Genomic DNA, 144,179 nt, shown 5'->3' on the forward strand with positions numbered 1-144,179 from the left:
TCCTCTGGTTTTAGCCTCTTGTTTATGTCATCACAGCTAGTGATTAAGGGCTTAACTCTTTAATTTTTGGCTTGTTGCTTCAATCAGCTATGCTATCACCTTAAAGCACAGTTCTCCCAGCTGAGCTGAGCACCTCCTGACAAAAGTAATGACAGTTTTCAGTTTTCCCTTCCTGAAGCACCACTAAGAAGCCCAGCCCTCAAACCCCTGACCACATTGAGCAAGTATGGCTTGTGCTTGAAATACAAAATGAGTTTTAACAAATTTGCTCCAAAATATTTTATTCATATAAGTTTTATATAAAAAAAACAAAATAGAAGTTATGTGTTACACTGAATAACACATTGAAAGCATGTGTATGGTTGTGGTTTCTAATTTCTCTATAAAATCAACCAGCCATGATGGAATAAAGAGAAAGAGTAAATATATTCATAATTTTTTGGTACACTTCCAAGTACAAAAAGCATCATGGTAATTTTTAAGTGCAAAGAAAGCTCATATTAAAATAGACTTTAAAAATTACAAATAAAAATCTGTACATCAAGGATACTTTTAAGGCCTTTCCGTGTGCATGGCACTCTGTTGGACGACAAGAGGAACTGCGAAGAGAAGAGCCATGGCATCAGGTGTTGCAGGTCTGGCCCATTTCAGCCTGCAGGACCATCTCCTCTTTTCTCAAGGGGAAAGTATCAATCAGGTTGAAGAGGGCCACAGGCATCACCAGGGAGACATAGCGCTCCTTGTCCATGCCATGCTTATCCACTAGCACCGTACTGAAGGAATAGAGTGGGATTCGCAGCAACAACCTACGGCAAAGAGAAGATTGTCAAACCTGGTTCTCAAGGGTCCCGTTGGACCAGCCAGCGCCCTATAGTGACACGGTATGCAGCATAAAGGCTTAATACCATGAAGGACTTACCCATCTAAAGACTCTTGCTACTCAAAAGATGGTGCTTGGACTGACAGCCATCACATGGGACGTTGTTAGAAATGGAGAATCCCATGCTCCACCCCAACCCTACTGAATTAGAATCTGCATTATTAGCAAGATGCCTAGATGACTGATATGCACACGTAAGGTTGGGTAGCACTACTTTAAATTTTTTAATGTTTATTTTTGAGCGAGTATGTGAGGGAGAGGCAGAGAGAGAGGGAGACACAGACTCTGAAACAGGTTACAGGTTCTGAGCTGTCAGTATAGAGCCTGACGTGGAGCTCAAAACCATGACCTGCGAGATCATGACCTGAGCCAAAGTTGGACGCTTAACCGCCTGAGCCACCCAGGCACCTCAGATAGCATTGCTTTATGGTGGTCAGGAAGATACTAGGCCTGCATTGGTGCTCTATGCCAATAGCTGCTACAAGGTATGTCCAATAATGCTAACATTTCTTTTGCCTTAAATTGGAGTCAACTGAAATTTACAGACTAGGATTGCATAACCACGTACATACTAGAACTAGGTCAATGGTTAATAGGAGTGATTTGACCTTTTAGGGAATATTTGGCTATGTATGAACACATTTTTTGTTACAGTGGAGTGGTGCTTGTGGCTTCTAGTGAGTAGAGGCCAGGGATGCTGCTTAATATACTACAACCCACAGGAAAGTATCTTCCGACAAAGAATTATCCAGTTCCAACGATCAATAGTACTGAGGTTGAGAAACCCTGGACTGGGTGAAGCTGACTGAAATAAGTTTCTAAACACTGTAGTTCTGGCCCATTCTGGCTTATTCAGTAGCCAGCTCAGGACTGCAGTTAGAGGAGATTAAATGTGGTCTATACCCCAGGTATATTAATTTGGTTAACTATACTTTCTTTGTACCTCAAAGTCTGATGTTTTTTTTCTACTCTACCACACTAGAATTTATACTGGGTAAGTTATTTTTATATCAACAGAAACATGTTTAGATGAAAGAAGTCAGAGAAAGCAAACAAGCTGGTAAACTGAGCCCACTGATAAAATTGAGAAGACGGTGGGCTTATTTTATTTTTTAATTTAGTTATCTAGAGATTCTGTGTAAGGTAGAATACACACTGCCATCTGTATGTAAAGTGAAATACTTTTCCTCACACAAAAGGATCAAGGGAAAAATATTCACTACTCAAAATCCAAACTGATTACGGTTTCTTCTGCCTTTTAAGAGGGAGTTTCAGGGAAGATGAGGACAATTTATATTTTATCTCAGTGGGAAGCTAAACTGCTAATCCACTGCTAGTGACTAGAAATAAAAGACATTAAAATATCTCCATCAGGTCTCCTGAGGTAGTAAGATGACTGAGAAATGCATTAATGAGTGTTTGTAGACCATGAAGTGAATCAAAATGGAGAGAGAAACTGCTGTGCATCTTCAAAAGAGGAATATTTAGTGTTTTTCTGGGGGAGGGGAGAGGGATTACCTATGGCAGAGGGGTCCCAGAAAACAACAGTAGAAAAGAAAATAGGTTTGGAGGGAGAAAAAGGCCAAGCAATGTTGTGGCTGCAACCGGTGGGAAAGGGCAACCAATGAGGAATTGGAACATTTGATGTTATAGTGCTGAGGCTAGGATGGAAATCTCCCATGATGCCACCATCTGCGACCACACACATTCCTCACGTGAGCCTTGTGCCTTGATAGAGCATAAAGGAAAAGAAAAAACTACCATGGGAAGAAATGAGTGTTCAGGTCAGCAGGCTATCAACAGTCACTAGAACATGTCCCACCATGGCCAAGAGACCACAGAAATCTTGGAGATGGATGTCGGGACACCCCACAGGTTGAGGGGTGGTGCCAGCAGTGTGTTGGAGTTACATGAATGCCTGTCATCAGATTGGAACGAGCTCTTCCTGAAGAATACTGTAGAAAACTCTTTAGAGTGGGATGTGGGATAATGTGGGATGTTCCAGTTCAAGATGGCAGTGGAAGAAGATTCTGAACCCACCTCTTCCCATGGACACAACAAATTTACAACTTCGTCTGGAACAATTTCCTCTGGGGGAAAAAAAACCTGAAACCAAGCAGTGCAACTCAGCATTTCAGGAAATGAGAACAAAGCCACATCCAAGTGGGGAAGTAAAAGCTGAGACACACTCTCACCAAAAAATTCACACACCTAGCAGTGACCCCAAATCGGGAGGGAACTGAAAACCTGGAGCTTCTCCTTGAGGATCAAAGTGTTCCCACCCCACTTGCGGAACCCTATCTTTTGAGACCTGCACCTGAGAGAGTCCCCTAAATGTCTAGTTTTGAAAACCAACAGGGCTGAAACCCCTGAGACCTATAGGTCTGTGGTAAATTGAGAAATGGTTTTTATAGGACTCATGTGCAAACTCACCCCACGGTGCAGCCCAAAAGCAGCCATCTGAAAAGCACCCAGACATCAGGTGGAAGAGGCTCCTTGAGAGAGACAGCACGCATGCACGCACACATGAGCAGGGGAGGGGCAGAGAGGGGAGAGAGAGAATCCCAAGCAGGCTCTGTGCTGCCGGCACACAGCCCGACGCAGGGCTCAATCTCACAAACTGCAAGATCATGACCTGAACCGAGATCAGGAGTCGGACACTTAACCAACTTAGCCACCAGGTGCTCCTCCTTTGGTAATTTTTAAGTGTGTGACTGAGGGGCAGGGGCCTGAGGGATACTCTCCAGGGACAGAGGCTGGTGGGTGCCATTTTCACACTATACCTCTGTGTTGCTAAAGCCAGTGGCAGTCATCTCTTTTTCATTTTTGGCCCGTGGGCTACTTCTTCACACTCTTGCCAGCGGGTGCCATCTTTGTGTTATCCTGCCTTCTATAACTGGTGGGCATGGTCACTCTCTCTCCACCTTTCTCTCTCCCTCTGTCCCTCTCCATCCATTTCTTTCTCCCTGGCTTGCACACTCAAGCTCTCTCGCTCCCAATCTGTTCCTGATGCTGTCCCTCCCTCCAGCTCTATCCACCTCTTGCTCCCCAGCTCTCACACACACTGTCTCTGTCATACTCATCCTCTCTCCATCTGTCCTTTGTGCACTCTCATTTTCCATTTCTCTCTCCCTTTCCCTCTCCTCTGTGTGTGTGTCCATCTCTTGCTTTGTCTCTCTGGGTGTGTCTGTTTCTCCTTTTCTCCAACCCCCCTCTCTCTCTCTGCCACCCTTTCTCTATGTGGGTGGGTCTTTCTATCTCTGTATCTCTCTCTCTCTCCCTTTGTGTGTCTCAGTCTTCCTCTGTCCCAGCTTCCCCTTCTCTTCCTTTCTCTCCCGTCTCTTCTTCCCTCTACCTCTCTCTACATCCCTCTTATTCCCATCTCTGTTCTTGTCTCTCTCTGTCCATCTTGGTCTGTGTCTCCCTCTACCCTCTGTCTGCCAATGTCTCTCTTTCTGCATCTCTCTCTGTATTTGTGTGTCACCTTGTGTGTCTTTCTCCTTTGCTCATTTCTCCTCTCTCTACTCCCACCTCCCTCTCTCCATTTCCTCTTTCCCGCTAACCATCTCCTCATTACTCTCTGTCTCTCCCTCTATGTGTGTGTCTCCTTTGCTCTGTCCCCCTCCATCTCCGTTTGTCTTTTTATCCCTTTTTCAGTGAGTACCATCTTTTACACTCCCCCTCTGCTTCACTCAAGCTGGAGGACACGATCTTCACACTTTCCGTCTGCCTCCCTACAGCTCACTAGTATGTTAAAGAAAGGAGCTTATACCTTATCTGGCTCCCTAATACTTGCTGCTGCTGCTGCTGGGACACTTCTACATCATCTGGCTCTTCGGCCAGTGTTGCTTACACCTGTATAGGACAGCAACCAACAGGAAAAACTTCTTAAACAGCAGCCACCATCAGGAGACAGCAAGAAGATCAGACCCAGGAGTTCAATCTTCCTGTGAAAGAGGCCTCTTAGCTTATCATCATAGCTACAGCATGAGGGAAAGGCTTCTAATTAAATACACATCTACGGACTGACTGTGAACCTTTCAGAGACCTTGGAGGGGAGACGCTATTTTTGTACTCTCCCTCTGCTGCTCTCCAGAGTGCTAGCATCTATTGCAGGGGAGCTCATATATGTCTGGTGCCCCTGTTTTTATATCTAGTACCATGGTTTTCACAGATGCCACCCAAAGGATACCACTTGATCACCTGGCTCAGTGGCCAAAAGGACTTGCACTCCTGGGTGCCACAAGACTAACAATCAAGAAGGCAGTTCTTGGCAGTCTATCACCTCTGGGGCACTGTGCAGATTACAACAGACCCCATCTTTCTGTGAAAAATCCCCACTTGCTTATCCTGGAGCTTCATCCTAAGGGGCAGGCTTTAGATTTAGAACACATCTAGGAACCTCCAAAGGGGCTCTCAGGAAACATACACCGAGGGATGCCATCTTTGTGCTCTTCCTTTGTCTCACTACAGCTCACCAGTATGTCCCAGAGAAGAGCTTATACAGTGCCTGAGGCCCCAATTTTTGTGGCTGATGCCCAGAGAACACCTCCCAATCACCTACTGGTGGCCAGTGGAGCTAACACTTTACAGTCCCACAGCACTATCTATCCATCCATCCACCCATCTATCATTTGCATACTTAACAGCTGCTGATTGAAAGTCTGGCTTCCAATGAGCCTGAATGTAAGTGCTGAGATTCTCATCTTTCATACACTGACACATATTGACACACTCTCAAATATTGGAAATGATTGAAAATAAAATGGCCTGCTTAGAGGATCAGAAAGGTTTGAGAGACAACCAAAAGCTAGGGCATGGGTGACCAATAAGGATCATCTCCTACATGAGACCACTCTTTCAACATTGAGAAAGGTGGATGTTTCATCTAACGCAACAGAATATGTTCCGAACAAAATAGTAAGATCAAACCTCAGAAAATAAACAATGAAATGGAGAAAAGTAATTTATCCGATAAAGAGTTCAACGTAATGATCATAAAAATGTTTACCAAACTTGGAAAAAGAATGGTTTAGTATCATGAGAATTTCAAAAAGGTTAAAAAAAATATAAGAAAGTACCAAACAGAAATCACAGAACTGAAGAATTCAATAACTGAATTGAAAGATACTTAAGAGGACTTCAACAACAAACTAGATGAAGCAGAAGATATAATAACCAGTGAACTCAAAGACAGGGAAGAAGAATTTACCCATTCAGAAAATCAAAAGGAAAAAAGAATTTTAAACAATGAAGATAGCTTAAAGGACATATGGAAAAATATCAAGCAGACTTTCATATATAACATGGTCCCATTATTCACATGCGAGGGGTCCCAGAAGGAGAAGAGAGAGGGAGAGACTGAAAACTTCTCCAACATGAGGAATAAATAGACATCCAGATCAAGGAGAATTCTAAATAAGAAACCAGAGACCTATACCAAAACACATTATAATGAAATGCCAAAGACAAGGAGATGACCCTAAAAGCAACAAGAGAAAAGCTTGTTACATACATGGAAACCCCCATAAGACTATCAGCATGTATTTGCAGAAGAAACTTTGCAAGCCAAAGGGAGGGGCATGATACATTCAAAGTGTTGAAAGAAAAAAGCTTCCAAACAAGAATACTCTGTTCAACAAAATTATTCAGAAGTGAGGGAGATAGTTTTCCAGACAAGAGTTCATCACCACTAAAACAGCCTTACAAGAAATGGTAAAGGGACTATGCTGAAAAGAATGGGCACGAGTTACTAACAAGACCACATATGAAAGTATACATTTCATCGGTAGAGGGAAATATATAGCAAAGGTAGTGGATTCATCACATAAAGCTAGTATAAAGGTTAAAATACAAAAGTTGTAAAAATAACTACAATAGGTTAAGGGATACACAAGATAAAAAAGATAGAGTTGTGACATCAAAAACATAAAATGTATCCTTTGGGTAAATGCCTAGTAGTGCACGTGCTGGATCAGAGGGTAGTTCGAGTTTTAACTTTTTGAGGAACCTCCATCCTGTTTTCCACAGTGGTGGCACCAGTTTGCATCCCCATCAACAGTGCATGAGGGTTCCCCTCTCTCCACATCCTCACCAACTCATGTTGTTTCTTGTGTTGATTTCAGCCACTCTGACAGGGGTGAGGGTGGTATCTCATTGTAGTTTTGATTTGTACTTCCCTGATGACCAGTTATGTTGAGCATCTTTTCATGTGTCTGTTGGCCATCTATATGTCTTTTTGGAAAAATGTTCGTGTCTTCTGACCATTTTAAAATTCAACTATTGGTTTTTTGGGTGTTGAGTTGTAGAAGTTCTTTATATATTTTGGATACTAACACTGTATCAGATATGTCATTTGCAAATATCTTCTCCCCTTCCATAGGTTGCCTTTCAGTTTTGTTGATTGTTTCCTTTGCTGTGCAGAAGCCTTTTATTTGAATGAAGTCCCAATAGTTTATTTTTGTTTTTGTTTCCCTTGCCTCAGGAGACCTATGTGGAAGGCAGTTGCTATGGCTGATGTCAGAGGTTACTGCCCGTGTTCTCTAGTATGGTTATGGTTTCATGTCTCTCATTTAAGTCTTTAATTCATTTTGGGTTTATTTTTGTGTATGGTGTAAGAAAGTGGTCCACTTTTATTCTTTTGCATGTTGCTGTCCGGTTTTCCCAACACCATTTGTTGAAGAGACTTTTTCCCACTGGATATTCCTTCCTGCTTTGTCCATGATTAATTGACCATAGAGTTGTGGGTTCCTTTCTGTTCCGTTGTTCTATGTGTCTATATTTGTGCCAGTATGATACTGTTTTTATCACTACAGCTTTGTAATAGATCTTGAAGCCTGGAATTCTGATGTCTCCAGCTTTACTTTTCTTTTTCAAGGTTGCTTTGGCTATTTGTGGTCTTTTGTGGTTCCATACGGATTTTAGGATTGTTTGTTGTAGCTCTGAAAAATGCTGGTGGTATTTTGATAGGGATTGCATGAAACATGTAGATTGTTTGGATAATATAGACATTTTAACAGTATTTGTTCTTCCAGTCCATGAGCATGGAATGTCTTTCCATTTCTTTGTGTCTTCTTCAATTTCTTTCATCAGTGTTTTATAGTTTTCAGAGTACAGGCCTTACACCTCCTTTGTTAGCTTTATTCCTAGGTGTCTTATGGCTTTTGGTGCAATTGTAAATGAGTTTTATTAATTTCTCTTTCCGCTGCTTCATTATTGGTGTACAGAAATAGGCTTCTGTACACTGATTTGGTATCCTGTGCCTTTACTGAATTTATCAGTTCTAGCAGTTTTTTGATAAAGACTTTTGAGCTTTCAACATATAGTATAATGTCATCTGCAAATAGTGGAAGTTTTACTTCTTCCTTATCTATTTGGAGGTCTTTTATTTCTTTCTGTCGTATGATGGCTGTGCTGTGGCTAGGATTTCCAGTACTATGGTGAACAAAAGTGGTGAGAGTGGACATCCTTGTCTCATTCCTGCTCTTTAAGGAAAAGCTCTGTTTTTCCCTATTAAGGATGATGTTCACTGTGGGGTTTTCACAGATGGCCTTCACGATACTGAGGTATGTTCCTTCTAAACCTACCTTGTTGAGGGTTTTTATCATGAATGGACATCGTACTTTGTCAAATGGTTTTTCTACATCTATTGAAATGATCGTATGGTTCTTATCCTTTCTCTTTTTTTTTTTAATTTTTTTTTTCAACGTTTATTTATTTTTTGGGACAGAGAGAGACAGAGCATGAACGGGGGAGGGGCAGAGAGAGAGGGAGACACAGAATTGGAAACAGGCTCCAGGCTCCGAGCCATCAGCCCAGAGCCTGACGCGGGGCTCGAACTCACGGACCGCGAGATCGTGACCTGGCTGAAGTCGGACGCTTAACCGACTGCGCCACCCAGGCGCCCCTCTTATCCTTTCTCTTATTGATATGATGTATCACATTGCGAATATTGAACATTCTTTGCAACCCAGGATTAAATCTCACTTGACTGTGGTGAATGATTTTTTAAAATGTATTGTTGGATTTGGTTTACTAGTATTCTGAGGATTTTTGTATCTATGTTCATCAGAGATATTGGCCTGTAGTCATCTTTTTTGTGGTGTGTGTATCTGGTTTAGGTATCAGGGTAATGCTGGCCTCATAGAACGAATGTGGAAGTTTTCCTTCCTTTTCTGTTTTTTTGGAATAGTTTGAGAACAATAGGTATTAACTCTTCTTTAAATGTCTGTGGCTCACTGGGGCACCTAGGTGGCTCTGTCGGTTAAGCGTCTGACTTTGACTCAGGTCATGGTCCCACAGCTCATGGGTTAGGGCCCTGTGTCAGGCTCTGTGCTGACAGCTCAGAGCCTGGAGCCTGCTTCAGATTCTGTGTCTCCCTGTCTCTCTGCCCCTCCCCCATTATCTCTCAAGAATAAACAGAAATGAATGAATGAATGAATGTTTGTGGCTCAGTTGGTTAAGCATCTGACTCTTGGTTTGAGCTCAGGTCATGATCTCATGGTTTGGAAGTTTGAGCCCCACAGTTGGGCTCTGCACTGACACTGTGGGGCTGCTTGGGATGCTCTCTCTCTCTCTGCTCCTCCCCTGCTTGTATTCTCTCTCTCACTCACCCAAAATAAATAAAAATAAAAATAAATGTTTGGTAGAATTCACCTGTGAAGCTATGTGGCCCTGGACTTTTTATTTGTTGGGAGTTATTTGATTATGGACTCAACTTCCTTGCTGGTAATCCGTCTGTTCAAGTTTTCTATTTCTTCCTGTTCGTCCAATTTGTTGGCATAGAGTTTTTCATACTATTCTAACTGTATTTCTATGGTGTTGGTTGTTATTTCTCTTTTATCATGTGTGATTTTCTTTGAGTCCTTTCCCTTTTTTCCTTAATAAGTCTGGCTAGAGGTTTATCAATTTAATTTTTTTCAAAAAACCAGCTCCAGGTTTCATTGATGTGTTTAGTTTTTATATCACCTATTTCTGGTCTAATCTTTATTATTTCCTTCCTTCTGCTGGTTTGGGGGTTTTGTTTGTTCTTTTTCTAGCTCCATTAGGTGTAAGGTTATGTTGTTTGAGATTTTTTTGCTTATTGATGTAGGTCTGTATTGCTATACATTTCCCTTTTAGAACTGCTTTTGCTGCATCCCAAAGGTTTTGAACCATTGTGTTTTCATTTGTTTCCATGTATATTTTGTTTCTTTAATTTCCTGGTTGATGCATTCATTGTTTAGTAGTATGTAAATTAAACCTCCATATATTTGTGGTCTTTCCAGAATTTTTTTTTTTTTTGTGGCTGATTTCTAGTTTCCTAGCATTGTGGTGACAAAAGATGCATGGTAGGACTACCTTTTTGAATTCGTAGAAGCTTGTTTTGTGACCTACTATGTGATCTATTCTAGAGAATGTTTCATGTGATGAGTGCCCTATTTTCTTCATATAATACTTTATGTGTTAGTTTGTTCTCTAGAAAAAAAAAAAATTCCATTTATCAACAACAAAATGCCCTGAGACAGAACGAATGAAAATATACTAAAACTTGTAAGAAAAAAATCTGAAATAAACAACCTAACCTTACACCTCATCCAGAAAAAGAACAGGAGAAGCCCTAAATAATGTTCACAGTCAAAATAAATACAAAGGACTAAAAGGACAGGGAAGATGAAAGAAGAGCTTGCTTTTTGACCAAAACCAACAATCTTGATAAACCTTTAGCTAGACTCACCAAGGAAAAGGGGACTCAAACAGAAATGCAAGAGGAGACAGAAAATCATAGACTAGTATGAACAATTATACACTAACAAATTAGATAATCTGGAAAAATATATAAAACCCTAGAAACACATAACCTTCCCAAACTAAATCATGAAGAAATAGCAAATCTGAACACATCAATTTCTCAGTAAGGAGATACTCATAATCAAAAAACCTCCCACCAAACGTAAGACCATGTCCATATAGCTCCACTGGAGCATTATACCAAACATTCCAAATTTAATAACAGTCCTTCTCAAACTGTTCGTAAAAATACACAAGGAGGGAACTCTCCCAAGCTAATTTTATGAGGCCACAATTTCCTTGATACCAAAACCAGATGAAAAAAATCCTCAACAAAACATCAGAGGGCTGAATTCATTAATACATCAAATGGATCATTCACCTATCCAGTAATGTTTATTTGCAGGGATGCAAGGATGGTTCAACCTATGTTAATCAACGTGATTCACCACATCTGCAAAATGGGTGGTAAAAATGATATGCTCATCAAAAGATGCAGAAAAACCATTTGCAAAATTCAATATCATTTATGATGAAAACTCACAACAAAGTATGCTTCCTCTATACATACCTCAATATAATACAGGCCATATATGACAAGCCCACATCTATCATCATACATGATGTTGAAAAGCTGAAGGTTTTTCTAATAAGATCAGGAACAAGAGAAGGATGCCCACTCTTACCAGTATTTTCAACACAGTATTAGAAATCCTACCCACAGAAATTAGGAAAGAAAAATAAAAGGCATCCATTAAAACTGTCACTACTTGCAGAGAACATATTATATATAGAAATACAAAATCCTAAAGATTCCACCAAAAAAACTGTTAGAATAACAGTGAATTAAGTAATGCTACAGGACACAAAATCAAGATACAAACACTAATGATGAAATATCAGAAAATTAAGAAAACACTTTCACAATTGCATGAAAATAAAATTCCTAGGAATAAATTTGAGGTGAAAAACCAGAACACTGAAATCTATATGACATTGATGAATGAAACTGAAGACACACAAAAATGGAAAGATAGTCCATGCTCATGAATTGGGATATTGTTAAAATGCCCAAGCTACCCAAAGCAATCTACAGATTCAATGCAATCCGTATCAAAATCCCAACTATATAATTATAGAATATAAAAACCTTAAATTTGTATAGAAGCACAAAAGATGCTAAATGGCCAAAACAATTTTGAGAAATAACAAACCAGGAGGTATCATGCTCCTTGATTTCAAACTATGTTGCAAAACTACGGTAATCGAAACAGTATTATACTGGCATAAAATGAGACACATAGATCAACAGAACAGAATAGGGTGCCCAGAAATAAATCCATACATATATGGTCAATTAATTTATGACAAAAGAACCAAGAGTTTACAATGGGGACGGGACAATTTCGTCAATCACTGTACACAAAAATAAACTAAAAATGGATGAAAGACTTGAATGTAACACCTGAAACTATAAAACTCCTGGAAGAATAGATAGTAAGTTTATTATCACTGTGATGATTTTTTTGGATTTGACACCAAAATTAAAGGTAACAACAGCAAAAATAAACCAGTGGGAGTACATCAAATAAAAAAGTTTCTGTATAGCCAAGTAAATTATCAACAAAATGAAAAACAACCTACTAAATTGGAGAAAATATTTGCAACTACTCACATGTGATAAGAGGTTAATATCCAAAACATATAAAGAACTCCTACAACTCAATACCAAAACAAACACAAAATTTAAAAATGGACAGAAGAACTGCATAGACATTTTTCCACAGAAGACATAAGGATGGCCATCACACACACAAAAAGATGCTCAACATCACTAATCAGCAGGGAAATGGAAATCAAAACTACAGTCAAATATCACCTCATGCCTGTTAGAATGGCTATTATCAGAAATACAAAAAGTAAGTATTGGTGAAGATATGGAGAAAAGGGAACACTGGTCACTGTTGGTGACATTGTAAATTGGTGCAGCCACTTTGGAAGACAGTATGGATGTCCCTCAAAAAATTAAGAGCTATATGATTGATCAATTCCGCTTTTGGGTATTTATCTGAAGAAAATTAAAAAAAAAGCTAACTTGAAAACCTATATGCACCCTCATCTTTAGCATTATTTACAACAGCCAAGAGATGGAAACAATCTAAGAGTCCATTGATGGATGAATGGATAAAGAAAATATGGCACACACACATACACACGAATATTATTCAGCCATAAAAAGAATGAAATGTTGCCATTTGTGAAAATATGGATGAACCTTATGGACATTATCCTAAGTGAAATAAATCAGAGGACAAATACCATATTGTGTCACTTACATGCAGAATCTAAAACAACAGATAACAACAACAAAAAAACCCCAAACTCATAGATACAAAAACTTATTCTTGGTTGTCAGAGGGCAGGGGGTTAGGGGTGGGTAGAATGTGTGAAGGGGGTCAAAGGGTAGAAACCTATAGATATAAAATAAATCATGGGTCTTAATGAGGGTTTGTGGAAGGGAGCAGGGGCCATGGGCTACATGGGTGACGGGCATTAAGGAGGGCACTTGTTGGGATGAGCACTGGGTGTTGTATATGTGATGAATCACTGGGTTCTACTGAAATCAATACTCCCCTATATGTTAACTAATTTGAATCTAAAAATCTTGGAAGGAAAAAAGAAACTCTGACTTAAGGTTTAATAAGTTATTTAAAGTCTCTGAGTTCATAAAAGATAAAAAAAAGTCATAGGGATTAATTAATATACAGCATGGTGGTTATAGTTAATAATACTGTATTACATATTTGACAGTAGTTAAAAGTATTAAAGTTTCTCTTCATAAGGAAAAAATGTAACTATGTATGGTGACTGATGTTAAATAGACTTAGTTTAGCATGATGATCATTTTGCAATATATACAAATATTGAATCATTAGGTTGTATACTTTAATAGTGTTAATTCTAGCTGAAAAACAACATGGAAATAAAAATCATGGAATTCCTGGTCCCTGTCACCCTTGCAATTGCTGGAAAGTTACTCTAGGGAACATGAATTTGCTCGTACCTTCATCTCTAAAAAAACATGAGCGCAAGGAAGCCGGAAGGTGGTATCTTTACAACACCAGGCACTGCTGATGCCCTTTATTGTTTTATCATGGCCTCAGTGCTATTTGAAAATAGTATTCTAACCATACAGGAGAATTTTTAGATTCTCCAGTCATTCTGCCTCTCCTTTTCTTTCACGCTTCCCATTCTTTGCCTAAATTGGCTCTTTTCATCTGCACTAGACTCTGGGGTGGAATTCAAAGGGAAGAAGATAAAACATCCATCTGTGAACTCCCTTATTCCTCACCGATAGGTCTGATAAAGGGGACATGTAGCCTGACACTGAATCCCTTAGACAATGCATGTGATGGATCATCTCTGTGTGACATTGACCCGGACTATCTTCTGGCTACACAATAATGACTGACCCTCCTTTTACAGGCTGCTTTGCAAAATTTCCATTTCAAAGCTGTGTGAAGCCTTTGGTAAAATGCTAGGCCAGTCGTTCTCACAGTGTGATCCTCAGATGAGCAGCTTCAACAACAGGGGAACAGGAGCAGGAACTTACTAGAAATGCAAATTCTCAGGCCCCATCCTATACTGAATCACACGCTCTGGGGCTGGGGCCCTGCGTTCTATGTTATAACAGTGCTCCGGGGGATCCTAGGGCAGGTTAAAGTTTGAGAACCACTGTGTAATTCATGTATGTAACTTCTTTGTTGCTCAAATCATCCTCAGCCTGAAGGGGTCTCGAGTAGCCCCAACATATACAACCTGAATGATAAGAGTTTTTTTCTTGAATCAGAGTTTTCTTTTCTTCAAATTGCAATAGTTTAAAATCACATCACATAAATATTTTATCAAGATTCCCTCTCTATAGATCTGCAATCCAAAGAGAAACATGTTGCAAATTCTGTGACAAGTTTTTTAAAAAAATCTTTAACACAGGGTACGGACAGGTAGTTCTAAATTACCAACAGCTTCAAACACCTACTTTGGGAATTTTTCAGATGTCGACATAATCTCGAGTTGTGCTGTTTTCAACTTGAAATATAACTGTAAATACACTCTTAGAGGCCACTCTTGCTCCTGGAAATAGTAAACCTGTTTCAGTTTAGAGTCATTGCCTCCACTTACCTCCACTATGGTGCCAGGCACTGTTGTGGAGATCTGGTACTGACCTCAAAGTGTTACACTCTAGAGAGGTGCTACTGAATGTAGCCAGACATCACATATATATATATATATATATATATATATATATGTATATATATACATATATATACATACACACACACACACACATATACACACATATACATACAATGTGTATACACACACACACCCACATACACACATTTATGCTTGTGAGTATACCCAGCCTTCTCCTTCTTTCAGCCAACTAAAAATAATTCAGTTATCCTCATTTCTTTTTGCATCCCTCACCCTCTGAGTTTTTTACCTTGGTATGGTATGGATGGGGCACTCTTTTTGGGTGAAGAAGTATAAATCAGAGATGGGGTGGGGGTCAAAAGGCAGATGGAAAATATGCAAATTAAACAATCTATTGTGTCAATCTATAATATCACTGGCTAAGGGCATAGTTCTAGCATATAATTTCTCAAGGAATTTCTGTGAACCTCTTTGAACATCTGTGATGGGGCTCATCGAGTCCTCTTTCATTTTCTTCTTCCTGGGAACACAGAAAGACTGCGTTTCCCAGCCTGCTTTGAAGTTGGGTTGCAATCACGTGACGAGTTTTGGCCAATGGACTTGGCAAGAGCAATTTCAGGCTTCCAACATGAAGCGTGAAAGAGTGGTGAGGTTCGTTTTTACTCTCCTCCCCCTTTGCGGAAACCCGGAAGTCATGTGTTCCAAATGATGCTACAAGATGGTGGAGCCACCATCAGCCTGGGACCCTGAATGTAAAGAGCAGCGATTATAGACTATAAACAAAGCACCCTCCCTTGCGTTGTGAGAAAAAGGATGGGTGAGGAAGCAAGATTTTGGGTTTTCTTTAGCCCAATTATCCTTTTCAGAGTGGTCAAGAGATGCAAGTAAAAATTGGAGACTGTTCTGAAATTACCTTTCGGCTGTTGAATTCTGCTTTTTGTAACACACCATTACACAGAGCCTGGGCACCATGATTCTAGCTTTGTAAGTATTACCAAAATAAAATCTAGCTGTTAAAATGGGGGTATGGGCAAGTGCCTGGAAGCATGGAGGGAAAAGAGAAGAAGCCTGGAAAGGTTAATTGGATGCCTGCTTTCCTAATAACACAAAGGATTGCATAGGTCCGTTTTTTCAGGCTCTTCCCTTTCCATCCCACCCCCCCACCCCCCAAGCAGAAAGAAAAACAATACAAAGACACCTGGTTAAAAGGGACAAGAAGAGAACACTGGAAATTACCCATGGCATGATATATTTGGACAAGCAGCACTATGCCAATTAGCATGGTTATAGAGCTCTCAGACTAAAAGCAATTAAACACTGAAGGTTACTTGGAATCAATACCAAATAGCAAGAAATCAGGGAACCTGATCTAAAAAAAGTACCTTCATAGGGGATACAATTTAAGGAGAGAACTTCCGCCTACCTGAGCTGCAGAGCTAGGGCTGGAGGCATAATCTTTGCTCCTATCCTGCCGATGAGGGTCGGGAACACACCTACCAGCTCGACCACGGTGATGTGTCGAAGATCCAGGCCACACTGTGCTTGCTGGAAAAAAAACCCAACAGGAAAGGCATGAGCAAACTCAAGAAAGAGACTCCCATGTCAAACTACAGACTGACAGAACCAGCACCGCTCTGTTTTGGGAAGTTGATTTGCCTACTCCAGTGGTCTTGAAAACAGGTGAGAAATGTTGGTTCAACTAGTGGTTACAAAACCTATAAATACTCTCCTAGAGAAATCATTCAGAAATGGCTTGGCCATAAGATTTTGAAAATGTAAGCAAGATGGCAATCTGCGTATTTCCAGGTGGGGTGTGAATTTGCATGAGCCTAACATCCCAGGAAGTATCCAAAACCAGCCCCAGAGAATTCTTATTTGTATTTTCAAGGACAGAAGAATACTTCCAGAGTCCCCTTATCTGCCTTGCTCCCCCCACCATCCATTCCCTTGCCCTAAACTCCTCATGCCCAAACACAGAAAGAAAACACACAGTAATAAAAGGTTTCAATCTTCATCTGGTGCCCTAGTTTTTACATCTAGTGACCTGATTTTTATGTCTGCTTCTCATAGGACACCCTTGGATCACTGGATTCTAGAGGTGGAGGGTAAGGGGTGGGGGCTTGCATTCCTGGGTCCCAAGGAACCATAACAATTGGAGAGATGGTTACTGGTGAACCACACCTCCTACAGCACAGGACAGATGGCAGACTGAAAGACACCTGTGGCCTTTCTGAGAAAAAGAACCAACTGCTTGTCCAGGAGGTTTGGCCTAAAGGGCAGGCTTCTGGTTTGGCATCTAAGGGCCTACATCGGAGGCCCTAGAGAGGGACTCTCAGGGAATGGACACTAGTGGGTGCAATCTTTGTGCTCTCCCTCTGCCTCATTCCACCTCACTGGGATCTTCCGGAAAGGAGCTTATTCCCTTGTCTGGTAACCTGACTTTTATGGCTGCTGCCGGGGCAAACCTCTATAACACCCAGCTGTGGTGTCTAGTGAGGCTCGCACTAGCAGTCCCACAGGACCAGAGCCAAAGGAGAGAGGGTTCTTAAACAGCCAGCACCCCCAGGGCACAGCAAGAGGTAACAGATCCAGGAGCTCAGTCATTCTGTGGAAGAGGCCTGTGCGTTTATGATCATAGCTGCAGCCTGAAGGGTGGGCTTCCAAATAAATATACCTCTAAGGGCAGACTGTCAACCTTTCCAGAGAACTTGGAGGGCAGGCCCTGTCTCTTCACGCTCTCCCTCTCCCACATTCCAGAGTGACAGCATCTCTTGGAGTAGAGCTCTGTAAGTATGCAGTGCCCCAGTTCTCATGTTGGTGCCCTGGTTTTTATCGCTGCTACTCACAGGATGCCCCTTGATGGCCTGGCTCTGGTGGCTGGGAAGGCTTACATTCCTGGGTCCTAGGGAACTGTGACAATCAGTTCTTGGCAGGTTATTGCCCCCAGGGCACTTCACGGACAGTAGACTCAAGTACAACCCCAGGATTTCTATGAAAGAAGCCCATCTGTCTGGGATCTTTGGCTAAAGGGGTAGATTCAGGTTTGGCACACATCTAGAGCCCTAAAGGGATGCTCTAGAACATAGGCCAGTACACACCATCTTTGCGCTCTCACGTGCGCCCCCCCCCCTTTCTCTCTCTTGGTTTTCTCTGCTATGCCCAGGCAGGGGAACTCCTTGCCCCACTCACTATGGATGAAGGCTCACAGCCACTCCTGAACAGAAAGCCTGTTTGGGAAACTTTGGGAGTTGCCATAAGTGAACCCTCCTAGTCTTGCCCAGGCAGGAGCATGAGTCATGGCCCCACCAGCTATGGAGTATGGCTTCTACCCCCGTCTAATAGGGAAGATTGGTAAGAATGCCAGGACACTACATAACCCAGCAACTCCAGAGCTGGGAGGTGGATGGTAAGAGCCGATTGTCCCCAGAACACACACAGTAGCCCTGTTCAGCCATGGAGCTTGAAGCTTGCGTCGGCTTGAGTCAAGACCAAAAATAAAGAGCATTAGTAGCCGCAGAGCTGCTGTTCCCACTGCACCCAAGCAGGGAAACTAGTGCATAGCCCACTGATTTGTAGCCCCACTTATTGCTGAATACAGTCTTCAGACTGCCCAACCAGGGAACCTTACCGCAGCTTAAGGGATGCTGCATAGCCTAGTTAACAACCCTGCTTAGAGTGGCACTTGAACAGAGAGCGCTGCCCCTGGCTTTCCCTGTCTACAGAGCAAAACTGGTAGCCTCACCTGACTGCGATATTCAGTACACACTCTTTTCTGATTCAGGTCCACAGTGAGTTGTGCAAGCCCTGGGTTCTGTCCTGTTGCCCCACCAGAACAGCGAAGATAACTCATAGTCCCCCACTACTGCCGAGTATAGTATCTGGTCCTAACTAATAAGCCTGACCAGGGATTCCAAGCAATGGTGAAGTCCATCCTACAGCTTCACTTGGACAGGGAACCAAGCCAGCAGACTTTTCCCAATATTCTCAGCAGTGGCGCACACACCCCACCCCCAACCACTGACCCTAGAACTCGAACAGTTGCCTTGCCCCAAAATGGACCCTAACAACAGGCCCCACCTGCCCAAGGACATTATCAGCAGACATGTCCAAAAAACCAAAACTGGGCTTATTGCTAAGGAATGGTCTCAGCCACAGTGAACCTGCAAAGTCTGGAAGAGAACAGTTACTTAAATGTATAGATCCCAACATAAGAAATCAAGGATTGTGAAGAACCACCAAAGGAAACCAATAAAGGACACCACCAAAGGGAACTAAGAAAACTCTAATAACTGATCCTAAGGATATGGAAATCTATGAACTGTCAGAGAATTCAGAATAATTTTCTGAAAGTGTAGTGAACTACAAGAATGCCCAGGACATGATGGCTTCACGGGTGAAGCTTTAAAGAAGAATTAAAACCAATCCTTCTCAGACTCTTCCAAAAAACTGAAAAGGAAGGAATACTTCCAATTTCATTTTATTAGGCCACCATTACTCTGATACCAAAGCCAGAAAAAGATACTACCAGAAAACTACAGACCAACATCCCTGATGAATACAAATGCAAAAATTTTCAATAAAATATTATCAAACTAAATTAAGCAGCACATTGGAAGCATAATTAGGACAGCAATGCATGAACAAGGTAAGAATTCAACAAAGATCAAGTGGGATTTATTCCTGAGATGCAAGAATTTTCAACTTATGTGAATCAACCAATGTAATACATCAGATGAAAAGAAGAAAGTCAATAGATGCAGAAAAATGACTGGATAAAATTTAACATCTGCTCATGATAAAAACTCTTAACAAATTAGGTATAGAATGAATGTACCACAACATAATAAAGCCCAAATCTGATTTCATACCAAATGGTTAAATGTTGAAAGCTTTTTTCCTGATAACAAAGAAAACAAAGGTGCCTGTTCTCACTACTCCTATTCAACTGGTACTGGAAGAACTTACTAGAGCTATCAGGCAATAGAAAGAAAGAAAAGGCATCAGAATTGGAAAGGAAGTAAAATTTTCTCTGTTTGAAGGTGACATGACTTTATATATAAGAAATCCTAAAGATTCCACCAGAAAAATGTTAGATATAATCAATGTAATCAATAAAGTTACAATATAGAAAATTAACTTAGAAAATTAGCAGCATTTCCATAAACTAACAATGAATTATCTGAAAAAGAACTAAAACAACCCCATTTACAATAGCATCAAAAACAGTAAAACACGTAGGAATAAATAACCAAGGAGGTAAAAGATCTCTACTCAGAACTTATTTTCATCAAGGCAATGATGAAAGAAATAAAACACAATTAAATGTTTAAATGTGCATACTACCAAAAGCCATCTATAGATTCAATGCAATCACTATCAAAATTGCAATGGCATTGTTTTAACAGAAGTAGAAAAAAAATCCTAAAACTTCTATAGAATCACAAAAGACCCCAAATATCCAAAGCAATCCTGAGAAAGAGGAACAAAGTGGGAAGTATTAACACTTCTTGATTTCAAGCTATACTACAAAGCAGCTGCAGAATCAAAACAGGATGGTTCTGCTATAAAAACAGACATGTAGGGGCACCTGGGTGGCTCAGTCGGTTGGGTGTCTGACTTCAGCTCAGGTCATGATCTCACAGCTCCTGGGTTTGAGCCCTGCATCAGGCTGTGTGCTGATGGCTCGTGGCCTGGTGCCTGCTTTGGATTCTGTGTCTCCTTCTCTCTCTGCCTCTCCCCTGCTCATACTATCTCTCTCTCTCTCTCTCTCTCTCTCTCTCTCTCCCCCCCCCCAAAAAGAAATAAACCTTAAAAAATTAAAAAAAAAATTAAAAACAGACATGTAGATCAATGAAACAGACTCAAGTGCCCAGAAGTAAACCCAAGTATATATAGTCAACTAATATTTGACAAGGGATGCAAGAATACTCAATGGAGAAAAGACAGTCTCATCAATAAATGGTGCTGGGGAAAACTTGAATATTCATATGTAAAAGAATGAAATTAGACCCTTATCTTATACCACTTGCAAAAATTAACTTGGCATGGATTAAAGACTCAAACATAAGACCTGAAACCATGAAATTCCTAGAAGGAAAATTAAGGAAAAGGCTCCTTGACATGGATCTTGGCATTGACTTTTTGGATATGCACTTAAAGCACAAGCAACAGAATAAAAAACAAGTAGGACTGCGTCAGACTAAAAAGCTTCTGCACAGCAATAGAAACAATTAAAAAGGAAAAGACAATCTACAGACTGGGAAAAATATTTGTAAGCCATATACCTAAGGGGTTACAATCCAACATATATAAAGAACTCCTACTACTCAGTAGCAAAACCAAACCAAAACAAGTCAAAAAACCCACAATCTCATCAAAAATGGGAAATATTTGAATAGAAATTTCTACAAAAAAGACACATGAAAGGTCAAAAAGTACATGAAAAGGTGCTCAACATCAGTAATTATCAGGGAAATTCAAATCCAAACCATAATGAGATATCCTCACTCCTGTTAGAATGCCATAACAAATCCTGGTATGATGTGAAGAAAAGAGAATCCTTGTACACTGTTGGGAATATAAATTGGTGCAGTCACCATGGAAAATAGTATGGAGATTACCCCCCAAATTAAAAATAGAACCTCCATATGATACAGCAATCCTACTTCTAGATATTTATCCAAAGAAAACAAAAACACTAACTCGAAAGGTGTTCAGTGCAGAATTATTCACAGTAGCCAAGATACAGAAACAACCTCAATGTCCACTGGTGGATGAATGGATAAACAAAATGGGAGATACACAGACAATGAAAGATTACTCGGCCAAAAAGAATGAAACCTTCCCATTTGCAACACCACAAATGGACCCTGAATAATCTAGGGCATTGTCCTAGATAAAATAGAGAAAGATAAATACCGTACAATCTGATTTCTATGTGAAATGCAAAAAAAAAAAAAAAAAAAGAAAGAAAGAAAGAAAAAGAAAGAAAAAAGAAAACTGATAGAAAAATCTATTATCAAATTCAAATTTGTGGTTATCAGGGGTGAGAGTTGGGGGGAGGGGGAATTGGAGAAACGTGGTCAAAAGGTGGAAATTTCCAGTTACAAGATAAATACATGCTAGAAATGTAACCTGCAACATGATAAGTATAGTCAGCACTTGCTGTACGATATATAATAAAGTTGTTGAGAGTAAAACCTAAGCATTCAAATCACAAGGAAAAATTTTTTCTTTTTTTGCTTTCCATTCTATTATATATTTATTTAATTTATACTGAGAGAGTGAGCATGCATGAGCAGGGGAGGGGGGAGAAGGGTGGGGGCAGAGAGAGGGAGGGAGGGAGGGAGAGAGAGAGAGAGAGAGAGAGAATGAGAATCTCAAGCAGGCTCCACGATCACCACATACCCTGACGCAGGGGTCCATTCCACATCCCTGGGATCATGACCTGAGCTGAAATCAAGAGTCGGGATGCTCTACTGACTGAGCCACTCACTCAACCCTCCATTTTTTATTCATGAGCTGATGGAGGCTAACTAAACTTACTGTGGTGGTCATTTCACAATATATGTAAGTCAAACGATTTTGCTGTACATCTTAAACTCATACAAGGATGTAGGTCAATTATATGTAACTATAACTAGGGGAAAAAGATCCAGAGAAAAGAGAATGTGACATTGGCATACAGTGGATTCTCAAGGAGTAAATTAAATTTAAAACACTCAATGAAATGATGGAGATATGTAATTTACCTTATAAGCAGTTCAAAGTAATAGTCATAAAGGTGCTTACTGAACTTGGGAGAAGAATGAATGAACACAGTGAGAACTTCAACCCACAGCTAAAAAATAGAATACAAAATTAGAGAAGTGCTAAAGAATACGCTAAATGAACCGAAAGACACATCAGAGTGGTTCAATAACAGACTAGATGCAGAAGGATCAGGGAGCTCACACACAAAGCAGTGGGACACAATTACAGCAATAAAAACAAAAACGAATGGAAATAGTGAACATAGCTTAACTCACTTGTGGGACGTCAATTGGAGAAACATTCACCTTGAAGGAGTCCTGGAAGTGAGAAGAGAAACAGAAAGGGGCAGAAAACTTATTGATGAACTAATGGCTAACAACTTCTCTAACCCAAGTAAGGAAGCAGACAATTATCCAGATATAGGAAGCACAGAGAGTCTAAGAGAAACCCAAAGAGACCCACATATCAAGACACAGCATAATTAAAAATTCAAATGTTAAAGTCAAGGAGAGACTCTTAAGGCAGGAAAAGAAAAACATCTTGTTAAGTGCAAGGGAGTCCCCAAGAGCCCCCTTCAGATTTTTCAGCAGAAACTTTTCAGGACAGAGGGAGTGGCAAAACACATTCCAAGTGCTGAAGGAAAAAAAAAAAAACAACTTCCAACCAAGAATACTCTACCCAGTAAAAGTTTTCATGCAGAATTTAAAGAGAGAGAAAGATTTTTACAGATGAACAAAAGTTAAAGAGCTCATCATCACTAAACTGGCCTTAAAAAAACTATTAAAGGGGACTTCTTTGAGTTGAAATGAAAGGGCACTAATTCATAACAAAAAAAAAAACATATAAAAGACTCACTGGTAAAAATAAATATATAGTAAAGGTAGTGGATTGATCACATAAAGCTAGTATCAAAGTTAAGAGTACTAAAAATAACTTTAACTGCAATAATTAGTTAAGGGATACATAAGATAAAAAGATGTGCATTATGACATCAAAAACATAAAATGAAGGAAAGAGAGAAGAAATGCAGAGCTTTAGAATGGATTCAAACTTAAGGTCTAATCGCCTTAAAATAGACTCTTAAAAGTTATGTGTAAGCCTCATGGTAGCCACAAAGCAAAAACCTATGGTAGAAACATAATATAATGAGGGGCGCCTGGGTGGCTCAGTCGGTTAAGCGGCCCACTTCGGCTCAGGTCGTGATCTCGCAGTCCGTGAGTTCAAGCCCCACGTCGGGCTCTGTGTGGACAGCTCAGAGCCTGGAGCCTGTTTCAGATTCTGTGTCTCCCTCTCCCTGACCCTCCCCGGTTCATGCTCTGTCTCTCTCTGTTTGAAGAATAAATAAAGGTTAAAAAAAATTTTTTTTTAAAGAAACATAATGAGAAAGGAATCTAAGCATACTACTAAAGTCATCAAACTACAAATAAAAGAGCGAGAGATGAAGTAAGGAAACCCAGGTAGTACAAAATAGCCAGAAATTTGGGCGCCTGGGTGGCTCAGTTGATTAAGCGTCCAGCTTTGGCTCAGGTCATGATCTCATCATGGTGTGTGAGTTTGAACTCCACATCCAGCTCTATGCTGACAGTGCAGAGCCTGCGTCAGATCCTCTGTCTCCATCTCTCTCTCTGCCCCTCCCAGCTCATGCTCTCCTCTCTCTTTAAAAATATTTTAAAAAACATAGCCATAAATTAAGAAAATGACAACAAGTACATATCTGTCAATAACGACTTTCAAGGTAAATGTATTAAGTTCTCCCATCAGGGGCACCTGTGTGGCTCAGTCAGTTGAGCATCTGACTTCGGCTCAGGTCATGATCTCACGGTTTGTGAGTTCAAGCCCCGTGTGAGGCTCTGTGCTGACAGCTCAGAGCCTGGAGCCTGCTTCAGAGTCTGTGTCTCCCTCTCTGCTCCTCCCCTGCTCACACTCTGTCTCTCTCACTCTCAAAAATAAACATTAAAAAAAATAAAAACAATTCTCCCATCAGAAGACATAAAGTAGCTGAATGTATGTATATATAAAAAAACAAGGGGTGTCTGGGTGGCTAAGTTGGTTAAGTGTCCAATTTTGGCTGAGGTCATGATCTCACAGTTCGTGAGTTCAAGCCCCGTGTCAGGCTCTGTGCTGATAGTCCAGAGCCTGGAGCCTGCTTCGGATTCTGTGTCTCCTCTCTCTCTGCCCCTACCCCACTCATGCTTGCTCGCTCTCTCAAAGACAAACATTAAAAAATTTTTTAAAAAAGAAAAAACAACCAAGACTCATATATATGCTTCCTATAAGACACTCGCTTCAGATGTAAGGACACACACAGACTGAAAGTAAACGGTTAAGAAAACATACTCCTTACAAATGGTAACCAAAAGAGAGCTGGGGTAACTATAGTTACATCAGACAAAACCGACTTTAAAACAAAGACTCTAATAAGAGACAAAGAAGGGTATCATACAGTGAACACAATGATAAAGGGATCAATCCAACAAAAGGATATAACATTTGTGAACCTTTATGGACACAACATAGAAGCAACTAAATATATAAACCAAATGTTAACACACCTGAAGAGACAAACAGCAGTACAATAATAGGACACTTGTTTTTAAAATTTTTAAGGATTTTTTATTTATTTTTGAGAGAGTGAGCAAGCACACAAGCAGGGGAGGGGCAGAGAGAGAAAGAAGGAGACACCGAATCCAAAGCAGGCTCCAGGCTCTGAGCTGTCAGCAAAGAGCCTGACACGGGGCTCGAACCCACCAACCATGAGATGATGACCTGAGCCAAAGTTAGATGCTCAACCAACTGAGCCACCCAGGTGCCCCTGGTAATAGGACACTTTAATACTCCACTTACAACAATGCATAGATCATCCAGAGAGAAAATTAATAAGGAGCCACTGGCCTTAAACTACATGTTAGATCAGATGGACTTAACAGATATATATAGAACATTCCATACAAAAGCAACTGAATACATTCTTCTCAAGGACACATGGAACATTCTGCAGGATAGATCATATGTTAGGCCATAAAACATTTAATGCATTTAAGAAGACTGAAATCGTATCAAATATTTTTTCAGACCACAGTGGTATGAAACTAGAAATCAATTATAAGAACTGGAAAATTCACAAATATTGAAGATTAAACAGTAGGCCACTGAACAAGCAATGGTCAGCAAGTCAAAAGAGCAATCTGAAAAAATACCCTGAGACAAATGAAAATGGAAATACAATGTACCAGAAACTATGTGATGCAGCTAAAAGCAGTCCTCTCAGAGAAGTCCAGAGTGATAAATGCCTATCTCAAGAAGCAAGAAAATGCTCAATAAAACAACCTAACTTTACACCTGTAGGATCTAGAAAAAGGAAAAGCCCAAAATTAGAAGAAAAGAAATGAAATAGAGACTAAAAAGCCAATACAAAAGATCAATGAATATAAGAGTTGGTTCCTTGAAGATAAAATTCGCAAACCGTTAGCTAGACTCACAAAGAAAAAAAGAGGACTCAAAATGAGAAATCAAAGAGGAAACATTACAACTGATAACACAGATATACAAAGGATAATAAGAGGATACTCTGAATAATTACACATCGAGAATCTTGACAACCTAGAAGAGATGGATAAATTCCTAGAGTCATACAACCTTCTACGATTGAATCATGAAGAAATAGAAAATCTAAAGAGACCTATTACTTAGTAAGGATACTGAATTGTTAATCAAAAACCTCCCAACAAACCAAAGACCAGGACCACACAGTTTCACTTGTGAATTCTCCCCAAAACTCAAGGAAAATACAAATCCTTCTCAAGTGCTTCCAAAACAACAACAACAACAACAAAAAACAGAAGAGCAAGTGTTCTGTATAGAAGTTGTTTATGTGACTTGGCATCCATTTCTGCCCAGAGCTGCACATATACAATCACGGGGGCTTAATTGGCTTGTACTCCATATCTGGCCTCGGGATCAGAACTGGCTCTTCTGTTCCTGATGCCAGGAGGGATTAATGTGCCTCATCTTCCTCCTTGAGTCAGACCAGGCTGGCCTCCTGGAATGGATCGGGGAGGGAAGAGGTATATGCAGATTCCCAGACTCCTAAGATTGTGAGGTATGATAAGAGAAACAGAAAAACAAAAAACAAAAAACAAAACCCAGCTCGCTCGGGACTGTGCTTGGACAAACTTAACGACTAACCATAAATGACACACAGGTAGTGTATATATTGCCCTGGCAGGAAGAGCTGGTTGGAAGTCTCACCTGAGGGGAGGACGCTTCACCCAGGACCGTCAGCTGGGACTCCAGTCAGCCCTGTTCAGCAGGGCTTCCCCAGCCAGAAGGTTGGATGTTGTAAGTACCTGATTCGATATGTTAAGCCTTCTTTGTTCTTCTCTGTACCTCTCTCCCTCTTTAAGTTTACTATAATTGTTTATTTCCTTACATTCCTTTTCCCTTATAATTAACAAATTCTTCCTCTACAAAACTGGAAGAGCAGCTATCATGAATTCCGATTATTTAGAACAGGAGGGAACATTTCTAAACTTATTTTATGAGGCTAGCATTTCCCTTATACCAAAATCAGATAAGGCCACCATAGGAAAAAAATTACAGGCCAATATCCCTGATGAACATAGATTCAAAAATCCTCATCAAAACATTAGCGAACCTATAATGTATTGTATTTCAACAATACATTAAAAGAATCATATGCCAACATCAAGTGGCATTTATTTCAGAGATGCAAAGATGGTTCAACATCTGCCAATCAATGTGATATGTTAACAAAATGAAGGATAAAAATTACATGATCCTCTCAATAGATACAGAGAAAGCATTTGACAAAATTCAATATCCATTTAGGATAAAAACTCTCAGCAGAGTGGTTATAGGGGAAACAAATAAAATAGTAAATGCCACATATGACAAGCCTACATTGAACATCACACTCAATCGTGAAAAGCTGAGAGCTTTTCCTCTAAGATCAGGAACAAGACAAGGATGCCCGTTCTCACCACTTTCATTCAACATAGTACTCGAAGTCCTTCCCAGAGCAATTAGACAAGAAAAAGAAATAAAAGCCACCCAAATTAGAAAGGAAGTAAAACTTACTATTTGCAGATGACACATATGGAAAATCCTAGACTCCACCAAAATACTGTTAGAACTAATAAATGAATTCAGTAAAGTTAAAGGATATAAAATCAACATACAAAAATCTTTTGCCTTTTTGTACACTAATAGCAAACTATCAGAGAGAGAAATTAAGAAAACGATCCCAACTGTTTTCCAAGGAATAAATTTAACCAAGGAAGTTAAAACCTGTACACTGAAAACCATAAGACATTGATGAAAGAAACTGAAAAAGACACACAAATAGAAATATATTCCATCTTCAAGAACTGGAAGAATTAATACTGTTAACATGTCCATACTATCCAAAGCAATCTGCAGATTCAGTGAAATCTCTATCAGAATTCAAAAGCCATTTTTCATAGAAATATATCAAACGATGCTAACATTTGTACAAAATTACAAAAGATCCTGAAAACCGAAAGCAATTTTGAGAACCAAGCTGGAGGCATCACGATTCCTGGTTTTAAACTATATTACAAGGCTATAGTAAACAAAACAGTATGGTATTGGCATAAAAACACATAGATCAATGGAACAGAACTCATACATATATGGTCTAATTTATGACAAAGGAACCAAGAGTATAAAATAGGGAAAGGAAAGGATGGTCTCTTCAATAAATGGTCTTGGAAAAACTGGACTACTATCTTATACCATATACAAAAATAAAATCAATTGGGTTAAACACTTAATGTAAAACCTGAAACCATAAATATCTTAGGGCTAAAAAAAAAGGCAATAAGCTCCTTGACATAGGTTTTGGTGATAATAGTCTGAATCTGACATCAAAAGAAAGGCAAAAGGTTTTCAGGAAGATGGCAGAATAGGAGGATCCTAGGCTCACCGCATCCCATGTATATACCTAGATAACACCTAGATCAGTGAAAATAACCAGGAAATGACCCAGAGACTGGCACAACAGGCTCTCCACAGCTAAATATAGGAAAGAGGCCACAGCAAAGAGGCTAGGAAGGGTAGAGATGCAATCAGGAGACAAACTGACTGGTGGGACTGTCCATGGGAAGGAGGAATGCTGTGGGTGTGGAAAGGGGAGAGTAACAGACCCCACAACAGGTACTCCAGGCATGGGGGACCAGCACTGGGAAGATGAGTCCCCAGAATATTTGGTTTGAAAAGCACAGGGGTCAACTCTGTGAATCCGTATAGTGGGGCTCAACACATGGAACATTGAAACAGTGGAGCCTGGGTGGCTCAGTTGGTTAAGCTTCTGACTTCGGCTCAGGTCATGATCTTGAGGTTCATGAGTTAGAGTTTGAGTCCTGCATCGGGCTTTGTGCTGACAGCTCAGAACCTGGAGCCTGCTTCAGATTCTGTGTCTCCCTACTTCTGCCCCTCCCCCCAACTCTCTCTCTCAAGAATAACATTAAAAAAATTTTTTTTAAAAGGCAGCGCAACAAAAAGCCCTGCTGAGATACAGCAGAAAAGCAGCAGTTTGAAAAATGCCTGGGGTATACAGGGAAAAGATGAATGTTTCCTAAGCTCAGCGCATGTGCTGGAGGGGCAGGGATTTTTGACAGACTTCTCCAAGACCAAAAGAGTTGGAGGGCCCCATTTCCCACCCAAGCCCTCCAGGCCAGATACACCAACACCTGCAGGAACCAGTGCAGCACTAACACTCTTCATCTATCTTGCTATCTTGCCCTGGCACCTTGCTGGCACTGTGCAACTCCCTTCTGCCCCGATATTCTCCTGTGGCCCCACCCCCTCCAACACACCCTTAGCAGGAGTCCATCCAAAGTGGTGCCCCAAGTACAGCAGTGTGCAAGCAACCCCGACAGGGGCAAGCACCATGTCAAAGTGTCTCCTGCCCCAGGGAGAGGGGAAGAAAACCCCACACACCAGTTTAACTTCAGCCCCAGCAGTAGGCTGGGAGCAGACATCTTGTCTGACTACAGGCACCGCCCACCAATGAAAACTTCTCAGGGTACAACACAGAGAGAGCACCCTGCAGTTCGGTGCTCCTGCAGTTCTGGCAAATGTCTGGTCTGACCCAACTCAGGTCCAAGGCAGCCCTGGACTGGCTCACTAAAAACACAGGGACCGAGTCCTGTCCACAAAGGACAAACAGGTTCTGGTGAACACGGTACATTGCACTGCAGGGCACTAAAGGAAGAGAAGGAAATATATCCCACTTTTGTAACACATAGAGAGGCAAAATGAGGAGACAGTGGAATATGTCCTAAACGAAAGAACAGGAAAACAAAAGCATAGCAAGAGCACTAAAATAAATGGAGAGAAGTATTATGTCTGACAGAGAATTTAGAGTAATGGTCATAAAGATACTCACCTGGACTTGAAAAAGGAGTGGAGAACCTCAGTGAGACCCTCAATAAAGAGAGAGAAAACATAAAAAAGAACCAATCAGAGATGAACTTAACTGGAACTAACGATATTCTATATGGAATAAATAGTAGACTAGAGGAATCAGAAGAGCAGATCATCAACCTGGAGGACACAGTAATGAAAAGCAATCAAGCTGAACAGAATAGAGAAAAAAGAACAGTAAAAAACGAAAATAGATTAAGGGAACTCAGTTACATCATCAAGCATAATAACATTTGCATTACAGGGATTCCAGAGAAAGAGGAGAGAGAAAAGGGGGCAGAAAAATTATTTGAAAGAATAATAGCTGAAAACATCCTGAATCTGGGAAAGGCAACAGAATCCAGGTCCAGGAGGCACAGAGAACCCCCAGCAAAATCAACCCAAGAAAGTCCACAACAAGAAACAGAGTAATTAAAATGACAAAAAGCAGCAAAAACAGTTACACACAAGGGAAACCCCATAAGGTTATCAGCTGATTTTTTAGCAGAATGCTTGCAGGCCAGAAGGGAGTGGCACAATATATTCAAAGTGCTAAAAGTGGAAAACCTACAACCAAGAATGCTCTGTCCAGCAAGGCTATCATTCAGCATAGAAGGAGAGATAAAGAGGTTCCTGGACAAACAAAAGTTAAAGGAATTCGTCACCACCAAACTAGCCTTACAAGAAATGTTAAAGGGGATTCTTTGAGTGGAAAAAGGAAAGACCATAATCAAGAATAAGAAAAGTATGAAGCAAAAAAGTAGTAAAAATAATTATATCTATAAAAATCAGTCAAAGGGGGCACCTGGGTGGCTCAGTCGGTTAAGCGTCTGACTCTTGGTTTCAGCTCAGGTCATGATCTCACAGTTCATGAGTTTGAGCCCTGCATCGGGCTCTGTACTGACAGTGTGGAGCCTGCTTGGGATTCTCTCTGTCCCTTTCTCTCTGTCCTGCTGCTCTGTGTCTCTCTCAAAAAATAAATTTAAAAAATTTGTTTAAATCAGTCAAGGGATTCACAAAATAAAAGGATGTAAACTTTGACATCACATACCTAAACCTGGGAGCAGAGAAGAGTAAAAATTTAGTGATTTTAGAATGGTCTCAAACTCAAACATCAACTTAAGATGCATGGAGGTTACATATAAACCCAAAGTAACCACAATTAAAAAAAACAGTACTACATATGCAAAAATAAAGGGAAAGGAATCCCAGTCTATCACTAAAGAAAGCCAACTTATGAGAAAAGAGAACAAGGGAAGAAACAGAAGAAAGACAAAAACAACCATGAAACAAGTAACAAAATGGCATAAGTACAAATGTATCAATAACAACTTTGAATGTAAATTGACTAAACACTCTAATCAAAAGAGATGTATGGTGATGGAATGGATAAAAAAAAAAAAAAACAAGACCCAGCTATATGCTGCCTACAAGAGACTCACTTCAGACCTAAAGACACATGCATATTTTTTTTAAATTTTTTCTTAACATTTATTTATTTTTGAGACAAAGAGAGAGCATGAACAGGGGAGGGTCAGAGAAAGAGGGAGACACAGAATCTGAAACAGGCTCCAGGCTCTAAGCTGTCAGCACAGAGCCCGACACGGGGCTCGAACCCACGGACCGCGAGATCATGACCTGAGCCGAAGTCGGACACTTAACCGACTGAGCCACCCAGGCGCCCCGACACATGCATATTCAAAGTGAAGGGATAGAGGGCCCCTGGGTGGCTCAGTCAGTTAAGCAACTGACTCTTGATTTTGGCTCAGGTCATGATCTCATGGTTCGTGAGTTCGAGCCCCACATCAGGCTCTGTGCTGACAGCGTGGAGCCTGCTTGGGATTCTCTCTCTCTCTCTCTCTCTCTCTCTCTCTCTCTCTCAAAAATATATAAACTTTAAAAAAAAGAAAGTGAAAGGATGAAGAAATATTGATCATGCAGATGGAAGTGAAAAGAAAGCCATGGTATCAATACTTGTATCAGACAAAATAGACATAAAAACAAAGACTGTAACAAGAGACAAAGATGGGAACTATGTAATTATAAATGGGGAGAAGCCAACAAGAAGATATAACTGTAAATATTTATGCACCCAACATGAAAGCACTCAAATACATAAAGCAGCTAATAGGAAACATAAGGGAAGTAACCAATAGGAATACAATAATGGTAGGGGGCTTTCACATCTCATTACATCAATGGCCAATTCAATCAAACAGAAAATCAACAAGACAATAGTGGCTTTAAATGACACATTGGACCAGATGAATTTAACAGATATATTCAGAACTTTATATCCCGAAACAGGAGAATACACATTCTTTTCAAGTGCACATGGAACATTCTCCAGAACAGATCTCATGTTTGGCCACAACAAAGTGTCACAAATTCAAAAAGATTGAGGTCATACCATGCATCTTTTCTGACCACAACATTATTAAACTTGAAATCAACTATAAGAAAAGAAAGAATCTGGAAAGAAACAAATACATGGAGGTTAAATGACATGCTACTAAACAATGAATGGCTCAAGGAAGAAATCAAAGAGGAAATCACAATATAAATGGTGACAAATGAAAATGAAAACACAATGGTCCAAAGTCTTTGTGATGCAGCAAAAGCCATTCCAACAGGGAAGTTTATTAGCAATACAGGCTTACCTCAAGAAGCATGAAAAATCTCAAACAACCTAATCTTACAGAAAAAAAAAAACACCCAAAGGAGTGGGTGGAACCAGAAAAAAACCCACCCAAAACCAGTAGAAGGAAGGAAATAATAAAGATTGGAGCAGAAATAAATGAAATACAACCTAAAAAACCCCCAACAGAACAGATCAATGAAACCAGAAGCTCATTTCTTGAGAAGATTAACAAAATTTATAAACCTTTAGCCAGACTAATCAAAAAAAGAAAAAAAGAGAGCACTCAAAAGCAAAAATCATGGAGGAGAAATAACAAACAACACCACAGAAAAACAAATAATTATTAAGAGAATGTTGTGGAAAACTATATGCCAACAAATTGGATAGCCTAGAAGAAATGGATACATTCCTAGAAACATGTAACCTCCTAAAACTGAATCAAGAAGAAATAGAAAATTAGAACAGCCTGATTACCAGCAATGAAATTGAATCAGTAATCAAAAAACTCCCAAGAAACAAGTCCAGAACCAGTTGGCTTCACAGTTGAATCCTATCAAACATTTAAAGAAGAGTTAATACATATTCTTCTCAAAATATTCCAAAAAATAAAAGCGGTGGGAAAGCTTCCAAATTCATTCTATGAGGACAGCATTACCCTGATACCTAAACCGGATAAAGACACCACAAAAGAAGAACTATAGGCCAATATCTTTGATGAACATAGATGCAAAAATTCTCAACGGAGTATTAGCAAACCAAAATCCAAAGATACACTAAAAAAATTATTCACCATGATCAAGTGGGATTTATTTCTGCAATGCAAAGATGGCTCAATATTCACAAATCAATATGATACATCAATAAGAGAAAGGATAAAAACCATATGATTATCTCCACAGATCAAGAAAAAGCATTTTGACAAAGTACAACATCCATTCATGATAAAAACCTTCAACAAAGTAGGTTTAGAGGGAACATACTTCAACATTATACAGGCCATATATGAAAATACTGTTTTTCTGTAGTCTAATATTTTTTTAAGTAGGCTTCAAGCCTTCAGCATAGAGTCCAATGTGGGGCTTGAACTCATGACCGTGAGATCAAGACCTAAGATGAGATCAAGAGTTGGATGCTTAATCGACTGAGTCCCCCAGGTGCTCCTGGGCCATATATGAAAAACCCACAGCTAACATCATCGTCAATGGTGAAAAACTGAGAGCTTTTGCCTTAAGATGAGGAGTAAGAGGGGGTGCCTAGGTGGTTCAGTCGGTTAAGTGTCCAACTTCAGCTCAGGTCATGATCTCGGGGTCCGTGAGTTCAAGCCCCGTGTCGGGCTCTGTGCTGACAGCTCAGAGACTGGAGCCTGCTTCCGATTCTGTGTCTCCTTCTCTCTCTGCCCCTCCCCAGCTCATGCTGTATCTCTCTCTCTCTCTCTCAAAATAAATAAACATTAAAAAAAATTTTTTTTTAAAGATCAGGAATAAGAGAAGTATGTCCACTATCACCACTTTTATTCAACATATACTACTGGAAGTCCTAGCCACAGCAATCAGACAACAAAAAGAAATAAAAGACATCCAAAATTCTCACTATTTGCAGATGACATGATACTATATATAGAAAATCCCAGGGGCATCTAGGTGGCTCAGTCAGTTGAGCATCTGACTTTAGCTCAGGTCATGATCTCATGGTTCGTGGGTTTGAGCCCCGCATCGGGCTCTGTGCTGACAGCTCAGAGCCTAAAGCCTGGAGCCTGCTTCGGATTCTGTGTCTCCTTCTCCCTCTGCCCCTCTCCCGCTCACGCTCTGTCTCTCTCAAAAATAAATAAACATTAAAAAAGAGGCAGAGAAAGAAAAGCAAGTTCCAATCCTCTAAATTGGCCCTTGGCAAGAGCTTCAGGAATGTGGCCCTCAACCATGTGCCCGGAGGTCACATCAGGAACAGCAATGGCAATAGGGAACATGAAAGTAATGTAAGATGAATCTGGCTAAATGGGGAAAGAAAATTTAAACTCCTGAGTCATTACAACACCAAGCATTTTACTACAATACCACTGCACTGAAACAACTCTCTATAAGGTAACAGAATTGGTAAAAAGTATAAAAATACATAGATTTATTACTGTAACTGAACCACCTATCTCAATCAAACCTTTCCTTGAAAGCTCTGGTTAAAATGCCAATGTAAATATGTCATGGGGGTCACACATGAGGACCTTGATACCAAATATCTTGTCCAACCGAGACAGGCAAACTGAAGGACTCTATAAAAATCTGCTTTTTGCTCCTCTTCCTGCTTCCATTCTTGCTATTCTCGCACCCCCGCTTTACACATATGTTATAATGCAAACAGTGTATGTCCTCCTCCTAAGGGACAAGAAATTAATGACTTCTTTCAAACAGATAACATTTAAGGAAGGACCAGGTGAGAACGACCAGAGGAAGCCATCACAGGCATATTCCAGACCACCAGTGCTAGATATCTCGACGCCAAGATCTCCTGGCTCCAAAGACTAACACCTGGGCCCTCGTCTTTGTTCTGACCGGTTCCTGGATGCCTGAGAGGGCACGTGCACCAGACCATGATCCTCAGTATAAGCCCCAGACCCGGAACAAAGATGGGACACTCTCTCCTTTCCTTTCTGAGTCTCCCAGACGCTCTGTACCTACACGCTTTCTATACCTTCAGTAAACTTCACTTTCACCTCCTGCTGGCTCCTACTTAATTTCTCTCTTGTGTGCAGACTGGGACCTGATTGGCTGGTCCTAAGGGACGCCCTCTCTGGGTCCTTGGACCCTACCTGCTGGCATCACAACTATTTCATCAGTAATTTAGCAAGTATCCGAAAGGATGAGATAGACTCAGACAGGGGTCAGCAAACAGTTTTTGGTAAAGGGCCAGATAGTAAATATTTTGGGCTTCACGGGGCTGGATGGTCTCCGTCCTAACTACACAGCTATGCCACTGGAGTGCAAAAGCAGCCACAGGCAATGCACAAATGAATGAGGGTGGTGGCGTTCCAATCAAATTTCACTCGCAAAAGCCATAGTTTGCCAACGTAGAGGAAAAGCAAGTTGTCTGGCTTATTCATTTTTCTATGAAACTAAGGAGTCAGGAAATGTATGCTTATGTAATGTAGCCTGCAAGGCCAGCTTCCCACACAGTGGAGCCGTGTAGGCTGGTGATCCCTGAGAGCAAGTCCCTAGCTGGGACAAAAGGTTACAAAGATGGAAGTAAGGTGGTAGGGACTGGGAATAAAGATGTAATGAGTTGAGTTCCTGTCAAAGGAGCCTAAAACATTTTGCACGATTCTTCAGAGTTTACACGAAGCCCTAAAAGTACACGGGGGAAAAGGAAGAAAGACTTATCATTATCATTGCATTAATACTGATATGAGACGTAAAGTTGTAGCTTTTGATTAAACCAAGATTGTTTGAAATAGTCTTATTCACTGTAATAGATGAAATTAAAAAACAAAAACAGAACGAAATATGGCCCTTTGTAGCAACGTGGATGGGACTGGAGAGTGTGATGCTAAGTGAAATAAGCCATACAGAGAAAGACAGATACCATATGGTTTCACTCTTATGTGGATCCTGAGAAACTTAACAGGAACCCATGGGGGAGGGGAAGGAAAAAAAAAAAAAAAGAGGTTAGAGTGGGAGAGAGCCAAAGCATAAGAGACTGTTAAAAACTGAGAACAAACTGAGGGTTGATGGGGGGTGGGAGGGAGGGGAGGGTGGGTGATGGGTATTGAGGAGGGCACCTTTTGGGATGAGCACTGGGTGTTGTATGGAAACCAAGTTGACAATAAATTTCATATATTGAAAAAAAATAAAAAAAATAAAATGCAAAAAAACAAAAACGTGAAGCACCATTGTCCATGACCCAGCATAACATTCTGCCTCCTTAGCTTTCAGTCAGGTTGGCCATTCTTGTTGCATAGCAGCTTCTGGACAACATCTAGCAAGATCTACTTCTATCCTTTTCTGTTTCTGGTTTTTGGTTTGTTTGTTTGTTTGTTTTCAGAAGACCCTGCTTGCCTCATTTTGTAGCTACAAAATTTACATCATGGAGAAAGGCACATTTCTAGAAAAGTGTACCTCAAACTTTCAGTTGCTTAGGAATCACCTGGTGGTCTTGTTAAAATGTAGATTAGACCCAGCAGGTCTGCGATGGGGGAGAATTTGTATCTCTAACAAGCTCCCAAGCGATGCAGATGCTGCTGGTCCACAGACCACACTTTGAGAACCACGGTTCTTAAAGAGAGCCATCATTCTCTGAGGAACTCTAAGAGACTTGGGGAAGCTCCCTGGAGCAGGATCTGGGGCCTGAGGGCTCCTGGACTCCCCTCATTCCTTTTGGGCAAACAACTGAATGATGACCTCCAGCATAGGCATATCCTGGACAGGTTCAACAAAGACAACTATTCTGGATGGCAGGTGAATGAGGCTTACTAGCGAAGACAAACCCTATTAGTTGGAAAACAAGTGGGTTAGCTCTGTGAGTCCAGGTTAAGCAGGTTATGCCCCAGACCCAGAAATGAATGGAGATAGCTCGAAAGTGCCAGTTCCTGAAGTTCGTGGTAACTAGATGAGGCACTGAATCTGGCCTTTGCTTTTAATGAAATCATAGCCCTTCCTGTGAGAGGTCTCCCCCTCACCTTTGCCCTGCTGCAAGGACTCACCTGCAGCATTCCCAACTGCAGCCTGTATAGAAGGTTCCGGGCTGTGGGTGTGGACACAATGAGGAGTCTCCTTTTCTCATAAAACTGGTCCAGAAGTGCCGCTGCTGTTCTGACACCCACGTTGACATTCATGGCTGGAATGAGAAATGGCCAGATGCGTGAGAAAGCCTCTGCTTGTCCTGGCTCAACCTAGCCTGTGATAACCTACAGAAGTGTATGCATCAAGAAGTAAACCCCAAGATAAAATTTCACCTGTAAGTGGTTCATGTGGGAGATGGTCCCAAGAAGCACGGGGTTGGGGAATGGGGAAGTATATCAGTTTTTTTCTTACAGCTATCCCAGAGCACCATAATTGTAGGGGCTTAACCTACCAAATTCCCCTCCAGTCCTGGCAATCAGGAGTTTAAAATCAGTTTCACTGGGCTAAAGTCAAAGGGTTGCCAGGCCTGCATTCCCCCCAGTGCTCTAGGGAAGAACCTGTAACCTTGCCTTTCCCAGCATCTAGAGGCCACCTTCATTTCCAGGCCACCTTCATTTCCAGGCTCATGGCCGTTCTTGCATCTTGGAAGTCAGCAGCGTGCTATCTTCACCTCTCTCTCCTCTCCACCTTCTGCTTCCATCATTTTCTCTGCCTCCCCCTTATAAGGACCCTTGTGACTACATTGGGCCCACCTGGAAAATCCAAGCTACCCTCCCCATCTCAAAATCCTTGATTACCTCTGCAAAGTCCCCTTTATATTCACAGGTCCTAGGTAATATATTTGGGTAATATATTATTCAGGTAATAGATGCAGGTAATATATTATTACAGGTCATATAGTCACAGGTTCTAGGGATTAGGCTGTGGAACATCTTTGGAGGATGGGCATTACTCTCCCTGCCTCAGGAAGTTATTTGTACCTTAACGTATGAAACTGAAGAACACTGGGCATTTAGCTGATGGTCTACATGTGTCTCTCTCTCACCCAACTCTGAATGGCTGGGGTTTAAAAGGAAGCATAAAGATGAGAAAGTACCAGGAAATGCGGGGTGGGGGGCGGAGAAGTGGAGTATATAAATAAAAGATATGCCCAGAATCTTCTGGCTAGTCCAAATTTCACACCATTATCATTACCCAGCCCAATCTGTGTTCCTTGGTAATAAGAGCGGACATGCATTGAGCCCTTACCCTGTGACAGGCACTGCTCTAGTCCACTGTTCAATGGATGGCCTCATTTACTCCTTACGACAACTCAAGTAGTAGGTAAGGTATGGTCTTCCTCATTTGACCTGAGGAGGAAACATCCTGAATGCCCACGGTCTGTGTGACTTTCAAGCCAGTGCTGCAAAGCAGGCATTATACTGTCCATACGCAGTAGTATCCTGGCTTTGCCAAAAAAGACCCTCACATTTGTAGAAGGGAAGGCTAAGGGTACCTAAAGCGGACTTTGCTAATTTGCAAAGTCACTAATGGCGGGCCCTGGGTTCCCACCTCCAGCTTCTTCCTTAGAGGGCATGAGAGAGAAATCAGGAGATGGACAGAGGCAAAGGAGGAAGGTGGATGAGATGAGCTGCCCCAGATTCAGGGACCATTTTCCCTCCTCAGATAAAGAGGGATGGCGCTGAACCTTTCAAAGTGTACAGAATGAAGTCCTGGCTCCCTGTACTGGAATCCAGAACCCAAGGGTCTTCGGGTTCTGCCGCTGGCTGGGTAGAGGGCTGTACTCATACCTGCACAGGTGGGCTCCGTGCCAGACCAGGCCAGGTTGGACTGACAGACTCGGGCAGGACTACCCTGTAGCTCATAGCCACCGATGCAGGAGAACTCACAGGTGGCCCCGTAATTATCGCCATCGCTGGAGCACTTCATGTAACCGTTCTCTGGGGCGTTGAGTTTGCCACAGCGGCGGACTGTAGGGACACAAGGCCAGAGGAGGCTCAGTGCTGAGCTACCCTCCACAGAGTAACCAGGGAAGGCAGCAGTCTTGCAGTCAAGCTTCTCTACTGGCCTGTGAATGAGTGAGGGGGCACATATGACTATCTGGCCAGTGGGTGGGCCTTGGAATGTTTACCATTCATACCAATGAGACCACTGAGATCAACTGGTTTAGTCCCTGTGCTATACATGAGGAGGTTGAACCCAAAAGAATAAAGAATAAAGATGGTTAGGAATTAGCTGCCCAAGCCATGAGGCATAAAATAAATCTTAAAAATATTTTTTTCAGGGAGAACAAAGGTTCTGGAACACCAAGAACATGGACTCCTGATGGCCCAAGCTAGGGGGCTCCTAACCTCCTTTATAGAAGGACTTAGAGGCTTTAGCTGGTCACTCAAGCCCGGGGATGAAAAAGTTATCAAAATAAGATTCTTCTGGGACAGCCAGCTGTGGGCTCATGCAAGACTGGCTTACTGCTCCCTCAGACCTCATAAATAATCTGCCAGCACTGAACCTCATCCAGAGTTGTATTCTGAAATTCAGCCATTAAGATGGCCCACTTCCCCTAGCCTCATCATCAGAGGCTAATCCAAAGCTGGCAAGTATCTCCATGGCAGCAGGAGTTCATAAAGGGTTCTTGCTTGAGGGCCTACTTCCCTTTGCTCCTGTGAAGAGAGGAAAAAGCCAATAAGCAGTATTCTTACCTCTTACTTTAACTCGAAATTTGCAAACGCCCTTGTTCTCAGCTCTGTCATAGACTGTGTACTGGATCTTGTGGTCTCCTTCTGGAAAATTTGAGCCTGGTGGGAGGCCTTTTAGAATAACACTTAAAGAAGGGGGAAAAAAACAGAAACACCAAAGATGATCATTAAGGGCCTAACAACAACTAGGCCATTGTGGGCCTAAGGATCAATGATGATCATTACGGGCACGTGTTCAGCACCCACTCTGCCCTGGATGTGGAGATACTGAGGGAGAGCCATTAGGCCAATCTGACTAGAACAAAGATTTCTTGAAGAACGGAACTTCCTGAGCTTTATTCTGCTTTGGAAGAACAGTTTGACACCAGAACAAGGAAGTCGCCAATTCCTGGCAAATTTAGATTCATTTTTCTCACTGGGAGGTAGAACAGATGATGGGGCATGCTGAGAACCCAGGGCGCAAGTCTTCTTCCAGGCCCACCTTTGTTCCAGGGGGACCCTTAATTGCCTCACTCTGGAGAGGGTGAGGGAATTTTCTGTGAGGAAAATCATTTGAGAGTATAGTCCAAGTAGTCATTGGAAATTTGGGCCTGCAGGGGGGTGCTAGAATTGTCTCTTTTTTTGCTGTCTGGCCTAGTGGAGAGCTTTCCTGAGCAAAAGGCAACTTTATTGTGATTCCTTGATTATCCCGGTGTAGTAATAATAATAGGTTCTTTGTACTTAACATAAACCTTATATACATATTTTAGGCACAGTTCCAGGCATTTTACACATATTAAACCTCACAACAACCTTATGAGATAGGTATTATTATCTCCATTTCACAGATGAGGAAACTGAGGCATCAAAAGTTTAGGGAACTCACCCAAGATCACATAACTAGGGCAACTGTAGTAGCTTTCTTCTTGGCCGAGGAGAATACCAATAAGTGCGGCATGATCACATGCCAGGTTGGTTGGTTTTCCAACACATGGTTCATTGGCCTTCTCTCTACAGTTCTCAGCAATGATGAGAATATTTGCTAATAATGAATATGTGAAATTATCATTGTCACCACTGAAGAGAGCCTCCCAGAGAGGTGGACAGGGTGTCTGTTCATAAGATATGAACTGAAGGGTCTTAGGAAAGTACCAGAAATCCCACCATTAGAAATGTGTCACTTTGGGTCTTAGATGCTCAAAGGTCCTCAGGAAGCACAATTCAAATACACATAAACCTGAGAGCAGGGCGCCTGGGTAGCTCAGTGAGTTAAGCATCTGACTCTTGATTTCAGCTCAAGCCATGATCTCACGGTTCCTGGGATCAAGCCCCACATCAGGCTCTATGCTGACAGTGCGGAGCCTGCTTGGGATTCTCTCTCTGGCCCTCCCCGTGTGTTCTCTCTCGTTCTCTCTCGTTCTCTCTCTCTCTCTCTCTCTCAATAAACATTTAAAAAAACCTGAGAGGAATCATACTTCAAATATGAGTGGCCGCTAACCTCTTGGAGACTCTATTTCATCTGCGACATGAAAATAACCATCACCAGGAGTCAATAAGTGAATTCACAGGAAACACTTGTTTCCGAGCTTAGGGGTGAAGACTGAACATCTTCCCAGTAGATGTTCTCTCATTGCCCATAATTGCTTAAGATATTTCCTCTTGCGCAGTGAGCCTGATAGGATTCTAGCAAGGCTTTCCCCGCCGTGTAGCTCATAAGGCAGTAAGTCAGAGGTATCCTTTGTCTGCAGATGGAAACTCAAGTAGGGAGGTCTGACAGGGCCGTGAACTTTAAGGCACAGATGTGAACATGCTGACATGAAGTAGTGGCATCCAGGGAACAAGGCCAATCAGACAGCTGCAGGGGGACAGGCCCAGGTGCTAGACTAGAACAACATGTAGCTGAACTTTCCCAAAGGGAACCATACATTTGAAAAAGCATTCTGGATGTATGTCAAACTATTACTACAGTTGGTCCCGGTGAATGGGGTTGGGGTGGGGAAGAAAGCTGAAGACCCTTCCTCTGGTTTTATAAACTTCTTCTGTAAGTCTTTAATGTAGTCACAAGTTGATTTTTATTTTTTTTAATGTTTGAAAATTAATTATTTAGAGAGAGACACAGAAAGAAAGTCAGAGGAGGCAGAGAGAGGGAGAGAGAGAGAATCCCAAGCAGGATCTGCACTCTCAATGTGGAGCCCAACGGAGGGCTCAAACTCACAAAGTGTGAGATCGTGACCTGAGCCGAAACCAAGAGTTGGATGCTTAACCGACTGAGCTGCCCAGGTGCCTCTATTTTTTACTTTTTTTTAAGTTCATTTATTTTTGAGAGATAGAGCACAGAGAGGAGCAGAGGGAGAGGGATACAGAGAATCCCAAGCAGGTTCTGCACTGTCAGCACAGGGCCCGACGGCGGGCTCTATCTCAAGAACGTGAGATCATGACCTGAGCTGAAATCAAGAGTCGGATGCTCAAATGACTAAGCCATCCACGCTCCCCATTGTGGTCACAAGTTTAAAAAAATTTAACTAGAAGTCAAAGTTTTGAAAGGAGCAGTTACCAAAAACCAAGGGATAGAAAGTTCTGCACTAAACCATACTCACAGAGCACAAGGGGAGGGGGGCAGCGTCTGGCTCTACCTGGGACACACGGAGGCTTATCAGGGAGGCGGGTGATGGCTTAGTGAGGCCTAAGGGCTTCAGTAGGAGCCCCGTGGGCAGGCAACGGGGGTGATTTTATCCCAGAGTTAACCAGCTAGCGTCGTCTTTCTCCTCCCATCCCTCTTCTTCCCTTCTTCCCTTTCCTTTGACGAATATTTACCGAGTACCAACTCTGTGCTAGGCCTGTTTCTGGGCTTTAGGGATATGGCAGTAAACATGGTATCGTGGAGACAGGCGATAAACAAATACATAAGCAAAATATACAGTATGGCAGGTGCTGAAGACGACTACGGAGAAAAATAGCGCATGAATGAGGAATTGCTAAACGAGTGCTCTGAAAGCATAAATGGACCAGCAGAGATACACTTCCCCACTCTGGGCAGTAAACGTCTCTCATAAAAGAAGCAACATCCTTCCCACTGCCAAAGGTGCACTTACTCAGTTAGAATGCCATCTGCCGTGTCTCTGCCCTCCGGCGTCTCCCAGGACACCCGGACCGTCAGCTTATTGGGTTCAGCAATGCGTTCCTTCACACTTGGGCACTTGATTCTAGGAGGTTCTATATCTGAAAACAGAACCACAGTATAGTCACCATCACGAAGAAATATCTTGTCGGCTTGGGCTGCAACAACCAGCATTTGACCTGCTGGTAGATCCACGTGCTCCCCATTTTCAAAGAGTCTGTTCACCCCTCTGTATTTCTCTTCCCTCCATTCATCTTGCCTCTTCTCTCCTGCTGAGCTTTGAAGATTGCTTGAGAACTCACAGGGCCAGACCCGCAATCAACTGGCCTTGCAAGGTGTCTTCTAGCATAATTTATTAGCTATGGCAACTTCTCCCCACGCTTCCAGACTCTGCTTACTGACTTCACAACATTGCAGCCACCCAGCTAGAACTCATTCAGCCATAGGGAGTCCCTCCTGCTTTAAGGACAGCATGACAACATCAGAAGGGGCACCTTAGCTGTCTTCTAGTTCAATGCAATTCAAGGCAACACATCTCTAGTGAGCGACTGCCTTACTCAAGGCACCATTCCAACTGCTAGGTTTAGGGATGCACAAAGGCAAGGGAATTACGTGCTTCTCAAGAGTTTACAGTCTACTGGGGGGATTATTGTCACCATACATAAAATAGGACACGAGGTAGAAAATGGTACCGCCCCCGGTGAGGCAGAAGCAAATGGTACAGAGGCTTAAAGAAACGACCCAATGCTCTATTTTACAAGTGTGGAAACTGAGGTTTAGAGAGCTTAAGTGATTTATTTAAGGCCAGGCATGTAAACAGTGATAGTGTGAATTATAACTGAAGTCCAAGCACTTACTCCTAGAACAAGCTCTCTCTCCTCTGGCTAAGTCCACTCCCCACTCAATAGCTTACAACAAACAATGGTCTGCACTGTGCTCTCCAACTACCACTGGACGACACCCATGGTTTTGTGTTTCGGGAAAGCAGTTTTTTACCTTGCCTCTGGCCCTCCAAAGGCCTCCCGAATTTGCCCAGGTAGTTTCTCTACCTGGGAACAGAATTTCTGCTCCCTCAGTATCAAGGATGGGTTGATAATGAGGGTTAGAAATAAATGAGATGTCAATCCTCACTGGGTTGGGTTTCATTTTGTCGTAGCTAAAGTGAAATCACAAGAAGGGGGAATTCAAACTTTCGAAAATTCCATTTGATGATTCTGAACAGGTAGAGAAGATATTTAAAGACAGCCTGGCAAGTTACAACATTTAGATGTGCATTGCTTTAGACATCAACTGATAATTATTTAAATGCCACTATGCTACAACCTGAATGAAAATTAAATGTCATTTCATTCTGAGTCAGAAACATCCTTGAGAGACTAAAGCACCACGTAAAGTCTTCATATGCTTTCTCTTGTCTTTTTTTTTAATGTTTATTTATTTTTGAGAGAGAGACAGAGAGACAGAGCATGAGCAGGGGAGGAGCAGGGAGAGGGAGACACAGAATCTGAAGCCGGCTCCAGGCTCTGAGCTGTCAGCACAAAGCCCGACGCGGGGTTTGAATCCACGAACCTTGAGATCATGATCTGAGCCGAAGTCGGATGCTCAACTGACTGAGCCACCCAGGCATCCCTCCTTCTATGTCTTTTCTAATAACTTCTCATTTTATTTAGGGCAAGAAGTTATGAATAACTTGGTAAACAACTTCGCCTTCGGCTATGCAAATTCATATGCCTCCCATGTCATGCTTCAATGGAGTGTGAATTTACAAACCTTAATACGCTAATCCTAAATTGAATAATTACCATATTTTACTGCGTCTAAGTTACAATCAATTTTGAGATGCATCCCAATTTCAGGGATATTAAAATGTAAACAAATATGCTTCCTAAAATTGATAAAGTATATACATGTTCTGATAAAATGGAAGCTGCTTTAAATGCATTTGAGGTGCCTATTTTCATTTGCTAAGTTTTTAAAAATAATCCTTTTAACTTCTGTTATGATAGATGATAGAAGACATACATTTATAATTGAGATGAACATTTCACAGCTTTGGGGGAATCACAAAGATGAGTATACAGTACCTGCCCCCTGCTGGTCAAATCTAGCTGGCAATCTCATCCTAGAAAGTATGTATTTTTTTTAGGGGCACTTGGGTGGCTCAGTCGGCTGAGCGGCCAACTTCAGCTCAGATCATGATCTCCCAGTTCATGAGTTTGAGCCCCACAATGGGCTCTGTGCTGACGGCTCAGAGCCTGGAACCTGCTTCGGATTCTGTGTCTCCCTCTCTCTGCCCCTCCCCTGCTCATGCTCGCTCTCTCTCTGTCTCTCAAAAATAAACATTAAAAAATTTTTTTTAATAAATAAAAAAGTATATATATTTTTTGTTAATTTAAAGCAAAAAAGGATGGGCTGAGAAAAGGAGATAGATTTCAATGCAAAATTGTACGGTGTTTCCTTATTTTCTTGGGGTGACATTGTCAGAGTGAAGAGATACATTTAGCCTCTGTGTCATGGAAAGTAAACATCTGGAAGACACGCTGGGTTTTCTGTATTTAACCATTCGTACCGCCATTGTGAGCAAATGTGCTCTAAATTAGATTATCTGGGTGAAGGCTCTCAGAGCTTCCCAGAGCCAGCTTATGTCCGGGCTAACAGTGATTAGCTGAAACTGGCCTAGTTTTTCAGAAGCAGTGCTCTTCCAAACTAGAAACAAGAAAAAAATCAATCATTAAAAATAACAGCGAATGTTTACGGAACCAACTTACCTGCCCACCCCATGCATTATGTCACTGACTTCTCACGGCCACCCACCAGACTGAGTATTGTTGTTAACATCCCCATTTATATACCAGGAAGTATTTCCTCTCTTGTGGAATTTCTCCACGGTCTGGGATTTTCAGACATGATCACATATTTTTTAATTATCTTAATAAGCCAAACACGTCTGGGTGTCTGCCAGCTGCTGACCCGGTAAGTTTCCTCCCAACACGTACATTCTTTTGGGGTCGCCTGGTACAGCTTCGCCATCGATCCCTGAAGAGCAGATTCTGCTGCACCCTCAAGCATGCTGCCCTCATATTCAGCTGAGGAGACCAGCTAGCCTGCCTTTCAGCAGATGTTCCAGAAACCTAAGCCTGTAATTACACAGCCATGGCCCTCATTGGTTTCTAGAAGCGATCATAAATTTCCATGAATGAACACAGTTACTGTAGAAACATAATTGCAATTCCCTGTTGAGTCAGGATGACCGCAGAGCCAGTTACTGTGTGGAAGCCCTAAAACTTCTGGGAGAACCCAGGCCATGCACAGGAGACATCTGACCAACTGTTCCCCTTCTCAGGGCTCTAGCTGCCCCTCTGCATATAAAATATCAGAAACAAATATATTTCACTGTATCACCTACTATTTATTGGGGAAGCTTGGGAATCCTTAACACATCTAACCAGGTAGGTGGTGGAAATAAGAAAGAGGTTCAAAAGGACAGTGTCCTGGCCAGCAGGTCACTTTTTTCCAAGAGGGAAAAAAAAAACCCTTTTAAACTGAGGCTATAAAGTAACTGCATCCTCAAATGTTTCCTTAAATAGTGTTTCCCACCGGATAGCCATGTTTGAAGATGGCATATGATTGATTAACAGGCGCTTCAGAGCATGGCAATACCTTTATCAGACACTGCGGGACCTGAGGTGGAGTCCCCTCTCTCTGCCTCATTCTAAGGCAAGATGATAGTCTTAACCCAAGTAAAAGGTTGCCACGGCTCCTCACAGAAACAGACTCTTCACTGTCCCTTTCCCGACTTCCTACATACAAATTGGCTCTCTACCTGCTGCTTCTCCCACCATGAAGTTTATTTATTTATTTATTTATTGGGGGGGACAGCAAGAGGGGGAGAGATAGAGAATCCCAAGCAGGCTCTGAGATGTCGCTGTCAGTGCAGAGCCCCATGTGGGGCTCCATCCCAGGAACTGTGAGATGGTGACCTGTGCCAAAATCAAGAGTCAGGCGCTTAACAGACTGAAGCACCGAGGCGCCCCACTTCTCTCACCTCTTTTATCCCCTGATCTTTCACACCAACTTCCTCTCACTCTGTACAGTGTGGCTGGGACTGGTTAGTTACCTACTCTCTGATCCCCTTTTTTGTAGTCAAAGGAGTCTGCCTGGGCCTTTGGCCTTCAAGAAGAAAGACTACATTTCCCAGCCTCCTTTGAAGTTAGGCGTGGTCATGTGATGGGCTCCACCAATGGGCTGTGAGGAAAAGTGACCTGTGCAACTTCTGGGTTGTGCTTTTAAAAAGGGTGGGAAGAGCGCACCTTTCCCTTTTTCCTCCCTCCTCTACCCTGGTTTGAATGTGGATATATGGTGGGGGAGCTATAGCAGCCATCTTAGACCGAAGAACAAGTGAGGAGGAGTTGGGCCTCAGATACTGCCCAAGGCTGCTTAAGCATAAACGTTTATAGGAGAATAGAACCTGTATCTCATTTAAAGCATTATGATTTTGGGGCGCCTGGGTGGCGCAGTCGGTTAAGCGTCCGACTTCAGCCAGGTCACGATCTCGCGGTCCGTGAGTTCGAGCCCCGCGTCGGGCTCTGGGCTGATGGCTCAGAGCCTGGAGCCTGTTTCCGATTCTGCGTCTCCCTCTCTCTCTGCCCCTCCCCCGTTCATGCTCTGTCTCTCTCTGTCCCAAAAATAAATAAACGTTGAAAAAAAAATTAAAAAAAAAAAATAAATAAAGCATTATGATTTTAGCTTTGTTAATAGTGGCCGAACAGGTACATAAGCAATCACACCTGTTTTTTTTCAAACTTCTTCATCTTGTATGGCATCTTCCAAGATGTATTTAATTAATGATTTCTAAGCACTTTTTTTTCAAACAAAGAATATTGTGGTGAATTTCTGGCAAAGATGGCTACTCATAATCCCCTTATATATATTCAGCACCTCCTACCAAGAGGTAGAGTCTATTTCCCCTCCCTCTGAATCTACACCAGCCTTGTGACTCACTTTGACTAAGAGAATGTAAGGGAAGTAAATCTATGCCAGTCCCAAGTCTGGGCCCTTAACAGAGTCTGGCACCTTCTACTTTTGCTATCTTGGGAACCAGCTGCCATCTAAGGGTCTAATTATCTGACTGGAGAGGCCATGTGGAGAGGACAAGAAATTATGAAGAGAGAGAGACAGACAGACACACTCAGCCAAACCCCAGCCAGCACAGCCAACTGAGGTTCCAAACACGTGAGTGAAGCCATCTTGGATCCTTTGTCCCCAGTCACCTCAGCTATTACAATGTCAAACAGAGATGAGCTGTCTCCACTGAGTCCTGCCCAAATCCCCAACCCAAACAACCAGAAGCAATAACATGGTCGTTTGAAGCCACTGAATTTTGGGTTGTCCGTTGTGCAGGAATAGATTACTGATACAAATATAAAACAGTTTGAGGCTGGTGACAGAGGAAGGAAGTGGCCACTACATGGGGCACAGGAAAAGAGTAATTCCAAAAGGCAGAACAAACCTGGACTCTGTAAACTTGCCCAACTGTTTGCTTCCCCCAGCTTTAGTATAATATAATCCTTGTGGATGTGTCTCAGAGGTGGTTCTGTTTTTCTGCTATCATATAAAGTATCAGAAAATTTTCCCCAGTGGACGCAAGAGGCAAGAAATGGAGGCAGTGAATTCCACAATTAAAAGTCACCATCTTCAGGGCACTTGGGTGGCTCAGTTGGTTGGGCGTCCGACTTCGGCTCAGGTCATGATCTCACAGCTCTTGGGTTCGAGCTCTGCATCGGGCTCTGTGCTGACAGCTCAGAGCCCGGGGAGTCTGCTTCAGATTCTGTGTCTCCCTCTCTCTCTGCTCCTCCCCTGTTCGCTCACTCTCTCTCTCTCTCTCTCAAAAATAAACAAACATTAAAATTTTTTTTTTAATTTACAAAAAAGTCACCATCTTCACCAGAAAGATGCCCAACTGAAAATTCATTGGTGATATGTTTATATTATACAAGGTCACTACGAGTTTACCTGTTGAGGCCAGGTAAAATGTGGATCAGTATCTCAATCCAACGAGTCGTTTCAAAGCTAAACTAGCTTCCTGAAGGTTTGCCAAAGGATGTGTGCTTGTCAACCCAGGAAAAATGTAGCATAATTTAAGATCACTGATAACGATGCACCGACACATTTATTCTTAGCCCCATAATGTGTGTATCTTCAACTGAATCTCTGGAAGTAAGGCAGGGCAGTGCATCGAATGTCCCTGTGGGTCAGTGGGTAAGCCCAGCTGTCAGAGAGCTGAGAAGCCACAAAAGCAATCCATCAATGTGCGTATCTGAAATCTCAGAGATGATATTTTATTCCAGAATTTCGTGTGTGCTAAGTCTCAATCTATTCTACTCTGCGGGAAATACAAAAGAAGCAGAGAGCAATTCCAAAAATCAAGTTGGTTTGTACACTGTCCTTTGTTAAAACAACTAAATGGGGGCTCTCTGCATGTCAAAAGGTATCGGCTGGGTCTTCATTATCAGTGATTTTTAATTTTCTTTAATGTTTATCTCTTCCTCTTTTTGCCCAGGGAAAAGCGTTGGTCTCAGGGAGAAGTCACACATCAACTCAAAATCTGGCATCTAGATGAGGGCTTGCTTGTAATTTTAACTGTCCATTGTTCTATCTAAATGCCAATGTAACCAAAAATAACTAAAAACGGAAAGAAAGAAAAAAAATCCCCTAAAAACAATAGTTGTTTAATTCCAAGGTTTTTTTTTTCATATATCTATGTATCTAGATATAGATATAGATCAATGGAAGTTGTGGCTCTTTAGTTTAACCCTCCTGCAATTGCAGCAGGATTTTTCTCCTGCATTGACTTCTTTCTCTCCATATCTGTTTTGGAAATAACCATGGACTTGAGTCCACTGCCAGAGTGCGGTCTGCCTAAGAGAATTAATTTTAACTCATGGTACTTTCAAATTAGCCAGACCACAGAACTGACCACCTCAGAGTCAAAAGCATGGCCAGTGTTCTCTCCTCCCTCCAGGTCTGGAGGAGAGCTGGGACCATTTTCTCAGCACTCAGCAAAGCTCCAGCCAAGACGCGCTGCTGGAAGTTGTGCGGAAATTTGGGAACTACTCAGCCACCATGGGTCAGCATCTAAAATAGGCTGAGGCTCTGAGCTATGCTCAAGGACCCTCTACACATGAACAAAGTTATTAAGCTAATTTAATACATTTAAAGCCAACAGAGTCCATGACATCCCTGGAGTAAAAGTCACTGGGGACAAACTCCAGCTTCTCTGTCACCAAAATTAACGAAAGAAGTGCCTGCTGGCTTTGTCTGTTTGTCTCTTTTTCCTGGGAGCTCTATGCTCTACTGTGGCTCACTGGTCCCCTTTTCGCCTCTCCCACCTCATTGTATGCACAATATCCCTTCCCCGCCCAGTATGCCTGAACCTTGCCCTGGAAAACTCTAAGATAGATTCCCTGCAACTGGGGTTCATTTCTTAGTCCTTTCTCTCTCCCTCTGGGAAGGTTTCAGCCCCATCTGGTCCAGCTTAAGCCATGCCTGTTGCTTTTTGAGAACAATCAGCATTTTCTTTCCATTGTTGCACACGATCTGGACACCTGAACAGTGTGATCCCTAGAGAACTCATCGCCAATGCTTGCTTAGCAGAAAGATTTTCAAACATCTCCTTTCCTCCCATCACCTCCGTCCTTTCCGACATGACGGAGGAGAGATTTAAAATTTGGGTGGCTGTTCTGAAGAGCTAGCTTGCACAGAGCAAGTCACAGGGGAGATACTGAAAACAACACCTGTGAGAGGTCCTGCTGACTCGACCGCCTGGCCTTAGGTCATGTCCTTCAAGAGGTGTGTGTCCTCGGCACCACTCTACCTACATTGGTTGACCAGGACTGCTCTGCCATTTTCTCACCGAGAACTACTGTGACTCAGGGGGAGAAGTCCAAACCCTTGGAGAAAAGTTGCTGAACCAAATATCCCGTTGCTACTCAGTTTTTCTGTAATCTCCCTTTTACCACCTGGACTGAAGGTCTCCAAATTCTATCTCCCAGACTCTTTTTGCCTGCTGGGTGCCAGGTAAGTTTGCAAACAGGAGGCACCTGTCAGAGAACAGAAGGCAAGAAGAAGGTGGAGCTTCAGGGAGGGTTTCCTGGACTCCTGAACTATCGGCAGGAGTGTGGGCTCCTGATTTCACCCTCATCGACGATGGCGTCAGTTCCAGAAATGTCAGCAATAAGGCCAGGCTTATGAACTTTGGGTGACAACACCATGGCACCATTTGCTCCTCCAGCTCTTTTTATATTTTTTAACCAATTCCCTGTGTTAAAGTCTCCTCCATTTGAAATACCTAGCATGGTTTCTGTTTTCCCAATTACTGACCAATATGAACTCCTACCTAAAACATAGAAAAAGAGAAGCCTAGAATCAATCTGAGTCTGTTATCTGGGTTTATTTGGACCTGTTGCTCTCGGCAAATGGATACAAGGTATGGTCCAGGCTGTGACTCTGACCTAGAAGGGTTCATATCACATCTTGGGCAAGATCCCTCGGCTATAGCTCAGTACCCACAGAACTGAAGAGCGAGAATGGCTGCCAGGGAAGACCACGGACAGAGGTGCCGTCCTGAAGACAGCCCTGGGACTGAGGCCAGAGTTGTTACTGTTATATTTCTGCCCCCAGAGGGTAGCATCCAATTTCAGACTTGCTCCTGAAGTATATGCCCCAGACAATGAACAGTCAGGAACGAGTCCTTGGCATAAGGCACATTCGCAGACTGAGCTGACCAGTTCTCCGGAGGACGGGCAGATACCAACAAGGGAGGAGCCAAGCACCTATGGCAGTTGCTTTAGCACGTCAGTGCCAGAGGTATCTCTGGATCCAGGAACTTTGGGCCTGAGAGCCTGGAGACACAGGCTTGGCTCTATACAACCTTGTTTATGTCAGGTGACCTCTCAGGCCTCATCTGTAGAATAGGGGAAGGGACTAGAATATTCTGTAAGGGTGGGTCCTGGCAGCTCTAATGGTTCATGAGTAAATGATCCTCTGGGAGAGTGGTTCTCAACCACTTGGAGGGAGCTTTGGAAAAATACCAGGGCCCCAGTGATTCAGATTTAAATAGAAGCCAGAGTTGAAAAACCACTGTCCCAGAGCAGTCTGCCTCGGTATTTAAAGGGCACAGGAGGGGCGCCTGGGTGGCGCAGTCGGTTAAGTGTCCGACTTCAGCCAGGTCACGATCTCGCGGTCCATGGGTTCGAGCCCCGCGTCGGGCTCTGGGCTGATGGCTCAGAGCCTGGAGCCTGTTTCCGATTCTGTGTCTCCCTCTCTCTCTGCCCTTCCCCCATTCATGCTCTGTCTCTCTCTGTCCCCAAAATAAATAAATGTTGAAAACAAAATTTTTTTAAAATAAAGGGCACAGGAATCCCCTGGGGATCTTATTCACGTGTGGATTTTCATCTGCCAGGTGTGGGATGGGTCACAAAATTCTACATTTCTAACAAGCTTCCTGCTGGTGCTAACACTGCTGGTCCAAGGGCACTATTTCTGGCATAAAGGTATTAAAGTTCTTCCCATATTTGATTTTTTTTAATGTTTATTAATTTTTGAGAGAGAGAGAGAGAGAGAGAGAGAGAGAGAGACAGTGCGAGAGAGGGAGGAGCACAGAGAGAGGGAGCCACAGAATCCGAAGCAGGCTCGAGACTCCGAGCTGTCAGCACAGAGCCCGATGTGGGGCTCGAACGGGTGAACCACGAGATCATGACCTGAGCCAATGTCAGACACTTAACCGACTGAGCCACCCAGGCGCCCCCCCCAAGTTTGATATTCTTAAGGCAGATTCTCAAACTTCAGAGCATGAGAATCCCCTGGAGGGCGTAAGAAAATGCCAACTGCTAGACCCCCACCCCAGATCTGCTGAATTAGAATCTGCATTTTCACCAAGGTTTCCAGGTGATTCCAATGCACTTTAAAGTTTGAGAAGTACTGCCTTACATCAGGGGCTCTCTTTCAGCCCTTCAGAATGCCCCGGGGGCTCCTTAAAGTGCAAAGCACTGGGCCCCACTCCCAGAGCCTCTGATTCAGCAGATCTGGGGCAATGCCAAGAGTTTGCCTTTCTAAAGAATTCCCAAGTGCTTCTGTAGCTCCCAGGGGCACACCTTAAGAACCATTGCTCAACAAACCCAGAGTCAGGTAACATTTCCAAATCCCAGCTTAGCAAAGGGAGTGCCTGCTGACTGACCATCCCATCGCAGTCTACAACAAATGAACTCCGTCTGTCAGCTCAAAGACACACAGATGTTCTCTGTGGGACTGTCCTGCAAACGTCAACCACTCTGCTCAGTGCTTTAGGGCAGATCCCTGGACTGAAGCAGCACCCCTGACAGCCTGCCGCGGCCTCAGGAGCAAGCCAAGAAAGAGAGGCATTAGATGCAAGCCCCTGGCGGTGAAGTGGGCTCTAGGATAGAGCCTGAGGTTAGGTCTGGGCTAAGCCACAGGACTAGGGATGAAGAGAGCTTCTGGAAGCAAAGCTGGGTACTTATGCTTTACATTCGGGGTGCTAATGCTTCCTGTAAAATCCACTGTAGGAACCCACCCAAAGTATGCGCTCCTTGAAGATGGGTATTTTCTTACCGACACAGGAGGCTGGGCGGCCGCTCCAGGCCTTGTTGTCCATGCACGTGACCGTCCGCTCCCCTTTCAACGTGTATCCTGGTGAGCAGTAGTACTCACACCGGGAGTTAAAGTAGGCACCATCGACGCACTTAAACCCTCCATTCGCTGGCATGGCCAGAACGGGGCACCGCTTTTCTGAAAAAGAGAAAACCAGACACTCAGCATTTCTTAGTTTTTGTCCATAGAGTTTGAGCCCAGAAACTCTGAAAACACAGAGTGCAAAGCCAATTTAAAGATCACAGATAGAGTGGGTCAGTCAGTTAAGTGTCCGACTTCAGCTCAGTTCATGATCTCACTGTGAGTTCAAGTCCTGCATCGGGCTCTGTGCTGACAGCTCGGAGCCTAGAGCCTGCTTCAAATTCTGTGTCTCCCTCTCTCTCTGCTCCTCTCCCACTCATACTCTATCTCTCTCTGTCTCTCAAAAATAAATAAATGTTAAAAAAAATTAAAAAGAAGATCACAGATAGAGGGGCGCCTGGGTGGCTCAGTGCGTTAAGCATCCATCCAACTTTGGTTCACGAGTTCAACCCCTGCGTCTGGCTCTGTGCTGATGGCTCGGAGCCTGGAGCCTGCTTCGGATTCTGCGTCTCCCTCTCTTTCTCTCTGCCCCTCTCCCACTTGGGCTCTGTCTCTGTCTCTCTCTCTCTCAAAGATAAATAAACATAATACAATTTTTAAAAGATCATGGCTAGAACCAGAGAAACCATGGGTGGCTGCTTGTTACAAGGAAGGGGCACACAGTTTCATATCAGACTGGCTTGGATTGGCATCCTAGCTAAGCCAGTGTTTCAGGTCGGGTTCCTCAGAAGCAGACCCTGAGGCATGGATTTGTGTGCAAGTGATTTAGTGAGAAAGTTCTCCCAAGGGAGACCAGCGAGGGGCGGAGAAGGTAGGACAGGGGAAGGAAGGAGGCCAGGCAAGATGGGATCTCAGGCAAAGTCAGCCTTGGCCTGCCCCCCCCCCCCAGGGGAGATCTGGAGCAGAGTGACACCGGGGTTTGTCCTGTCTCCACACAAGGAAGTTGGGCACCCATAATCCTTTACCAGTCAGTACTGGGCAGCTCCAGGCCTACTGGGGATGCCCTCCCTGTCAGAACAAAGAGAACAGCCCTCGGAAGGAACACAGTCTCCTCTCTTCCTCTGAAGAAGATCTAACATGCAAGTCAGAAGCTGGGGGATGGACACCCAGAATTGGGAAAACAGGACCCAAGGATATCCGGGCGAAGCACCAAAAATGTCCACTATGTATACAGTCACCCTGTCACATGGTCTGCATAGGCGGGGTCATATGGCTGCAGCCCGGAACCTCAGTTTCCCCAATGATAAAGTTAAGGTACTGGCACCCATGTCATTGGCCTCAATGCAAAAACTGGACATATGTCAAACGCCCAGCATACAACAGGTGCTCAATTAATGGTGGCTGTTTTGAATAACAATGGCACCTGAAATGTGCTTCAACAATGCTGTACCTCTGGCAGTTGCCTGAATGTGATGTGACTTCTCCTCCAGCTAAAAGTGAGCCCCTGAAACGCTCTGCCCATCTTCTTTCTCCCCTGAGGCACGGTCCCTTTCCTGGAATAGCATTCTTCAGTAACTTTTCCGGGCCGGCCTCCGTCAGCTCTGCCCTCTGGGTGAACACTTCTTGTCTCCAGGAACACAAGTCCATGACTTCGCACCTGGTACGTTCTGTACGATTTGCACCCCTGCTCTGCTCTCCAATGCTATTCTGTGAGACCCTTGATGGCAGAGCCTGCATGTGTCTTATTTGTTTCGAGATCCCCAACACCTTTTCAGGGTCTAGCACATATTGAAACAAAACCTGTCTGCGGAGCAAACCTCTGTTCTCTCCCCCTTTCTTGAACAGCTGATCACACTGTGGTGTCTGAAAGGTGTTCTCTCCCTTCCACCAAATCTCGCAAACCCACTGGCATCTGCTCACAAGGTCAGTTTTTCTCATTAGAGACCACATAACATTCGGTAAAGAGAAAAAAGCTCTAATCTCATCTCAGAGCAAAAGAACCTTGGTGCTGACGGGCCCCAAAAACCCACCCCACCGGGGCCAAGCTACTCACGCTTGCAGATGACCTTGTCGGACCAGCGCCTGTTTGACTGGCAGATGAGCTGGGAAGAACCATGCAGCTCATAGCCCTTCCGGCAGCGAATGTCGCACCTGGTTCCCAGGGCTGTTTTGTAGTATCCTCCTTGAGGGGCCCTGCAGTACACATCCCCATACTTCACCTTGATGGGGGAGCACCATGGGGTGTCTGCAGGTCGCAGAAACAAAGGAGGGGAGAAATAGGAAATGACATCTTTAGAAAATGTGTCTCCTCATTCTCAAAGTCCCTGGCTGACTGCACTCTATATTTTGGAATCTCTTAAGGAGTCGTTTAAGGTTGTCTCTGGGTGGGGAGGTTACGATCACAGGACTAGGTGTCAGACTTATCTGTCTATGCATCCGAGTTCCTCCATTACTAACTGTGTGATCTTGGACAAGTTACTGAACCTCTCTGAGTCAATACCAATACCTCTGTCCCAGGGCTCTTTTAAGGATAAAAAAAAAATAATGCATATCAAACACCTAGCACAGTGCCTAGCACATAGCAAATATTCAATACATGCTTGTTCTTGTTGGCATTTCCCTTGAGGAGATAACATAATTCTTCTTTTGAAGGCATTTGATATCATTGTAAACCCTAACCCCAACCATCCATACATAGTGGCAAGGAAGTCCATAATTGGTTAGGTTTTTTTTCCCCAAATCTGCATGCATATTCTCTGTAAAAACTCATAATACTATTTTAACTCATGTGAACAAAGCTGCAATTTCCAAGGTTTTACCACAGGAGATAATTTTGGCTTAAAGTCACAGAACAATCGCTTCCCATAGGGAAGCAACTCCCCTTTTCAGACGTCCCCGGTTAGGCCCCATTCAGGTAAGAAAGTGTCACAAATGGTAAAGTTCCCAAATGGCAAAATTCTGGCGTGTTTTGATTTTTGTCTAGTAGTTGCCCGGAGCACAGCTAGGAGAACGCTGACAAATCTGAGCCTCTCCCCTGTGCCTTTGGAAGGTACTTGCTGAAAGCCATAAAATTGTTAGGGCAAGGCTGGCTCATTGGCGGGGAAGTTCCCACAGTGCCCACCTCACAATCTACCACGAGTGGAGCCTGCCTCGCTCCCAATGCCTCCGAGGGGAGCCCCCTCCCCACAGCTGCCAGGCTCCTCTGCACCTGGGCTGTCCGTGAGTGGGGTGCGTGCGCCATCATGTGGCCAAGGAGGACACCTTGTCTGACTTCCCAAGGAATTTTCTGAGGATGTGTTTCTGACTGCTTCTCAGCCGTGAAGACCAAGTCATGTCCAGGGCTTGTGCACAGACTGTTTTGGGTTTTTTTTTTTCTTTTGTGCTTTCAGAACTTCTTTGGCTAATACTTTCATCATATAATGTTTTTGCAGACAGCTGCCACGTGGGTCCTACAGTCAGGAGTCAAGCAAGTATTTCCCGGACTTTCTGGGTAAAAGTCATGTCCTGCAGGCTTGGCCTGAGGCTGATTAAGTTCGACCATGCGGACGCACGGACACAGGCCTCCAGGAGCTTACATCAGGCCTACGGACCTTCCTTGAACAAAGTTTCCTCTTAACACACATTGTATGTGTGAACATTTTTTTTCATTTTTATTTTGTTAAGTTTTTGTTTGTTTATTTATTTATTTGGGGGGGGGGCAGGGAAAGGAAAGAGTCCCAAGCAGGCTCCATGCTGTCAGCACAGAGCCCAATGTGGGGCTCAAACTCACGAAACCATGAGATCATGACCCGAACCGAAACCAAGAGTCAGATGCTCAACCAACTGAGCTACTCAGGTGCCCCATGTGCTAGCATTTTTAACTAAGAATAATCTGGACCCTGAAGTAAAGTACAAAACAGCATACATGTCTCCATTATTGTCTTCTAGGTATGAAAGAATTCTTGAACCAATTTTAAATGCCTTGGTCCTTTCTTCAGTGATGGCTCCAGGAAAGCCAGGAAACCAGGAGATTTCACGATCACAGGTATTGATATTTCTTCTGTGATCAAATGATCTTAAGATAAACTCTGGAAAAATCCATACATAGATGCCTACCACTCAAATAAAACTGAGATTTGGAACCTACCGGCTTCTGTGACTACTAGACGTGAGGTCTGCCTATCTGTCTCTCTCCCTCCCTCCTTCCCTCTCTCTGCCTTTCTTTTCCAACTCCAATAGGAAAGATCACCTACAAGGAAATTCCCAAATGCTCTTGCTGTTTTGTCTCAAAGAAGCACTTTTTACAGTTTGTCAGAGGATTTCCATGGTCACTAAAAAAGATCTTAAAAACGACCTGTTGTTTTACCTCTTTATCATCTTCCCCACCCCTTCTCAACTCCTTCACTGCCTCGTTTCCTTTTAGTTTCCCTGTCTGTCCTGTTCTCCTTCTAGACTGCATTGCTTCTGCGCTCCCCATCTCCAGCCTCCTCCTCTTGCCGACTGGGCCCCTTTCCTGCCTTATTTTCTGCCATCTCACACGCCAAACTGTGGAAGCCTGAGAACTGGCCTCCAGGGAGAGAAAGTGAAGCCCGCATTGGGGGTGGGGGAAGGGTGGTGAGGGAGAAGTGAATATGGAGGACACAGAGGGAGAGGAGGAAAACGTACTGAACTAGTCAAGTGTGGGGGGTGTAATACCAGGCAAGGACAGGAGCCCCAGGCATACATTCTAATTCCATCCTCTCCCAGCAACCCTGGACAATTCACTAAACTTTTCAGGGAATCAGATTCCTCAACTCTAAGCCACAGGAGTGGATTAAATTATTTTCAAAGTCCCATCTAGCTTTGAAGCTGTAGGCTTCAAACTCTGCCTTACTCCTTTCCGATCCCCTGCCCATGCCCGCCTCCTTACTCCTTCTTCTGCCTGCTGAGTGGTCTCTCCTAACCCTTCCAGCTGAAGGCAAAGCCTTTGTGCATTCTGGCTCCCGATCACAACCCCACTGATGTAAAAATGGGAAGAGTGTCCAATTCTTAACTTGTTTTTCACTCAAATTGTTGAACACACACCTTCCAGCTTCTGGACTTCTTTTTCAGGAGGGACACGATTTTTGAGGAAGCTAATGTGAAAGCAGCATACCTTCCCTTTAGCACGCATGTTACGGTCGGCTTTGCCACAAATGTACCCAGGACAAGTATTTAAGGCTGGCAGGTACGGTAGAGGATGACCAGGGTATACATACATCACAAATTCACATATTTCAATACAATATTTTCAATGCGATTCCTTTCTGTCCCCTGTTCTGAGTCCTCAAATCCTCCTAGAAGTGCTGGCTACACATCAAAAGCTGCGCTGTTGTCAACATGTGGGGAAAAAAATCTTGTTTTCATTTATTCGCAGAAGGAATGTTTTTGGGTCATTTTCCAAGAAATCTTCTAAGGAAGATACTGTGACAGTTTCACAGCTCTGCCATAATCATAATTAAAATGTTAGCGACTGACTTGAACTTGAAGTGCACAAAAGCACTAGGAGTTAGAGTGAACTAGCAAGATGTTTAACACAGAGGTTTAGTGAAACAAAGCCCTTACGCTGCTTCAATTAAGACGGGGTTTATTTAGGGAGAACTCTAAATCAGTTATTCAGGAAAGCTTTTTCAGTCCCCCCTTGGCCAAAGCGGTAAGCCTCCCAGTTACCTGGAGTTTCTAGGATAGACAATGTCTTAGAGCAGATGAGTGAGAAGCCAATCTCTGGACACAGAGCTTCAAACATCTGGATTTCACACCTGAATGCAATGTTGGCTAGCTGAAGGACTCTGGGCAACTCACCTGCCCTCTCTAATCTGTGGTTCCTTCATCTATGAATAAGGAATAACAAGATTATCTCAACATGCCCTCCCCCTTCCCTCCATTCATGTGACTGCGCGATGGCATTCCAAGCAAGAGAATCAAAAGCAACGCTTGCCACATTCTGGGAACCCAATAAATGTCGTTTACATTTTCCTTTCTTCCTTCTTTTACTTTAACTCAAAGCACTTATTGAGTATATACTCTGTGCCGGACACTGTGCAGGGGCCTGGTTAATAATGGTTTGCCTCTAAAGTGTTATGACTTGAAAAAAAAAACAAAAACTGGGGTGCCCGGCCTGGCTCAGTCAGAAGAGCATGTGACTCTTGATCTCGGGGTTGTGAGTTTGAGTCCCAAGTTGGGAGTAGAAATTACTAAAATAAACCTGCCAATAAAAACAATTTCCTAAGACATATTTATTCTTAAACACTCATATTTTAGCCATCTAAATATATTGGCACATATTTTAGCCATCTGGTCTACCTTGCACAATTGCAGTGCCATGAGGGGAGGATGAACACTGGGAACGATGAGCTGAGGGCACTGGGCAACTCTACTGCACAAGGGAAGGATCACATGTGCACATATGTGTTTTAGGAAGATTTTTCAAGAAGGGACTCAAGGAAAAAACATTTTTTTAAACCCTCAGTTAATTAAGAAGTGTTAGGAATTGGAATATCTCCTTACCCCAAACACCTAATTAACAAGTTTGTCCTTTGTTTGATTGGTTAGTTCCTGAGGCAATTCATATATGAGCTGTGCATAGGAATGAGTATCTGCATTCACAAATCATAAGAAAACGTGGAATGTGGTGGGAAACACAACTGGACAGACACTGGTCATTATATTAGACTGTTCACTCATGTGAAAAACAACCGAAGGACTGGCCGGTACTACCCTGATTCTCTTACAACTTGGACATATCGCGACAGAGCAGGGCAGTGTCCTCTTGCCAGCCTGTGGGCACATTTCTTGGGCAAAAGTTCCGCAACAGAACTTTATTAACCAATTTTTCTTCACATCATCCCTCCACTGAAAAAGGAAGCAGCTTCAGAGAGAAATCACCTAAATGTACCTTCCCTTTTCCCAGGGCTCCCTAAGCTTCAGAGAAATGACTCACCAGTAGAAATATTTGTGGACATACTTACCTGAGCCTGCTCTGAAGTTTCTTGATTAGGCTTTTTATACCTGGTGGGGGGTGGATTGCTGGAAATGTGTAGATGGAGTTCTTTATCATTAGAATAAAGTTTCATCTGGCAACACACTCTACTTATCATTTCGGGAGCCAAGCTGGACTCAGAAAGAGCACAGTGAAATGAGCTTATGAAAATCAAGTTTTCCCATTCCCCATTCATCTCAGTACATTAGCAGCACGGGGTCCAGATTCAACCTTAGGTGGTTTACTCTGGACCATTCTGGCTGTAATGTACGAATCAGGCAGAATTCACGGCTTGATTTTCACGTTCATCAGCTAGAGCTTGGCTTTGCAGAAGTAAGGACAGTAAAGAAATTTACGAGAATAAAATGACCACCGCGGTGCTGAAGGACAGCACTTCAGAGAATTCCAAATGCTTTTTCTTTCTTTTGTTTCTCTTCATTTTGTTTTTAAATGGGAGCATATGCTTATTAATTTTTAAATACATTTTTTTTCCCCGACAGGTCATTTGAACTTTAATGCATTGTCTGGTCACTTTATTATAGTCTGCTCTGCAGGGCAAAAAGGAAAGTTTTCCTGGCATCAGCAGGTCCCCATTAGCACAAAAGCAAAGCATTCACCTTTATATCTAGCGTGTGAATACCCGACTTCATCGTCTTCTAGCGGTGAGTCTCCAGATCCTACAATAAAAAAGAACAGAAACTGCAGCAAGGAGAGCCACATGATATGGACGAATATTTTGAAGCACTGCTTTGGCAACAGTCATGCAAGAGGGGCTTATTAGAACGCAGAGCCAAGAGTGAAAGCTTCGGTGGCCATTCACGAAGGGACAGGGGCACCTCTCAGAGTGAACCTGGCTGGGCTGAGATTGCCAGAGCCAATCAAAACGAACCTCCGTCTGCTTTGGAATCACCACAAGCCAACTGGAATTCTGGACTCAGGACAGAAAGTCAACTTCACTCTGAGAAGACGCCAATGTATATGAATCTCATGCCAGGGGAGACGCAGTAAAATGTGTGTGACTCAGACATGGCCTACGGTTTCTCCGGCAGTCAAAGAAAACCCAGGAGAACCGAGTGTTTGTGGTACCTGAAAATCAGTCCATCTTGTAAATGAATTTGGGTGGAGGATAAGGAGGCAAATCAAATGTCTAATCTTAATGACAAAAGAAATGCAAAGCTACTTTGATATTTTTGTAGGAAAAGAGGGCCGAAGTCAACAATCTGGATGTTTATTTGGAGCCTCTCACCCAGGCATCACTAAAGTAAAGTTTCTTGATGAGTCTTGCTACCCTTGAAAACCACAGCCTTAGAGGGAAAGTCTGTATTCAATTTTAAAATTTAAACTCATTTAGCAGTTGGAACCAAATCATTTTTAGAATATCCAATACTGAATTCCAGTAAGTGGTACAATCTTAATCTTTAAATTGGTATCAGGGCCCAAACTTCAAAACCTTAATCTTAAATTTACATACCTTTCCCTTTAGACTTCCTGGTCTGATCACTGACCATGGAGTTAGCACCATCATGGTCACACATTTACCTAGAGGGACAAGGGCAAGGGCAAGCACACTCTCTATCATGAGGCTTTTCAAATCCCCACACAGGATAAGTGAATGAGTCATGGTCCCTGCTCTAGTTATATTCTGGATGAGAGAGAGCATGGAAATTGAAAGTGGGAAGGTGATGAAGGCTGGACCATGTCCATTTGAAAAAAGCCCCTACTCCCCACCTAGGGAAGCCCAGTTCTGTGTCTCTCTTTGCTCCAGGTTTCTGGCCACTCAAACAGGTACAAAGTTACGTAAACTATTCCTCACTCAATAGCAAAAAGTGAACGTGAAGACCAGTATTGCCCTTCAGGAAAGCAATCTAGCTACCTGAATCAAAAGCCTATGTTCAAACCCCTTTATCGAGTCATCCCACTTCTGGGAATCTATCCCAAGGAAATAATATTAAATATAGGAAAAAAAATTTGCACACAAAGATTTCTTTGCAACGTCACTTATAATAGCAGAAGACTATAAACAGACCAAATAGTCAATATCATGGTTAAATAAACCATAGCATATTCATTGGATTATACTATAATGGGTCCATTGAAAATAATGTTTATAAAAAGATACAACAGCATGGGAAAAGGTTATAACATTAAGTAAACAATGTGCTATGGCAAAGTTATACAAATGGTGTGATTTATACCAATGTAAAACAACCAAATTCAAAATAAACAATGCTTAGAAGACCTTATGCTAATTGGATGTTTTTCTTCTTTCCTGTCTAAATTTTCTACTATAAACATGTATTACTTTCACAATGGAAAATAAACTTTATTATGCATAGAATTCAGAGAAGCTTAGCTTCCAAAATACATTTTGAATATATTAGAAATGTTTAAGAATCTGCTGTCCCTCTCCTCCCACCCTGCCCCCATTTCTCTCCACATTCAGAGTTGAACTGGATTCCTCAAAGAATTGCTGGATTCTTCAGGTCCACATGGCATAGCTCATATTAAGTGTCAAGAGATCTATTTCATATTAAGAGCACTTCTTCTTCCCCCAAGTTAGCCTGGTCTCCATATCATCTACCTGGGCAGTAAGAGGCTGTGGACTTATATTCCTGGTTCAAAGCAAAGAAGGCAACTGTCACAGGTTGGGTTCTCTGGGAAGTGGCTTGTGAGATGGCGTATAGTGCACAGGAGGTCTATTAGGGATCAACCCCTGTGAAGGGACTAAGAAGGAAACAGGTTTGGACAGAGGGACAAGTCGAGCTTTGATGTCAGCCCAAGGACACCCTCTCAGGTTGGGTATAAATGGCTGAGCCTTTATATTCCTGCCTCCATCAGCCATAGGATATGGCCCACGTTGGAAGGACATGACCACGGGCAAAGCACTCCCAACAGCTGAGGCAGTCTCTGAAGGGGTTGAAAGCTAATGGCTGACCAAGGCCAGCATTGCCTCCAGCTGAGACCACTGGCCCTTCCTTGAAGGAAGATCTGGTCAGGGCAATCCATGACCACCACAACACTTGCTCATTGACAAATAACTTGAGATATGTAAGTGCATGGTGGGGGAGGACACTCCATAGAGAAGGGAAGAGGTTGAGACCTACTGGAGAGGCAGGTGACCCTGGGGTGCACAGTCCCATTTTGCCAGTAGATCAGCATTTTAAGACACATTCGCCACATATTGTTTATTAGAGGGAAAATTAAACATGTGACAATAGGGGAATGAGCAACCAAGTTATCCTCTATCAACAAGCTATTATATACCCACTAATCAAGTTTGCAATAGGGAAATGTGTATGAAATACAGCCAAGGAAAAAAGCAAACACTGCAAACTATATACAGAATGAAGCATAAAACTGAATATACACACACATATACATATAATACTGACCCATGTAGGTCAAATTTGGAATATGATAAGGTAGGAGGACTAATCAGTGGGGGAAAAGGTCAATAAATATGCTAGGATTAAATGGATATGCATATGAAGAAAAAAATGAGTCCCATCTTGCACCACACCAAAAAAACATTTCCAGCGAGGTTATAGGCCTAAATTTGAAAGCCAAAAATGGGAGAAAAAAATGCTGAATATCTGCATGATCATGAGGTAAGGAAAGACTATTAAACAAAACTTACAAACAATAACCTATAAAGGAAAATCCTGCTACGCTTCACCACACTAAAATGTAAAAATTCTGGGGATGTCTGGGTGGCTCAGTCGGTTAAGTGTACGACTTCGGCTTAGGTCATTATCTCATGGTTCATGGGTTTGAGCCCCATTCCGGGTTCTGTGCTGACAGTTCAGAGCCTGGAGGCTGCTTCAGATTCTGTATCTCCCTCTCTCTCTCTCCGCCTTTCCCCTGCTTGTGCGCTCTCTCTCTCTCGCTCTCTCTCTCTCAAAAATAAATAAGCTTAAAAAATAAAATAAAATAAAATAAAATAAAATAAAATAAAATAAAATAAAATAAAATAAAATAAAATGTAAAAATTTGGTGTAATAAGAGACACATGAACAAAGTTTAAAGACAAGTCCCAGACTTGGAGAAAATATTTGCAATGCATATAATACAGAATTACTATCCAGGATATATGAAGAAAACAGTCCAATGGAAAGAAATGACAAATATGAACAAGTACTCCTGAATTTAAAGCAAATGGGACAAAATGTTACTAGGAAAGACTCCTGAACCTCACTAGTGATCAGGACAATATATATCAAGATACCAATTCACACCATCAGATTGGCACAAATTTAACTGGCAAGAATGTGTTGATACGGGAAGTCTCAAGTTCTTTTTTTTAAATATTTATTTTTGAGAGAAAGAGAGACAGAGAGACAGAGTGTGAGTGGAGGAGGGGCAGAGAGAGAGGAAGACATAGAATCTGAAGCAGGCTCCAGGCCCTGAGCTGTCTGCACAGAGCCTGACACGGGGTTCGAACCCATCAACCTACCGAGCCACCCAGGCACACTGGGAACTCTCAAGTTCCGCTGGTGGAGTACAACTGGTACCACTAGGGTGAAGAGAAGCTTTGCACTGCGTTTGAAACTAACCCTTCAAATCAGCCATTCCACGTCTAGACATGTGCCTCAGGAAAAAGAAAAGAGAAAACCTTGATAATGAGCTGAAAGGAGACAGAGATGGTTCACATGACCACCCTGAACACAGCGCTCTCCCTGGCAGGGGTAAAGCAACCATTTTCTTTTCTTCATTTGTTTCTTTGGATGGCCGGCTCAAACCCAAAGTCAAGCATTCTCACTACTGCTTTTACTTAAATTAGAGACTGCAAGGCAGACATTTCAGATTATCTCAATTCAGAATCCTGGCAGAGGTTACCTTTATTAGCATCTTGATTAGCAGCTCACTTACATTGGTCCATCCCCCTCCGCCTAGATCCCAACCCACCATTATCTGTCTCCCTAGCACTGACAGGCGGCAAACAGCAAGTGGATTTTGCATACTGCAATTACAAGTACGCCAGGGAAGAGGGAGCCCCGCAAAAGCAAGAAGGATCTGTGTTCGCCAAAGGCTGCTGACTGTCAGCCTGTCAGCCATTCTCCTCTTTCTTCTTGCTAAAAGACCCCCAGGTTGTGTTCAGCAGCAGTGTGCCCGTCCCCAGGAGATGAACTATAATGGCTGTAAGTCAGGAATTCCCCTTTGCCAACGACCGTTCCAAGGGTAGGCAAGAAACCCAGTATTGGCCAATGGCAAGTAAAAAGAAGTCTGATTTGGGGGGATGGGGCATATGGGAAAGATTTTCTCCTTGATAAAAGAGAGAACCGCACAAGTAGAAAACTCTTTTGCCCTCTTTTCTCTCCTCCTGTTTTGGAAGCTATTGTGTAAGGATGACTGCCTAAAGCTGTGGCAGCCATTTTGCAACCATGAGGTAAGATGTGGCGACTCCTAAAGATTTTCAGCTGAGGATGAAAGAGTGGAAGGATAACAAGAATCTGGGGTCTGTAATGACCTTATTGGGCTACTAAATCAACTTAGACATCTTCCCTCCATACTTCCTGTTAGGTCAGTAATAAACGTCCTTTCAATTTAAGGTTCTATGAGTAGCATTGTTTAGTACTCGCAGCTGAGTGCATCCAAACTGAAGGGAAAATTTACTGCCTATTACCGATAGGGGATAAAAGAAGTGGAAAGAAAATAAATGGATATTAGACATCCCTCTCCAAAAGTGTCCAGTTTATATTCAGCCTAAATGCATACATCAATTTCTATAAAAAATAATGACCAGTCTACAAAATGAACATACTGAACAATACGATAGGACGGACCAAAGATGAACATGTTGTTCAGCGGCTTTTACTTCTAGAGTTTAATAAGCAGAAGAGATTCATACATATTGGGGATGTTCCATAGGGTTACAATGAAAAGAAAGGAAGGAAGAAACAGACAGAGGGTGGGGAGGAGAGAAGGAGGCTCTCTAACACATTCTTCGTTCTTTAGGAAAGTCTATTCCTTTAGAATTCTGGTTAACTGAGGTTTTATTATGACAACCATTAATCAGTCCTCATATGGTTCAGATTACCACTCTTTGGAAAGAATGCTTCAGGGCTTCTTCCACACAAATACAAATTCTACATTGGCTCAGAAATCAGAAACTCGGTGCCATGAAGGATTCTGTCCCTCAGCCATACCTGGAGCCAATTCCATTTATAATTCTGCTCTCCTTGCAGAAACTTCATCTAATTCAACAGATTTCCAAAGAAATAGCCACTTTTCTCCCTCACAGTTCAAATAAGGGTCTTCCTGGTCTACTGAATCCCATGCTATCATTCTGAATGTCCCATGTATTACTGAGGCACCAAATCACCCTTAAGACATATCTGTTATGTGTATTAGAGTTACAACAGGACTTTAGATTTTATTTATTTTTATTTATTTATTTTGAGAGAGCATGCTCGTACTCTTGTGTGAGTAGGGGAGAGACAGAAAGAGAGGGAGAGAGAAAAACCCAAGCAGGCCCCGCACTGTCAGCTCAGAGCCCCATGTGGGGCTCAATCTCATGAACCCAGGAGATCACAACCTGAGCCGAAATCAGGAGTCGGACAATGAACTGAGCCACCCAGAGGTTCCAGGGATTTAGATTTTAGAAGGCTAGTAGAATGTTCCTTCTACCACCCTAAAAGTTTTCTCGTGGTTGTGGGGGGGGGAGCATTTGAGACTAATAAAAATATAGCCAATTTGCTAAAACTATATACTTCTTTATTGATTGTGATACATGATCCAAATTGACAGATTTGCTGGTTCTATGTTATATTTTTAATTTTTAGTTCAAAGGGTTGGGTTTATGTTTCAGTTATTTTGAAGACAGCTCTGCATTCTTAATGTCTGTAGGAAATTTTTGTTTTTCCCCATCATCATTATTCTAAATATACTCTTACTATTATCAGAAGTCATCATATTAAATAGCAAACTGCATCATCAATTTTATACTGAAAGTCAGTAGCAAAATAAAATTCACTTTACAGTAGAGATCCTTAATCCAAGTCCCTGGCCTTCTAGAGAATCAATGGAAGGGCTTTGTGGGGGGTAGTCCATGAACCCTCTGTAATCAGACATGCCTTTTGGTACATGAATACACACATTCCTGGGGGAAAAGTTGCTAACTTTCAGCTTTTAGTAAGGGTCCATGATCCAAAAGATATGAAGAACCACAGTTTTATGGCATTCTTTACTATAAAGCATATCAGAATGTTTACTGAAGCATGCAGTATCTCCTTTAGTATGGAAGAAGAGAGATAAATACATTTAAACCAGAGATAAATGCTTATCTTTATTAGATCGTATTGTTTTTCCCCTAGATTTTGATGTTGAAGGAAACCTTCTGCAATGATGGAAATGTTTTATATCTCTGCTGTCTGATAGGGTAGCCACTAGCCATATGTGGTCATTAACCACTTGAAATATATGGCTAGTACAACTGGGGAACAGAGTGCTTTTAAATTCAAATAGCCACATGTGGCTGGTAGTGACCACATTAGGCAGCATAGGTCTCGACTTAATATTCTATGGAGGGGCGCCTGGTTGGCTCAGTTGGAAGAGCATGCAACTCCTGATCTTGGGGTCTTGGATTCGAGCCCCACATTGGGTGTAGAGGTTACTTAAAATAAGTAAAGAAATAAACTTAAAAAATACTCTGTGGAGACAGATTATATCTCTAAAGAGCTCAGCTGTGAGAACCATGTCTAATATGCCTTGTATACCTAGTATATGACTCAGAATTGGTAGAGAAAAATCCCCTTAAGTTTCTTATGACACATAAATCATGTGTTCTTATGCTTATGTGTCTGGAATGGTTTTATCCTACTCGGTACAGCTTCGGTACATAAATTTGAAATGTGACAATGCTGGAGAGATCTGGATGTTTAGACAAAGGTATTTTGTACCATTGGAAGCCAGAGGGTATTTATTTGTGGGAGCCAGACGATTTAGTGCTACCAAATGATTTGCCAAAGGGGCTACAATGCAGCCGCAATAAAGTGAAAAGGACATTTGGATGGCTTATGAACAAAGATCAAATCCAGGGCATTGCCAGGAAAACAGAGGCTAAAGACAAAGCCAAAGATATGACTGTCAAATCCTTTGTTAAATCAAGGTGGTGCCTCAGTATCTTCAATCATACAATAGGTCCCTGAAAGAGAATGAGAATGTGTCTCATAGATCCTTTCAACCAAACAGCAGAAGAGAGTTTATATCTATAAAATCTGTGGCTATGGTTTTGTCTCATGAAGTGAATTCCAAGAAGATTCACAGAAGACCCACAATGTTCTTAATGAATTCTATATGCAGAAATATCCCCGGCATGACGGAGAAGACAGAAATATTACAGAATGAGGAAAGGTCTTTGAACTCCCAGAACTGTCCTGTCAGGAAGCAGGCTCACAGAACTGCTTGGCTGTCAACAGGTGTGATCTTTCATAAAAATAAAATAAAATAAAATAAAATAAAATAAAATAAAATAAAATAAAATAAAATAAAATAAAGTAAAGTAAAGTAAAGTAAAGTAAAGTAAAGTAAAGTAAAGTAAAGTAAAGTAAAATAAAATAAAATAAAATAGTGCTCAGAGATTGGAATCAAGAGGGCAGAGAATCATAAGGAATTCTTTTCAGGGGCGCCTGAGTGGCTCAGTTGGTTGAGTGTCTGACTCTTGATTTTGGCTCAGGTCATGATCCCAGGGTTGTGGGATTGAGCCCCGTGTCAGGCTCCATGCTGAGTGTAGAGCCTACTTGGGATTTTCTCTCTCTCCCCCTCTGTCTCTCCCCCCTGCTTACATTCTCTCTGTAAAAATAAAAAAATATGGGCACCTGGGTAGCTCAATCAGTTAAGTGTCCAACTTCGGCTCAGGTCATGATCTCACAGTTCGTGAGTTCAAGCCCGGCGTAAGACTCTGTGCTGACAGCCCGGAGCCTGGAGCCTGCTTTGGATTCTGTGTCTCCCTCTCTCTCTGCACTTCCCCTGCTCATGCTCTCTCTCTCTCTCTCTCTCAAAAGGTAAACATTAAAAAAAATAAATAAATTTTAAAAATAAAAAGCATTATTTTCAGACTGTGACACATGACCAAGAAACTATCAAAATTGAGGCAGCTAGATTTCTGAGTTTCTAGAGAGCAGTGACTACTTTGTGCCCCCAATTTAACCTCATTTTTACATAAATTTTTTAATGTTTTTATTTATTTTTGAGAGAGAGAGACAGAGCGAGAGAGAGAGAGAGAGAGAGAGAGTGCGCACAAGCTGGGGAGGGGGCAGAGAGAGGGAGACACAGAATCTGAAGCAAGCACAGAGCCCGACATGGGGCCCGAACTCGTGAACCATGAGATCATGACCTGGGCCAAAGTCAGACGTTTAACCGACTGAGCCACCCAGGCACCCCTAACCTCATTTTTAAAAGGAATGTCTGTAGCAGTTATATTATGCCTACCCCACCATTGTAGGCTGGGTGCATGGGAAGCAGATAACTTATCTCTTTAGTTTTACAGGTCTCCAGATAAAGAAAAACTATACTTAAGGAGTAACAGCTAAGGAAGTATAGATGAGGGGGCTCATACCTACCCAGACCTGATGTGGATGATGAGACTGTGGATTCTGAGCTGATGGCAGAATGAGATGAGACTTTAGGGACCTCAGGAGGGGGTGAGTGGATTCTGCATGGGGGAATGATGGCTGAGTGGGGGAGGGAGTGCAACCTCGCAGAATATATGGTTTTGAGCATCTTATGCTGCTAGATTTTACCTGAGACCGTATCCCTGCTCGGCACTTTTTTGCTCCCCTCCCTCACTTGTAGATTTTCCCTGAGAGCAGTCCCTCCACAAGCCACAGACTCAGCTTCCGGGGGACCAAGTTAAGACAGCCATTGAATCTCCCTAAAAGTCAAATACCCCAACTGGCCATGTGTCATAGGGTTGCTGTAAAGGTCAAATGGCATATGTATAGGTTTTTAAAGTATTATATTAAAATACAATAATTGGTACAGTGCTTGGTTTTTTTTTATAAACTTCTTATTTGGTGGTTTATAATCCCCTTTTCTATTTAATTCAATGTGTATTATATTTTAGGCTTCTATTACCTTGAGCTATTATGCATGTAAATGAGCTTCTGGTAAAAATATTAAAATATGACAAACTTAATCTGGCCTAATATGTTTTTCGAGAATTTTCAAAGCATTAAGTACAGTCAGGAACCTCAGTGCTACCGAAGTTTACTGTGGATGTTTTCAAACTCCTCCAACTAAACCATCTTGTATAATGTGTGTGTGTGTGTGTGTGTGTGTGTGTGTGTGTGTGTGTGTGTGTATACACACACATACTTTTTTCTCAATAACCACCAGGAAAAGCCACATATTCAATCCTCTAGTAAAATAAACTATGTCAAATTTAGTCTATGGATTCAGATGATCAGATGATAAGATCTGCCTTAGAAAAAAAGTGATTCTCGGGCTCAAAATACTACCGTAGCTTATCCTTTGAGGCAGAAAAACCCCTGTTGCCCACTGTGTGCCTTCACAATCTAAGATCTTGACAAACAGGGAACCTACAGAAAGTGATTTTATTGCTGTGGAATATTACTACTGCATCTCATATTTTTGTGGCTCCTGGTAGCACATAGGAGGGTTCAAATATTTGGAGGCCCTGAGGAAGGGTAGACAGAGGGTAGAGTGGTAACCCTTCTCTCCTCCGTGGGTAAATTTACAAAGGTTTCTTAATATATGGGAGGCCACTGAAGAAGCACAAGAGTGAGTCCATTCCAGGAGCTGTGAATATTTATGTTTTTTAAGTTTATTTATCTTGAGAGACAGAAGGAGAGAGAGAGAGAAAGTGTACGTGCACGTGAGTGAGGGAGGGACAGAAAAACAGGGAGAGAGAATCCCAAGCGGTCTCCACGCTCGCGCGGAGCCAGACAGAGGGCTCGATCTCATGGGAGAGCATGACGTGAGCCAAAATCAAGAGTCACACACTCAGTCGACTGAGCCACCCGGCACCCCCAGGAGCTGTGTATAAATGTGTGTGTTTATTTAATTTTTAAAAAAGAATTTTTTTAATGTTTATGTATTTTTGAGACAGAGAGAGACAGAGTGTGAGCAGGGCAGGGGCAGAGAGAGAGGGAGACACAGAATCCCAAACACGCTCCAGGCTCTGGGCTGTCAGCACAGACACCAATACAGGGCTCAAACCCATGAACCGCGAGATCATGACCTGAACCAAAGGCAGATGCTCAATCAACTGAGCCACCCAGGAGCCCCTAAATGTGTGTGTTTAAAGGAGTGGAGCAGATTAGACACTTTAATTTGACAAGAGCTTCAACTTCAAGATGCAGGCCCAGAAAAAGCATGCAGAGGGCCAGTAACTGTAAATGAGCCACTCTTCCTTGGAAGCCTCACTCATCCAAGTCAGTAGCAGGCTAACCGAAGAAAGCCCAAACCTAAGTGAAGGGGTAGGAGTGGGAGGGCGAGTACACCAAGAAGATGCTTGTTCCAAGTAGAACAAGTAGATCCAGAACAATCAACCTAAACCCTTCCCGAATCACGAGGAATAGAATGAAAGAAATGTTTATCACCAGTGTTTTTCTTGGGGGAGAGAGTTTACCAAAATGTTCAGATAGGACAAGTGCAGTGTATCTCAAGACATTCACTTCACACTCTCTCTCTTCCCAAGCCCCTGACATGTACCAACAATCAACTAGAGTAGTGCGTTTTAAACTTTTAACCCAATGTAATGGGTCATAAGGTACTTCCGTAGTGAAAGAGAATTGAAAATGGCAGGGTTTGCAAGTGTCCATCGATAGATGAATGCGTTGCTAAAGAAGATATATAGATATATATAGATATAGATATAGATATAGATACATATCTCCACACATAGACACATTATGTATTACATTATGTATGTAATTATATACTACAGAGTAATATTCCCCTCTGCCATGAAAAAGGATGAGGTCTTGCCATTTTCAGCAACATAGATGGACCTAGTGACTATGCCAAGTGAAACCAGTCAGAGAAAAACAAAACGCTATAGGATCTCACTTACATGTGCCATCGAAAAACTAAACCATGAATAAACAAACAAAAATGAGAAACAGACCCCTAAGTATGGAGAACAAACTGGTGACTGCCAGAAGAGAGGGAGGAGGGGGATGGGGAAAACGGGTGCAGAGGAGTGGGAGAGGCAGGCTTCTGGTTATGGAATGAATAAGTCAGGGGAATAAAAACACAGCAAAGGGAATACAGTCAATGGTGTTGTAATAACACTGTATGGTGACAGATGGTAACTACCCTTGTGGTGAGCACAGCGTAATGTATATACTTGTCCAATCACGGTGTCGCAGACCCGAGACGAATGGACCCATTGTGTGCCAACCATACTTCAATTAAAAAAAAAAGAAAATAGCACAGTCTGCTACCTGTATTAAATATAAATGCTGCTTTGTGCAACTTTGTTTCAATTACATGGGTGTGTGTGATAAGGTGTCCCCAGTTTGCATTGGAAACTTCAATTTTGTGTCTGTTGTCCCAGCATTATCAACAGTGCTCCTTTTGACACTCGAAAGCCTCCTGATTGGACAGTAAATGATATAGTCACTCTAATAATAGGCCACAGTAGAATATATATGTCTTCTTATGGGTCTCAGTCAAAATAATTGGAAAAACAGTGATTCTGAATACGGTATTTAAAAAAACCCATAGGTAATGGCTTTGTCGTGTTAATTCTTTGTTTCTTCCCTCAAAATGAAGATATCTACCTAAGAAAGGCCCCCAGGAGCTGTGACAGAAGCCTTTGCTTCCCCCTGATTTGTTCAGGACATGGATGTTCAAGCCCATGGAAAGTCAAGCAGGTACGGAGTTTCTTCAACTGCCCATGGCCACCCTGGCTGGTAGGATACAATTGAAAGCCCTGGGATTGGGGCACTGGGGTGGCTCAGTCAGTTAAGCGTCCGACTTCGGCTCAGGTCATGATTTCACAGTACGTGAGTTTGAGCCCCGCGACAGGCTCTGTGCTGACAGCTCAGAGCCTGGAACCTGCTTCAAATTTTGTGTCTCCCTCACTCTCTGTCCCTCTCCTGCTCACACCCTATCTCTGTCTCTCAAAAATAAATAAACATTAAAAATAAACATTAAAGGGGCGTCTGGGTGGCGCAGTCGGTTGAGCGTCCGACTTCAGCCAGGTCACGATCTCGCGGTCCGTGAGTTCGAGCTCCGTGTCGGGCTCTGGGCTGATGGCTCAGAGCCTGGAGCCTGCTTCCGATTCTGTGTCTCCCTCTCTCTCTGCCCCTCCCCCATTCGTGCTCTGTCTCTCTCTGTCCCAAAAATAAATAAACGTTGAAAAAAAAAATTTAAAAAAAAATAAAAATAAACATTAAAAATAAATAAATACATAAATAAATAAAAGGAAGAACCCCGTGATTAAATTCCAGCCCCTCTACTAACTGTATGGTCCCAACTGGGGAAGAAGCCACTTGCCTTTCCTGAACCTCAATTTGCTCATCTGCAAAAGAGAGCGACCATAGAGGACAGTATGTATTTTCAAATTATGTTCTCTCACAACAATCCCACCTTCAACCTGTCGTTGAGATCACTGTGGTCAAGCAAATCAACCTGCCCTCCTCCTCCCCCTCTGACTAGTAAGAAACAATTAGCAGAGGGAATCACTACCCTTCAGCAGGTTCTCTCATTTTCATTGCCTCTTCAAGTCCTCGGTGCAACCCCATGAGGTAGTTATGAGCCAGGCACTAGAATGTAAAGCTGGGAGGGCAGCAACTCTTTGCTACCTTGTTCATGACTGTAAGCTGTGCTCCGAGAATGAAGTGAATATCAATGATAAGAGAAAGAAGGCTTGGACTCCTCTGACTGTAAATCAGATTTTACAACTTTACAACCACTCGTTTCTGTCTTCATGCCTTCCTGGCACAACCAGCCTGAAAAGTCCTTCCCCTCCTTCTTAGTCCCTTTCCTGTTTTAAGAGCCATTTCAAAGCCTGGTTCCTCTCGTTTGTCTTCTCTAACCTTTACTTTAAATCCGATTCAAATGGCTAGGCTCTCTTCACATTTTTGGAATTAGGACTGATCTTCTATTGCTTTGGATTTTCGGAAGTCATTTTAGACGTGTGTGTCCCAGGCCACCCATATGGTTCCAGTCTGCCTTCCCAGCTAAACATCAGACTCCTCAAGCAATATGGTGGGGTTTCATTTCCTCTTCCTGCCCCAGTGAAACTAACAAAGTACCTCACACCACTGGTCTGTTCGAGCTGTCCCATCAGTGTCAAAATGAGACGCCCATCTCCCTTAGTGAAGGCTGCACTTACAGAAACAGATACTGTATTTAAGATTCAAAGAAGCTGCCCAAATAAAGTGGCAACTGGTACAACATTCCTGGCACTGAACCAGTGGTATAATTTACAAAATTCTGGCACATTGTGGCAAAACTGAGAATAACAGGATTCAAGCAAGCTACTAAGAAAAGAAAATGAAATTGCAGCAGTGTGTACCAGGTATGGTAGGCAGGAAGCCTTTCATTGCACAGCTGTACGATGATATTTTAATAAAGATTAAATGGTAGAGAGACGGAGGGAGAGAGAAGAGCCCGCGAGGAAAGACACTTCGAGTCAACAGCCCTCACATGAACATTGTGAAAATGTCTACAAGTGCCAGGCTGCAGCCTGCTCAGCTAAAACCTGACGCGTTGTCCTTCTGCAACATTCTCTGGTTCCCTGGCGGAAGACGGAGCGCGAGCACCCAAGGATGAAAACCTGGCCTTCCCTTGAAGCCCTCACGCATGGTTTATTTAGCCACCTCCACCCATGATAGGAGGTAGAACGCTCTCTTTGGAGGTAGCTCCTCTCTTTGATTTTGCAAGCACCCATTTCCCATACAGTGCCCTTGAACTGACAGTCACACGCTGGCTGCTGTCAGTTATCATTATCTTCACTGGCAGACTCAAGCTCTGGGGGAAAAAAAGAAGGTGGAGTTGAGCGGATGGCAATTCTGGTTTTCAAAATGATAATCTGCAGGCCTCACACAACACTTGTTGGGAGAGGCTAAGACACAGGACACAATGCCTGGCGCTATCCCTTGGGTCTAGGTGTGAGGGACATCTACTGTGTTCTTCTACATGAAACAAGACCCTTCCTTTTGGAGAACTACATCGTTCCCCATGCCACCTGGGCAACTCTAGTGGCGATGGCTTTATCCCATCCCCTGACCACAGGGGCAATCACATGAATGAAGCTGGGACGATCAGATCCTCCAGAGGACACTTCTCTGGTGGTAAAGTAAGGAAGATGTGAGCCCTGTAGTTGCCAATGACAAAGGTTAAGTCTCAAAGAAAATGCTAATCTCCAAGAGAATGGAATCACCAGAGAAAAGCAGAGAAAAAACGGAGAAAGAGGGAGAGAAAGAGAGATGCCACAGAATTTGAGTCCCTGGCTCCAGTATTCCTTGGGCCCACCAGCATATTCCTGCCTTTACATAAAACAATACCATCTCCCTTTGGCCAAAGTTAGTTCAAGATGGGTTTCTGTTACTCGCCATCAAGACTTCTGACTTCAACAGGAGGCCATCAATTCACATCTGAGCAAAATGAGTGCCCACAACATATGGCATGACATCGGGTTTGGAATAACAAGTCGGTCTCGGCATATCACCTCCAATCCCTTATTTGAAAACAATACCGCAGCTCGGTTTTAAAACACATTAGTGTGTTAAACAAATTCACTGGGACCAGCTTTGTTTTCAACAAAATACATTAGATCGGAATAGGTAAAAAAAAAAAAAAAAAAAAAAAAAAAAAAAAAAAGGCTTCCTTCTCATTGTAGAAACCCCACGATCTTCACAGGAAAACTTCAGGTAGCAGAACAGGGAGTGGGGGGCAGTATATTGCATCAATGGGCTTCTGCTGTCATCATCCAACAAATACCACATGTAGCCTCCTGCCCAAAATGAGGCACAGGATGGCTTGTAACCCTGCCAGGATTTCAGGCACTGGTGAGAGTGGAGCCCAAGTGCCTCTCACCTACACACGTCAGTGTTCCAAAAGTACAATTTTAAGTCAGCTGCTTACAACCTGAACTTGGGTTTCCCTTGGAAACCATATTATAAATGGTGATCAGATCCCCTGAAGAGTCCACAGGAGCCATTTTAAGTCATAATGTTCCCGGGGGGGTGACTCAGTCCTCACTAAAAGGAGAGGGCATTCTCCTCTCTCTAGCTCCTGCAACATCCCACATCTGCTGCTCCCCGCCCCAGCCCCAGGACACAGCATTCAAGCTCAGTCTATTCCCAGTACAATCATGCTGCTAGTTGGCGGTCTTGATCTGCTGACCTAGAGTCTAACACAGAGACTAATACCCATATGGATGTTTATATGTGCGTCCTGGTTTCTCTTACTGAGAATCCTCTGGTCCAAGAATTCAAAGCTCAGAAATTCCAGATGCAAACACAAAATCCCATTTTTATGCCTTGGCTGCTGTAAAGGATGCTGCAACTTGTCAATACAGGAGCCTGTTGGCATGCTGGCTCCTTCCCAGGCCCTTGCTAGAGACAGGCCTGCAGTGACGAGCTCCCTTTGTCCTTCCTCCGGCAACTTATGTCACCACTAAGCCCCAGGGTCAAGGCAAGACTGCAAGCAGAGAGGGTACTGGTGGAGCTGGTCAAGTCCCCATTTGCAGGGCTGAGGCCAGTTCTCAGAAGCCAGGGGCCAGTGAGGAAGGAAGTACGCACCCTGAAGGGAACTTTGCCAAAGTCACATCTTTCTGCACAACTTTCCAGCACCCTGATGAGCAGATGCAAGTCCAGGGTAAGAAGGAAACAGCGAAATAAAAGGTAAATGCAATGAAGTAGCAGTGATTCCTCCAACCCTTCATCCTGCACAAGCAGCTCTGTGCAGCACCACTTTATTCGGCCTATTGGCCAAAGTAGACACCCGTGAGTCCTAACACAGGTGCTCACAGCTTGTAAGGAAGAAGAACCTACCATTTATGAACAGACACTACCCTAGGCACCGCCCTGGGTGATTTACATCAAGTATTTATTTAATCAATGTATTCATATGAAGCCTTCATAAAGAGAAGGAAAAATGTAAACACACTACTTTGCACCCCTTACAAAAGTTGGCAGTAAATTGTTTGGGGTGGTATTGGTCTTTGAAAGTTTTTTCTAGATGCATGGTAGTCATGTCACACTCAAATCCTATACAGCGAAATCAAATCCGGTATGGAATTTTTTTCATCAGTAAGGATGCACTGGGGAAGCAACACATGGGCATTTTTAGAGCATGAATGCAGATGTCTCCTAGAAACTACCACTCTTCAATGAAACGCTGAGCAAGGAAATGCAAATGAAAACTAAAAGCGGGCAGTACATGGGAAGCATCCTAGCAATTTAGCAAAGGCAACCCTTTGTTTTAGTGTAAAATGCTGAACAAGTGATGGGGTAGCCATCTCCACATAGAATTTTATAGTATGTGAACTTGAGGTCCTTCAACCCATCAAACTACTAGATTGCGCTGGTCTAATCCCATAAAATACATCTTAGAATTTTTTAATATTTATGTATTTTTGAGAGAGAAATAGAGAGACAAAGAGAGGGCAAGCACAAGTTGAGGAAAGTCAGAGAGAGGGGGAGACACAGAATCCAAAGCAGGCCCCAGGCTCTGAGCTGTTAGCCCAGATCCCGATGCAGGGCTCAAACCCACAAACCATGAGATCATGACCCAAGCTGAAATCAGATGCTTAACCGACTGAGCCACCCAAGTGCCCCCCCCATACAATATATTTAAAAGTAACTATAGGTTGGAAAGGGAACCGGTTGCAAAGTCAAGCAGTTAGGACTCTATTTCAAGCAGCATGTGAACCATTGTAGCCTGACTGGGATCATACAAAAATCAAGTAAAAATTTTCAATTTTTGAAAAATTTTTTGAAATCTACTTCAAGTTTGCAAGAAAGAAGGAATACTTAGAGGCCAAAACCTTTGCAAAAGCAGGAACCTGGTCAGATAAGCACAGGTTGGGTTTCACCTTTCATTCTGAGGACAACTTTTGAAATTGAACTTTGACTTCCATGGACTGGACTCACTGAAGACTGAAAGTTTCAGAGGAGACCTCTCTCCTCCCCTCATCACCCACACAGAGCTGATACGCCAAACGTCTACACACTCAGCATAAAGAGTAAGCTAGAAATAAATCCAGTCCATGTACCAGGACTACAAAGAAAAGTTCTTGTCTTACACCCTAGCACTGAATGGAAGATGAAAAAACCCTCCCAGGAGAATTGATGACTACACTATTACTGCTATTGTATTATTACTAGAATCTCATTAATAATAATTAAAGCCACAGTGATACCATTTCACACCCAGTTTGGGACAAATTTTTAAATCTAACGAGATCACAATGATGTTGACAACGATGGTGAGCGCAAGAAACACACATCGGTTGTAGGACTTTAAATTGGTACAAATTGGTACAATACAGTGCCTTTAATAAACAATTCGGTATTGCTGAACAAACTCAAAATTATGCATGTAGTGTGACCCAGCAATTCCACACCTAGGTATTCATTCTAGAAAATTCCTGCACATTGTTCCAGGGAAATGCACAAGAATCTTCCTCACAGCACTGTTTGTGATAACAGAACACTAGCAAGAACCCAAATACCCATCAAGAGCACCATGAATAAAGGAGGGCATATTTACGCAATGGGAATCTATAGAGTAATGCGAATGAGCCGACGAAAACTATATGCGATAATATCAACAAATCTGAAGAATCTAATGTTGAGAAAAGCAAGTTGAGGAAGAATACATTCAGTATGAGACCATTCACACAAAAGTCAAAAACACATGCAAACATAAATAATACATTGTTAGAGATATAAACATATTTGGTAACACTATGAAGAAAGCCAGAGGAATGGTTAACCTCAAGGTTGGATACTGGTTACCTCTGAGGTGATAGAAGGGATAGAATCCAGGAGGCACGTAGCAAGGACTCTGAGATAACGCTTATGTTCTTTTTTGATAATGTTTGTTTGATTAAACTAGCTGGTAAGTACACAGCTATTTGTTGTTGCTGTTGTTGTTTATGACTTTACCCATATTATATATTCTTTTGTTCTATTCAATGTTTAATTAAACCTTTTTTTTTTAACCAGAGCAATTATAATGTCTTTGATGCAAAAAGTTTGTTAGGTTGGTTTTTCATTTGTTTGCAATTACAAGAACTTGTTTATCCTAGAAGTTCTTAAGAATGACCATTTGAGCCTCCAGTAAAAGGCATGCTTTGCCAATGAAATTAGAGAGTCTTAGATCTGGAAACACTCTCAGAAGATAATCTGATGCAGACACCAGCTTCAAGGACATACTGTCCCAGCCAACTCTCAAGCAACTCCCAACGTTTTACCTCTAGGATGGTCCACAGTCCTTCCTTAAAGCCTACCGAAAATTTTTCTTGCTTTAATACGTATGCCAATATCCTACCATCGCTACCACTAATGCTCAGGAGAAATCTTCTGTGTGGGTCAGATACAGGTGGGAAAGGGCTGATGATAATATAACAAAGTGGACAGAAAAGGCCTCTCGGGGCTCAGGTCAACTGAAGGCAAGGCCAAGTGCACAGACAATAGAACTTGCCATCTCTGCAATGGGAAGTTAGGGTTCTGAAGGAAGACTGCCCAGGAGAGAAGGGCCTGGAAGTGCTGATCACCATGGCAAGACGAGAAAGGATCTGAAGTCTGGGAAAGAACAAAAGGGAAAAAGCTTATAAATTAAATCCATAAAATGTATCTTCCCAAAGAGATTAGAAAAACTTTAAAAGATCATCAGTATCTAGTGTTCTTACAGTGTGGGGAAACATATATTGCTTATAGATGTGCAATTGGCAGGAGTCTGTCTGGAAAGCAAACTGGCAATACCCATGAAGATCCTTAAAAACACACATGAACCGTATGCCAGTCACTTCCAAAATTCATCCTAAGGGAACAGAGAAGTGTGCATAAACCACGATGTTCACTGTGATGGTGTTTATCCTAACAAGAAGCTGAAAATACTCTAATGTCCATCAAAAGGGGACTGATTAAATAAATTATGACAGAGCTATTAAAAATAATGATACAAGGGGCACCTGGGTGGCTCAGTCGGTTGAGCGGCCGACTTCAGCTCGGGTCATGATCTCACGGTCCGTGAGTTCGAGCCCCACATCGGGCTCTGTGCTGACAGCTCAGAGCCTGGAGCCTGTTTCGGATTCTGTGTCTCCCTCTCTCTGACCCTCCCCTGTTCATGCTCTGTCTCTCCCTGTCTCAAAAATAAATAAACATTAAAAAAATTTTTTTTTTTAAAATAATAATGATACAAAAAATAATTGAAATGACAATGGTATGCAGACTAAAGCATGGGGGCGGGTGCTAAGGTCTATACATGTGAAATATATTTTAAAAAACTAGATACACTGATGGACAGATAGAGGCATGGATAGATACGCAATGAAGCATGTACAGTAAATGTTAATCGTGGAATTGAGTTGGTACCATATGGCTGTTCACCATAAAAATGTTTCCAACTCTTCAGCGTCTTTGAAATTTTTGCCAACATTTTATTGGTAAAAATATCAGTTAGAATGGAAAGGGGACCCCCGCAAATTTTAAGTTTACAAAGAGCAGATTACCCAAACACAGATGGATAAATAACACTGGTGTCGTTATGTGAACGTACGTAGAGAATAGAGCCTAGAAACATAAACGCCAACATTAAAAGTGGTTATCTCTGGGTGGTAGATTACAGGTGACTTGATTTTCTTTTTCATACGTGATGCTTTTCAGTCGTTTTGGATTTTTTTTCAACGGCCTGGTGTTACTTTTACAATTATTTAATAAGTTATTTCCAAAAAAGCAAGTAGAGAATAGAGCTAAAGTATTTCAAGGGTGGAAAGCAGGAAGGGGGTGAGTTTGGGAATGGGGCAGAGTGGAGCAAGCCCAAAGCCCAGGCAGCCATGGGCTGCTGCGCCAGCTGGCTTTCGACACCCGGCCCTAAACGCTGTCTTGCCCTCTCAGGAATCTAGAAGCTTCCACCATGGCCTGCTACTCCCATAGTCACGTGGAAGAGTCGCTGAATTAGTGACCAGGCAAGAGCAGCATCCTGTCCATCCTATTATGACATAAAGTGCCCAGATTCCATATGTTTTCATCTAAACAGAGAGTTTTATGGTGACAAGAAGATAAAGATGAATTTTATACTACTTGAGAGGCTGTGGAAACATTAACAGATTAACAGATGAACACTAGCTTCTCTCAACTCCTGCTATGTTTTCGGCACCTCTGTGGAGATGAACTACCATCAGAGGTAGAGAAAAACAGCACACAGCGGGAAGAGGGTTTGAAACAAGAGCAGCGAGACCCCCAGCAGGCTCAAATTTCCAGAGCCACCTCAGGGCCTGAAAGGACATACGGGGCAGGCTATGGAACGATTCCTTGTAATCACTGAAAGACAAAAGGGAACCAAAGAAATGTCAAAGATGAAGGACAGGCAATTTTCAAACCGGTTAACATACAGAGTGTGGAAACTACAGACAGGAAAATCTTCAATTCTACCCTCAGTTTTGTTTGAGAAGGTCTTTTTAAACAGAAAAATGAGGAGAATGTTTTTAAATAGGGATAATTTGGAATCCGCCCTGGCTCAAAAAGAAAAATCAGGCCAAAATAACCTCATTTCCTTGGTTTACTTGATAGAATGGCCCTCTGATACAGCACATTGCATTTGCATGAAGGCCCACACACCCTCACTTGATATCCCTGTGTCTGGACAGTAATACTTTAAGCTGATATAAATACCCTAAAAAATACTGATTTATATACTGTGTTTGCAAAAGCAGTGACTTTTCAACTTTTTTTCTTACCACAACCCACAGTGAGAAATAAACTGTATCTAGTGACTCAGTAAACATATACATTTACATGACGGAAAAAAGTGTCACAGAACAATACTTAAGGTGTGATGCCTTCTCATATTTTGTGTTCTATTCCATTTTAGTTTCAAAAAAGTGCTGGTGAAGGGGTGCCTGGGTAGCTCAGTTGGTTAAGCCTCCGACTTCAGCTCAGGTCATGATCTCGCACTTCCCGAGTTCGAGCCCCGCCTCAGGATCTGTGCTGACAGCTCAGAACCTGGAGCCTGCTTCGGATTCTGTGTCTCCCTCGCTCTCTGCCCCTCCTCCGCTCACACTCTGTCTCTCTCTCTCTCAAAAATAAATAAACATTAATTTTTTTTTTCTTACAGTGATGGTCATGACCCAGGAAACGGAGTTTATAACCCACTAATGGGTGACGCTCCTTCAGGAGATACGCCGTAGGGCTTTGTGTAGTTCTAGGAGTTGGAGAATTAAGAATAATTTTCACAAGTCACAAAGCTGGAGAGGACAGGTCCTTAGTTTTGTTCCTCCCAAAGCGGGCCCTGAGATAAGGACTTGGGTGCAGGTAGGTGACTTGGGAGGTGACCGCAGAAACCACAATGAGAAAGTTAGGGGAAGTAAGAATAAAAAAAGAGTAAAGTCCACAAAGGTGTGCTAATGAGCAGGCTGCTTCTGGAGAAGACCACACTCATTCCCAACTGGGGAAGCTCTGCAGAGTGGGTAGTTATGCACTGACTCCCGCCCCTACCTGGCTGAGGGCTGGCCTCAGGGGTGTTCTATCTTCTACTCTTCCAGAACTTTCTGCTAAGCAAGCTCCCACAGCACCAGTGAAAGCCTGCAGGCAAAGCCTCTGAGACACAGGGACATCCGAGGGGAGAAACCGTCAGCATGAGTGGGAACGGTCTACCTGGGCTGCAGGAGAACGCGAAGGTGGGCTGAGGGGAAATGGGGCGGGGCATCGGCAGCAATGGCTACAAACCGGCAAGACGACAGGTGAAGAAATCATCAGAGGCAGTAGCTGGTTGGGAATCTACAAGGAGAAACTGAATAGAGATTATAAACATGAAGTCTTGTATGTTTCTTCCCACACTAAGCTGTACAAACCCAGTGTGGGGGGATCTGCCCTGGCCGACTTGGTCAGCTAGTTGTCCACACTGTGAACTAGCAGGTGAAGCACCCTCTTGAAAAGAGAAAGCAACATGGGGCACCTGGGTGGCCCAGTCGGTTAGGTGTCCGACTTCGGCTGGCTCAGGTCATGATGCCATGTGGGTTTGAGCCCCATGCTGGGCTCCGTACTGATGGCTCTGGAGCCTGCTTCAGATTCTGTGTCTCCCTCTCTCTCTGCCTCTCCCCTGCCCATGCTCTGTCTGTCTGTCTCTGTCTCTCGCTTTCTCTCAAAAATAAACATTAAAAAATTTTTTAACAAAGAAATCTGTTAAAAAGAGAAAGCAACAGTGACCAGCAAGAGGGCAGAGGCTAAACTACAGAAGAGCAGTTTATTCTAGATTGAACCAACTACACCAGGAATACCACGCCATTTAGACCAACTCTAGGGCCACATTTAGAGAATGACACAGACCTGCTAGAAGAGGCTAGAAAGAAAAACCAAAAAGTGACCAGTATGCACTAGCTTTAATAACAAGGAAATAAGTAACCAAATAATTAAAATGTTTCTTGAATGGTGAGGAAAGTTTCAATTTGTTGTCCGAAGAAAACTAGACTTCAGGGTAAACAAGAATGCCTGTGTTCCGATTTCTCGTGGATGAAAATATAAAGAGAGATATTTGGTCTGCATAATCCCCAAAGTGAAAAACAGGGACAGTGTTTGGAAGTTATCCAGAAGCTAATTTCAGCTCAATTTGGGGAAAAATTTTCTAAGGCTTTGAGACCATCTTGAGACGCCATCAAATCTCAAGGAGCCTGAAATGTTCCTGCAAGGCTGGGGGAGTCTGGTGGGGTAGGGGGGAGTGAGCCAGGGATCCTTGTGCTGGGGAGGAGCATGGAGATCTCAGGCCTTTTCCAAGATTAAGATTCTGTGGGTCTATAAAACTATTATACCAAATAATATATCGCACATAGACCCCCAGATTGGCTTCTAGGTCATCGAAAAGCAGGCTCTGGAGAGGGACAGATGGGCAGAAGGGTGGAGGAAAGAACCAAAGAAGACTCTAAACATAAGAGTGAGACATAATGAAAAGGCAGGGTGATGGACACCTCCACAAGATCATTTTGTCAGCCCTGGGGAGGAGGGAAGAACCTATGGCTTTCAATCCACTGTTGGTTACAAACTTGGGCTCCTGCCCCCTCCCCGGCTATAAAAGGAAGGGGGCGGGGGGTGGAACGAGAGAAGCTTCAAAGAAGAATCATTTCCTATGTCTTGGATCCAATGTAAAAAGAGAAAAGCAAGAGGTTTCAGTGCTGTCATTTAGAAAATAAACTACAGACTCCTTCGCACATATTGTCGGAGCCTTGGAGCACAGACGTGCAGGGAAACTATAAATCCAGATGTGCCCTGGCTTGTTAGAAAGCGTGCACAGCAAATATTAAACAAGCAAGCACCCCGGGGTGGGGACCAAAATCACTGCATGATTATCACTGTGATTTTCGGCTGCGGCAAATACCTCCTTTTAAGTAGGATTCTGCAGCACTGATGGTACAAAGACGATGCAGGTGCCAGGAAGCAGAAGTACCCTGGTGAGCAGAATAAAAGGTCTTAAAGAGGAAAATGAATTTTTAAGTTCTGAGGCCCAAGCAAAAAATCAGGAATCGTGCCACATGCCACTTCTCTCCTCTTGTACACTTCTCTCTTCCGGATACTTTTTTGTAAATGTTTTATTTACAGAAAAGTACACGGTTCAACGAACTGTCACAAACTGAAGACACCCGCGTAAAAACACTCCGCTCGAGAAATGGACCACAACCAGAATTACACCACCATCCTGACTTCTAACATCGTCACAGGTTGTTTTCTTTCATATTCTTAAAAAGTGCGGAGAGAACGTTGTAAGCAGACTAAAAATGCAGTGTGGTACCTTCAGAGGTGAGGTTCTGGGAACAGCGCGGTGCCTTTCTAGAAGACTGGGAGTGAAACAGTGGAGTGGGTAGCAGAGGTACCAGCCGGCTGCTGCGCGACCTTGGCCAGCCCCACTGTCTCTGAGTCTTACTGTCCTCCCGTTGAAAAGTGGAGTTGGTGTATTCTTTTGAAGATCGTTAAACTCAACACAGGCATTGCCACAGAGGGAAAGACTTATTTCAAGACGGTGAGCATGAGGACACAGATGAGCTGGACGATCAGACTGATCAATGACAGAGTGGCTGGAGGAAAGGAGGGAAGGTCTCGGCTCGTGGGGCTGGAAGCTCCAGTCAAAAGCAGCATGGCCCCATTTTAGATTTGATCCTGACTTATACTCGTGAAGCGTTTCTATGAGCTAATGATGATTACACGTCAACATTGTTGTCTCACAAGAGAAGACTTCAAAAGAGCCTATTAAACTGGGGGATTTGGCTTTTGCTGATTTTTTTCAATTTTTTTTAACACTTATTTATTATTAAGAGACAGAGCGTGAACAGGGAAGGGGAAGAGAGAGAGGGAGACACAGAATCCGAAGCAGGCTCCAAGCTCCGAGCTGTCAGCACAGAGCCCGACGCGGGGCTTGAACCCACAAACTGCGAGATCATGACCTGAGCCGAAGTCGGACACTTAACTGAGCCACCCAGCTGCCCCTGGCTTTTGCTGATGTTTTGAACAGAAATTGGATGTTAATGCAAATGTTGTTTTCTGAACCTCAGCTCTCGCTCGAATTAAGCTGCAGTCAATTTCAGATGTCTGCGCAAAATCAGGACGTATGGTTGGTTCCTCTGTGATTGGAAATAGCGTGGGTGGGAGTAGGAAGCAGAGCCAATCACCTGAGCTAGGGCCACCTAGTACATGACCTGCACAGCTCATGGGTCTACTGCAGAAAGCAGTCACCTGACTAAAGTAGAAAAGAACCACACAGTTCCTCGAGTTCGCTCTTTTATAAATAAAATGGATATAATTTCACTTATGTTTTTTTAAGTTTAATTATTTATTTTGAGAAAGAGAGAGAGCAGGGGAGGGGCAGTGAGAGAGGGAGAGAGAGAGAAAGAATCCCAAGCAGATTCCTACTGTCAGCGCAGAGACCAAGGCGGGGCTCAAACTCACAAACCGTGAGATCATGACCTGAGCTGAAACCAAAAGTCAGACGCTGAACTGACTGCGCCACCCCGGCGCCCCTTCGCTTACGTTTTAAAGCTTTTTACTTTCATGATACCAATACGAGTGCCAAAATTAAAGTAATTAATTGAAAAGTTCACCAAGAGCCTCATCTGTATGAAAAATCATGTTTTACTGAATCTCCATTAATTCCACAGTTTCCATTGTTCAGGCTACAGATAGGATCGTTCACTCGCCACTAAGATGAGCTATCTAATAAAGCAAAAGAAGGAGGCCTTTGATGTATAATTGCTCTGCATAGTCATGTTCCTTCAATCATTACCGGCATTATGTTATGAAAAAAAAAAAAACAGACAGAATTGAGTTCATTTAAAGGAACAAAAGTAACTTACACCTGTGTCACATAGAAGTATATTATCCTTTTGAACTTTCAGAGTGACTCCATAAGATTAGTATTCCCCACTTTTTAAATTGTGATTGTTTTCTAATCTCATCCTACTAGATATATCTTTGGTGAGCAGAAAGTGTGTTCCGATGCAAAGCATTCCAGTCGTTTCTCAAAATTGTAATACTTATAAAACATCATGCAAATGCAAAAAGCATTTTTAGCATCTGCAATGAAGTCAAGTAAGAAGTTACTTATCAAAGTCTACCAATATACTTGGTACCACAGTCAAGAAAATGTAGGAAAGAGGGGCGCCTGAGTGGCTCAGTCGGTTAAGCATCCAACTTCGGCTCAGGTCATGATCTCACGGCTGGTGAGTTCCAGCCCCACGTTGGGCTCTGTGCCGACAGCTCAGAGCCTGGAGCCTGCTTCAGTTTCTGTGTCTCCCTCTCTCTCTGCCCCTCCCCGTTCGTGCTCTGTCTCTCAAAAATAAACATTAAAAAAAGAAGAAAATGTGGGAAAGAAAGAAGAAACAAAAGAAAGGAAGACAGGAGGAAGGAAATCACCCATTTGACCACCATGAAAAAGATTATATAACATTACCAGAACAGCTCACAAGATTCCAGGTCTGGGTATGATGAAGTAAATACACTCCACCTTGACTTTCCTACAGAATGCAACTAGCAAACCCGAACAGGGTACACTGAACAGCTATCTGAGGACTCTGAAACATAAACATTAGCAGACAGACTGGAGAAGAAGACAAAATTTGAAGTGCCACTGCATTGGTGGTAGCTTTCCCTTGGACTGAATTCAGGTCAGCCCAAACACAAAAGTGGACACTGGGTGCAGACACAGTTCCAGAAGAAGCCCTTTAGCTCTGGCTCAGAGTAGAAAAGGAGACTCTTAATGTCCAAAAAGAAGGGAAAATCCTTCAGTTTTCCTTTGTTTGTCTTCTTTGTTCTCTCGTGTCCCGGGCCCCAGGTAACCTCGTGGTGGCAATAGGCAGGAGTGATGGCATTGGCAGCTATGGCAGTAGCAGCAGGGGTCTGTGGGCACCTGAAACTCCTGAGTAGGGGGAACCTTTGTCTCTGGAAAACTAGAGAAGCTGTGGTCTCAAAAGGTAGGGGAGATCACCCATGGCTTTTTGTCCTTCCCTGTATTCCCCTTGCTTGGTTAATTTTTTTCCAATCTTTTTTTTCTGTTCTTCAGGGACTTATGGGACAAAACCAAAAGGTCTACCACTCAAGGCAACAGAGTTCAAGAAGAAGAGAACGAATGTGGTGGGATGCAGCTAAAGCAGTGCATAGAGGGAAATTTATAGCATCCGATGCTTATATCACAAAATAGGAAAGGTATCAAAACAATAAACTAAGCTTCCACCTTAACAAATTAGATAAAAAGAAGAAAATAGAGGTGGTTCAACCAGTTAAGCATCAGACTCTTGGTTGTGGCTCAGGTCAAGATCTCTCAGTTCATGAGATCCAGCCCTGCACTGGCTTTGCACTGACAGCATGGAACCTGCTTGGGATTCTCTCTCTCCCTCTCTCTGCCCCTCCCCTGCCTGCACACGTGCATGTGCACTTTCTCTCTCCCTCTCTCTCAAAATAAATAAATAAACTTTTAAAAAAGAAGAAAATAAAGCCAAAGCAAGAAGGAAATCATAAATGTAAAAGCAATCAATGAAACAACACAATAGAGAACACAATAGAAAAAAAAAGTCAATCAATGCAAAAGCTGATTCTTTAAATATATTCATATAATTGGTACAACTCTAGAAAACATGACAAAGAAAAACAGAAGAAACAAATTACCAATATCAGGAGTAGAGCAGGGGATATCACTTCAGATACTACATATAACCCTACACATAACTTCGACAACTTAGATGAAGTGGACCAACTCCTCAAAACTCACAAACTACCAAAACTCACCCAGAATGAAATCAATAATCCAAATAATCCCATAAATATTAAAGAAATTAAATTTGTAGTTAAAATCTCCAGGCCCAGATGATTTCACTGGTGAATTCTACTAAATATTTAAAGAAGATGTAACATCAAATTTTACAGAATCTCTTCCTAAAACAAGTGGAGAGAACATGTCCCAATTTATTTTAGGAGGCCAGCATTACTCTGATGCCAAAACCAGACAAAGAAATTACAGGAATACAGATGCAACAGTGAAATATTACCAGATAAAACCAACAATACATTTAAAAAAAAAATACCAACATCAAGTGGTATTTATATCCTGGGAATATAAGTCTGGCTTAATATTTAAAAAAATCAATCAAGAAAAAAAATCAATCAATGTAATCTACCACATTAACATACTAAAAAAGAAAGTTCACATGATCATATCAATTGATACAGAAAAAGCATTGATAAAATTTAACATCCATTCATGACCAAAATTCATAGTAAACTAGGAAGGGAAGGGAAGGGAACTTCCTCAACCTGATGAAGAAGATGTATAAAAAGCTTACAATTAACATTATGCTCCATGGTGGAAGATTGAGTGTTTCCCCCCCACCCCGAATGGGGAAAACGTGAAGACATTCACCTTCACCAGTCTTATTCAACATTATGCTGGTAGCCCCAGCCAGGGCAATATGGGAGGGAAGGGAGGGAAGGGAGGGAAGGGAGGAAGGGAGGGAGGGAAGGGAGGGAGGGAAGGGAGGAAGGGAGGGAGGGAAGGGAGGAAGGGAGGGAGGAACAAGGGAAGGAAGGAAAGAAGGCAGGCAGTCAGATTGGAAAGGAAGTACACTTGTCCCTCTTCACAGATGGCATTATTATCTACGTAGAAAGTCCTAAATAATCTATGAAATATCTCCCGAAGTTAGCAAGGTTTCAAGATACAAAGTCAAAGCACAAAAATCGATTTCACTCAGATGTGAAAGTTAAGAAACGAAACACACAAATGAAGAAAAAAAAAAGGAGCCAAAAAAAAACACCCCACACACAAGCTCTTAACTACAGAGAACAAACTGGTGGTCACCAGAGGGGAGGTGGGTAGAGTGACAGATGAAATAAGAGATGGGGATCAAGAGTATACTTGTCGTGATGAGCACTGAGTACAATGTATGAAATTGTTGGATCATGACACACCTGAAACTAATATAATACTGTGTATGTTAATTATACTGCAACTAAAAAAACCCACAAAAATCACTTGTATTTCTACCTGCTAGCAAACAACTGTTAGAAAATGACTTTTGGGGCACCTGGGTAGATCAGTCGGTTAAGTGTCCGACTTCGGCTCAGGTCATGATCTCTCGGTTTGTGGGTTCGAGCCCCGCGTCGGGCTCTGTGCTGACAGCTTGGAGCCTGGAGCCTGTTTCAGATTCTGTGTCTCCCTCTCTCTCTGCCCCTCCCCCACTCGCGTTCTGTCTCCCTCCGTCTCAAAAATAAACATTAAAAAAATTTTTTTAAGTAAAAAAAAGAAAGTAATTTTTAAAAAATACCATTTCTATTTGCTCCAGGAAATGAAATACTTAAGTATAAAGCTAACAAAACATGCACCCAATCTGTAGCCTGAAAACTCCAAAATACTGACAGAAGAAATTTTAAAAATGACCTACATAAATGGAGAGAGATGCTGTATTTGTGGGTTGGAAGATTCAAAATAGGAAAAATGTCAATTCTCCCCAAACTGATAGATAGATTTAACCATTCTGATCCGAATCCCAGCAGATTTTTTTGGTAGATACAGATAAGATGATTCTAAAATTTACATGGAGGTTAGACCCAAAACCATTTTGGAAAAGAATAAAGTTGGAGAAAGCACACTACCTGATATGGAAATGTTGGGGCTTAGAGCTGATGGCCAAGGAAGAATTGTTGAGATGTCTTTGGTGCAAAAAGGTGGTTTTATTAAAGCATGGGGACAGGACCCATGGGCACAAACAGCTGCACCAGGGTTGTGACAGGTGGCTGATTATTTACTTTCAAGTTGGGAGGGGGTTAGGGGTAGTCTAAGTCTCTAAGGAATTTGGAAGCAAGGTTTCCAGCACCTTGAGAGGCTGGTTGCTGTTAGGATAAGGTCATTTATTAGTGTCTAGTAAAACCTTTAGTCATGAGACCCTCCAGATGTATATCAGAGGTCCATATTTTTGGAGGATGACTGCTAACATATATCTTGGGTGGGGGATAGAGATAAGGAAGTTTCCAAAGGGATTTTTATACATTAGAGGAGACTTACAGGATCCTGGAGGTCAGGCTAATGTTAAGCTAAGATTGCCTTTTGCCCTTAGCAAAGTATTAACATCGAGGCAGCTGAGTTCCTAGAGGAAGGTCACTCTGCCTGTCTCAAGGACTTGTCCATGGGCTGTATGTTGTAAGGAACTTTCATTTTTTTCTTCTGTCTTTGTTTTCCACATCACTACCCAATTTTAAGACTATTTACAAAGCTACAGTAATCAAAATAATGTGGCACTGGAGAAAGGATAGACACACTGATCAATGGATCAAAATAAAGAACACAGAAGCAGACCTGCAAAAAACAAACGTGCCAATTAATTTTTGAAAAGGTGCAGGGGGCGCCTGGGTGGCTCAGTCGGTTAAGCATCTGACTTTGGCTCAGGTCATGATCTCAAGGTTCGTGGGTTTGAGCCCCGCATTGGGCTCTGCACTGACAATGTGGAGCCTGCTTGGAATTCTCTCTCTCTCTCTCTCTCTCTCTCTCTCTCTCTCTCTCTCTCTTTCTCTCCTCTCCCTCCCTCCCCCATTTGTGCTCCCTCTCTTGCAAAATAAATAAATAAACTTAAAAAAAAAGAAAAGCTGCAAAGGTAATTCAGTGGAGTTTACTGTGTCAAGTAGACTTCAGTAAAGCTGTTAAAAAAAACAAACCCTGTGTGTTCCTCTCACAGTATTTTTTTTTTAATTTCAGGAATTCCAGGAATTTTAAATGCATGAAGAGGGGCCTTTGGGATTCACAGAAATGGAAAATCATTTGGGATACTGCAGCTGTTCATCCAAGCTTCTTTTTCCAAATTTAGAAACTTGATGAAAAATGTTCTCTTACTCACTCCTCGCACAATCAGTGTCCTTACTAAGCATTCAGCACTGAATTTAACATGAGGTCCTAGAGAAAAAATATAATATGTGAGAATATAAAATAATACATCTCAGACTTTACCACTGATAACAAATGAATTCCAAGACAAAAAAAAAAAAATCAAGGCCAAGGTCAATCTCTTAGGTATTGACAGTACTCAGGGACACTGAGGCCCTTGGTTACAGAGCACAAATGATGCAAGTTCCTTGAAATGAAAGGACATTGGGACACTTGAGGGCAGAAGAAATAGACAGTGGGAGATTTTTTTAGGGAGCCCTAAAAACCAGACTGGTTTGGAAAAGCACGGTGGAAGACACCCACGTCCACTTGAGCTTACAGTAAATGACTGGCCTCAAATTGCCAGTGGCCAGTGGTTACCTCGCCATCAGAGCCAGCAATTTGTGGGTGTCTGTCACATACGGTCCAATGAGGGAGAGAGAGAAAATGGCTAGTCAGCCCTCTACGAGGAACAAAGATGTGCGCGAGTTGTTCTGGGGGAGTTACAACGATACCTTATATTTGTGCTGCACATTACAAATCACTTCCCCAGGGGAGCAGGTGGCATGGTTCACATTTGGCAGATGAAAGCAGAAGTGAAGCTGGCCAAGTTCATCCAGCCAGTAGGTGGATAATCACGCTGAGCATCTTTGCATATACTTTCTTTGGTGAAGTGTCTGTTAAAATATTTTTTTGGGGGGCGCCTGGGTGGCGCAGTCGGTTAAGCGTCCGACTTCAGCCAGGTCACGATCTCGCGGTCCGGGAGTTCGAGCCCCGCGTCAGGCTCTGGGCTGATAGCTCAGAGCCTGGAGCCTGTTTCCGATTCTGTGTCTCCCTCTCTCTCTGCCCCTCCCCCATTCATGCTCTGTCTCTCTCTGTCCCAAAAATAAATAAACGTTGAAAAAAAAATTTTTTTTTTTAAAATAAAAAAAAAAAATAATAAAATTTTTTTTTGCCTACCCTTGGGGCGCCTGGGTGGCTCAGTTGGTTAAGCGTCTGACTCTTGATTTCGGCTCAGGTCGTGATCGCATGATCTCTTCGTTCGTGGGATTGAGCCCCGAGTCGGGATCCACACTAGCAGCCTGAGATTCTCTCTCCCTCTCCCTCCCTGTCCCCTGCTCGCTCGCTCGCTCTCTCTCTCTCTCTCTCACACACACACGTGCATGCTCTCTCTCTCAAAATAAATAAATAAACATTTAAAAAATAAAATATTTTGCCTACTCTTTAAATTGGGTTACTTGTTTTCCTATTATTTGGGTTTAGAGAGCTCTTTATATATTCTGGACAAAAGTGCTTTGTCAGGATTATATGTCATTTGTAAATACTTTCTCCAGTCTGTGGCTTATCTTTTCATCCTCTTAACTGTGTCTTTTGAAAAATGAAGTTTAAAATTTGGATGAAGTACTTTCTTTTACTCTTTATTTTTAATAAAGTTTATTTATTTTTGTGTGCACACGCATGTGTGTTGGCGAGAGTGTGTGTGTGTGTGTGTGTGTGTGTGTGTGTGTGTGTGTGTGTTGTGAGTGGGGGAGGGGCAGAGAAAGAGGGAGACAGAATCCCAAGCAGGCTTCACCCGATCAGCACAGAGCCCTACTCGGGGCTGCAACTCACGAACCGTGAGATCCTGACCCAAGCCGATATCAAAAGTCGGATACTCAACTGACTGAGCCACCCAGGCGCCCCCCCCCTTTTTTAAATTTTTTATCCTTTATAAATCACGCTCTTTCCCATTTTAGTAAATGTGCTGCCAGAGCGAGCACAATACATCATGTTCTTGGTGTCATATCTAAGAAAATCTTTTCTAACTCAAGTGTACAAAGATTTTTTCCCCATATTATCACCAACAAGTCTTACAGTTACAGGTTTTATATTTTTGTCTATGACCTACTTTGAGTTACCTTTTCTTTTTTTTTTTTTTATCTTTTTTAAGTTTATTTAGTTATCTTCGAGAGAGAGAAAGAGAGAGCGCGCACAAGCTGGGGAGGGGCAGAGAGAGGGAGAGAGAGAATCCCCGTGCTATTAGCACAGAGCCCAATGCGGGGCTTGAACTCGCAAACTGCGAGGTTGTGGCCTGGGCCAAAACCAAGAGTCGGCCGCTCAACCGACTGAGCCACCCAAGTACCCCGAGTTACCTTTCATTTAGCAGTCATTGCCATTGATGAAAATAAAAGAGGTCTGGAGAAGCAAAGGATGGAGGCTGCTGCTAGTACCAGTAAGCACTGGCAAATGAACCTTGGACATTCCCGGGACACAGACTCGCTCACTTCCATGGACTGGCCATGAATCAGGGCATGCACATTCTATAGCTAGATAGCCTAATACACAGAGAGCTAATCCAGCATTTAATCAGAACACACCCAGCATACACCCTGCAAGGTTAAACTGACATTTCTACTCTGTTCTTCCAAACCAAACCCATAGGGGACTGCTTGCAAATGGCCGCCAACAATTCCCTGACACCACTCTTCCCGTTTCCAGAAGTGGAGTCTATCCACCTTCACCACCACTAGGCCTGCACTGTGATTTGCTTTAACAAGCAGAACGTGTCAAAAGCGGTGCTCTGATGGTTCTGCACCCAGGCCTTAAGCATCCCGGCAGCTTTGGCTTTCATCCCTTGAGGAGCTACCTGTGGGTACAGAGGCCCATTTCCTCCGCCGGACAGAAAGGCAAACGGAGAGACAGAGAAGATGTAGAGAATAGGAGCCTTGCAGAGAGGTAGAAAGGGAGGCCCTGCCATCTCAGCCATTCCAGTCATCCCAGATGAAGTGCCAGACACGTTGAGTGGAGCCATCTTGGGTCCTCCAGCCCCGTACGAGCTGCCCCAGGCAATAGCATGTTGAGCAGAGATGAGCCATCCCCACTGAGCCCTGCCCAAATTACAGACTCCTAAGCCAATAAGTGGTGGTGGCTGTTTTCAGCCACTAAGGTTTAGGATGGTTTCTTACACAGCAACAGATGACTGAAACACTCCCCAAGCTTCCTCATGGAAGTCTGCCTTATGGTTGGTTCACTTACTGACCTAGATAGTTCTGTTCAGCAAGAATCAATTCAGCAGTAGAGAGAACTCTGAATTAGAACCTAAAATCTTGGGTAAAATTCCAGCTTCGACACTGTGTGAGTTCCCCCAAAAGCAGACTCTATAATAAAGTGCAAGTAGCTCATTTGGGAGGAGATTCCCAGGAAGCAAAATGACGGGAAGGGAGGGAAGGCCGTAAGTCTACTGCTTACTGGGCCACTGCTGTGGATAACTAGGACTCCATCCTACTGTTGGGCGGGGTGGGGGGGTGGGCTCTTCCTCCCTCTCTTGTACCCAACACCAACCTTAGGTAACTTCTTTCCCCATTAAGGCTACTCTTAAATATCCATTCTAACTTTATTTCCTCCAGAAAAAAAAATACAAGTGGTAAATATGGTGGGGGGGTCGGCGAGAAAGCCATCCTTGCCAGACAGGAGCTCACAGAGACAAGCCTTGCTTCTACAGCTGCTTCGCCTGACAGAATGTTTCTTCCTGTACTCAAACCCTTCCACACAAGAGCCCAAAGGGAAGGCACCCACAGTCCCCAGGCACCCCGCCTTTCATTAGCAAAGACAATTAAGACAGGAGGTGGTTACGAAATTTTAATTGTGGCCATATTTCACTCAGCTAACAAAAAGCAAGCTAAAAGGACAGCTTTATAAATGAAGGCATTACTCTCGTTCGAGGGAAAAATAATATTGTTTTTTCAGTTTAGTCTCCTTCTATTGTTTAATACTAGAAAGAGCCAAAGTGGGTCCCTGCCTCTCGCCGAAAGCTGGAAGAGAGGAGAAACAGGGCACCTAAATCTGAGGTCAGCCCAAAGCACAGGCCCTCAACAAACAGTAACTCCTGGTGGCACCAAGGGGCACCCCCAAGACCCTGGGGGCTGACCGTGCACATTCGGCATGGACAGACAAAAAGAGGTCTAGCCTTTAAAAGTAAGACCAGACAGCAGAACAAAAGCAACTCCATATGGTCCCCCAAAGGCTCGCCGGTCCTCCTCTGAGGTCAACTGAAACACACTCCCAATCCAAGAAAGGAGGAAGGCTGGGCACCGGCTGAGGTCACATGGCGTCCTAGCTGGCCAGCACGCGCAGGAGCCGCGGGGCAGGGGAAGAGCTCACTCTAGCGCCCCATTCACATGTGGGGCCCGCCAAACTGCCTCTGTTCCCTGGCAATCAGGTGACCCTGCTTCCTTAGATTCTATTCAGGAGGCAAAACCAAGTCACGAACCCACCCATCCACATCACCTCTTGCGGTCGTCTTGAGGCCTCACCTCCACTTAAACGAAGGGCAAGGGGCGCCTGGGTGGCTCAGTCAGTTGGGCGTCTGACTCTTGACCTCAGCTCAGGTCATGATCTCGAGGTTCGTGAGTTCGAGCCCTGCATCGGGCACCGTGCTAACAGTGCAGCGCCGGCTTGGTGTTACAACCTTGGGCCTGCAGATGGACACTTTTCATCCTTTGCTATCTGAGAGTTTGTAAACACTGTGTTGTTGTCTCTTAGTTCAAAAATGGAAGGGGAGGTGAGAGGAACCACTGAGTTCTCTTGCCCAGGCCTTTGCTGTTCATTCATTTATTTTTTTAAATTAATTTATTTATTTTGAAAGAGAGAGAGAGCGAGCGTGCGTGAGCAGGGGAGGGGCAGAAACAGAGAGAGAGAGAGAGAGAGAGAGAGAGAGAGAGAGAGAAGGAATTCCAAGCCGGAAGAAACTTCTTTTAACCAAGTATGCATACAACTGCTTAGCGGGGCAGATGTGGGACAGATGATGCTACCCAAAGAGCTGGATTTTTGTTTTCTTTTTTTCCCCCTTGAGCCTGCAGCGGTCACTGCAACTGGCTTCAAGAATTTCAATTTCATCTTCTCAAATGTCCTGTCCTGAAACCAAAAACACAGTTCCCTTTAAAAACAACAAATGTGATGACACAAACAAATGGAAAGATATTCCAATTCATGAATTGGAATAATTAATATCGTTAAAATATCCATACTACCCAAGGCAATCTACAGACTTAATGCAATGCCTATCAAAATACCAACAGCAGCTTTTTCCCTTCAGAACTTGAACAAATAATCCTAAAATTTGTATGGAACCACAAAAGGCCCCAAATAGCCAAAACAATCTTGAAAAAGAAGAATAAATCTGGAGGTATCACAATCCCAGATTTCAAGATATACTACAAAGCCGCAGTAATCAAGACATTATGGTCCTGGCACAAAAACAGACACACAGATCAATGGAACAGAATGGAAAGCCCAGAAATAAACCCCCATCAATTAATCTATAACAAAGGAGGCAAGAATATCCAGTGGGAAAAAGACAGTCTCTTCAAAAATGGTGCTGGGGAAAGTGGACAGCTACATGTAAAAGAATGAAACAGGAACACTTTCTTACACCATGCACAAAAATAAACTCAAAATGGATTAAATAGTGAGACCTGAAACCATAAAATTCCTAGACAAGAGCACAAGCAGTAACTTCTTTGACATCAGCGGGAGCGACTTCTTTCCAGATACGTCTCCTGAGGCAAGGTGTTTTGGAACAAAAGCAAAAATAAACTATTGAGACTACGTCAAAATAAAAGGCTTCCGCACAGCAAAGGAAACAACCAACTAAATGGAAAGTCACCCTACTGAATGGGAGAAGATATTTGCAAATGGTATATCCGATAAGGGTCTAATATTTAAAAATATATAAAAAACTTACACAACTCAACACACACATACAAAAAAATAATATGATTAAAATGGGTAGAGGACTTGAATACACATTTTTCCAAAGACATCCAGATGACTAACAGACATGTGGAAATATGCTCAACATCGCTCATCATCAGGGAAATGCAAATCAAAACCACAATGAGATATCGCCTCACACCTGTCGGAACGACTAGACTCAAAAAGACAAGAAATAACAAAGGTTGGCAAGGATGTGCAGAAAAAGGAACTCCCATGCACTGTTGGTAGGAATGCAAACTGGTACAGCCACCGTGAGAAACAGTATGGAGTTTCCTTAAAAAAAAATTAAAAATAGAATGACCATAGGATCCAGTAATACCACTACTGGATATTTACCCAAAGAAAACAAAAACACTAGTTTGAAAAGATATGGGCACCCCCATGTTTATAGCAGCATTATTTACAATAGAGAAGATATGGAAGAAACCCACATGTCCATGGATGGAGAAATGGATAAAGACAATGTGATACACACACACTACTACTACTCAGCCATTAAAAAAAAAAAAAAAAAGAATGAGCTCTTGCCATTTGTGACCACATGGATGGACCTACAGGATGAAATAAAATAAGTCAGACAGAGAAAGACAAATACCATATGATTTCACTTATATGTGGAATCTAAGAACACAAAACAAACGAACAAACAAAAAGCACCCTACACAGACTCTTAAATACAGAGAACAGGCTGGTGGCTGCTAGAAGGGAGGTAGCTGGGTGAATGGGTGAAACAGATGAAGGGGATTAAAAGGCAGAAACTTCCAGTTATAAAATAATTAAGTCACCGAGATGAAAAGACATAGGGAATATGGTCAATAATATTGCATTAACGTTGTTTGGTGACAGATGATGGCTACATTCACCGTGGCAAGCACTAACGTCTAGAATTGGTGAATCATTATGTTGTACCCCTGTAACTAATTAGCACTGTATGTTAATTGTACTTCAATTTAAAAAATATAAAAAAACAAAAAACAAAAACAAAATGTGGAACACTAGTCTGATGAGGTGCTCTGAGAAACCAATTTGGAAATGACCACACCAGTGATTCGGACACTTGTGCGAACATCAGAATCACGTGGAAGGTTTGTTAAAACATAGACTGCTTGGGGCGCCTGGGTGGCTCAGTCGGTTGAGCATCCGACCTCGGCTCAGGTCACGATCTCACAGTTCGTGGGTTTGAGCCCCACGTCGGGCTCTGTGCTGACAGCTCAGAGCCTGGAGCCTGCTTCGGATTCTGTGTCTCCCTCTCTCTCTGTCCCTTCCCCGCTGGCGCTCTGTCTCTGTCTCTCAAAAATAAATAAAAATGTTTAATAAAAAAAATTAAAAAAAAAACATAGACTGCTTCAAAAAGAACGAAATCTTGCCATGTGCAACTACGTGGATGGAACTAGAGGGTATTATGCTAAGCGAAATTAGTCAGCCAGACAAAGACAAATATCATATGACCACTCATATGAGGTCTTTAAGATACAAAACAGATGAACATAAGGGAAGGGAAGCAAAATTAACAAAAGAGGGAGGGGGACAAACCATAGGAGACTCGTAAATAGTGAGAACAAACAGAGGGTTACTGGAGGGGTTGTGGGAGGGATGGGCTAAACGAGTAAAGGACAATAAGGAACCTACTCCTGAAATCATTGTTGCACTATATGCTAACTAACTTGGATGTAAATTTAAAAAAATGTAAGGAAAAAAAATAGACTGCTGGGCCCACCTCCCCTCACATCCAGATTCAGCAGCTCTGGGGTGCAGCCTGAGAATTTACATATCTAATAAGTTCCCAGGTGGTGCCGCCCTTGCGGGTCTGTGGTCTTCACTAGTCTCTGCTGTCCTCTCCCTGAGGGTAACAGGGTCATTAGCATATCAACGACCCTCAGCAGTCCTGCCATAATAAAGAAACCTAACCCTGCATTTCCCAATGACAATGCATTCTGCTACCCCTAGAATATCAATGAACCTCTCTGGGAAGCACTTCCAGGAAGCCGCTTTGGGAGATCTTCTACTAGGGACAGTCCTGACTGGCAGAAAGAGGACAGGCTCCTGAAAGAACAGCACCCGGCAAAAGACATGTCCAGTTAAGCCCTCAGCACCAAGGTAAGGGGCGGTGGAGTGCTGCAGGCCACGCCACATAGCAAGGTCCTGGCAGGGCAGCAGATCTGGAAAGACGCCCGGAAATCCTCACTGCATCAAGGAGGTCTGTCAGCAAGTAGCAAAGGCCAGTCTGCCTCCAGCTTTGACTTAGGAAAGGAGGCCTTGGCTGAGAATTGGCAAGAATAGATTCTACAGTCCTCTAAAGCTCCCCCATGAGGCTGGTTCTCAGTCCATACCTTGAGTAGCAAGGCCCGAGATTAGGGGTGGCAGACGTTTTCTGCAAAGGGCCAGATAATAAACGTTTTCTGCATTGCAGACCACCTGGTCTGGGTCATAGCTACCCAACTGTGCCATCCTGTCACCAAGTAGCCATAGACAGTTCCCAAACAGATAAGCATGGCTGTGCTCCAATGACACAGATACCTGCACTTTATAACACATTCACATGCTACAAAGTATTCTCCTTCTGACTTTTCCAACCATTTCAAAACTTGAAAACCATTCTTGGCTCACTGGTCACACAAGACCAGGCAGTGGGCCCTACGTGGCCTGCCCACACTTACTTGGGACACCCCTGGCCTGGATGACTCATCCCCAGCCCGGATCTGCCAAAGCAGAATACAGAGTCCACCCACCCCCTGGAAAAGGTGGGAGGCTCCCCCTTTATTGCTGTTACCAGTTCAGTCTTCCCGACTTGCCCAATTCGTGGGGTTTGGGGCGCTGAGCATGAGTGGCTGCATGTGTTCTTCTGACTTCCCCGCTGGTGTTGATCTCACGCATCAACCCAGGGGCTGCCTCCTCCCTCAAGCAGGGGCATTGGTTTCTAGCACAAAGATGTGCAGCCCCTGTGTCTGTTTAGCAATTCTCAGTCACAGGACGAGGTCTTGCTGGGGAGGGAAGGGAGGGCCCGACCACAATCTTGTGGCTTTCTTAAGGAGCCTTCTAAGATTTCTAAGGCACAGCCTAGCTGCAGGGCACAGCCATGCAAGGGCCCCGTCACCAATCACTGAAGACGGTTCTGCGGCCGGACGGCTGGACGTTAGGCCAGGCGGGAGGACTTCAAAGGACACGAAGTCAAGGTCCTCCTAAGGACTGGCTTGGCTTTTGAGTTACAAGAGGGAGTAGAGACCTAAAGGCTGTGCAGGCTTATCTCAGGAATGTCGGGAACTTAGGAAGTCTAGAGGACCATGATGAAGGCAAAGCCAATAGGAAAAGGGGGAGGCGGGTAAGGGAGCCCTTCTGCGGCAGATAGAAACAGGCAAGCCGCCCTGACTTGGCAAAGGGCTGAACACATTCATCACACCAGGACTTCTGAAGTTTCACTGTGGATAAGGATCGCGGAAGGATCTGATCACAATGCATGTGCTGATTTGGTAGATCTCAGGTGGGGCCTGAACTTCTGCATTTCTGACCTGCTCCCCGGGGATCCAAGGATTCACCCGTGGGAGGATGCTGCCGATATGCAAGCACGCTTTCTGTTTTGCTTTGTTCTCTCTCCTTTTAGACAGCCACAAGTTGTGAACAAATATGGGGTCCGTAGCTCCGTCCCACCTGGGGTGAGCCACTGACATCCAAGTGAGGTTGTTTGGGTTATCCCCTACACCGTCACACCCACCAAAAGAGCAAGCGGGGTCTCAAATCATCCTGCCCTGTGCTCTTCAATCCCGACTCCTGGGTGGGTCTCCATCCTTTTCCTAATTAGCCCAAAGTCTGTCTCCTGACCAAGCCCCGTGCCCATGGAATTACATGTAACCACACAGGGCATGTTCTTTTATGTTTATTTTTGAGAGAGACAAACAGAGAGACAGAGAGAGAGGAGAGGAAGGGAGGGAGAGAGGACAAGTGGGGGAGGGGCAGAGACAGAGAGGGAAAGAGAATACCAAGCAGGCTCCTTGCTGTCGCCTCAAAACCTGACACAGGGCTCAAACTCACGAACCGTGAGATCATGACCTGAGCTGAGGTCGGATGCTCAACCGACTGAGCCACCCAGGCGCCCCCACAGCATGTTCTTCTGATTTGCCCAAGGGTGCCCGATGACTAACAGTGACCTGCAGCCAGCAGTGAAAGGGTGGCAGGCAGCCTTAGGTGACTCTCACCAGTATCCTGCCATAGTTGGCAGAACAGACACTGCTTTCTCGTTCAGTCCTTGAGTGGGGGCTGTTAATGACCTGAGATAAAAACGATACCACTCAATCAAATGACAGACAATATCAAGAGTTGCTGAGGGTATGGAGAAACTGGAAGCACCACACAACTGCTGGTGGGAATGGAAAAGGCTGCAGTCGCTTTGGAAAATAGCCATTCCTCAAACGGTTAAACACAGAATTGCCATAGGACCCAGCAATTCCACTGCTAGGTATATACCCAAGAGAAATGAAGCCACATGCCCACACAGAAACCTAGGGGAATGTTTGCAGCATTACTCATAATAATCCAAAAGTAGAGGTGTACGTGCATCGCTCAGTCAGTTGAGTGTCCGACTTTGGATTTCGGCTCAGGTCATGATCCCAAGGTTGTAGGATCGAATCCCCATGCTGGGCTCCAAACTAACCATGGAGCCTGTTTAAGATTCTCATTCTCATTCTCTTTCTCTCCCTCCCCCGCCCCTTCTGCATGCGCATGCGCATGCTCTCTCTCTCTCTCTCTCTCTCTCTCTCTCAAAACAAAACGTGGAAACAACTCAAATGTCCATTAACTGATGAATGGATAAAATGTGCTATAACCACACAATGGAATAAAATTCAACCATAAAAAGGAATCAAGTACTGATACCTGCCTCAACACGGATGAATCCTGAAAACATTATGCTCAGTGAAAGAAGCCTGACACAAAAGGACAAATATGGCATGATTCCATTTATATGGAATGTAAAGAAGAGACAAATGTGTAGAGACACAAAAAAGATGAACGGGTGCCTGGAGCTAGGGGCTTGGGGGTGAGGAGTGACGGCTGAGGGGCGTGGCGTTTCTTCTGGGGCTAATGAAAATGTCCTAAAATTGTGATGGACACACAACTCTGTGAGTACACTAGAAATCACCACATTGGTTTACATGTGTGAATAGTATGGGATGTGAATTATGTCTCAATCAAGCTGTTAATAATATCCTGACATACCAGTTGGGGAGCTCAAAGCAAGTAGTATAGAGAGGGAGCATCTGGGGCTCACAGCCCTGGAGGAACGTGCAAGCAGCCCCGGGCATGAGAGCCTGACATTGCAGCTAAGTGCTGATATACACAAGCTTGCCGAAATACACCCGGACGGGTGTATTTCACCCTCAGCAAGCAGGCACGGTGCAACTGATTCCAGCCTGCCCATCACCGGTGTCCGGGATGGTGTCTGAATGCCAAGTAGCCACTCAAAAACCAAATTTGGCACATGCCTGGGGGAGAGTGATTGGAATTCTGGGGCCACCACTTAGCTCTAAATCCAGCTCTGCTTCTCACGCCCTGTGTCACCCCAGACAAACCCCTTCAACTTACTGAGCCTCGGAGGCTCATCACTAAGACACAGGGAGTTGCATCTCGGGGCCCCACCAGTCTGAGATTCCACAGTTCCAGAGATCAGGTGGCCCACACCGGGGAGCCTAGATGTGGATGAGAAACTCCTCTGGGGATCTAGACAGATCCTGGGACACTCAGCAGGGTCAAGACTGGCTAGAGGCATTCTCCCTGGCAGATTTCATTCCACAGACCCACTGAGAGCCGCCGTGAGGACACAAAATGCACCAGAGAGCCCAGATCGGCTCACATGGCTGGAGGCCTCAGATCCATGAGTAACTAACTAATGGGGAAACAATATGATTCCACCCCTTGGAAAGCTGAATTAAAATCTAAGTGGAAACAGGATTTCAACACTGGATATTTAAAGGAATTAGAGCCTTTGTCTGACAAATGCTGAGTCAGTGGCAACAAGTCTGTCAGAGTTCCTATACGCCCCCACTTCCTCTCCACTCCACAAGGGGCCTGCCAAACCTTGGCTCAGTCTTTGCCCTGTGGCCCTAATTTAACCAGTTTTTGTGAACATTCCTGGATCCCTGGAACTGGCAGGGCCATTCAGCTCAGCCACCCACACAGTAAATGGCAGGCCAGAGTCATCCATCAGTCAGAGGGTCCTGGGGTACAATCGGCATTGAAGAAATAGATGTTCATTAGGCACAACTAGGTAGGCACTGCAAACAGCCGGTGACAGCAGGTGAAACGAGCTGCTGGTACACGTGACCCATCAACACGACAGGTCACTGTATGAGCAGGGCAGAAGAAATAGTGCAATGCTATTTCAAGGCCAAGGCAGAAAGTCGGCCCCCAAGTCTATGTTTGGATTTGTCTAACTATTACTCACACACAAAAGTTTTAAAACCAATATACTCAATTTACAACCCCAAACCTCTGGGATAATCCAAGCCATTATGTCCAAACCCATTTATCTTCTCCCTGGGGAACAATGCATAAAGACGCATCCAGTATGAGCTAAGGATTACGGGTGAGTGAATCATGCCGCTCGGGAACGAGCACTCCAGAGATTTCTGGGTCGAGGGCGCCATGCAAACCGTACAATCCAGGTGAAACCAATTATCATCTGGAAAACTTGGGAGCTTAGCAATGCCACCGGTGACTTTCTCTTGCACAAGCTTTCCCCTTATATCTTTATCTGAAAATCCCACCCCTGGGGCTCTCTGGAATTTCTAAGTCTCCTGGAATAGTGTCCCAGGGTGATCTGAAATCCAAGAGCCTCAACAATTAACCATGCCCTGACTTGTTGCCTGTCCAGACAGGTTCTTGTTCAGGGCAGTGCAAATTTCCTCTGACATCTTGCTACCTTGCATTCCTTTTTCTTTGGGAATTATCATCTTGGAAATTCCAGTTAAATCCTGCAGGGATACTTGAAATAGAATGTTTAGGGGCGCCTGGGTGGCTCAGTCGGTTGAGCGTCCGACTTCGGCTCAGGTCATGATCTCACAGTCCGTGAGTTCGAGCCCCACGTCGGGCTCTGTGCTGACAGCTCAGAGCCTGGAGCCTGTTTCGGATTCGGTGTCTCCCTCTCTCTGACCCTCCCCCGTTCATGCTCTGTCTCTCTCTGTCTCAAAAATAAATAAACGTTAAAAAAAAATTAAAAAAAAAAGAATGTTTATTCTCTGTCACAATTATTTCAGTTCGTCAACTGATGCACAAATATTGACTAATGACCCTCCCTCAGGGCACAGATGCCGTGCAAAGTAAGGGGTACACCAAGCTGCCAGCCCAGGCCGAAATACAACTACAGTCAATGATTACACCCGCTTTGTTTGGTGTTGCTTTTTAAACAAGAAGAATGAGAAACTGCACCACTGGTTACAACTCGAGACTCCCCCCTCCCCCACCCGCTTATTGGTTCAATTGTAGCTCCACTGCTCTGGCAATTTTGTCTTACTTTGTATGTGGATCTGTGTGCCCATTGAGGCACATCTCACAGAAGTCACGAAGATGATCTAGTGAATAGTGGTTCGGAATTGGGATAAGGACCTTCTCCCCAGAAAAAAAACACCCACGCAGATTTTTGTTTCCAATTTCCACGTGTTCTTAGAGAAGCCCACAGGCAACCTCCATTAACCTTCCTTGGGCCTGCAGTGCCACTGTCCCTGGCATCGGCCATCTAACCGCGTTGCCGCCCTCTGTGCTACCAGGACCTGTTGACCCACCTGTGCTACAACATTTACCCTGCCCCCCACCCCCATAGATAACTCAGTGTCTATTTCTCCAGAGGACAGAAAGCTGTAAGAGAAGGAATTCCCTACCTTCTTTGCCCTATCGTCCCAAGCACTCCATCATTCAGTGTCCACTTTAAAAAGTAAGTATCAGGGTACTTGGGTGGCTCAGTTAGTTAACTGTCCCATTCTGGTTTCGGCTGGGTCACAATCTCATGGTTTCGTGGGTTCGAGCCCCATGCTGGGCTTCGCGCTGACAGCGCAGACCCTGCTTGGGCTTCTCTGTCTCCCTCTCTCTCTACCCCTGCCCCACTTGCACTGTCTCTCTCTCAAAATAAATATATAAACTTTTTTTAAAAAGCTTTAAAAATAAATTAAATAAATAAAAAGTCAGTCTCTGGGTAGAGCCCAGGTTTCATTAGAAAAGGGAACAGTTGATTCCATTTCAGATCTACATTCAAACATCCAAGAGAAAAGTTCAGGCTTAACAGACTCCCATAAACAATGGCCCAAAAAAGCTGACAGTCAAGAAATCACACAATGGTGAACTAAGGGGCTGGCTTGAGAAACTCCCCAGGACCTGGAGCCCATTCACACTGCTATGCTGGAAGTTAATCTTTAACCTGGGTATTAATCATAACTTGGCTGCCACAATTTCGTACTATGTTATAGCCTGGCAAAAGTAACCTTCCTCTGTATAAACTCAATCTTCCCCTTCAATTACCCATTTTAGTTGCGTTCTCTGAAAGGGGAACTGATGTAGCACACATATTCCTTTACTAAGGAAACCATTCAACCACTTTGGAAGGGGCTGTAGCAAAGTGGCCAACAAAAATAATAAATGTACGCTCCAGCTTGTGGCTGCAGTAAGTCTCTTGCCTTACAGCCCCCAACAGAGAAGGTTATTGCTTAAACAGAGGGTGTTCATGGATTTAAAAGCAACCTCTATGGCCAGCAAGCCACAGTCCCTACGCATGTAGATTCACGGTGGCACAAAGCCCTGTTTACCTGCGCACATTTCACTCAGCCCCTTTCTCTCCAATGGCCCATCAGCCAAATTATAGGGCTATTAACTCCATAAGCGCAAATACCCACTTGGCTCAAGGGGCTCGGCTAGGCACCATGGGAAATGAAAAGAAAGACATAAGTCAGCGTACGGCATGTGTCACAAACACTACAAGAGAAACATGAAGAGCCGTGGGTGTTTAAAGGAAGGCAGAAGCTTCCCATTCGAGGGACCAAGTGAAAGTCTCAACCAAGAGAGGAAGTCATGGGAGGGTGGGCAGAATTTGAGCAGACAGGTGGCTGGGCGGCAGAGGGGCGCGGGAAGCATCCCAGGTGCAGGAAATAGTAATCGTCAAGAGGAGGAAAAATGTGAGTCAAGCTCTGCAAAAACAGGTAGTGTATTTTGGCCACATTTTAGGAAACCAGGGGAGAAAGACTGAAAACTTAGACTGGAAGCAAATGTACACTCCCCTGCAAACAGTTGAGAACTTTCTAGGTAACTTGAGAGAGGACAGGGCGCTGCTGCTCTAGGTTTCTGAGTAGGAGAGTAACGTGATAAAAGTGAAGTTGTACTTTAAAAGACCAGTATCTGGGGGCGCCCGGGTGGCTCAGTCGGTGAAGTGTCCAACTTTGGCTCAAGTCATGATCTCACAGCTTGTGAGTTCGAGCCCTGCATTGGGCTCTGTGCTGACAGCTCAGAGCCTGGAGCCTGTTTTGGATTGTGTCTCCCTCTCTTTCTGCCCATCCCCCACTCATGCTAGCTCTCTCTCTCTCCAAAAATAAATATTAAAATTTTTTTTAAATAAATAAACAGTATCTGGCCATGAGTTAGAATGAGAGAGACTAAAAGTGAGAATGTTCTAGGAATCCTCGAAAAGAGAGGGACTCTATTTCAATTGTGGTGTGAGGGCTGATGAGGTTGGAGTGTTTCAAGACAGCGCTTTGATGGGGCGCCTGGGTGGCTCAGTTGGTTAAGCGTCCAACTTCAGCTCAGGTCATGATCTTGCGGTCTGTGATTTCGAGCCCCGCATCGGGCTCTGTGCTGACAGCTCAGAGCCTGGAGCCTGCTTCGGATTCTGTGTCTCCCTCTCTCTCTCTGCCCCTCCCCTGCTCATGCTCCGTCTCTGTCTCAAAAATAAATAAAAACATTTAAAAAAAAAAAAAGACAGTGCTTTGAAGGATGGTTTCTGGTGTCTGTCGTTGCACACATCTGTGAAAGGAGAAGCAGTAACACCAATACACTGGACTGGAAGTATTCTCGGTGAAGAAAATGCTAGATGAGAATGTCCTGCTCTCTCCAGCATTCCCCCTTTCCTCCCCCCTTTTTAATGAAGAGGAATTCCGTCAGCTCCTTACATGTTTTAACCCCAAATAGAAATTTCCAGCTTAGGCTGTTCCTGGAGAGACTTTAATTGTATAGCCTGAGCCAGGTATTCAGTTCCTAATACTCATCTCCAAGTGCGGCACTTTTGGAGGACTGCTTCGGCTGATGTGGTCTGCTTGGGCTTCTAGCAAACCTCATCCGGTTTTCCTGACCGGTGAAACCACACTACTTGGCCAGGTTTTCTCCAGGTGTAAGGTTCACGGAGCCTTAGTCCCCACCGGTGCTGAGTCTCCAACTTCAGCCCTCCTTGCAGGAGGAGGTGGAGGGAACCTCCAAACTCTCAGGTGTAAATGAGGTCGCAACAGTTCGTTTAAGCGCAGAATAAAAACGGAAACGCAAATCAAAACCACAATGAGCTATTACCTCACACCTGTTAGAATAGCTATCCTCACCAAGACAAGAAACAACAAGTGTCGGCCAGGATGTGGAGAAAAGGGAACCCTCTTGCACTGTTGGCAAGAATGTAAATTGGTGCAGCCCCTGTGGAAAACAGCATGGCGGTCCCTCAAAAAACTCAAAATAGAACTACCCTATGATCCAGCACTCGCTTCTGGGTATTTACCCAAAGAAAATGAAAACACTAATTCAAAAAGATATCTGCACCCACATGTCTATTGCAGCAATATTTACAACAGCCAAGATATGGAAGCAACCCAGGTGTCCACCAATAGATGAATGGATAAAAAGGATGTGGTGTATGTATATATATACAAGGCAATACTATTCAACTATAAAAAAGAATAGAATCTTGCCATACTCATTTGGCAACATGGAACCTTGAGGACATTACGCTAAGTGAAATAAGTCAGACAGAAAGACAAATCACCATACGATCTCACATGTAGAATCTAAAAAACAAAACAAACAAAAAAAACCCAAGCTCACAGAAAATAGATTGGTGGTTGCAAAACTGGGGTGGGGGGGATATGGAGGGTGGGCAAAATGGGCCAAAAGGGTCAAAAGTTACAAACTTCCAGTTAGAAAAAAATGTGTCTGGGGGATATAATATAAAGCATAGTGATTACAGTTACAAATACGGTATTACATATTTGAAAGTTACTCGGAGAGTAAACCTTACAAGTCTTCATCAAGAGGAAAAAAACCTGTAAGTACATACGGTGACTGATGGTACTAGATTTCTGGTGCTGATCATTTCACAATATAAATAAATAGCAAGTCATTAGGATATATGCCTGAAACATAATGTTACATGTCAATTATACCTCAAAAAAACAACAACAAAAGAACAGAATAAAAACTCCTCTTACAGGTATACAAACACAGACAACTTTGCTATGAACTTTCTATAGATTTCATGTGGATTTTTATAGACACTGTCTGCTAGGCTACAAAGAATGAATCAAGGGCGCCTGGGTGGCTCAGTCGGTTGAGCGTCCGACTTCAGCCAGGTCACGATCTAGCGGTCCGTGAGTTGGAGCCCCGCGTCAGGCTCTGGGCTGACGGCTCGGGGCCTGGAGCCTGCTTCGGATTCTGTGTCTCCCTCTCTCTCTGACCCTCCCCCGTTCATGCTCTGTCTCTCTCTGTCTCAAAAATAAATAAACGTTAAAAAAAAATTTTAAAGAATGAATCAGATGGCCAGGAAAGCTGCAAATTCAAAAATGGAAGAACTCCAGAGACCTTCTAGGAGTCAGAATGGGAATGATTTACTCTCACTCTGACAGATTGGCTGTTAAACCTCAGGCAGTTATATAATGGAAGGGGGTGGTGATAGGGCCCTTCATCCCCATCTCCCTCTCTCAGAGGTTCCTGATTCCAGGCCTTTCACCTTCTCTCACTGGAGACATAATCCACTTGCCTCCGGGAGTGCCTCTGAAATGATCTGCAACACTTCTCTGTCACCCAGCACTCGGGGTGACCTCAGCTGACATCATTTGCCTGGGGACCCACTGTCCTAGAAAGTCTCCCCTCCCCAGCCTTCCCAAACCTGTGGTTTGGACTCCTTTGGATTCAACAGCCCCAGCAGGGCACATTTCCTGAGAGACCCCACCGAGAGGTGCCAAATTGGGGGCAGCCTCCTGGCTGGCAGAGAGAGCCAAGCTAGCCAGGGGGCAGTTCTCCAAAGACAGAAAGGAGTACCCAAACTGGCAAACCCATGATTCTGTGCATGGCTGGGCCCTGGCAGCAGGCTACACTATATAAGGGTAGAAGCTGGGAGAACAGAGAGCAGAGGGAGGTCAGATGGAAAAAGACAAGAGGCCCCTTGGCTGCGAAAGGCTCCAGGAGCAGATGTACAGGCAGCTCAGAGACACCTCTCGCTTCAGCGGGAAGGGCTGCCTGTAGATACTCAACTTCTCCTCTGCTCCCTGTCCAGTATTGACCTCCCCTTCTCCTCTAGGTTCATTTTAACCCAACTCCAACTCCCGCTAAAGCGGAGTGGGGGCCATGGGAATGGCACTTGCCTGGGGCCGAGAACTACGTCTCCTTTCGACTTTGCCCTGAATAAGTTTCTACCAACCAAACAGCTTAAAACTTACTAGAGACCGCTCAAAACACAAATGTTCCTGCTTATCACTTTATACGTTTGATTCCCTCAATCATTTGGGGATGTGCGGAGTATTTCCAGCAACCATCCCTACATCTCCCAAGCACACTATCTGGGCACCCTCCACCGCCTCTCCCTCCCCCCCAGTCTTTCACCCAGAACTTGGTAGGTTCATTCCTCAGACCGCGGATTTAAACTGCCCACAGCGTTGAACGCAAAGCCAAATGTTTGCACGCCCTAAAGCCCATGTCACCCACTTTCCCATCAGCACTAAATTAAAATGCGCCCCTGGATTTCTTCTCCCTTCCAGGGGTACGGGGGTGCGCCCATGTTGCCCCGCTCCCCTGAGGCTCTCAGCTAACCTAAGACTCCCAGATGAGGGAGTCAGCTGAAGCTTTTTAGAAGGACATCTCCAAAGGCTTTAGGTGGTTTTCAACACCAAGAGAGTCTTAATAAACACCAGGGGGCCCCTTAGATGCTAGAACCACGCCCCCCAGCAACAAGAAGCCACACCCCCCGCCTCGCAGAGCCGCGCGTGTGCCGTCCAGTTTCCCTGGGGCTAACCGAGCGCATGCCACAAGTCACCACTCTCAGCTGGCACCTCTCTCCCAGAGGCGCAGACTTTCTCGGAATCCCCAGCAGGGGGGGTTGGGGGGTGCGGGAGAGGCCCCGCCTGTGCGGTCCACAAGAGCCGCTCTCCCGTGGCTCGTGCCCTGCAGCCCCGGGGGTGGCCCGGGACCTCCGGTGGGAGCGGGTAGGGGCGCCTTCCAGGACCAGCTGCCGGCCCCCTTGGGCCTCAGCCGCGCGCCACGGCGTGACAGGCACAACTCCAGGTGGTGAGAAAGCAGCGCGCCGCCAAACTTCCCTCCGTGGCCTCGGGCGCCAACGCGGGTTGGCCCGGGGCCCCTGGAAGCCCGGACGCGGAGGGTCCGCGGTGCCGGGCGGGAGGGGGCTGACGGCCGGCTCTCCCCTCCCGGCGCCTAGAGGCGACTCCGCCGCGCGCCGCCCACCCCTCCCCGGGGCCGCCGAAGCCGAGTCCGGGGCAGACAAAAGGCGCCCCGCCGGGGAGGCTGCCCCGCCTCCGGCCCTACCTGGGAAGGCGCGGCTCGGCGGGACCCGCAGCAGCAGCAGCAGCAGCAGCAGCAGCAGCGGCAGCAGCGCGGCCCGGAGTGCGGAGCTCCCCATGGCGCGCCGGCACTTCGCTCGGCTCCCTGCGCTGCGCTGCGCTGCGCGCTTCCAAGGGGGCGGAGGAGACGGACGCAGCCGAGGGGCTGCGCGGCGAGCGGGCGAAGCCGTGCTGGAAAACTCCTCCTCTCGCCGCTATCCCTCCCTCTCTCCCTCCCGCCTGGGGCCTGCCCTCCTCCCTCCTCCTCCCCGGGACGCTGGCGCGGTCCGGGGCTCCGACCCAGCCCCTCCTTTGGTGCCAGCGCTTCTTCTGGAAGCGGGACTGGCCCCCCAGGGCCAGAGAGCGCCAGGGGCGTGCCCTAGGACACCAGATGATCCCGAATAATTTCCTGCTCTCCGATTCCGCTCACCCCGACTACGCACACTGGTGCCCAGCCGCCTCCCAGATCCTGGGCCCCCACACTGTTATCTGTGCAGAGAGCTGCGTGAGTCACACAGAAAGAGGGGGCAACCGATCGGGTCCACGTTGGCCGCTGCCGCCCGTTATTAACGGCCACGTTCGCATGAGCACGTCTCAAGTTCGGTATATTATGCCCATTTTACCCAAGAAGACACCAATGCTTGGAAACTTGCCCAGTTCACCCTTATGGGCAGAGAAGGGATTTGAACTTAGGTGTGCTGTTCTGCCGGCATCAAGGTCCACACTACAGCGTTTCTGTTTCTCTTTTGTAAGGGAATGAATCAAGGGCTGGACTGGGTGCCAGCTGCACTGCGGTTTGGAATGAATGGGGCTTGAGGTTCTCTTTCCAGGGTCGGCTGATGGACAAGCGCAAGGCACAGAAAGTTCCCTGTCTCACTCCCAGTCTTGGGGAATCCAGCTGTTGTAGTTTTCTGCAACCAGAGTTCCCCATTTCCTGGGCTGTTCTCTACCACCTCCAAGGACACCAGGACCAGCCTGAAACCTCCACCCTGGGGCCTGGCATCAGGATAGGGTTTCTAGGCTGCCTGCAGTACGGATCTGGTTTCTTCTTCCAGGCTTTCCCCCAATTTTTTTTGTTTTTTGTTTTTTTGTAAACCCACAAGGCAGCACCTCGCTCCTTTCCTGCCCCCAAAGAGATCTTAGCTAAGGCAAATTCTGATCAGGGCTGCTGTGTCAGGTTGTGCACTGTACAAAGGTGCCTGGAGGCAGGGGCAAGTGGGAGCCCAAATCCAGCCACCTTTGGGGCAGGGAGCTCTGTGCCTTGGCAAGGGCCACATACATGGTAGAAGGGAACTTTCTCCTCGCCACAAGCAGTCTGATCCACCAGGTAGACTAAGGGCCCTGGGAACATCCATCCAGAAGGTTTTTGAATTCTTTTATCTAGAGGCAAGCCCATTTCCCAATTTTCACAAAAGCTCCTGCCTTGAACTTCCATCTTATCTTTTCTAGGGCTGGGAGGGGGGCGGGGGGGGGTTCTGCATCTGTGGGTTTCTCCACTGCTGCTCCCTCCCCAAGGAGCCAACAACCCTTCAATAACCACGCCCCCACCAGTCACAAGAAAATGAGGGAGATCAGCCTCATCTGTGGCCTCCATCAGACCAGTCTCTCCACCCACAAGAAGTGGGGGGGGGGGCGGTGAGCTTCATGAAAATACCATGTCAGGACCGGCTCCCAGACCGATGAAACTAGAATCTTTAGGGATGTGGCCTGGAGTTTGACCAGATGCATATTTTTAAAAAAATTTTTAAGTTTATTTATTTTGAGAGAGCGAGAGCACGAGTGGGGTAGAGGCAGAGAGAGAGAGAGGGAAAGAGAATTCCAAGAAGGCTCCATGCTGTCAGTGCAGACCCCCACACAGGACTCGAACCCATGAACCGTGAGATCACGACCTGAGCCAAGATCAAGAGTCAGATGCTTAACCCACTAAGCCACCCAGGCACCCCAGAGCAGATGCATATTTTTGTTCCCCCATGCTCAGTGGGGCAGGTTTTAGAATGAGCTAAATTCCAGGCCAGCATCTCTCAACCTAGGCACTATTGACATTTGGGGCTCGATACTACTTTGTTGAGGAGAGTAGCCATCTGTGCATTGAAGGATGATTAGCAGTATCCCTGGCCTCTGTGCACCAGACTCCAGTAAAACACCTCATTTTCCAAGTCGTGACAACCAAAAAATGCCAGGCGTGGTCAAATATCTCCTTGGGGAATGTTTGCCCCCAGTGGAGAACAACTGTTCTAGGCTCATGAGCACAAGTGAATGCACACCCCAAATTCCAGGTTAGTTTGTCCAGTGGCCTTCCTTTTCTAGATCACCTCTGAAGCAAGCTCTCCTCATAAAAACTAGCAATTCTATTCTATCACGGGGCTGAGAAGGAACACGTGGCTCTCTCCTAGCCCCTGAGTCTGGCTGAATTAGACGAAATACCACTCTTGATGTTATACACTCTTTGTTATACACTCTGTGCTATGCATTCTTTGCGTGAATAACACTAATCAAAATAAGTCAGTCAGAGAAAGACAAATACCATATGATTTCACTCATACGTGGAATTTAAGAAACAAAGCAGACGAACAAAGGAAAAAAGACAAACCGAAAAACAGACTCTGAACTACAGAGAACAGATGGTTACAGATGCGGGGGTGAGGGGTGAAATAAACGAAGGGTGAGCACCGAGTAATGCAGACAAGTGTTGAATCACTCTGTTGTACACCTGAAATTAATGTAACACTGTATGTTAACTGTAATAAAATTAAAATTAAAAATAAAAATAAAATGTTATACCAAGTTTTATGGTAAAAAAAAAAAGTTTTTCTCTCTGCTACCTTAAAGAAAACTCCAATCAGGTTTTATTATTATTGCTATTACTCTTATTATTTTTTTAAGTAGGCTCCACACCCTTGAACCCACAACTGGGAAAGCCAGAGTCGCATAATCTACCGACTGAGCCACGTGCCCCATTACAATTACTATTATTCCAGGTCCCTCTCGGATAGAAGGGATGAAGGCAGAGGAAGGGGAGGAAGAGAGGTTATCAGTTTATCCCACAGTATCTTGCTAGACAATGGGAGGGTTACGTAGATTCATAGATCTAACACCTGAACCCAGAAGATGGGGTAATAAGTTGATGGAAACAGGAAGAGAAGTCACTCAGGGGGAGCCCCAGAGCTATGATCTCATTCCTGTCCTGCTGGACATAACTATTAACGAGTTGAAAAAAAGACACTGTTGGCGTGAGACAGCAAGCTAGGCAGGCGAGAAGAAGGTTCCAAACATCTCTCCAGGCAGCAATGCTGTACGGACTCTGAATGGTAAGTAGATCATTCTACATTAGATCTCAAAAACCAAGCACACAGATAGAGAGGAGGGGAGAGTGGCTTCCCACTTGGTGCTGTGAGAGCACAACCTCTGTGCCATGTTGAGGAGGAGGTTGGCTTAGACACCACAGTCTTATCCCGAGTCAGAGCAGAATGACCCTCTGTGCAGAGGAAGGAGGAGGCTTCCCGGGATTCACCCCCAATTTCTGCCTTGAGCTTGTCAAGTGAGAAACGACACTGAAGGAGGACCTGACAGCCACCTACCTGCTGCAGGAGAGAGATTTCCTGAGGACGTCAGTCAAGGCCCTTCCATCCCCGTACCCCGGCCACATTCCCACACCTCCTCATTCTCCTCCCCCTTCAAACCAGTTCTTCTCTTTCAGAGTTAAGGGCCTGAAGTTTGAGGGGAAAGTTGGTGGCTCGCTGTACCTTGGGAAATGGATTGGCATTTCTCAAAGTCAAGGAGCCGCTCCGAAGTGATGCAGCCTAAATCAATGCTTCTCAAACTATCTGTAGTAAGGGACTATTATGTTTAATTTTTTAAAAATGTTTATTAATTTTTGATAGAGAGAACACAAGGGGGGAAGAAGAGAGAGAGAGAGAAAGACAAAACCTGAAGCAGGCTCCAGGCTCTGAGCTGTCAGTGCAGAGCCCCACGTGGGGCTCGAACCCACAGACGGTGAGATTGTGACCTGAGCCGAAGTCGGACGCCCAACCGACTGAGCCACCCAGGCGCCCCATGAGGGACTATTATTTTAAAATTTCCAATCCATCATTGGCCAATGCTTTTATAAAATCAATAAACATGACTCACTAGAAAAAAAAATGAAAAAAAAAAAACAGAGAGAGAGAGGGAGGGCAGCACAGCTCTGGGGCTATACTGTAAGTGGCAGAGATATAGTGGATTTAGCTTTTTTAAAAAAGTTTATTCATTTTGAGAGAGAGAGAGAGAGAGAGAGCACATGAGCAAGCCTGAGTTGGGGGAGGGGCAGAGGGAGAGAGAGAATCCCAAGCAGGCTCCATGCTGTCAGCACAGAACCTGACTCGGGGCTCAATCTCATAACCATGAGATCATGATCTGAGCTGAAATCAAGAGTCGGACACCCCACTGACTGAGCCATCGAGGGCGCCCCATGGATTTAGCTTTTTAATACTGTTGCCATACGAACCACAGACGATAGTAGACTGCAGGTTTCTGGGAACCCAAGACAAGGACAAAGAAATTTGACCTCAGTCTATTGGAATCATGCTAAAGGAATGGCAGAAAGATAGGGTGCGTTGGGCTGGAACTTTTGCTGATAGGTATCTATCAAATATCCAGATCTGAGAGGGTTAAGGTAAGAATGCTTGAGATCAAGATCAAAAAGCTAGGGCCAGTCCAAGAATAGTATCTGTTTACAATCCCCTGGCTTAAAGAGATTTCTTCCTTAAGATAAATATTCAGAATGAAACAATACAAGCTCTAGGGTATGAAAAATGTCCCCAGCATAAGGGAAAGGGAATATTTTTGCTCTAAAGATTCAAAGGAAATCACCTCTTTTATAAAAATAATAAGCTACAAAAAAGGAAAAGCAATTTTAGAAAATATCTATTTGGCATATTCAGTAACAGATTCAAGGAAAATGCTTTTATAAAGTAGGAACAGGCGGTCATACCGAGAATTGAGAAATAAAAAAACGCAGAGATTTAAAAAGGTAATTAACGGCTTTCAGTTTCAATCGCCACATGCTTGGAAGCCATCATTCCTGTCTTGGCAACCAGAAAAGGCTGGGCAAGCAGAAAAATCAGTGCCTTTTCTCGGATCCAACAAAGAAGTGCGTTTTCAAGGGCAAATCGTCACCCATCACTACCCTGAAAGACAGGCATATTCAGACAGTCACAGTGGAGATCGGCTTGCCTGGAGCAGAAAACACCAGGACCCATACATTGGTAGGAACACATAAATGGCCATCTAGAAAAATTGCCAGAAGCTGAGTGTGGACAATTAGGAGCATAAGAAACTCCTGGGGCTGAGCCACGGCAGAAACTCCCCCACTGCCGTGGGCTTTACCTCCAAGAACCCTACCAGGTCTTCACGATGAAGGTCTAAGAGAGACCCCACCTGCTCTGGCAGGGGGAGGGGAAGAATAATCATGCTGAAATATACTCAGAGACCTCTCTGCACAAATGGGCCTCTCTGTGAGGGGAAGGACTTTACCAAAGCCTTATCTCACCTCAGGGAAGGGCATTTCCCTCACTTGTCTTGATGATTGATTCCCAGAAAAGCATCATTCGGGGAACTGCCCATGTGGTTTTGGAGGGAACCTGCCAACCACAGCCACTCCAAGTCTTGGTCATAGGTGTGGTTACAGGAATCAGGTTGGGTCAATGATAGAACTTTATTCCTGAGACACCGTCATTAGAGAGGTAAGCACGGGTCCCAGGCAGGCCAATCAGGCTTGCCCCCCAAATTTTAAAACAAAGAGGCACCGTATGAATGTGACCTAGGAAATGCTAGCTTTGAGTGGGGCTCAGAACGAGAAAAGATGCCACTGTGCAAGCTGGCCCTGGAGCAGGTCAAGGTGGCACTCAAGGTGTCAGTGGCAGATAGGGATGTATGTTGAAGTCTTTGGCAAGCTCCTATAGGTGAAGCAAAACCTGACCCTTCAAGTTTTGTGGCAAATCCCTGCCACCTTTTCTTGATTACTACTCTCCTTTCTAGAAACAATTCTGGCCTGCCACTGGGCATTATTAGAGACTGAATCCCTGACCATGGGTCACCAAGTTACCATGTAATCTGAGCTGCCTGTCTTCAACTGAGTGTTCTCCAATGGCCAAGCCATACAGTTGGGTGTGCAGAGCATCAGTCTATCATCAAATGGAAGTGATATATAGTGAAATTAGTTTGCAAGCATAATTTGTTCCAGAAACATGCTTGTAATCCAAAGCACCCACATATCAAAGCAAATTTTAAGAACCATCAGCTCAATTTTGATCATGTGACATTTGGTGTATTACAAGACATCGCTTGTTTATCAAATTAAAACGTATTAGAAATGTTTGCTCATCTTGTGGGACACTCGCAGAACAAGTTACAATCCAAGGTTTTACTGTATACGTAGTCAGGCTCGGGCAGGCCCCCAAAGCAGAAGTAAGTTGCATTAGGAAGTGGCCCAAATGCCCATGGCACCTCCTTTTGCTACGTTACCTTCTCTCTTCCAACATACATCTCTGGCCTGATGCAGCGTTCCCTAGGACCATTTGACTGAGGAAGAAACACCTCAGATAGTTTTGTGTGGCACGTAAATACCACCTGAAATGGTAGCAGAGAGTGGCCAACACCGCAGCCCTACTCTCTGACAGCCCCGATGGACAATGTTGAGGGCAATTCCACCTAGGAGGAAGGACTTGGAGTGGTCTACCTGATTCTGTGAATAGACATTCACACTGGTTATGGGTTTTCCTTCTCTGTCCACATGTTTCTGCCAAAATCACCATCCCATGGTCTTACAGAATTCCTTGTGTGCCATCATGGTATTCTACAAGTACTGCTTCCAATCAAAGGACTCACTTGACATCAAATGAAATGAGGCAAAGGGCCCATGCTCATGGAATTCACCGGTCTTACCATGTCCCCCTCATCCCGAAGCAGCTTGAGAGAAGTCGAGTGGCCTTAGGGTACCTGCGTGGTTCAGTCAGTTAAACGTCTGGCTCTTGGTTTCAGTTCAAGCCTCACACTGGGCTTTGCACTGACACTGCGGAGCCTGCTTGGGATTCTCTCTCTGCCCTTCCCCTATTCCCTCTCTCTCTCTCTTTCTCAAAATAAATATTTAAAAAAAAAAAAGGAAGTAGAGTGGCCTTTTGAAGACACAGTTAATGCACCAGCTAAGTGCACTGCAGGACTGGGCAAGGTCCTCCTGGATGTTGTATATGCTTTGAGTCAGGATCCAATATATGAAGCTGTTACCACCATAACCAGTATTCACCAATCCAGGGGTACAGTGGTGAAAATGGGAAGGGTACTAGTCACTGTTAGCTCTAGTGATCCATTAGCAAAATGTAACTTCTCATCCCCATGATGTATAGGCTCTGCGGGTCTAGAGGTCTTAGTTCCAAAGACAGGAATGCTTCCACCAAGGGATCCAACAATGATTCCACTGAAATGGAAGTTGAGACCATTGCCTGGGCCCTCTGGGTTCCTCGTGTCACTGAACGAACAGCAGAGAAGGGGGTTACTTTCTGGTTGGGTTGATTAATCCTGACTATCAGGGAGAAATTGTGTTGCTACTACCACACAATGGGCATAAGGAGAATATTTGGAAAGCAGGAAATCCTCAAGGTACCTTTAATATGCCCATGTCCTATAATTAAAGTAAACAGAAAACTACAACAACCCAATTCAGGCAAGGCTGCTAATATCCCAGAACCTTCAAGAATGAAAGTTTGGGTCACTCCACCAAGCAAAAAGCCATGGCCAGCAGCCGAAGTGACTGCTGAGAGCAAAAAGAATATGCAAAGGTAGAATGTAGGAAGAGACTAGTCACAAATATCAGCTAGGACCATGTGACCATTGCATTGACAATGATTGTAATAGTTATGAATATTTCTTCCTTATTTTAATATAGATGTTTCCAGGGGCGCCTGGGTGGCTCAGTCGGTTGAGTTTCCGACTTTGGCTCAGGTCATGATCTCACGGCTCGTGAGTTCAAGCCCCGCGTCGGGCTCTGTGCTGACAGCTCAGAGCCTGGAGCCTGCTTCTGATTCTGTGTCTCCCTCTCTCTCTGCCCCTAACCCACTCGCATACTGTCTCTGTCTCTCTCAAAAATAAACATTAAAAAAATTAATACAGATGTTTCCATATATGTTAACCAGACATTTTTGTTTTTCTTTTACATCCCTTTATCATCTAATACAAGATGTATTAGTAATACTTAACTTTATATCTCAGGATTTAAATTATAAGATATCAAAGGAAGAATGTGAACCAGCTTGGAAAAGAATGAACATCACTCAAGGACAAAAATGGAACTTTGCAATTCTCTTCTGGGGAAACAGCGTTTTTTTGTTTTGTTTTGTTTTTTTAGTTGTATGGGGGATAGTTGTATGATGCTATGCAGAAGTAGGACTTTAACATTGTCTTTCTTCGGAGATTAAGTATACTTTAAGGAGATATATATGTATGCTAAGTTGACTAGGGGTGAATTTTAATGGCTTTGCAATGAGTCAACTTGGCGAGACTGAGCTACATTTCCCAGAATTCATTGTCTTGTTTATTTCCAGTTAGGGTCAGTCACAGGGGAGATTCTCGGGGAATCTGGAGGCTGGAAGGGAAGCAGTCAGTGGCCATTTTGTGGTTCTCACCTTGCCAATTTGCTGACTTACCTCGTTGATATGAAGCAGCATCTGGGCCTGCAAGTGCCCTGCCTTCCCCGATCCTCCCTCAGCCTGACTCCTAGGTCAGGTGTATGTGTTTAGCTCTGTGATAAAGAGCCCCGCTTCTGCTGGTAGATACCCTCATCACCAAGGTCAGAGGCAACAAGAACTGTCATAGGTTATAGCCCTTCCCCACGGAGTTCCAGCTCAAGCTTGTGGGTTCCAGTCTGCACTTGATCTCCTCCCTGCACTTCATAGCTTTCCTTCTCTACTGCCTGCCCCCATGAACTTCAAGCTCCAGCATTAGACTCAGAGATAACAGCCATATGATGACTGGTCAGCAAGCTCCCACAATTGCCTAAGAGCAATTTTCAAATCCATACCGGCCTTATGCAATATACATTCCTTACTGAGTTCACTTCTCTGGTTAAACTCAGACTGACACAGGTGAGGAGCCAGTGTGGAGAGAAAATGAACTTGGTTTTGAACATGCTAAGATGGCAGCAGTGCAGGTGAAACAACAACGTGGAGACGTCTGGTGCTAAGATAATTTGCAATTCAGTAGGAGAGTTGAGGAGAGGGATATAGATTTGAAATGCTTGCATGGAGGTGAAAGATGAAGTCAGTGCTGTGGACGAATTCCTCAAGGACACTGGAGATAAAGGAAGAAAAGGAAAACAAGGATATACAAGCAGAAGAGGGGAAAGTGAAGGAGGCTGTAGCAAACATCAGCTAATGGATCTCCACAGGAGACATCGGAGTCCCAAAGGGGAAGGACTTTTTTTTTTCTCTTGCCAGGCAGGTCCTGTGGAAATATATACAAGGGAACATGACCCAGGACTAGAGGCTGACAGCAAATGGAACAGTGAGGAAACATCAGTTAGATCCTGTGGCATAACTTCTTTCCCATAAGGATTGAGCCCCGTAACCTCAAAGCCCTCTCCTTGGGTTGGACTATGGTTTGTGGCCTTACTCCCCCTTCCTCACAGAAGAGCAGAGAAGCAGAAGAGCCAGGAAGGAAGACTTTAATGTGGTAATGAGGAAACAATCAATTGCTGCCCCAGAGGCTATGCATCTGAAAAGGACTGTTAAGTACCTTGGCACTGGGGATGCTTTTTGCCTAAAGGCGATCGGGATCCTCAGAGATCTGCTCTCAACCTTTAGGATACCAACTTCTCAAAGAAGACCCCAGTCCTTGGCCCAGTGGGGTCTGTTCAGGACTCTGCAGAAGCAGTTTTGGCCCTTTCACCCTTCATTTCCAGCAAGATTCTTGGGCTGCCAACTTTGAAGATGTTACCACCGACCCCCTGCTTGAAGGCTGCATCCACTCAGCTGTTCCCCTTCTCTCTTGTTAATCCCTGCTGATTCTGTTGATGTTGGCACATCCTGGGGCCTCTGTCTTTTAGAATGCTGATTCATCCAGAAAGCATCTGCTGGAGGTAACAGCCTTGTCACATGTTTCAAGTCAAAGAAAGATGTGTTGGAGGAGAGGGAAAGCTTTCATTTGCTCTCGTATAATCAACCCAAAGGTCAGCATCACCGTGAGGACTTAGACTGGAAAATTAGTTTTAGAGATTGAGCTCAAGAATGGCTTCCAGCTGCAAAAACAGCTAACACACACCCCCTGTATGTGTGTGGACGGTACAGGCGGCCTCTCCCTGTGGTTGTACCCATGCCCTTTCTCCTCGTTCTCCTAAAGACCTCTCTTGGATCCTGAGAGTTTCTGGCTCCTTGTGAGGTCCTCAGGGAGGCCAGAGCACATGCAGAAACCCTGCTGTTTGGCCAGAACTCTGAGGTCCCCGGCCAAATACAAAAGCAAGCCAATTTTACAAACAATGAGTTAATAGTCCTTCCTGGGTTGCATCATACTATTAGTGATAACTAATCAAATGCTTCATTTAGTCAAATCCTGTTGGACTTTTTGTTCTGAGTGCTTTTCAAGGATCAGCCTTTCTCTGACCCTGGTAAGTAGCCAAAGAAAAGTTGATGCATGGAAAAGTTACAAGATTTGCACAAAGGCCCACAAGAGTTGAACACACCCAAGCTAAACAGAGATTCTGAGCTATCGGCTTTCGATTCTACATTAATCTTTTTAGGTGGCTGCTTGAGCCTTCCTGCATTGCTCAAGTCCTTCTCTCTTTGCTGGATGGAGTGGGTTCAATTTCTGTTTGTTTGGAACATATACGACGTAGGCACTTTCCTCATGTACCTCATGCCCCCTTCTCTTTCGAAGGAGAATACACCAGTGATGTGTCAAGATCTTGAGTGTATGATCTGGTACAAGGAAACTTAATGTTTGGTACACCTTACTCTCAAATGCATGCTATTGCATGATGGTCATACTGTATCGTTTTCTTCCGGCTCTTTCCTTTTCAGAAAAGTTGTCTGAACTCTGCCTCTATTAACCTGCTCCAATCTGGGTCCCACACTGCTCCTCTGAGATAACTCCTGCTCTTACAAACTGCATATTGTTTGTATCAATAGACGTGTTTTTGTCCTCATCTTCATACACTTCTCGAAAGCATCCAACACTAATGACTACTTGTCACATCCAGGAACACTAATAATATTTAGCATCCAGGACACTGCATTGTCATTCCTCCAACCACTCTGCATGCTCCTTAGCCTCTGGCCACCCATGAGTCTCTGGGCAACCACTGAATGTTAAATTCCATGAGAATCTCTATACTCTTTCCCTAAGTGACCCCATCCACACTCAGAACTTTAATCACCGGCTGAACACTGAGAACTCATAAATCTATCCCTTGGGCTCCCCTCTGTGTTCCTGACCCTACTATATAACTTCTCTTGATTGTTCAAATGCATCTCCAACTCTACATATACTGAATTGATTCAGGATGTTTCAGTCTGTTCTGTTTCTTTCTGCCTCAGGGTCTTTGCGCATACTCGTCCTTCTGCTTGCTTTTCCTACCCCTTATTCTAGATAACATCTTATTTTCAGATTGTACTTTCCATGGAAATTCAGGGAAGCTTTCTTAGGCTCCCTAGTAGATAAGTTTTAAGTCTGCCCGTTTCATGTGCTGTGTATTTTCCAAGATGGCTGCAACAATACCCCCTCCCCCATCCCTCAGGTTCTTCGCAAGGTGACATTGAACACTCCTGCCATCAAGGGAGCTCTGCACTCTCCCCCCTTTATCAAGGTGGGTCTGTGGCTATGCCGGAAGTGATCAAGGTTAGGTCATAGGAAGTGATACAGCTTTGTCTAGTCTCTCTCTCTCTTTTTTTTTTTTTTTTTTGGAGATACTCACTCTTAGAAGCCGGCAACTGTGATGTACAGAAGCCACATGAAGGTTTCGCATAGGGGTGTGCCACCTGACAGCTCAGATGAGACCCCAGTCAGCAGCTAGCACCAACTGCTGGACAGGGGAGTGAGGAAGCCTTCAAAATGACTCCAACCGCAGTCACTGTATGACTGCAACTATATGAGAGACCCTGAGCAAGAACTGTGCAGATGAACCCGGTCAACCCCTGCAACTGTAAGATAAATGGTAGTTGTTATTTTAAGCCACTACCTTTTGAGATGATTCGTGATGCAGCAGTAGATAACGGAAACACGTGCTTCTGAGCATGGACCTATTATCGTACCTATTTGTGTGAGTCATTTGACTCTACCATAGTGTTTATCTATTTGGGTAAATATTTGTATTTGACTGACACCTGCATTCCCCGACAGACTACGATTCCTTTGATACAAATAGGGACAGTGTCTGATTTGCTCATCATTGTCTTTATAGCACTAACAAAGAGTACATGGTAGGTATTCCAAAAACACTTTTTAAGTAAACGAATGAATTCCTATTTGCACTAGGTTTAGAAACTCTAACACATGAGAGCTTAGCTGAACACTTTAATGCATTCAATTGTGTAATTTCTTAATACTTATTTGAGGTGACATTTCTCACTATAAAATTAATTATTCAAAGCATGAGGACTGATGATTTAACATTCATTCATCAAACACGTGACTATATGAAAAGGCACTTTGGAAATATCAGGAGTTACACCACAGGGTTTCTGCACTTCAGTCGCTCCCACATGGACCACTTCAAGAATTTACCAGAGACTACTGGCATTCAGGGTTTCCACATTCCCTGTGTTTATTTTTGTGAGAAATTACTGAGACACTTACTTGAGTTTTAAAGGTTTAGATCCTTAGCTGTTCAGTGAATGGCTCTTGACTCTCCAGCATCTACATCCCCATAGACTTTTGTTTATTGTCTGGTAATGTTCTTAAAGTGATTCAGCCTGTGTCTTTGTGGCATTAACTTGTAGGGTGGTCACATCCAGGAATCGCTTGACTACCGAAATGTGATTAGGGCAAAAGCTGGGAAGGCATATAGAAATATTTGCATTTGATGGGGTGCCTGCCTGGCTTAGTCAGTAGGGCATACGACTCTTGATCTTGGGGTTGTGAGTTTGAACCCCATATTGGGTATAGAGACTGTTTAAAAAAAAATAAAATCTTAAAACAAAGAAATATCCATATTTGATGTTTCAGTGGGTTAGAAGACTTTGTGAACTCAGAGCATGTGCTGGGTGACACTATGGGTGGTGTGGTCAATGAGACGTCAGGATGGACTGGAGGTGTCAGGAAAGCCATTATGGAGCAGGTGCAGCTCAAGGCAGGTTTTGAAGAATGGAGGCTGGGAACAATGTGACCAGAAACATGGAAGTGGGCATGTGCATTGCAATAAAGACGGGAGCAGAAGGGTCATGGAAGGGGACAGTGGGAAAAGCAGCGGGAGAGGGTAATCAGAGCCAACGTTATATAGGTTCTTGAAGAGCAGACTAAAAGCTATGTACTTGATCCTAGAGCCTAGGACTTATAGGTGAGTGATGCTTAAGGAGACTGCAATGTGGCTTCCCAGGGTTGTGAAAAACACCTGCTTCTGTAAAGCCTGATTTGCAGCACCCTGCGGGGGCTGTCCTTCTTGTTTCTTTCCTTTTCCAGGATCCCGTCTGTAGTGAAATAGTAACAAGCCCTTGTGACCGATAGGCATATGTTGTTTCTCTGAGTGGGTTGGAGCAAAAGAAAGAAAATGAAAAGGTTGAAATTATCTGTAATGCAATCTGTGTCTATCCATTTAGGTTTTTTTTTTTTTAAAGCATGAAAGTCATATGTCCAAGGCAGACTCTGAGGAAGTTGACTATGGCAGTGAGTGCCAGGAGTAAGAAGGGCAACCCAGAGGCAGAAGCTGATTCCTCAAACACTGTTGATCGCTAATCAATATCCATTTTCTACATCTTCACTGCTGGCAGAGCCCCAGTTTTGTGCATTTCTTGCTCCACAAGATTTAGAGGAATTTCACCCCGTCGCCTGCTCCAAAGGCAAATCCTACTTGTCCTAAGCCGATTGTGCCAGCTTCCCAGGGATCCATTAATGGGTGTGCATGTGACACAGTAGGACACTAAGATGTGAGGGGATATCAGAAAGATTTCTTTACTTCTTATAAATCATGTTCCCTAAAAAGCAAGCTCTGAGAAAACAATGAACAGGAAGGAAGTTCACAAAGGAGTGCGCTTAGGATCAACACCTGTGGGACGAAAGAGACGGCAACAAGAGGGGGCAGAGGGAGAAGTTCAGCTGTGATATTGTCTCTAGGAAGACCTCAGCCACCACAACAAACAACTCTGAAGATGGTCTTGTAGAGTTGTTCTGAGTTAGGGTGAGGAGGCTGCGCCTTCATACACTCGTGACACACAGTTATTGGATATTGGCCACTCCCAGGAAGGGAAGGTGGGCATGAATCAGGCAGTTATCATCTACAAAGAGCATTTCCAAAAAGGGCCGACAGCTGCGGGCTCTCCAGTCCTGATATTGCCAGCATTTCCCAGCATCCACTATACTCCTAAAAGAATCATAAGACAAGAGAAGTTCCTCTCTTTCCACGGATGTTATTTATGGATGTGATGCCTAGAATGTGTCAGCCATTTTGCGACCAGCTTGTGACTAGAGCCAACATACGGACACGGGGAAAATGAAGAGAACTGTAAGCCACACAGAACCAGAACCCAGATCCATGGTGCCTGGAGCCTACCTGTAACTCTGGCCTGCTTGATATAGGTGGTAATAAATGTCCTTATTGTTTGCATCAGTTGAGCTAGGATTTTCTCTTACATGCATCCTTAGCATCCTAGCCAAGGAGGGATAGTTCAAGCAACAGAGGAAAAGGCTCAGAAAACATATAAAGAATGGGGAAGAAGGCATAGGTACAAGAAACATTACAAAGAAAGCATCAGTAAAATCCATATCCTAGCAGCATATAAGGTAAAAGGGTGACTTTTTTTTATAATAGCCACAATCTTGTTTTTGGAATGCCCAAATAAATTAGATGGGTCAAGCATTCCATCTTTAGTAGACATGTCTTATGATAGACCAACACCCCTTCCAAATGGTACCCCAATTTCTTTCTGGGAAACTACATCTCCCTTTTATAAAAAATCTATTGGGGTGAGAAATCCAAATGGCTCCCTTTCCAACTATGGACACCCAAAGGGTTTCAGGCGGTAACATCCATTTGATTCTTCCTTATTTCCCCAATACAGTGTAAGGCAGGCACCATTTCTTTGTCATTTGGACCCTGAATCTAGAACAAGTGACAGAAAAATGACAAAATGGTTGGGGTTTTATTTTTTAACCCAAGAGCAGTGCCTTGACGATTCCTATGATGTGTGACGATTCCTATGATTTCCCCGTGCACCCCATCCCCATCCAAAGCGACCCTCCTTTTCCTTCTTACCAAATCCTTTCTTTCTGCCTCCCTGTTGACACTGAGCATTTCTGACATCCTAATCACATTCCACCAATATCCAGTCTCTTTTACCCTAGAGCTCCCAAGCTTTCCCTAGACACTGGGATTCCCAGCTCACGATGATACTTTCTCCCTTGCAGTTTGGTGTGGTCATGAAACTAAGTTTTGGTCATCAGAAGTAAGTAGAAGTAATGTATGCTATTTCTACTTGTCTTCTCACAATGGAAGGTTCATGTGCTCTCTTGAGCCTTTGCCTATATTCTTGGCTGGGAGATGAGAACTGGGCAGCCATCTCCTATGAAATAAATGGGAGTCCCATACAGAGGATTGTACAGCAGTTTTCTTAACCTTGGACAGCACAATTCTGAACTGTGATCTGAGAGAGAAATATACACCTTGAATAAGCTACTGAAAAAAGGGCTTCTGTTGCAGCATCTTATCATGTGGCCCAAGTGACACAACTTACAATAAGTTTTTAATTTATAATCAAACTTATCTGATATGCCTAGGATATCAGGGGCATATTAATAAAATTCAAGCTTTTGTGGGATTTCCCAGCCCAAATATTGATGGACATGAAATATTTAAATATTTTTTCAGCCAAGAGAAGCTGCTGCAGACACTGGGATATTTATAGCATAAGACAGGAAGAATCATGGTATTTGTGTTTCCATAAGACTAAGGAACCATTTTCATCTTGGATCCAATTTAGAAATTATTTTTCCTGCCAAAGTTGAACTTGGATAAAATTCTCTCTTTCACCATTGTGGGGCAGAAGCCATAGGAAGAGAAAACTGAGTTTCCACTGAACAGAGAATGGAGCCACAGCACAGAGAATATGATCTTATTTCCAGAGTTGTGCAATAAAAGCAATGGGCTTTTATGCAGTGTTGGAGGGGATGAACCTGCCTACATCTTAGGACTTTGAAGTAAACTTTGAGCAATTACTCAATGTAGACATAATTATCTACAAATTTTCTCAAAGACCCTATGGCACAGACATTTATTGATCACCAAATATCTACATTCTCCCCTACATTTTCTAGCCTGCTTGCAATTAAGTGGAACCATGGGCTGATTCTGGCTGTGAGAAATGTGATACATCATTCCTAGGCTTTAGCACTTAACAGCCAACATGTATAGTTAAAAGTCTTCCTACAAAGAAAATTCCAGGCCCAGCTGACATTATTGCTGAATTCTAACTAACATTTAAGGAAGAAATAACAATTCTCATAAACTCAGAGAAAACTGAAAAGGAAAAGATATGTCTCAACTCATTCTATGAGGCCAACATCGCTCTGACAGTGAAACCAGACAAAGATATTAAAAAAAAAAAGAAAACTGTAGAATAATTTCCCTCATGAACATAGATATAAAAATTCTTTAAAATTTAGCGAATTGAGGGGCGCCTGGGTGGCGCAGTCGGTTAAGCGTCCGACTTCAGCCAGGTCACGATCTTGCGGTCCGTGAGTTCGAGCCCCGCGTCAGGCTCTGGGCTGATGGCTCGGAGCCTGGAGCCTGTTTCCGATTCTGTGTCTCCCTCTCTCTCTGCCCCTCCCCCGTTCATGCTCTGTCTCTCTCTGTCCCAAAAATAAAATAAAAACGTTGAAAAAAAAATTTTTTTTAAAAATAAAAAAAAAATAAAATTTAGCGAATTGAATCAAACCATATGCAATGTAAAAAGTACAATACATAATGACCAACTGGAGTTTATCCTAGGAATACAAACTAGTTTTGACATCCACAATTCAATCAACGTATTTCACCACATTAACAGACCATAAAAGAAAAACTATACGATAATCTCAATACACACAGAAAAAGTACTTGACAAAATTCAATATCCCTTCCTGGTAAAAAAGAAAAAAAATCAGCAAACTGAGACTAGAAAGAAACTTCTTCAACCCAATAAAGAACATTCACAAAAGAATTTCAGCTAATATCATACTTAGTGACAAATGACTAAATGTTTTCCCCCTAAGATTATGATGTCCACACTTGCCACTCAACTGGATGCTCAATATTGTAATGTAAGCGCTAACCAGAGCAATCAGGCAAGAAAAGGAACTAAAACTTTCAGACTGTGAAGAAGAAAAAAGCAAAACTTTGTACTCAAAGATGAAATAATTGTCTATGTGGAAAATCAAATGGAATCTGGGAAAAAGCTATTAGAACTAATAAGTGAGTTCCTTATACTATACACTATATAAACAATTAAAAATCGAAATTTAAATACACTACCATTTGCCATAGCATTAAAAATATGAAAGATTTAGGGATAAATTTCACCAAAGGTGTGTAAGATCTAAATACCAAACCCATATAATATTGTTCGGAGAGAAATTAAAGTTTATGGATCAGAAGCCTCGGTATTGTTAAAATGTCAGTTCTCCCCAAACTGATCTATCCATTAAACTCAATCCAAATCCAAATCTCAGGAGGCTTTTTAAATAAAAATGAACAGGCTGATTCTAAAATTAACACAGAAAGGCAAAGAACCTCGAAAAGCAAAAACAACTTTGAAAAAAAAGAACAAATTTGAAGAAATAACACTCCTTGACTTCAAGATTTATTAAAAATCTGTATTAATGAACATAGAGTGGTATTGGCATAAAGGTAGACAAATAGAGGAATGGAACAGACAAAATCTAGAAATAGGCCTGCCCTTATAAGGTCAATTGATTTGTGACAAAGGTGCTAAGGCAATGCAGTGGAGCAAGGGTAGTCTTCTCAACAAATGGTGCTGGAATGAGGAAACATTCATATGTCAATAAAAAAAGAACTTTGATCCATACCTCACACTAAAGACAAACATTAATTCAAAAAGAATCGTAGTCCCTAATGTAAAACATAAAACTGTAAAATATCTAGAAGGAAACATAGGAGAAAAACGTTGTGACCTTGGGGTAGGCAAAAATTTCTTAGATACTACACCAAAAGCACAATCCATAGAGAAAAAAAATGTTAAATACAACTTCATCAACATTAAAAACACTTGCTCTTTAAAAGATAGTGTGAGGAAAATTCAAAGACAAACCCCAGATGGAGAGAAAACTTTTGCAAATCACATATTTAGCATATGTAAAGAACTGTCAAAACTAAAGAAAATAACCTCTCAAATTCATAAAAGACAGTTCATCGAAGTAGATATATGGAGGGCAAATAAGCACAGAAAAGATACTCAACATCATTAGGGAAATTCAAATTCAAACCATAAAGAGATCAACTACATTCCTTTCAGAATGACTATAATTTAAAACATTGGCCATATATACCACGTGTTGGCAAAGATGTGGACAAACTGAAACTCATTCACTGCTGGCGGAAATGTAAAATGGTTTAACCACTTTGGAAAATACCATAGTGGTTTCTTAAAAAGACAACCACACACCTACCATAAGACCCTACCATTCCATTCAGAGTAATTATGCCGAGTGAATTCAGCCAGACAAAAAAAAAAGAGTACATATTGCATTATTCCATTTAGGTAAATTTTAGAAAATGCAAACTAATCTGTAGTAACAGAAAACCTATCATTGATTGTCCTGAAGGAGAATATGGAGAAGGGTGAAAAAGAGAGGTTGAAAGAGGCCTAAGATCATTATACGGAGTGTGGATATATACACACACCCATCCACACATGTCAAAACGTGTCAAATTGTACATTTTAAATATGTGCCATTTATTTTACTTCGATTATACCTCAATAAAGCAATGTTTTGAAAAGTGCTGTAGGGTAAAGATCAGATTAAGGGTGTGGCCCTCAATAAAATCTCTCTCTTGTGTAAAATTACTAAAGGAAACGATCTGATTAAGATTATGGCCTTCTCTGTCCTATATTCCTTTACCATTAAATCAAAAGAAAGAAAAAGATGGGGAATTTAGGAAACAGGAAAAAATGCTCCATATCTGTTAACTATGTCCCCAAATGAACTGTGGGTGTGACCGCAACACAGAATTAATTACAATATGTTAAGAAATCTACTAAGTTTTTACTAAGTTTATTTTTTAGGTGTATAGTTCAGTGATGCTTAGTATGTCACAAAGTTGTACAATTGTCACCATGATCTAATTCCAGAACCTTTTCATCATTCCAAAAAGAAATATCATCCCAGGTAGCAGTCACTTCCTTTTTGCCTCCTCCCAGAAACCACTAATCTGTGAGCTTTTGTATCTGACTTCTATCACTTAGCATGTTTTTGTTTTTGTAAGTCTTCCAAACCCTGCATGTTTTTATTCTTATTTTTGTTTCAAGTTTTTATTTCAATTCTAGGTAACTTAGTGTACTGTTTTAAGGTTAATCCACATTGTAGTATGTGTCACCACTTCATTCTTTTTCATGGCTAAATAATATCTCATTATATGGATATACTACATTTTATTTATCTGTTCATCTACTGTTAAGTCAGTTATGTTTTTAAGAGTCTTGTTCTACTCAAGAAGCTACAAGCCTGAGCAATACCAAGCAAAACAAAACAAGCCTTTGACTATGTAAGACTTAAAACCAATCTTCTAATTTTAATTTTAATCCCCAATCTTCTAAAGGCAACTGAGAAATCTATACAGATTTTAAGGAGGGCATATAGATGTTCTTCAACAGCTACTTCAGATGTGGCAAGGAGTGTTATAGGAAAGGAAAAACCTCCAAAGAGCAGATTCAGGGACCACAAAGAACAGTGGACAGTGGTGTTACTCCAAGAGAGAAAATCAGGGCCTGATCCAGAATGTCCTTCATTCTCAGCATAGGGGAGGCCTCCAATCATCTGCAAAGCAGAGTTTTGAAATTGCTACATCCCACTGACTTCTGTGTGTCTCCCTTTTTCCCCTTTCCAAATAGGAGTGTTTATTTTTGCCCTTATACATCAGATGTATGTTGGAGAGTAAGCTGGATAATTTACCTTTTTTGTTAGTCTTTTAGACCAAGTAGAACCAAGACTGGTCCAGATGTAGTCACCACATATCACCCAGAGATGCAGGATTATGAGCTAGATTCACTGAATAGATGGGACTTTAGCGGCCTCCCTTGGAGAATGGTGGAGCCTGTTCTGTGTGTGGGAATGTTTTAGATCAGGTTGTCTAGAAGTAGAGTCTAAGATTCTTGTTCAAGTGATTTATTGGGAGCATGTTCTTAGGATAAAGGAATTTAGGGAAGAAGGATAGAGCAGGGGGGAAATATAAGCATAACTGTGGTATTAGGTATAGAATAGATTCACTGTGATCCTATGGGAGACCTCTGGAGCACTAGGATTAGCTACCCTGATGCAAGAGAAATGGCCTTTGGAATCCTATGTCATTCAATCACTGGCTGAGGTCCACTCCCCAGGGATAGAAGGTCCACTCACTTTCTGTTCAAAGAGGCTTCCCTTTGGCCAAGGGTAACTTTCCAAAAGAGAGAGAAGCTGTGAGCCATTGGCCAACACCTAGAGCAGCTAGGGATGTGTCCATCTGCCTAATGAAAGACATCAAGGTGGGGCACCAGTAGCATCCAGTATAGGGAAGTGGAAAGCATTAAGGATATTTGGTAAACAGAAGTGTGAACTGTGGACTGTGGCAGAGACATTTACTGCTTATTGAGTATCCATATATTTCTCTACATTTCCAGATTCCCTTTATAGTTAAATGGAGTCGGATGGCCAAAGGACTTGAAGAAGTAACATCTGTCATTTTCAAGCCAAAGCATTTAAGAGTCTGATAGTCCCCCTCCCTCTGTCTCAGCAACAATGAAGCTCAAGTGTTAAGATGTCAGCATCTCCATTGGCCTATGTCCCTGAGTGATTCTGTGGAGCAGAGCCACCCCATCGCCCACCTTGTTGACTCACATTGGACTTAGAATCTGAGCTCAAAATAAACCTTTGTTAGGTTAAGCCACTGGTTTTGAGGTTAATTCATTAACATAGTATAAGTGAGTTTGTCCATTAGCGTTCAATTAGGAAAGCAGAACTCCTATAATTGATATGGCATTTGGAAGTTAGACCTTAGACAGCTATGGGATCTGGTGAGGTGCTATATGTCTCTGCATCTGGTGATGAGCCCAAGGTCATTACAGGTATCAGGGTTAGAAGGAAGAAACACTGAACTTGAAGAGGAAGAGAGCAGGGACACACTGGAACCCACAAGGACAAAGCCAAAATCATCTGTTCTCACCATCTCAAATTTAATGATGTGGGGAACCTGCAGAAGTTGGCACCTTTTGTCAAGGAGCCACATAAGCATCTGGCCCGGAACTTGAAGCTGAGGAAGATCCTGCAGGACTTGAGGAGTCTACAGGCCCAGAATCTGTTGTCCCAAGCCCGCATATCAGCAGCAATGTATGAACTCTGCAGTATTGCCTGGCACCTTACATTGACCTTCAGAGAATAATGACTACTGCCTCATCTTTACCTTCTAGAATCTCTTGTGGCCCACCAGAAACCAGAACCACACAAGGAATGAAATTCTGGGAAACATAGTCCCAGGTTAACAGCGAGGTTGACACAAGACAAAGTCAACACATGTGGCCTAACTTAATACAGGCCTTAATGGAGGGGGCAATGTGATACCCAGAAGGGGGCTTGTCAGTGGAACCTGAGTGACAGACAAAATAAACTAAAATAGGATCAAAACAAAGACCATTTTCTTAGTTATACCTGGTGAAGGATAGTCATCAATTCTCAGAGAGAGAACAAAAATACATATTAATGCAGGGAATGCAAAACAGTGTTATACTTTACATAATTCACAGTGGCTAAAAGCACAAGTTTTGGAAAGTCAGAAACCCATTTACAAGTTGTGTGCGCTTATGTGAATTATCCTCTCTGTGACTCATTTCTACATCTGAAAATGGGGATAATAAAACTCTTCTTATAGGCTTGTTGGTAGGATTAAATGAATTAATAAAGAGAAGGCACTTAGAGCAGTGTGTGGTATGTAAGTGCTTATTAAGTGTTGTATATCATCCTGCTTTACCTTTACAATAAAATATATATATTTATTTTTATTTTTTGAAATATATTTTTAACTTCATTTACTTATTTTCAGAGACAGAGAGAGAGAGAGAGTGTGTGCTTGAGGGCAGAGAGAAGGAGACAGAATCCTAAGCAGGCTCTGCACTGTCAGCACACAGCCCAACGCGGGGCTCGAACTCACAAACTGTGACATCATGACCTGAGTTGAAACCAGGAGTTGGACACTTAGCAGACTGAGCCACCCAGGTGCCCCTAAAATATATACATTTATGATTTTCAGTAAATTTCTAGGTTGTCTTCATGAAGTTCCGGGTGAAATGCTTCTTCCATGTGTTATGTATTTCTCTGCCTGATAGTTGTAGGCAAGATTCTGGTATCCACAATAGGGAAAACCAAGTCTGTAGTCTCTCTTGCAGAATGTTTCCCATTCAAGAAAGTTTCTGATACAATATGCACCTCATGAACATGAATTATTCTCCTTTCTATACATTTATATGTCTCATCAACACAGGACTGCTGGCGTAGAAAAATAATATATATTCACGTTCCATGAATAATCAGAGCAAAAGCAAAAAACCATCTACTTTTTAGGAAGCTCTTCTAAATTCCACCCTGTGTGTTCAATCAAGATTTCTCAGGTAAACAAAGTCAAGGTATTCAAGCAAGTGCAACTGTGGTTTATCAGACTCAATTCTGGATCTGGGATGATTTTTACTGGAATGCGTGTGCATGTACGTGTGCGTGTGTGTATGTGTGTATAAGAGAGGCTGTTACCAAATCTGAGTTTGTATTTAGTAGATTTTCACAGCCAGTTTGGTTGATTGTATTTTGTTTAAATGTTATTTGAAAACATTCAGTACCTTTTTGGGGGTAAGCCAGGGGTGCCATGATTGTATAAGACCTCACTGGGCAAGGAAGTTTATAATAGAACCATCTCTTTTTTATAAATGAGGTGTGGCTGAGCCTTTCCAGTCGTTGTTATCCAGAAGAAAAAAAAGTCTTCAATGCCATGTAAAAATATCATGAAGTTGTATGCTATTGAGTCTCATGTCTGAGTTCTTTCCAGGGTCTCTAGGGTACTGAGAAGACTCTTCTCTGTCAACTGCTGGTCATGGATGATTCCATGCCATGGTTCACAAAAGGGGTTCAATCGACCCTCTTATCTCTCTTTAGTGGGATCCATAAAGAAAAGTGTCCTCCCAAGATCCTCTCTCTTTCTGGCCACATTGTTCAACTTAAACGAGATCAATGTGGATTTTTAAAACTGATGGATGACTGTGGCAGACTTCTGTTTACTAACAGAAGCCCGATTTTTAGCTAGGTACATTGCTTCCCAGAATAAAGGACTACATTCTATGCCCTCTTTTGTTGAAATCAAGTTTTAGCCAATAGGATTTGGTGGAAGTGGTATATGCAACTTAGAAGGAATTTCTTTAAAGGAGCTGACTCACTTTGCGGGGAGAGCCTTTTTGCTTTCCTTCCGTTCTCTTTCCTAGACTGCATATATAATGGCTGGAGCTTTGGCATCTACCTTGGAACATGGGATGACCTTAAGGACAGCAGAAGCCACATGGTGAGAATGGCTGGACAAAAAGGATGGTCCTTGATCCCTGATGACTTTGTGGAGCTGTCACATGAATAGTAGACTGTCTACCTGTGATCTGGTTTTATGCAAGAGAACAAACATTTGTGTTTTTAGGCACCGTATTCGGGTTTTGACTAACAGTAGTTAAATGCAGTTCTTGAATACATTTAGGAAATCTTATAAGGTTATTAGGAATATGCTTTTTACCTCTTGGCTCAGGCTTTTGCCTGGATGGTGTTCCCTGTGGACCCTCCTTTGGGTCCTAATCTAGCTTTCCTACCTCAGGCTGGTGACAACTGATTAAATTCACATGGCCATTGAATGCCCCCCCCATATGATTGCTTCAGCCCTTCCCACAGGAAGAATTTTACCCCCCGGTTCCTTCAAGCACTGAGCAGTATCTTTGATTTAAGCCAGTAGACCTGGCCAGAGATCAGATACTGGTTCCAGAGCAGTCTCAGTTTTACGAATGAGGATGAGTCCGGATCATCCAATTCTAGTTTAAATACCTCATCAATGAAAACTGCAAAGTGGATGGCCCTTTTAACTGTGCCACCTACTGTGTCCATTTAGGTCCTCTGAAAAGCAGATGCCAATATGGAATTAAATGTGCAAGAGATTTATTGGGGGTAATACCTGTGAAGAAAAAAGGGAAAAGGATGAAGAGGCACAGATTTGCCAGTAAGAAGTGATGGACTTGGTCTGTAACAGATGGGGAAAATCCCAGCTTTGCTAGCCCAAGGCTGAGGTCCTGGTTTGAAGTGAATTTTGACGATAGCCAGTTATTTAATGGGGAGACCCAGGAAATCAGAGAAACACAGGAATGCTGAGATAGATTCTCCATACCCCCTCCGTGGACTTCCAAACTAAAAAACACTGGGGAGGGCCAAATGATCCTGGAGAAAAGTGGAAGCCAAGGGAAACATGACAACTGGCTACAGCTTTGAATGCATTCCTTAACCATGCACAGTTCACTCAGCAAAGGGTGGAAGTGTTATGAGCTCAGTTGTTAGAACACAACTTAAGCCAAATTAATTGGCTAGACACTAAGCTACTCAGACCCAGAGTTAACCTTTAGAAAGTTGGGCTAAAATGTAAAAATAAGACGTAAAACTCTGAACAAAGATGTCACCAGCTGCATACTGGGACTAAGGTGGGAAGGTAGGGGTTGTGGGGAGGTAAAGACAGATCCTGCGGTTTAAATTCAGACAAGTTACTAAACACCGAACAAACAAAGCAACCAGACAAAGAAACACTCAGAGAAATAAAATAATCCAGAGTTATTATAACATATAAAATATTACCTGAAATGTCTACTTTTAAACCAAAATTTACTAGACATACAAAGATTTTGCAAAGTAACCCACACTCAGGAAAAAAGTAGTCAATAGAGACTGACTCTGAGTGGACCCAGATGTTGGATTTAGCAGAGAATGTCTTCAAACACTTTAGCGAGTGTTATAAATTTGTTCAAGGAATTGAAGGAAACTATGCTTGACAAATTAAAAGAATGTTAATAATGAGTTAACAAACAGGGAATCTCAACATAGAAAAAAAATCATAAAAACCAAATGAAAATTCTAGAGCTGAAAAGTACAATAACGGAAATGAAAAATGTAACAAAGCTGTTTAAAATATCATTTTGGTCAATTGCTTTCAGCTCTCTTTTTTTGGCAGTTGTAGAGGATAAATTTTTAGCCTTCCTACTGAGACAAAGAGTATTTTTTAAAGGCAGAGAGAATTATTGTCAAATGTTGTTATTTATATTTCTACTGCTTTTTTCCTGAAAATATTTTGAAGTGGTAAATAATTGTTGAAATAGAAACACAATTTTCTTATATGGTCAATTAATCTATAAAAAGGAGGCAAGACTATACAGTAGGGAAAACACAGTGTATTCACCAAACAGCGCTGGGAAAACTGGATAGCTAGATGCAAAAGAATGAAACTGGACCATTTTCTAACACCATACATAAAAATAAACTCAAAATGAATTAAAGACCAAAATGTGAGACCTGAAACCATAAAAATCCTACACAAGAACACAAGCAATGTCTCCAACATTGGCTGTAACAACATTTTTCTAGGTGTGTCTCCTAAAACAAGGGAAACAAAAGCAAAAATAAATTATTGGAACTACATCAAAATAAAAAGCTTTTATACAGTGAAAGAAATCGTCAATAAAATGAAAAATCAGCCTACTGAATGGGAGAAGATATTTACAAATTATATATATGATAAGGGGTTAATATCCAAAATATATAAAGAACTCCTACAACTCAACACCAAAAAACAAATAATCTAATTTTAAAATGGGCCGAGGACCTGAATAGACATTTCTCCAGAGAAGTCATCCAGATGGCCAACTGACACAGGAAAAGGTGCTCAACATCACTCATCATCAGGGAAATGCACATCAAAACCACAAGGAGATATTATCTCACACATCAGAATGGTAGAATCAAAAAGACAAGCAGTAGTAAGTGATGACAAGGATGTGGAGGAAGGGGAACCCTCTTGCACTGGTGGTGGGAATGCAAACTGGTGCAGCCACTCTGGAAGACAGTGTGGAGGTTCCTCAAAAATTAAACATGAGATACCATATGACCCAATGATTCCACTCCTGGGTATTTAGCCGCAGAAAGCAAAAACACTAATTTGAAAAGATACATGCACTCCTATGTTTATAGCAGCACTATTAATAATAGCCAAGATATGGAAGCAACCTAAGTGTCCACTGATAGACAAATGGATAAGGAAGATGTGACACGTATACACAGTGGGATATTACTCAGCTGTAAAAAAGATGAGATTGTGCCATTTGCAACAACATGGATGGACCTAGTGGGTATTATGCTAAGTGAAATAATTCAGATAGAGAAAGACAAATACCACGTCATTTCACCCATATTTGGAATCTAAACAAAACGAAACAAATGAATAAACAAATAAATAAAAAGCAGAATCGGACCTATAAATGCAGAGAGCAAACTGATGGTTGCCAGAGGGGAGGGGGTGGGAGAAGGCACAAAATGGGTGACGGGGAGTGGGAGATCCGGGCTTCCAGTTATGGAATGAATAAGCCATGGGAATATAAAGCACAGCATAGGGAATACAGCCAATGATATTGAAATAGCGTGGTATGGTGACAGATGGCAGCTACACTCGTGCTGAGCACAGCAGAAGATACAGAGAAGTAGGATCGGTATGGGGGACACTTGAAACCAGTGGAACACTGTATGTCAACTATACTCAAGTTTAAAAATAAAAAAAAATGGTTAGGACTTACCAACTTCCCTATCATTGCCCTTTCCAACTCAGGGCTAAGCAGAGAAAGCCAAATACGCTCTTCAACACAACCGCTAGGATGCCCCACTTCTTGTTAGCCTACCCAGGGCTTTCCCATGCCACCAACTTCTAATTAGAGCATACCTGAAGCCTTCCATTTTTTTCACCATCAAGCTTTTCCACTTCTTACCTATCTGTGTCTGCCAAATGCGAGTGGCCATGGCTGACTCTCTTGCTACACCAAGCTGTGAGCAAATAGCTCCTCTTCGTTTAAAAATAAATACGGAAGCCATTTTCCAACTTCATCGAGCCTTACACAAATGTAAGAACTCTCCCTGCAGTAGATTTTGGGAGGTCAGATTTTTACCCTAAGATTTAGAGGATTTGGCAGGCTATTTGATCATTGGTAAAATCATTTATATTACTTTAAGAAACTTGGACATGGTAGGCAGTTGCTTAAAGGAAAGTGTATTTGTATTACGAAACCAAGTTGCTTCAGCTTTTTGAGCTATGCTCCAATCCAAGTTCAGAGGGAAGGTCCATGTTTCTCTGTATTATTTGGGTTTCATTTCTCTTTCAATCTTGGCCACTTCAATCCCTTCAAGGCCTCTTTTTAAGGTCTCCTATGGTTGGTGAAATGTCACATTTCTTCCAACCTCTCAATTTTCTCTTTCATGATTATTCCCCTTAGTATTGGACACCAACCCTGAGATAGGTACTCTGCTTGGCTCCTTATGAGGATGTAAAACCTACCACGTGGAGAATTTTAAGGAACAAGTGACACAGATCTGCCTCCTAGTCTGACAACAATTTTATCAGTTTATGCATGTATCTTACTCCTTTTCTTATCGCTTCACCTGCACCCTGAGCCCTAGGTCTTACATTTCAACCCTTAATGAAAATAAATTGTTCTGGTTTTCTAAATACGAAATCCTGCCACTAAGAAGTCATAACCCTACGATGTAGTTCTGACATTGGCCTCATGCTGAAGACTGGGGTGTGGTCTTTTGGAGTACTCTCTCTCCTGACTCCTGAAAACACTTACTTGGATGTATTCGTGCATGGAGTAATCCCTTAACTAATGATTATGAAAGATAGGAAAAACACTGTCCAATTATGTTACCCCATTCAGCTTTTCAGGAAGGAGGAGGCATGAAAATCCTTTGCAAATCAATGCAAATGCGTCTGTTACAAACACAGGGAACAGACAAGGTGTATTGTTTGATATTTGGGAACTTCTAAGAAAACGGGATAAATTCCTCTTTCTGTAGATCATAGACAATTCCTATTCTTCCATTTCCTCCTTTTTCCATGTCTTCCCACACATACAAATGTCGCTGGCGTCTCTGTCACACAACCCAAAGAATCATTTTTTTGAGCACTTAAATGGAAAGTGAAGGAGATATGGGATATTCCATGTGTGTTCTTGGAGCACTTCTATGATGACATCACACTGACCATATCCAGTATATCATACGTGCTAAGATACAGGGTGCATATGTTATGGTTAAGGATATTTTCATATACCGCAAGAATGAATGTGTAACGAGCATTTTTTTTTCAAGCGCACGCCACAGTCTGTGTGGGTGGTAGGAAGGGGGGAAACATCTGTGTGGATCTTCACTGAATATCCTGGAGAACAGAGCTGACAAAACCTAGAAGACGTGCCCATTTGCTGGAGTACAAGGGACACAATCAGGGCTGATGTCAGCAGGTCCTTGTGATCAAAAGCAAGCAGGGAGAGTTCGTACCTTTGTGTAAGGCTCGATGGAGTTGGAAAAGCCAAGTCATGTCATTATATCTGAAGCTAGTATGTACTCAGATCGGCAAAGGGGAATTTGGGATTTGGTTAAATTCCATTATGTATTTTCTAGTATTCCTAGGAACTCACAGTCGTGCTTTTGCAACGTGACTGTTTTATGCGGATTTAACTGTCTTCAAAATGAGTTTTAGTCCATAAAAAGTATAAAATATTCCACGGTCCTTCACTCAGGTAACTGTAAACGCACGTGGATATGCCCTCCACTGGCATATACAGTAAACGTATTCAACCGTGGCAGCTTTCTTGTTTTCCTGGGATCACAGTTAGCCTCCATTTCCAATCTACCTTGAAGTTGGGCCCATACCATTAAATGGCAATGGAATGTAGGCAGAAGGGATATGTACAACTTCCAGGCCTGGAGGATGCCAAGGCACAAAGGTGAAACCAAAGCCACCAAGTGATAACAGCCAAAGGTCCCTGACTTACTGTGTGAAGCAAGGCCATCCGCTGACCCTTGGTATATTTTGACATGACCAAGAAATAAACACTTATTGGTTATTAAACCATTTAGATTTAGCATTTGTTACAGCAATTAAACTACATAGATTCATGCAACGAGGATCTTTAATAGAAGACAAGGTAGAAATTTCTGATGTCTAATGATCTCACAGTTCGCTTGTGAGAAATAACATTCTGAAGTTTTACAGTAATTGGCCAGTTCTGATCAGTTATTCTCCACTTGATGTATCACAATTGCCTATGGAGTTATTTTTAAAGGCATATCCAGGCCCTGGTCTTGACCTAGTGAATCAGAACCAAGTAAGGCACAGGCAGTTATTATTTTTAAAAACTTCCCTGTGTTTTACATATACCCTTGGCAATGAGGCATTACTCTAAAATAAGACAGATCTTACCTTCAGGTTAAGCTAGATTGTCAAGCCTCATGGTTTGGGGAACATATAATTTGACTGAATTTTCTTTAAAGTATATTTTGATTAAAAAATATTAACACCTAACAGAATTGACTTTTAGATGTACAGTTCTATGAATTTTACACAAGTATCTTTTCAGGTAACACTACCCAAATCAGCATACAGAACAGTTCATCTCTCCAACAAAAATTTACCTTACACTAACTACCCTTTTGTAGTCACACCCTCCCCTCCCCTCCCCCAAAACCCTCGCAACCATCCATCTGTTCCCCGGACGTTTCGAGAACGTCATAGAAATAAAATCATATACAGGTGACCTGGTGAGACTGGTTTCTTTCACTCAGCATAATGCTTTTGTGATTCATGTCACTGGCATCTATCAACAGTTTCTCTTTAATGCTGAGTAGTATTCCATCTTAGGGACCTACTACTCTTTGCTTCCACTCACCATGGAAGATAGCGGATGGTTTCCAGGTTTGGGAGATTGTGAAGAGAACTGCTATTAAAGCATTTGTGTATTGGTGTCTGCGTCATCCTAAATTTTCCCCTCTCGAGGGCCATGTTTCTCAACTTCAGTACTGGTGACATTTTGGGATGGGTAGTTCATTTGGGAGGGGCCGTCCTGTGCACTATAGGATGGTCAGCAGCATTCCTGGCTTCTACCCACTAGATGCCAGCAGCACCCCCACCCCCCACCTCCCTGCCCTCCTTGTGACAAATAAAAAAAAATGTCTCCAAATATTGTCCCCCTAGTGGAGAACTACCGCCTTAGGGAACAAAAACCTGACGAGTATCACTTTTTGTCTTAAAATGCCTTTATTCACCTACATTTCTGAAGCAAATTTTCTCTGGACGTGGAATTCTAACTTGACAGTTGTTTTCCTTCAGCATATTAAAAAAAGATCGTATTATCCTCCAGATTTCATTGTTTCTGTTGACAAGTCAGTTATTAAGTGCTAAGTGTTCCTTTTGAGCTAATGTAACATTCTTTCTGATCACCTGCATAGTCGTACTATGGGTGAAATGAACTCTTGACAGAAAGAAGATCTACTTCTGATAATGAAACCGATGAGGCCACACACATACCCAAAAAGTAGGAAAGCGTTGCTACACACACGATGAGGCTCACTGGGGAGAGCAGGGTGGGCTTCCCGAGCTGGTCTGAGAATGGTTTGAGAAAGCAAGGAAAGAAGAATGGCTTGGGATTTTTGTGGTGGTCAGGGAATGGGGCTGGACTAAGGGTTCCCACCTATAGGCCAAGGTTTGAACTTTGGTCTGATGCCAAAGAAGAGAGCACCTGGGCTTTCTTTACAAAAAAAAAAAAAAAAAAAAAGAGAGATTTTATTTTTAATCTCTACACTCAACGTGGGGTTCGAACCCACAACCCCGAGATGAAGAGTCACACGCTCTAGTGACTAAGCCAGCCAGGTGCCCCAACACCTGGGCCTTCTTTTTCTTAATTTTTTTAAAATGTTTACTTATTTTGAGAGAGAGACAGAGCACAAGCAGGGGAGGGGCAGAGGGAGAGGGAGACACAGAACCGGAAGCAGGCTCCAGGCTTTGAGCTGTCAGCCCAGAGCCCGACACGGAGCTCGAACTCACAAACTGTGAGATCATGACCTGAACCGAAGCCTGAGGCTCAACCGACTGAGCCACCCGGGGCGCCCCAACACCTGGGCCTTCTTATCAGCTTGCCCAGATGTGGGGCAGAAGGGAAAGAGGGTGAGGCGGGCTTAAAAGTTGTCAAGTAGCATAAAAGATAGGAGCCATACTCTATTATAAGTGTTATAAGGTTTTCTATGAAGTGCACTGGTGTGGGTTTGTATTTTCCCTGCTTGAGGTTTGTAGTGCTTCTTGAATTTGGGGGCTAATTTTTGGTCTTGAAAAGTTCTCAGGAATGATTTCTTTAAATAGTACTTCCGTTCTATTTTCTCTTTTCCTTTTGGGATTCCAAATACACATGTATTCAACTTTTTCAAAGCACCACAAACGTCTCAACGACTCTTGTATATTTTGCATCCTTTTGTCTCTTTGTGCTCCAGTCTGAATATTTCCTTCTGGCCTAGCTTTCCGTTTACCATTTTTTTTTTCTGTCCATCTATTAGGCCCATTTAATAATGTCTTAATTTCACTGCTTGTATTTAGTTCTAAAATTCACATTCAGTTATTTTTTTAAAAAAAAAACATTTATTTTGAGAGAGAGAGAGGAAGTGAGCAAGGGGGGGCGGGCAGAGAGGGAGGGAGAGAGAGAATCCCAAGCAGGCTCCATGTTATCAGGGAAGAGCCCAACACATTTAGTTCTTTTTAAAATAGTTTCCATTTTCTACCAAAATTCTCCATCTTCTTCAAAACTCTCCATCAAGAATTCCTTGAAAATGTTAGAATTTAGGAACAACTAATACCTTTTGC

General features: G+C 43.2%; 1 protein-coding gene across 1 annotated transcript; it reads right to left on the reverse strand.

Moving 5' to 3' along the window:
* Positions 1-274: 274 nt before the first annotated feature.
* Positions 275-62,302, reverse strand: SRPX (sushi repeat containing protein X-linked). Its single transcript, XM_047075777.1, has 10 exons — positions 62,239-62,302; positions 61,385-61,444; positions 55,845-56,036; positions 53,732-53,908; positions 43,080-43,206; positions 40,012-40,133; positions 39,103-39,282; positions 37,393-37,526; positions 16,290-16,411; positions 275-806 (listed from the first exon to the last, which is right to left on the reverse strand). Exons 1-10 carry the CDS (start codon positions 62,300-62,302, stop codon positions 623-625), a joined length of 1,362 nt encoding a protein of 453 aa, XP_046931733.1. The 3' UTR covers positions 275-622.
* Positions 62,303-144,179: the final 81,877 nt, after the last annotated feature.

The sequence above is a fragment of the Lynx rufus genome, unplaced genomic scaffold (assembly GCF_022079265.1).
Source record: "Lynx rufus isolate CCGP_SWC_20201006 ecotype Redwood Valley unplaced genomic scaffold, mLynRuf1.p SCAF_14, whole genome shotgun sequence".
NCBI lineage: Eukaryota > Metazoa > Chordata > Mammalia > Carnivora > Felidae > Lynx > Lynx rufus.

What these genes read in the sequence shown, in the direction of transcription:
- SRPX (XM_047075777.1), bottom strand. Translation starts at nt 62,302, where the DNA reads ATGTGTGACCATGATGGTGCTAACTCCATGGTCAGTGATCAGACCAGG. An exon ending in CGACAAGGTCATCTGCAAGC is followed by an intron (nt 53,909 to 55,844) that starts GTGAGTAGCTTG and finishes TCTCTTTTTCAG; the next exon opens with AAAAGCGGTGCCCCGTTCTG. An exon ending in CACGGAGCCCACCTGTGCAG is followed by an intron (nt 37,527 to 39,102) that starts GTATGAGTACAG and finishes TTCTCATTCCAG; the next exon opens with CCATGAATGTCAACGTGGGT.